Source organism: Trachemys scripta, chromosome 8 (genome assembly GCF_013100865.1).
Source record: "Trachemys scripta elegans isolate TJP31775 chromosome 8, CAS_Tse_1.0, whole genome shotgun sequence".
In the NCBI taxonomy this organism is placed as follows: domain Eukaryota; kingdom Metazoa; phylum Chordata; order Testudines; family Emydidae; genus Trachemys; species Trachemys scripta.
In genome coordinates, this window is record NC_048305.1 from 74,375,916 (window position 1) to 74,481,777 (window position 105,862).

A 105,862-nucleotide genomic window follows, 5' to 3' on the forward strand; every position below is an offset into this window, starting at 1 on the left:
GCCAAAGAGGCCCCAGCCGAGCCCTCCCGATTTTCCCGGACATGCCCGGCTTTTGGGGATTTCCCCCCGGACGGGGATTTGAGCCCCCAAAAGCCGGACATGTCCGGGAAAATCCGGACGTATGGTAACCCTAAAGTTACTCAGCTCCTAAACGAATGCATTTCCTTCTCAGTGAGCGAGATTGGGCATGTCTCATGAAGAAATTTTATTGGAAAAATAGAACAATCTATTTAAAAAAAATATTGAAAATATAACCTCAAACACACTGATGGCAAAAAGCCTCAAAAAATTGATTTATTTTGAATATAACCCAGGCTTTTATTTCACATAGTTGTCTATCTAGCCACCCTGGTATTTCTAGTGCACACACCGCCATATTTGGGTACCAGATAACAGTTGTATGAGAAACTTATTTTGATATTTCAGAAGAAATGGGGACGCATCAGAGAAATACAAGTAGTTTGAGACAATGGAAACAATTAGCACAACAAGTGGGAAGCAAACTGGAAAGCGACCGAGAAGCAACAGTGTGATTGTCAAGAAAGATGTACATTACACTGGACTGGGAAAGACATTGTCTATATTACTAACAGAAGATGATATACACTATTAGAATTAGAGATCTACATTTATCCAGTCTTTTGCTTCTCTTGTCTTCACACACGTCTTCAGTTCACTGGACACACAAAAACTTTCACGGAAGCTGGTGCGCAAGGAATATGGGATTTTTATTTAATTTATTTATTTATTGCTCATCTGTTAGTTTCACCCTAATAAGGAACATTTCAAACTTTTGCATTGCACCTTTTCAGTTCTCCTTCTGGAGAAGAAGATTGGGAAAGATTTAGTCACTTACTGATCCTTTGTATGAGTTTAGGCATAATTCCTTTATTAAATAAATTAGTCAAAATAGTATATTTATGATGGAAAAAGGCATTCTGAGAAGGTAGTTTTACAGCTCGGTTTGGAAAACACATGCCAATCATTCAGCAAAAGGATGTAACAGTGACACATAAAATCTGCAGACACAAGTAAACAACAGTAAAGCTATTTTGGTTATGGTGCCATCTACAGCTTATGAATAATATTACACAACTGAACAAAATACTTAGTATTAAGGCTAAGTTTTTGTTAAGGATATTTTTAGTAAAAGTCAGGGACAGGTCCCAGGCGATAACCTGGGACCTGTCCCTGACTTTCACTAAAAATATCCCTGACAAAAGGTTTAGGTGGGTTCAGCAACCATTGCGGCTGGGGCTCCTGGGTCCCCCACCACTGCAGTGCGTGGGAGCTCCAGGGTCCCCCTGCCTAAAGGGCTGGGCTGCTGAGGGGTCCCAACATCTTCCAGCAAAATAATTTCCATAAACATGCAGAAATTTGTAGAAATGAAATTAGGCTTTGTCTTGACTGGGGACGTGCCCCAATTACAGCCTTTAACGAAACTGTACCAGCACAACACCTAGCATCTGTAGGCAAAGCTGCTCTTCACACCAGTGGTTTACCCTCAGGCTTTCAAAGCCGGGATAAACCCAGTGGATCCAATTAGTGCCTTTGGCTGCCTACATCAAGGATTGCATTGGCAAAGCTACACCAGTGGTTGGAATCGGGCAAAAGTCCAGTTTAGATAAGATCCTAGAGTGACATTGCATGGCCTCCCAGCCCAGTGACAGGGGAGCTGTTGTGCGCTCTCCCTACTGGGATCCTCCCCCTCCCCCCCCCCACACACACACACCAAGGGAGAGGAGCTAGAAACCTCTAGTCATCTGACTCCAGACACTACCCCATTATAAAAATACATCTAAGGATAGCATAAAATCCCTTCTTTACCTGTAAAGGGTTAAGAAGCTCAGATAACCTGGTTGGCACCTGACCAGAAGGACCAATAGAGGAAAGAAAATATTTTTAAATGGGGGGACGGGAGAGAAGGGTTTTGTTTTGTGCTCTGGGTGGTTTTTTTGGGAGACAAAGGGAGAGACCAAGCAAGTAATCCAGCTCTTACTGAAATGATACATTTAACAGAAATACTAAGTAATAGCAAGGAAATGCGTTAGGGTATTTTTTGTTTTAGCTTGTGAATTTTCCCTATGCTAAGAGGGAGGTTTATTCCTGTTTTTTTGTAACTTTAAAGTTTTGCCTACAGGGAAATTCTCTGTGTTTTAACTCTTATTACCCTGTAAAATTACCTTCCATCCTGATTTTACAGAGGTTTCTCTTTTAATTTTTTTCCTTATAATAAAAGTTCTGTTTTTAAGAATCTGATTGGGTTTTTAATATCCCCAAAACCCAAGGGTCTAGTCTGTGCTCACCTTGGTTACTCTCAAGCCTCCTCAGGAAAGGGGGTGAAGGGGCTGTGGGGAATATTTGGGGTAAACAGGAACTCCAAGTGGTCCTTTTCCTGAATCTTTGTCTAACTCACTTGGTGGTGGCAGCATACTGTCCAAGGACAAGGAAGAATTTGTGCCTTGGGGAAGTTTTTAACCTAAGTTGGTAAAAATAAGCTTAGGGGGTCTTTCATGTGGGTCCCCACATCTGTACCCTAGAGTTCAGAGTGTGGAGGGAACCCTGACAACCCCCATCAATTGCTGTGTCCACCCCCATACAAAGGCCCCACCCCCAGCTATCTGCTGCTCCCTTCAAATTAGTCTGCCATTTCCACCTCCCCTCCCACAAAAGAGGCCTCATCAATTGAGCTGCTCTTCCCTCTACAGACTCCCCCAACTGAATTAATCTGCTATATCCCCCACCCTGCACACAGAGACTCCCTCATTAGTTAATTGGCTGCCCCCTCACACACTCCAGTAACTAGGCCTGGCAAACACACCTCTTCACATGTTGCTGCTCCACACTGTGCTAGGCCTCTGCCCCCCTCCTGGTACTGGCTGAAGGGGGGGCTCCAGGGCTGGGGAGTGAGTTTCTTCTCCCCCACACTGCCACAGGACAGCACAGGGGGCTGGGCAGGCCCCCTAGCAGGAGCTAGGAGCGCTCCTGTTCCTTTCTCTGACTGCTCCTCCAGCTGCTGTGGAAGCCCCCCGCCCAGCACATGAAACACTCTCAGTAGCTGCCTTTCCCCAGCTGGTGGGGAAATTTAGCCAATCAGAGGCATTTACTGTGTAAACTGACAGATTTCCTTTCCCCCTAGAGCGATAGAAAGGTCTGGAAACTCAGTGTATACTATGGAATAAAGCCACAGAAGGCAGTGGTGAACTCACAAAGGGAGGGAAACCTGTTTTAGTGACCACACAAGGGACCTGCAGAAATAGCTGCCTATTACTGTGTAGTTTTAATGAAAGACTGAATAAAATCATACTGCAAGGCTTGGAGATGTTTTAAAGTGGTCATTTATAAGGTGCGATTTAGTCACGGAGGTCACAGAATCCATGATTTCCAAAGACCTCCATGACTCAGCCAGCGCGGGGAGCTGCAGGGTCCCCCGCTGCTTGCGGAGGCAGAGAAAGGACAGTTACCTGTTCCGTAACTGGCATTCTTCGAGATGTGTTGCTCAGGTGTATTCCACTATAGGTGTGTATGCTCGCCACGTGCACCGGTGCCGGAAGTTTTTCCCTTAGCAGTATCCGTAGTGGTGGAGCACCGCTGCGACCCCTGGAGTGGTGCCGGTATATCACGCCATAAAGGGGGCTGCGTGCTCCCCCCACCTTCCTTCTCGCCAGACAACTCCGACAGAGGGGAAGGAGGGTGGGACGTGGAATACACCTGAGCAACACATCTCGAAGAATGCCAGTTACGGAACTGTCCTTTCTTCTTCGAGTGATTGCTCATGTGTATTCCACTAGAGGTGACTCCAAGCTATCCCTGATGGAGGCGGGTAGGAGTTTTAAGTGTAAAAAAAAATGTTTAGGGGTTACCCGGGCGGAGCACCGCCCTACCAAAACTGGCGTCATCCCTTGTCTGGGAGACGATCACATAGTGTGATGAGAAAGTGTGGACAGAGGACCACGTAGCAGCCCTACCGATGTCCTGAATAGGGACATGAGCCTAGGGTGACCAGATCACCCAGGTCAAATATCGGGACCGGGGGGGGGGGGGCCGGGGGGGGGGGGCGGGGCAGGGGGGGGGGCAAAAAAACAAAACAACAACAAAACCCACAACCCTCCTCCACAAGTGCTGGAGGGAGGCCCCGGAGATGGAGGGGGAGCACGGTGCCGTGAGTGAGAGTCCGGCCTGGCCCCAAGCAGGCAGGACTCAGTCGGGCGGTACTGGAGGGAGAGGAGGGGGGGCGGCCCGTGTGCCAGGCGGCGGCTGTTCTCCCCACCTGGGCAGCAGGACTTGGAGCAGCCGCTGCTGCAGCTCCCACTGCCGCAGGGGGAGGAAGTGGCCGATGGCCAAACTCGGCGGCTGCAGCTCTGGCGCCCCCGAAGCCCCCGAGCCTGGGCCTGCTGTGACAACTCAGCGTGCGTGCTGCACGTGCCCAGCCCCTGGCCACTCGCATCTGGGCTGGCTGCCCAGCTGGTGCAATCCCGCGGGCGGCCCCGGAGTGGGGGCAGTAGGCCCCAGCCCCCCCATCTTGCTCGGGTCCCGCAGGGGAACGAATGGGGCTGGGCTGCCGACGCCTCCGCCCCGGGGCTGCCGCGGGATAGCACCAGCTGGGCAGCAGCCCAGACGCAACTGGCCAGGGGCTTGGCGCAGCGTGTGTGCTGCTGGGTCCCCGCAACAGGCCTGAGCTCGGGTGGTTCTGGGGCGCCAGAGCCGCAGCCGCCGAGCTTGGCCATTGGCCGCTTCCTCCCCCTGCAGCAGTGGGAGCTGCAGCAGCGGCTGCTCCCGAGTCTCGCTGCTCGGGGAGGGAGAACAGCCGCCGCCTGGCCCCGCAGGCCGTCTCCCTACCGCCCGACTGAGTCCTGCCTGCTTGGGGCCAGGCCGGACTCTCACTCACGGCACTGTGCTCCTCCTCCATCTCCGGGGCCTCCCTCCAGCGCTTGTGGAGGGAGGAGGAATGGTGAGTCTGGGGAAGAGGCGGGGATTTGGGGAGGGAGCCAATGGGGGACTGAGGGGGCGGAGTCGGGGTGGGCGCGAGCACTTCCGGGCTCCGGAGCATTTGCTTGTTTGTCCAGTGTCCCGACCTAACATCGGTTGGGACGCAGGACAAACAAGCAAATATCAGGACAGTCCCAATAAAATCGGTACGTCTGGTCACTCTACATGAGCCACATAGGCCGCGGACAAGGCCTGGGCTCTCGTCGAATGAGTCTTCACTATAGGAGGCGGGGGAACCCCTGCCAGGGCATAACAGGTGCGAATGCATGAAGTGATCCAGCAGGAGATCCACTGGGTGGAGACCGGTTGCCCCCTCATGCGCTCAGCTGAAGCAATGAAAAGCTGGGGGGACCTTCTAAATGGCCTGGTTCTGTACAGGTAACAGGCCAGCGCTCTGCGCATGTCTAATATGTGCAGGCGGCATTCCTCATTGGAGGAATGGGGCTTAGGACAGAGGATCGGGAGGAAAAATCTCCTGATCCATATGGAAAGCAGAGACCACCTTCGGCAAAAAGGCAGGGTGAGGGCGGAGCTGAACCTTGTTTTATGAAAGACTGTATATGGCGGTTCAGAGGTCAGGGCCCTGAGCTCGGAGACCCGGCGGGCTGAGGTGATAGCCACTAAGAACGCCACCTTCCATGACAGGTGGGACCATGAACACGTGGCTAATGGCTCAAAGGGAGGCCCTGTGAGTTGGGAGAGTACCAGGTTTAGATCCCAGAGTGGGACCGGGGGTCTGGCATAAGGGAATGCCCGATCTAACCCTTTCAGAAACCGGGACGTCATGTGATGGGAGAACACAGACAGGCCCTGCACCGAGGGATGGAAGGCTGAAATGGCAGCCAGGTGCACCCTGATGGAGGAGGGCGCCAGGCCTTGGGTCCGAAGGGACAGGAGGTAATCGAGGACAAGCTGGATAGGAGCAGAAGAGGGAGAGAAACCTCTATCCCTCGCCCACATAGAGAACCTATACCACTTAGCCAGGTAGGTTTGCCGCGTGGTGGGTTTCCTACATTCCAGCAGGACCCTTCTCACATCTTCAGAACTCCTCCCTTCCTCCTCATTCAACCACGAAGCAGCCACACTGTCAGATGGAGCGCGGCTAGGTTGGGATGGAGGAGGCGACCTTCCTCCTGGGAGAGGAGGTCCGGGCGTAGCAGCAGCCTGCAAGGAGGGGCCGCTAAGAGTTGCAGCAGGGACCCGTACCAATGCTGACGGGCCCAATCCGGGGCTATGAGGATCATCCTCGCCTTGTCTGACTTCACCTTCTGTAGGACCCTGTCTATTAAGGGGAAGGGCAGGAAGGCGTACAAGAGGGGCCCCAACCATGGGAGCAGGAACGCATCCAATATGGCCCCTTTGCCCTCTCCTGCTCTGGAGCAGAATCGAGGACACTGTCAATTCTGGGCGGTGGCGAACAGGTCTACCTGGGGAGCACCCCACTGTAGGAAGATCCACCTGGTCACCTCCTTGTGCAGGGACCACTCGTGTTGCTGGGAGAATACCCTGCTCAGGCGGTCCGTGAGCCTGTTGCTCTTGCCGGGCAGGTAAAAGGCCCGAAGGAGTATACTGTGGGCTATACAAAACTCCCACAGGAGCTGGGCTTCCTGGCATAAGGCCCAGGAACGCATGCCCCCCTGTTTGTTGATGTAGTACATGGCGGTCGTGTTGTCTGAGAGGACTCTGACCACCTTCCCTTGTATGTGCTGGCGAAATGCCATGCACACCAGGGGTACGGCCCTGAGCTCCCTGACATTTATGTGCAGGGTTAGCTCCTCTGGTGACCACATACCCTGGGTCCTGAAATCCCCCACGTGGGCTCCCCAGCTCAAGTCCGAGGCGTCCGACACTAGATCTAGTGAGGGATGAAGCTCTCAGAAGGGGATACCCCAGAGCATGTTGCTCGGGAAGGACCACCAATGGAGGTCTGCCACCACCCTGGGCGGCACTGTGACCACCTCGTCCAGGCCGTCCCTGGCCTGGGAGTACCGGGAGGCCAGCCAAAGCTGGAGGGGCCTCATCCGAAGCCTGGCATGTCGCACCACATAGGTGCATGCTGCCATGTGGCCTAGTATTTGAAGGCACACACATGCTGTGGTTATCCGAAAAGCCGTGATGGAGGTGATGAGAGCCTTGAGTGTCTCGAACCTGTCCAGTGGGAGGGAGGCCATGGCTACTCGGGAATCTAGCAGCGCCCCTATGAATTGTATATGCTGGACTGGAAGTAACATGGATTTCTCCTCGTTTACCAGTAGGCCTAGAGCCCCGCAGGTGTCTAGCAGGAACTTCATCTGGTGCTGCACCAGAGCGTGAGACTGGCCCTTGAGCAGCCAGTCGTCGAGGTAGGGGAAGATCTGCAGCCCTTGTCTCCTGAGGTGGGCCGCCACCACCGCCATACACTTTGTAAATACCCTGGGGGCAGTAGAAAGGCCAAAGGGTAGGACTGTAAATTGGAAGTGGTCCTGACCTACCAGGAAACGGAGGTAGCGCCTGTGACCCTCGAAAATTTGGATGTGAAAGTACATATCCTGGAGGTCCAGAGCAGTAAACCAATCCCCCTGGTCTAGGGATGGAATAATAGAGGCCAGGGACACCATGCAGAATTTGCAATGCACCAGAAACTGCTTGAGGTTCCGCAGGTCGAGGATGGGCCGAAGCCCGCCCTTCGCCTTGGGGATGAGGAAATACCTGGAGTAAAAACCCTTGCCCTTGCCCCAAGGTACCCGTTCCACCGTTCCCAGAGAGAGGAGGCGCTCTACTTCCGGTAGAGGAGTAAGGCATGCTCCGGGGACCCATCCAGCCGCCCGGACAGGGGAGAAGTGGGAGGGGCTGAAACAAACTGCAGCTTGTACCCTTGGGAGATGGTTCTGAGGATCCATTGGTCCGACGTGATATGGGATCACTGCAGTGGGAAGTCCAATAAACGGTTTAGAAAAGGTAACTTTATTAACTGGGTGGGGGGTACACTGGCAATAGGCCCGGTGACCCCCCTCAACAAGTCAAAAATGCCGTTTTCCCTGCCGTTTGGCCTTCGAGGCCCCAGGCCATGGGGCCAAGCGGGATTGGCATTGGGATGTCTTTGATCCCTCTGCTGCTTAGGCGGGGGTTCATATCTGCCCCGAGCTTGCGGAGCAGAGGGTTGAGGCCTGGGTTTGTCCTTAGTGGGCAGGACGTAGAGGCCTAGCGTCTGCAAGGTGGTACAGGAGTCCTTCATCCCGTGCAGACGGGTGTCTGGTGCGCGAAAAGGGCCTTGCCATCAAACGGCAGGTCCTGCATTATGGACTGGGATTCTGACGAAAGCCCCGAAAGCGAGAGCCACGCCACACATCGCATGGAGATAGCGGTCGCCATCGAACAAGCGGCTGTGTCTGCAGCGTCTGAAGCTGCCTGGAGAGCTGCTTTGGCGGCGGTCGGACCCTCCTCAACCAATGCCCTGAACTCCTTCACCTCCTTGTCAGGAATGAGGGGCTCAAATTTGGGGAGGGATCCCCACAGGTTAAACTCGTAGCGGCTCAGAAGTGCCTGATGGTTGGCCACTCTGAGCTGGAAACTCGTTGACGAATAAACCTTTTTACCAAAGGCATCAAGTCTACGAGCATCCTTGTCCTTTGGTGTGGGCACGGGCTCGCCATTCTGTTCACGGTGGTGGACCGATTCAACCACTAGGGAGTTTGGAGCTGGGTGAGTATAAAGGTACTCAAGACCCCTTGCGGGGACGAAGTACTTCCTCTCGGCCTTTTTGGAAATAGGCCCAAGAGAGGCCGGGGTCTGCCAAAGGCCAGTGGTGATGTTGGCAACTCCCTGATGGAAAGGAAGCACCACATGCTCCGGTACCGAGAAGGCGAGGACACTGAAGAGGGTGTCGGAGGCTCCTCCATCTCCTCAGCCCGGAACTCGAGGTTGGCTGCCACCCTTCGAAGCAGCTCTTGGTAGACTTTAAAGTCTTCCTGGGAAGAAGGAGGCGGTACCGCAACCGAATCGCCCTATGCCGAAGGGGTGGGCGGCGTGGCGCCCTCAGCGGCTAACGGCACCCTGGGCTCCACATCCAGGTTCGGTGCCGGAGTTGGTGCCGGGGGTTCGGCACCCACAAGTTGATCTCGGTGCCGTGAAGGTGATGCGGGTCGGCACTGAGAAGCTCCAGCCACGGAGCAAGGGCCTGACTGCGCAGGTGCTTGAGGCCACGGTACCCACTGGCACTTCTGTCCCTCCCAGGGCATGGCCTGGAGCAGAGGCGCATCTGGCGCTGGCAGGGCAGGGTTGGTCCTGCAGTGCGATGCGACCCTGGGAGAGACGGCTGCGAGCCGATGCCGAGGTGTGGGAGGAATGCATGGTGCCGTAAGAGCGGCTGGCGTGGTCCCGATCGTGATGACTCCTTCCCCGAGACTTCGACCTAGAGGAGGTCGAGACATATATGTCCGAGGAGCTGTCCCTGGACTCCTTACTGCATCTGTGGCCATGGTGCCTCGGTGCCGGGGACTCTCGGGATACGCTGCGAGCATGTGACGGCGGGCGCCCGAGTAGGAGCGTCGGTGTCAACGGCGTCGTGACCTATCCCTCTCGGACTCGCTGGAAGAGGAATGGTGCTGTCTCTTGCCTCCTCCTCGACGGCACTCAAGGCCGGAGGAGTGGGATCCGCTTTTGGACGAGTCCAGACGCGGAGTCAACGTGCGACGTGGGGCTCTAATAGGCACCTCGACCCGGGAAGGTGCCTCGGCCTGCGACACCTCCGGGGAGTGCTGATGGGTGCCCAAAAGCCGCTTTCCACGGGACCTGGAGCCCGACTGTGGCGGCGCTCCCGTCACTGGAAGTGTCAGTATATTGCGCGCGGCCTGAGCTGCCTCCGGCGTCGAAAGCATGCGTACCTCTGGTGAGGCTCACACGGACGGGACTGGACTACTCCGCTCAGCGTGAGTCGGAGGTCTCTGTCTCAGTGGGGATCGCGGGCTGCCCAACTTGGCTCTGGCCCCATCCCTGTTCTTTTCCCGGCGCTGCTGAGACTTTCCTGGCTTCTTAGCTGGGGAGCAGTGCCGTGACGTCGATGGTGCTTTGCTGAGCACTGAGGACGCGGTGCCGGGTGCCGATTCAGAACGGCGCACCGGAGGCGCTTCACCACGTGCCGACGACGTGGAGCCCCGCACGGTGTCAGCTCAACGCAGCAGTGCTGGGGCCAATGCCGACTCCATTAAAAGAGCCTGGAGTCGGATCTCACACTCCTTCTTCGTCCGTGGCTTGAAGGAGCGGCAGATCTTGCACTTCTCACTAACGTGAGACTTGCCCAAACAGCAGAGACACTGATTGTGGGGATCGCTTCTGGGCATAGAATTGCGACAGGAATCACACGACTTGAAGCCTGGGCCATGGGGCATGCCCCGAGCCAGGCACTCACGAAAGATCAGTGAACCGGATACCACTAAGCTAGATACACTGCAGCTACACTAAGCTGGAGCAAGTTCTGTCTATCTTCACTGGCGGCAAGAAGGAACTGAGGGTGGGGGGAGCACGCAGCCCCCTTTATGGCGTGATATACCGGCACCACTCCAGGGGTCGCAGCGGTGCTCCGCCATTACGGATACTGCTAAGGGAAAAACTTCCGGCACCGGTGCACGTGGCAAGCACACACACCTATAGTGGAATACACCTGAGCAATCACTCGAAAAAGAACTGTGGAGTACCCCCGCTGTGCCAGGCAGCAGAAGCTCCCCGCAGCTCCCCACCACTGCGGGTGGCTGAGGGGTCTCCAGGAGCTACCTGCAGGCAGCACGGGGACCCCCGCAGCTCCCCACCACTGCAGAGGGGACCCCTGCAGCTCCTGGCAACAGGAGGAACCCTCGCAGCTCAGAGCTGCCAGCTGGTGGCAGGAGGAACCCCCACAGCTCAGCTCAGCCGAATCCACACATCCCGCTCCCTGACTGCCCCGGACCCCTGCCACCCCATCCAACCCCTCCTCTCATTCCTGATGGCCCCCCCAGGACCCCTGCCCATCCAACCACCCCTTCCCCCGACTTCCCTCAGAACCCCTGCCACTGACTGCCCCCTGCTGCCCCATCCAACCCCCCTTCCTTCCTGATCGCCCCCATTCAACCCATTTCCTCCCCGACCACCATCCACACTCCCACCCTCTGACCACCACCCCAAACTCCCCAGCCCTCTACCCAACTGCCCCTGCTCCCTGCCCCCTTACCACGCTGCCTGGAGAACTGGTGGCTGGCGGCGCTGGAGCCACGCCACGCTGCCACCATGTAGCACAGAGCACTGGGTCAGGCCGGGCTCTGCAGCTGTGCTGCCCCAGGAGCTCACAGCCCCGCTGTCCAGAGCATTGCTCGCTCTGCTGCCGGCGCAAACTGAGGCTGCAGGCAAGGGGGAACAGCGGAGGAGGGGCTGCAGGCAAGCCTCCCGGGCCAGGAGCTTGGGGGCCGGGCAGGATGGTCCCATGGGTCAGATGTGGCCCATCAACCATTGTTTGCCCACCCCTGATTTAAGTGGTGCATAGCTCTCATTCACCCCCTGCTGAGGGTCAGCATTTCAACTAGGAATCACTGAATGTATCTGTCCCCTCCCTCCCATCCTCAGAGTTTGGGGACATTATTCCTTCTTTCTGGACATAAACACTATGTAGAGATGAAAATCTCTATGGTTTTGAGTGGAAACAGTCTTCTAAAGAGTTACTAATTGCCATTTAGTGGAAAGGACTATTAAGTGGTGGCTTATATTTCTGCACAAGTCACCGTTGAATGGAATTACAGAAACAGAAAGTCATAATGAGTGTCATACCCTTATTCCTTCTCTCACCATCCTACTTCATCCTATTATGTAGCACTGAGTTTATATTTAATAGTATAATACCATGTTGCCATTCTCCCCATACTACAAGCTATCTTCAAGTGGTACCTATGGGAATTTGACACTTACCTTTAAAAACCTATATATAGAATACTTTTCTTACTGTAATGAGGGGAATGTAATATCTGAGCACCTGGCAATAATGCATTAAGCAACATGAGTAATAACTGTTACATTCAGTCCATGCTCTCCTCTTCCAGAGGAAGAATTGTGTGTGGAGTGGTTTGTTTGGTGTGGGGGGGTGGGGAGAGAGGGAAGATTCCTTTGGCACACAAGGGCAGAAGATGGTGAAGGTTTCCTTAGTTCCTACTGGAGTTCATTCCATAGTTTCAGAATAGCTGTTGAGTTAGCACAGACAAGCTTTAAACCTTGTGGTAGAAAGTTCCACTGTGCCGGAGGAGCAGAGTTGTTGACCATGCTCTTAATCCCGGAGCTTTAGGTGGTCTTTTAGATATGCTCATCCCAGGCTGCTGGAGTATCTTGAAGATAAAGTTGAGACCTTAAACTTGATTTTTGAAAATGAACTTGATGTTGTGTAACTAAGTCTCATTGTGCCATGAGGTCAACTGGAGCAAGACTGTAATGGAAAATTACTTCATGTGTTAAATAAATCAGACTATTCCACAAAAGCAAAAAAAATTTTAAGGTTTTAGCAGCAGAAAAGGTGGGGGAGATGCACTGTAAGTAAGAGAGGAGTATGACTGCTCAGAGCTCTGGTATGAAACTGCAGAAAAACCCGAGTCTCTCTGGATTAAGAAGTGTGAGCAACAAGGGTGATGTCGTGGTGGGAGTCTGCTATAGACCACCAGACCAAGGGGATGAGGTGGACGAGCCTTTCTTCCGGCAACTAGCAGAAGTTACTAGATCGCAGGCCCTGGTTCTCATGGGAGACTTTAATCACCCTGATATCTGCTGGGAGAGCAATACAGCGATGCACAGACAATCCAGGAAGTTTTTGAAAAGTGTAGGGGACAATTTCCTGGTGCAAGTGCTGGAGGAACCAACTAGGGGCAGAGCTCTTCTTGACCTGCTGCTCACAAACTGGGAAGAATTAGTAGGGGTAGCAAAAGTGAATGGGAACCTGGGAGGCAGTGACCATGAGATGGTCAAATTCAGGATACTGACACAAGGAAGAAAGGAGAGCAGCAGAATACAGACCCTGGAGTTCAGAAAAGCAGACTTTGACTCCCTCAGGGAACTGATGGGCAGGATCCCCTGGGAGAATAACATGAGGGGGAAAGGAGTCCAGGAGAGCTGGCTGTATTTTAAAGAATCCTTATTGAGGTTGCAGGAACAAACCATCCTGATGTGTAGAAAGAACAGTAAATATGGCAGGCGACCAGCTTGGCTTAACAGTGAAATCCTTGCCAAACTTAAACACAAAAAAGCAGCTTACAAGAAGTGGAAGATTGGACAAATGACCAGGGAGGAGTATAAAAATATTGCTCAGGCATGCAGGAGTGAAATCAGGAAGGCCAAGTCACACTTGGAGTTGCAGCTAGCAAGAGATGTTAAGAGTAACAAGAAGGGTTTCTTCAGGTATGTTAGCAACAAGAAAAAAAGTCAAAGAAAGTGTGGGCCCCTTACTGAATGAGGGAGGCAACCTAGTGACAGAGGATGTGGAAAAAACTAATGTACTCAATGATTTTTTTGCCTCTGTCTTCACGAACAAGGTCAGCTCCCAGACTGCTGCACTGGGCAGCACAGTATGGGGAGAAGGTGACCAGCCCGCTGTGGACAAAGAAGTGGTTCAGAACTATTTAGAAAAACTGGATGAGCACAAGTCCATGGGGCCGGATGCACTGCATCCGAGGGTGCTAAAGGAGTTGGCGGATGTGATTGCGGAGCCATTGGCCATTATTTTTGAAAACTCATGGTGATCAGGGGAGGTCCCGGATGACTGGAAAAAGGCTAATGTAGTGCCCATCTTTAAAAAAGGGAAGGAGGAATATCCAGGGAACTACAGGCCAGTCAGCCTCACCTCAGTCCCTGGAAAAATCATGGAGCAGGTCCTCAAGGAATCAATTCTGAAGCACTTAGAGGAGAGGAAAGTGATCAGGAACAGTCAGCATGGATTCACCAAGGGCAAGTCATGCCTGACTAACCTAATTGCCTTCTATGAGGAGATAACTGGCTCTGTGGATGAGGGGAAAGCAGTGGATGTATTATTCCTTGACTTTAGCAAAGCTTTTGATACAATTTCCCACAGTATTCTTGCCAGCAAGTTGAAGTATGGGCTGGATGAACGGACTAGAAGGTGGATAAAAAGCTGGCTAGATCGTCGGGCTCAACGGGTAGTGATCAACGGCTCCATGTCTAGTTGGCAGCCGGTTTCAAGTGGAGTGCCACAAGGATTGGTCCTGGGGCCGGTTTTGTTCAATATCTTCATTAATGATCTGGAGGATGGCGTGGACTGCACTCTCAGCAAGTTTGCAGATGACACTAAAATGGGAGGAGTGGTAGATACGCTGGAGGGTAGGAATAGGATACAGAGGGACCTAGACAAATTAGAGGATTGGGCCAAAAGAAATCTGATGAGGTTCAACAAGGACAAGTGCAGAGTCCTGCACTTAGGATGGAAGAATCCCATTCACTGTTACAGACTAGGGACTGAGTGGCTAGGAAGCAGTTCTGCAGAAAAGGACCTAGGGGTTACAGTGGATGAGAAGCTGGATATGAGTCAACAGTGTGCCCTTGTTGCCAAGAAGGCTAATGGCATTTTGGGCTGTATAAGTAGGGGCATTGCCAGCAGATCAAGGGACGTGATCTTTCCCCTGTATTCAACATTGGTGAGGCCTCATCGTCCAGTTTTGGGACCCAAACTACAGGAAGGATGTGGAAAAATTGGAAAGAGTCCAATGGAGGGCAACAAAAATGATTAGGGGGCTGGAGCTCATGACTTATGAGGAGAGGCTGAGGGAACTGGAATTGTTTAGTCTGCAGAAGAGAAGAATGAGCGGGGATTTGATAGATGCTTTCAACTACCTGAAAGGGGGTTCCAAAGAGGATGGATCTAGACTGTTCTCAGTGGTACCTGATGACAGAACAAGGAGTAATGGTCTCAAGTTGCAGCGGGGGAGGTTTAAGTTGGATATTAGGAAAAACTTTTTCACTAGGAGGGTGGTGAAGCACTGGAATGGGTTACCTAGGGAGGTAGTGGAATATCCTTCCTTAGAGGTTTTTAAGGTCCGACTTGACAAAGCCCTGGCTGAGATGATTTAGTTGGGAATTGGTCCTGCTTTGAGCAGGGGGTTGGACTAGATGACCTCCTGAGGTCCCTTCCAACCCTGATATTCTATGATTCTAAGCAGCATAAAATCTATTACTCACACAAAAAGATTAAAGCTACCACTGTGGCTGCATCTCTACTGGTGAAATTCCCAGCAAGAATCAATGTAAATTTTCTTTGCATAGATATAGCATATTAACTTTGTCTTACTGAGGGAATGGATTTGCTCACAAGATTAGTAAAGAAAAATTACATCTCTCACTTATAAGTTATTTGTTCAAATTTGACCCAGTAAATAATTATTGCTATCTGATAGTTGGCTAAAGGCACGTATGAAGTGAGCTGGTTGTTTTAGGCTCTATCTACATTAGGAATTTGATCCAGGGCTGACAATGTTTTTCAGCAACTGGTCCTCCGGCCTTCAATCAGCTGGTGTTGAAAATGGTTTTACTGCTAGCATAAAATGGATTTGTCCCTTCTACCACTGCCGTAAGACAAAACATGCTTCGGGTGATATTCAACAAGGTCTCAACTATACTTTATGTAATAGTGATGACTATCATCTTGCACCATCTACATTACAAGCTAAACTACTCTTCTTTCCATTAACTTACACTGATTACAGTTTGACTGATTGTTTGTATGAAATTCATACTCTGATGTAATAGAATTTTATAAAGTTGACCTAAATAATTCAAGTCTCATTGGTTCTAGGTTTGTCGAACATCTACCCTTCCTGTATTGTTACACAAGACAATTACTAATTATACCATCAACAAATATAAAAAGCCTAATGCAATTTTCTCTTCAGATTTATTATTCCAGAGGCACTTAAATATCTTACATTTATATAGCGCCTTTCTTCTCACAGCGCTTTAAAAACTACAGTATGTACATATACAGGAATATCTCCCAACACCTAGGAAATGTAACCATCTCTGACTACCACTAGTGCTATTTTGAAATATCACAGCTTGAGACTCCGTCGTTGAGGATATGGAGATGCTTTTATCAATACTTTCATTCTCACTATGACCGATGATTTTCACACTTCCAGCTTGAGCAATTAAAAAAAAAAAAAAAAAGACTACAACCAATATATACCACAGCTCCATTTTATAACTGAACTAAATCATTTTCACCGGATTAAAAATCTCTTCATTGACAATAAAAGTTTATACTTTAAGGTGTTTTTATGTAATCTTTTAAAGAACAGTGGTCTAGAATATCCTTCCAAATTGTTTTTACTATATATTTCTCGTTGCTCACCAGGTTATTCTTTGATATATCCACAATATAAACTAGAGCTTTTAGGAATTAAATGAGGAGATGACCCTTGATTCTCAAACTGACTTCAGTACACAACAGGAGCAGGCCCATTTCTCCTTGTTTATGAAGCTGGATCTGTTTTCGTTTTAAGGCAAAATTGAAAAAGTTTATGCTCAGTGCTGTTACTAGTCAATGTTGAATTGTAAAGCACCCTTGGACTTGCTGCTGAGGATGATATATAAACGCACATTGAGTGGTTTCTGCTTGTTAGTGTCAAAACTACATGAATACATTAAAAAAAAAAAATATCCCAAATCCGCTACTTTACATTACCACAAACTTCTCTCTAGCCAAAAGAATAAAAACAGATATTTGAATTTGGAGAAATATTCTTTGCTTTGTCTCTCTAAAAAGCTACTAAAACAGTTCTTAAAAAAATTGCAATTGGGTGACAACTTTCACAAAACAGCCATTATGGTAAACCCTGAAAATATAGTATCAGAGGGGTAGCCATGTTAGTCTGGATCTGTAAAAAGCAACAGAGTCCTGTGGCACCTTTAAGACTAACAGATGTATTGGAGCATAAGCTTTCGTGGGTGAATACCCACTTCGTCAGACGCATGAAAACACTAAAATCTCACATATAGCAGCACCACTTGCTTCACTATAAATTAGTCTGATATCAGTGTTTAAGAATTTGAATTAAAAACTGGTAAAAAAGCTAACTGCCATCTTGCTGAATGAAACAGTTTATTTCAGTGTCAGGTGATCCATGGATGCAGTTAAGCTGCAAACACATGCCTTTTGGAGTTTCACTGATGCTATTTAACATGTTGAATTTATTGCCTATGTCAGTGGGTACCTGTACTAAGACATGAGGTCACTGGCATTTCTTCTTCTATGTAAGAGTATTTTAATTGTGAGTTGTATGGGTAAGAAGTGTAATAACCTCAAGTTTTAAGATAAAAGGGGAAAATAATAAGTAACAATCTTAATACAAAAGATGGTATTCAGTATTCACAGAGCTGAATTAGTCACTAAGAGGAAGATATACACCAAAGTGTATATTGATTATAAAAAAAGAAAACCTTGATAAAAGATGTACAGAGATCACATTTATTATGTATTTAGTGCATGTCTTCATGTAGTGCATTCCTATGTTACATCATGTGTGCAACACTACAGAGCCACCAGAAGAACATCAGTGTATGGCAGGAATTTGGCAGGGATTTTTAAATGTTTTCATAGTGTACAGTCTCATGGACCACCAGCCTCCCATTCCTGATCACACAAACCATCTCTTTTTGCATTTGTGATCACTTAAAATCATGTGGCAACTACAGTAATTGTTTACATGGAAAAGTAATATTAGGAAAGTATTTAATGTATTTTTAGCTGTCTTTTAATGAGATTTGGCAGTTGTAATAAAAGAACCAGCACTCCATGAACTAGTGGTCCATGGCTCACTGTTTGAGGACCATTGTCATATGATTTACTAATTTACATTAAAATTGCCTAAAAATCCTCAGGATGTGGAGTCAAATTTTGATGAATTTTGAGATGTGGCATCCCAGACATCACATAAAAGAAATGGATAGCAAAACAGAAGCTACCATCATCACTCCCTCTTAAAACCCAAACCTATACTGCAGCTGGACAGGGTACATCCTATTTTAACAAGAGGGACAAAGAAGGATTCTGATGGAAGACCACCATCACACATCCCAGGATTGGGAGCAAAGAGGACAATTGGAAGTCTGCTACTGAGCAACAAAATGTTGCTTTCAAGGAGGCATGCTAAGAGTTTTAGAAGGATACACTTTGGGCCCAATTCTTGATCCCATTAGTGTCAGTGGCAAAGCTCCTATGACTTCAATAGGCAGATAGGTCCTTTAATAATTCTCCCTCCTCCACCATTGCTGTGGGAACTAAAATCATACTTCAACTTCCCAGAGCTGTCATGTGTGTCTACACAACTCCAAATGAAAAATATTCAAGGACCCAGACCCCTGAAATACAGAATACCATTTTCACTACTATTATTTTTTCTTTCAGTTCCCTTCCATCTCAATTTCTTCCCAAATCTCCCCATTTGGTTCAACTCCTTTTTCTGGGGGATGAGGAGAAAACAGTTCAGCATTGCTTTTGTTGAATGGGGGAAGAATGGGAGACAGTGAGACACACAGGAGAACTGTGGACAGACAGGCTGAAAAGGCCTAGGGATCCACAGTGGATCAGGTCTAATCTCTTTAACAGCAGAGGGAATTAGGCTCCTGCCATCTTGGATTCAGTCCATCCTGCACCATAAATGGTGCACATACAACACCTATCACAAAGCTTGGCTTCTACCCAGGTCTGGCACTGTACAGGCTAGTAGGTTACAGTTATGAAAAGGGGAGGACATCCTGCATCATGTGAGATAATTCAGAAGTATGCATAGACTAGATAGTGAAAATCCAGAATTGTTGCCAGAAACAGGAGAGGTAGTAATCCTAATTTTAACAGAGTTCTTCACTGAAGGAAAGGAAGGTCCATAAAAGTCAAATCAGCTGACTTCAAATGGTTTACATCCCAGGATGAATCAGGTTATATTGATTTAAGCCCAATTTAATTTAGGCAGGTTTTTAACCACAAGAATAAGGACATTCTTAGTACATATTAATAATTAAACCAACATATACACAATTAGCAATATCCTACATAATAATAAATGCTTAATAGCTTGCTTTGGATTATCCTATACCTAGTTAATTTGTTTAAAAACAAGCCAAGTACTTTTATCTTGCTATGTACTTTTCCTTTCTACATGTTCTCTGTAATTATCAGTCTCTGTAGTAGTTGCAGCTTTACGGATTTTAAGATCCAAATTCAACTGTGTCTTCAGTTATCTTCTTGAACTCGTAATTTCCTCTACCATCCATGTGCAGGTAAAACTGTGGAATGAAAAATTTACATCATCAACCAAAATATAAAAAATATTTTTATATTAGCTTTGTTTATCATAATAAATTGTATAAGCAAATAATTTGTTAAACAAAAAACTAAAACCCTAAATCAACTGGTCAGAGGATGATCTCCTACTGCAATGCTTAGCCAATTCAATTGCCTTTGAGGAATAACATCGTATGATTTTTTTGGATATGTTCTGTCTCTATCTTCCGCTAGTTGGTCATATTGCTCATCACTGGGATTTGGTTTGTTGTGACAGATGCCTAATTTGCATGCATAATTATAATTCTGTGTACAAATCTGGTATTTTTACACATAGTGAGCCACTTACACCAATACCTGAATTGCAGAAATGTGTGCATAAATTAGGTGTGAAATGGTGTACATCGGGGTAGTTAATAGGCAGACTGTGGGCCAAACCTGGACCACGAGACACTTTTGAATGGACCCCAACATCTTTTTATTTTCTTATCATCGTCATTATTATTGGGCTTTTTTTATTATTTTCTCTGGAGTCTAGACCTTAACTATACCTTGACCAAGAAATGTTGACTTAGACAATTGACTCCATTTTTGCATATACAAACTACGCATGTGCTTTTTGAAAATCAGGCTCTTGTTAAATGAATATTGATTTAAGATTTGGCTGGTGCTGCAGGACAGAAATTAGCGAAGGAGTATCCCCACAGAGCTTCAAATTTTATATATTTTCTAAGATTAAAATTATTTCTTCAATTATTATTTATTACAATCATTATTTTATCCATTTGAGGACTATGATAACAGATTATGAGAAAGAACTTAGGGGAGAAAAGGAATACCTTGTATCATAGTTTTACATGTTTAGAATGTTTAACATTCCTTTTCCCAAATATCTTCATGAACATTGAATTCCCCAATCCCTACCTGAAAATATCCACAGATTTTACGTTCCACTACCTACACCCCCTTCCCCCCCCTGGGGGTAATCATATTTTATTGTAACTGGAAGGGGAAACATTTGCCAAAACTATTTTATAGGATTATAAAAGCCATGTATATTTCAACTATCAGATTTATTTTTTATACTTACAGACGTGTTCTCTTCATTATACCTCAGTGCGCACACAAAATTTAAATTCCCACCAATAACAAAATTTACTTAGTTATAGAGTAAACAAGGAGTAGCCCCAAAATTAAAAATACATCTTGCATTGCACAAAGGCCCTTTATAAACATGTGCATTAGCAGCTTCGTAAGAAAAGTTTTACAGGATTGTTTAGCTACAGGCTCTTTTAATCAGTGTCCACAGATGAAGAAACACTAACTTTGAATATTTTATATGGATAACCCTTCAGAACAGATAAATTTAGAACTGTCAGTTTCTTAGATTTTCATAACAGCTTTTTTGTGAATCCTTCAAATACTGCTGTTGGACTATGAAAATATAATCTATGATACTATTTTTTGAAAAGAGTGTGTCTGGTTGGACAGCAAGACATCTGAATGCAACTAAACTCAAAGTTCATTTAATACCCACAAAAAGGCTAAATACATAATCATCATCAACAAAAATAAAAATGACTTACATCGTGGTGTTTCCAGAGGGACTTTCTGTGAGAGACAGTGAAGAGAGTGATGCCAACCTATAGTAAGAAGAGAATACAAACATTAAGTAAAACTTCACCCATAAGACAAATTCAACTAATTGCCTCAATCCCTCACACTTGGTAATATTTTAAAAGATGAAACTAAATGCTCATACTAATAAATAGAAAAGCTTTAAGGCCTTAAATCATTTATACTATGTGTGTGTAGCCTCAATATTGCACATTTTAGAGGAAAAAGAAAAAAGGTTTTAGGTTTGGTTTTTTAAACCTACTGATTAAAATGTTCTGTTTTTCCTGCAATAGCTGAAAATTTCAGGCTAAAATGTTCACTCCCTGTGTATAGATGTTAGCAATATCATAGGCTCTTACACAAAAGACAAATTCCTGAACTTGCGCCCTAGCAGGTAAGTAAAAGAGGAAATTATTTCCAAATATTTTGTTTTTAAATGTATTTGATTGCTAACTAAAGTGTATGATGTTAATGATTTAAGAACTTAAAGTGCTTCTTAAATGCAACAAAAAATTCACCTTTAAAATCACCTGTAAGCAACAGTTGCAACTGTACTGAATGGTTAAGCTGTAAATGGTTAATGATTAAAACAAACAAAAATGAAAGTGATAATAATCATACTATTTGTTTTTTAACCTTCTGTAATAGACAGCTGACAAGGAGTTTGATTTTCCAGAGGGATGCATTATCAGCCACTTTGCAATGGTAAATCCTCAAAATAGAAAGCAGTACAACCTGACATCCAAATGGTAAATGTACTTAAACAATGAAATAGAAGAATCATAGAATATCAGGGTTGGAAGGGACCTCAGGAAGTCATCTAGTCCAACCCCCCTGCTCAAAGCAGGACCAATCCCCAGACAGATTTTTGCCCCAGAACCCTAAATGGCCCCCTCAAAGATTGAACTCACAACCCTGGGTTTAGCAGGTCAATGCTCAAACCACTGAGCTATCCCTCCCCCCTATAACTGATGCTCTTTCACACAGAGCCCATCCAGTGTCAAAATTACTACTATAAAAAGTATCTTAGGGCCCGCTCCTGCTCCCAGAGAGATTAGGATAAAGGTTTCAGTACCAGTAGAATTTCTGTTTCCTTTCCAAGGACATCACTGCTACATAGTTAAATTTAAAGCAAGTTTCCCATTATAATCTCTATTTTCAAACCCTTCTCCCCTTCCCCAAAAAGAAATCAACCCCCTTGATATTTCTCCTACCACATCTCATATGACGGGGTAGATTTTTTTTTTTTTTTTTTGAGAATTCTGGGGGAGGATGGGGAATAGAAAAGAAGTTAGCATGATGTTTTTTTTTAAATACTCCCTTTTCATTTACTTTTTTGAAAGTTCTCCTAGTGTTGCTGGCTATCTCCAAAAAAGGGTTCACTTACAAGTCCTTTTGTTTTGTCAGCCTTGCTGAGAAGGGTTATTTTCCATAAGGAAAGAATAAGATTGTTTTGGGTGTTATCTGGATTCCATTTCACATTTTAATCAAGTTTTTGGAAATTTAATATTATCAAGTCCAGTTTTACCAATGCGTCAAGTTGACATTCTCCAAATTAGAAATTACATTCACAAAGAACAATTTAAATGTATCTCAGCCTTCTTTCTTTAGCTAGAAAAAAACAGAAACAAAACAAACTTACTTTCCGGCAATGACTGTAAATGTAGCCTTCTACATCAACGCTAACAGCACTTGTACATTCATCCAGAATTGCAAACTGAGGTTTATGATAAAATAACCTTGCCATCTGGAATGCAAAACAATACACCATTTGTGAATAGAGAGAACAAGGACAATGCAAGTTTCTTCATCTTTAGAATAGCATAATCTATTGTCTAAATGAGCATTTAAGAGATGAAACTACTATAATCTATTGGAAATATAACAAACATTTTAACAAATGGTTTGAAATATTTACACAATTGCTCAAAAACTTCAGTTTTTGTGCTGCCATTACCTCTCCCCCCCAAAAGGCATAAATGAAAACAATAAGCTATTTAAGTTTACAACTAAAAATGGAGATAAAACATTTGAAATTTAAAGACATTTTAGTCTGATTTCATCCCATTACTCCTAAGTGTTCAGCAGATACAGTAATATGTACATTACTATGCCATAATCAGAGACTTGAGTAACACTGAAGCACAGTGAGTTACAGCCAATGTGCAATGAAAATTTTCTTTGCTGTCTTGTCAGTTTGTCTTCTAGCAGACAATTAGGCAGGTCACGGTCAATATGAATACTTAATTTAAAAAATGGTAATAGTTTATCATACAATATAATCTTAGGTGTATGTGTAACATATAAGCAGCTTTCCACAATTATGTGGTTACTTATTAACCCAGAAATGTTGTGTATGTACTGCCATACCATCATTCTGTCTTGATTTTTGCTAGAGGAAAAAGGATGAATGCCAAAATATCTACATAAATAATGATCAATGCTGTTAGCAGAAAGTCAGGTTCTCTCAACAATCATAACTAATACTGTAGTCTTAGAAGTTTTAATCAGAAATTATTGATTGAAAATTAAAAAGGGGAAATTTTTTTTAAACCATCATTTACTGAACCTCACTGAAATCTGAATATTGTATAGTATTCTTTGTATACTTTCCGAGGGTAAGAAATCAATATTTTATATCTGCTTACATAATAGAAGAGAATATGTTGATCTGATAAGAAAGCATTCAGAAATCTATATTACCATGTGAAAATAAATTACTACAGGTAGGCATTATTAAGTTATTTTCATGAGCTCTAAGATTATAAAAACCTTAAATTATTTCTTAAAAGAATAATGCAGTAGAAAAATTTACTGACTAGATATCATCAACATTTCAGATTAGTTATACTAATTTACAGTATTTTTCAAGTACGTATAAGATAGAGACGCACTGCCATCCTCTGTTTTTCTCCTCCGCTGAGCACATCCATCCAGTCTTGAACACTATCCCAGCCACCTTCACGTTCCAGGATTTGACCCAACTGGACATTATCCAAGTACTCCTTCAGCACCTTTTAGCAAAACGATAATGTTTACAGATACACCTAAACATACTTCATGTTGCAATAACTTCTCAGATTAGTATAGTATACTATAAAATATTAAAATTACTATCACCCAAGATATTGGTACCAAAACAACATTTCAAAATGTAAACAAATCTAATGTTCTTACTTGCTATACCAATACAGTTAAAAAATGAATGATACTTCAGAACAAGTTTAAATGAACAGTGAAACTGTCATTAACAGACAGATGACATCCTTGACATCTGCTGGCAGGTAATATTACAGACTATGTGATAAATGGTGGAAGTAGCAGCTCATTAGTGTGGCACATTTAAAGCCACAACTGATGACCTTTGGTTTGGAAAAGACGGTTACTCACCGTTGTAACTGTTGTTCTTCGAGATGTGTTGCTCATATCCATTCCATTAGGTGTGTGCGCGCCGCGTGCACGATCGTCGGAAGATTTTCTACCCTAGCAACACCGGCGGGTCGGCTGTGGAGCCCCCTAGAGTGGCGCCTTCATGGCGCTGAATATATACCCCAGCCGACCCGGCGCCCCCTCAGTTCCTTCTTGCCGGCTACTCCGACAGTGGGGACGGGGGGCGGGTTTGGAATGGATATGAGCAACACATCTCGAAGAACAACAGTTACAACGGTGAGTAACCGTCTTTTCTTCTTCGAGTGCTTGCTCATATCCATTCCATTAGGTGACTCCCAAGCCCAACTTAGGTGGTGGGGTCGGAGTGAGACATTGCTGTGTGCAAAACCGCTGATCCGAAAGCAGCATCGTCCCTGGACTGCTGCACTAGTGCATAGTGAGCTGTAAACGTGTGGACTGATGACCAAACCGCCGCTCTACAAATGTCCTGGATTGGAACATGTGCCAGAAAAGCAGTCGAGGAGGCTTGGGCCCTCGTGGAGTGAGCGGTGAGGTGCGGTGCTGAGACACCTGCCAGGTCATAGCAAGTCCGGATGCAAGACGTAATCCAGGAGGATAGGCGTTGTGAGGAGACCGGTGAGCCTTTCATTCGGTCGGCCACTGCAACGAAGAGTTGCGTCGTCTTTCTAAAGTGCTTTGTGCGGTCAATATAGAAGGCCAGGGCCCTTCGTACGTCCAGGGAATGCAAACGTTGATCCTGGCGAGTGGTATGTGGTTTGGGATAAAAGACCGGGAGAAAGATGTCCTGGTTAATATGAAATGTAGAAACCACCTTAGGGAGAAAGGCAGGATGTGGACGAAGCTGCACTTTATCCTTATGAAAAACTGTGTAAGGGGGCTCAGAGGTAAGCGCCCTGAGTTCAGAAACGCGCCTTGCTGAGGTGATGGCTACGAGGAAGGCTGTCTTCCAGGATAGGTACAGAAGTGAACAGGTGGCCAGTGGCTCGAATGGAGGACCTGTGAGCTTGGAGAGAACCAGGTTGAGGTCCCACGTCGGGACGGGCTGACGTTGTTGAGGGTACGTCCGGTCTAAGCCCTTGAGGAATCTAACGACCATCGGGTTAGAGAATACCGAGGACGCGAGTTCCCCTGGGTGAAAGGCCGATATAGCGGCCAGGTGAACTCTAATTGAAGATATCGCCAACCCCTGTTGTTTTAGGGAGAGGAGATATTCCAAAATGAGAGGAATGGGTGCCTGCAACGGGGACGTGGCTCGTTGTTCGCACCAACAGGAAAACCGCTTCCACTTGGCCAGGTACGTGGTCCGTGTTGAGGGCTTCCTACTGCTCAGCAGAATCTGTTGGACAGAGTGCGAGCATTGCTGCTCTGCCTGGGAGAACCATGGAGCAGCCACGCCGTGAGGTGGAGTGATTGCAGGTCGGGGTGACGCAGCCGGCCGTGGTCCTGCGAGATGAGATCCGGACACAACGGAAGCGGGATCGGTGTCTGAACCGAGAGTTCCAATAGTGTGGTGTACCAATGTTGTCTCGGCCACGCTGGAGCGATCAGAATTACCTGTGCCTGGTCTCTGCGCAATTTGAGCAGTACCTTGTGGACCAAAGGAAACGGAGGGAAGGCATAAAACAGGTGGTCTTTCCAGGGAAGGAGAAACGCATCCGAGAGGGAGCCCGGAGCTCGACCTTGTAGGGAGCAGAACACGTGGCACTTCCTGTTGTCTCGGGATGCAAACAGGTCTATCTGGGGAAACCCCCACTTCTGGAAGATGGAATGTATGATGTCCGGACGAATAGACCACTCGTGCGTCTGGAAGGACCTGCTGAGTCGGTCCGCTAGAGTGTTCTGGACTCCAGGGAGGAACGATGCCGTGAGATGGATTGAGTGGGCGATGCAGAAGTCCCACAGGCGAATGGCCTCTTGGCATAGAATTGACGAACGTGCTCCTCCTTGCTTGTTGATGTAAAACATGGCCGTGGTGTTGTCGATGAGAACTAACACACATCGGCCACGTAGGAGGTTGAGAAATGCCTGGCACGCCAGGCGCACCGCCATCAGTTCCCGAACATTGATGTGCAGGGCTAGCTGGGGTGCAGTCCACAGGCCCTGGGTATGGTGTTCGTTGAGATGGGCGCCCCAACCCAGAGATGAAGCGTCTGTGACCAGGTGCAGAGAGGGTTGTGGGGCGTGAAATGGCATCCCCTCGCAGACCACATTGTGATCTAGCCACCAGGTGAGGGAGGTCAGGACCGAGATCGGGACCGTGACCACCATGTTCAGGCTGTCCCGATGTGGGCGGTATATTGACGACACCCAGGTCTGGAGTGGGCGAAGCCGAAGTCTGGCATGCCTGGTTACGTACGTGCAGGAAGCCATGTGACCCAGCAGGGTAAGGCACGACCTCACCGTGGTAGTTGGGAAGGCCTGGAGCCCTTGAATGAGGCTCGTGATGGTGCCAAAGCGGTTGTCTGGCAGGATGGCTTGTGCACGTCTGGAGTCTAGAACTGCGCCGATGAATTCTATTCTCTGGGTAGGTTCTAGAGTGGATTTGTCCATGTTGAGTAGGATGCCCAACTCGTTGAATGTGTGCACTATTATGTGGACGTGAGCTTGAACTTGCTCTTTGGTGCGACCGCGTACCAGCCAGTCGTCTAGGTACGGGAACACCTGTATCCCTTGCCGACGAAGGTACGCTGCCACGACAGCCATACATTTCGTGAACACTCTTGGGGCCGAGGATAGGCCGAAGGGAAGGACTGCAAATTGGTAGTGCACCTCGTTTACCACGAATCGCAGGAAGCGTCTGTGAGGTGGGTAAATTGAGATGTGAAAGTATGCGTCTTTCATGTCGAGGGCGGCGAACCAGTCTCCAGGATCGAGGGAAGGGATAATGGCCCCCAAAGAGACCATGCGGAACTTCAACTTTACTACGAATTTGTTGAGTCCGCGCAAGTCCAAGATGGGCCGCAGACCTCCTTTGGACTTGGGGATCAGGAAGTAACGGGAATAAAATCCCCTGCCCCTTAACTCTATCGGAACCTCCTCTATGGCCCCCATGGCTAGGAGCGTAGAAACCTCCTGTATAAGAAGTTGCTCGTGAGAAGGGTCCCTGAAGAGGGACGGGGAAGGGGGGTGGGAGGGGGGGATAGAAGAAAACCGGATAGCGTATCCCCTTTCCACCGTGCGGAGGACCCAACGGTCCGAAGTTATAAGGGACCAAGCACGGTGGAAGTGGGAAAGACGATCCAGAAAAGAGGGGGCTGGATCCTGGGGGATGACTGGGGCGCCGTCCTCGACCGCACCTTCAAAAGTTCTGCCTGGGCCCTGAAGGTGGTCTAGGTGGCCCCTGGTTCTGGCCGGGTTGAGGGCCGGTCCACCTTCTTCTACCCCCTCGCCCTCGCCTCCGGGTCGAGTCTTGCCTCTGACGAGGTGGGGGGAGGTAGAAGCGCTGAGGCTGAGGCCTAAATGGTCTGCGCTGAGGGCCCACAACATGCATCCCCAGGGAGCGCATGATTGTTCTCGAGTCCTTGAGGCTCTGCAGGCGAGAGTCCGTCTTGTCCGAGAACAATCCATGTCCCTCAAAGGGCAGATCCTGTAGGGTTTGCTGTAGCTCCGGAGGCAAGCCCGAAACTTGAAGCCAGGAGATCCTTCGCATAGCGATACCCGAAGCCAGGGTCCTCGCAGCCGAGTCCGCTATGTCCAAGGAGGCCTGCAAGGAGGTCCGAGCCACCTTCTTACCCTCCTCTACCATGGCTCCAAACTCTTCCCTGGACTCTTGGGGAATCAACTCCTTAAACTTCCCCATAGAGTTCCAGGAGTTAAAATTGTAGCGGCTCAGTAGCGCCTGTTGGTTCGCCGCTCTAAGTTGCAGCCCTCCGGCTGAGTAAACCTTACGGCCAAACAAATCGAGCCGCTTAGCCTCTTTTGATTTAGGTGCTGCAGCCTGCTGGCCGTGGCGCTCTCGTGCGTTCACTGATGCCACCACCAGTGAACACGGTTGGGGGTGGGTATACAAGTACCCGTAGTCCTTCGACGGGACAAAGTATTTCCTTTCCACCCCTCTGGCTGTGGGTGGGATAGAGGCAGGAGTTTACCATATCGTATCCGCATTGGTTTGTATCGTGCGGATCAGGGGTAACGCTACCCTCGATGGGGCATCCGCTCCGAGGATATTCACTATCGGGTCGTGCACCTCCACTACCTCCTCCGCCTGCAGGTCCATATTATGGGCCATCCTGCGCAGAAGATCCTGGTGAGCCCGAAGATCTATTGGAGGTGGGCCTGTGCACGATGTGCCCGCCACTGCCTCGTCCGGCGAAGAAGAGGAAGATGCCTCCGGTGGAACAGGATCCAAGGGCTGGTCCTGGTCTCCCTGTTCCTGGGCCGGAGCATCACCTGCGCCTGGGTCCAGGGCGTCAGGCGGTGCGGACACGGAAGCCTCCGTGTCCCCTGGCGGAGGCCGAGAGATGGTGGACTCCGGGGCCCTTCTAACGGAGTGACCCGAGCGAGAGGTCGAGGGTATTGGAGCCCCTTGCTCCTGGTGGTACGCCCACGGGGTCCAGAACGACCAGTGAGATGGGCCATGAGAATGGTCCTCTGTCATCTCCTGCCAATGGCCCAAGTCCTGTTCCTCGGCTTGCCCCTGAGGGGGATATGCCGACCTCGAGAGGTCCTCCGAGGAGTGGGACACCGATCTCGATGGCCACGGCGGTGCCGAGAGCGTCGAGACGATTCCCGTGGGCTGCGGTGCCGCACGGTGCCGGTCCGGAGATGATCTATCTCTACGCGGTGCCGGCGACCGGTGCCGGGACCGCGACCGGTGCCGATGACCTCGTCGGTGCCGGGAGTCGGATCTGGACCTCGACGAGGACCTGGAGTATGCCCGGTGCCGGGAGCGGCCTCTCGACGTCGAGCGTCGACCGTAGCGGTGCCGAGAACTACGTCTCGACGTTGATCGGTGCCGACGATCATAGCGGTGCCGAGACGTAGAGCGGTGCCGCGAAGAAGATCTTGGCCGCGAGTACGACCGGTGCCGAGGCGATATTCGGTGCCGGGACTGCGAGCGGCGTGGGGACCTGCTTCGGGACCTGGATCGGTGCCGAGGTTCCAGCCCTTGCGATGGAGGGCGCATCAATGCAGGTTTCCCCCTCGACTGGACCGGGCGAGTCAACGGTGCCGTCGGTGCCGGTGGTTGAGGCGGTGCCGGCTCCGTGAGGGCTATTAAGTCTCTCGCCGCCGTGAAGGTCTCTGGAGTCGACGGGAGGCACTGTATCACCGCCGGCCTCGGTGGAGACGCTATCTGCACCGGACTCAACGGCCTCGGCGCCGGAGTCGACGGTGCTGGAGGCACCTGTTTCCGGTGCTCCACCGGCGGACGCGGCTCTACCCCCGGCACTGGGGGAGCCGTCGTCTTCGGCGCGGAGGTCCCCGTCTTATGGGCTTTTTTATGCCCCGGGGATAATGACCGGCGTCGAGGCACTTGCTGTGCTTGCGGTGCCGACGAGGTCCGGTGCCGGGGAGGCTTGTCCGACACCACTCGCGTGGTCGTCATAGCCGGTGCCGCCGGGGCACTGCGCACCGAGGCGCTAGGTGCCGGGGCCTGACTTGTAGATGGAGCGTCCGGACTAAGTGCCGCCTCCATCAGGAGTTGCCGGAGCCGAAAGTCCCGCTCCTTCTTGGTCCTTGGTCTGAAGGCCTTACAGATCTTGCACTTATCTGTTTGATGGGACTCTCCCAGGCACTTCAGACAGGAGTCGTGCGGGTCGCTCGTGGGCATAGGCTTAGCGCAGGAGGCGCACTGCTTAAAGCCGGGAGCGTTGGGCATGAGCCCGGCCCCGCGGCCGGGGGAGAAAGGGGGAGACGACCCCCTTAGTCCCCTGGACTATTATAAGAACTATAACAACTTTGAAACTACTAACTATTTAACTACAAACGCTAGAACAATAACTATAACTATAACTACAACTATGAACAACAAACAAAGCTAGGGAGAGTGGAGGACAGCTATGCCGCGCTCCACAGTTCCAACGACCGTCAGGGGCGGTAAGAAGGAACTGAGGGGGCGCCGGGTCGGCTGGGGTATATATTCAGCGCCATGAAGGCGCCACTCTAGGGGGCTCCACAGCCGACCCGCCGGTGTTGCTAGGGTAGAAAATCTTCCGACGATCGTGCACGCGGCGCGCACACACCTAATGGAATGGATATGAGCAAGCACTCGAAGAAGAACCTTTATTTTACAGCCAATCAGGTTCAAGAATGGAAAGGGTGAATTAAGAGAAAAACCAAAATGCTATGAAGTCTCCCAAAGCAAAGAGTTGTAGGGAAGCCATGGTTCCATCAACATTTCCTGTTTGGATCTACATGGGGAGAAACAGACTTGGGTTTCTGTATCATTTAACAAATTTAAAGTACAAATAATCCCACACTACAAAGAATCAGGAAAAGTAATGGCTGCAAATAATGGTTATAGAGGAGAATGTCTTTTTTACCTGGTCAGCTATCCCCTTCTTCCTCTGGTCTTCTATAGTATCTGGATATATTACTTGGTCTCTGAGGGTTCCTAGCGTCATATATGGTCTCTGGGATTAAATTGCAAATGATTAGTACATCATTACAGACATATGTAACAATCATCAAATAAAGAGGTAACAAAAAATACAAATATCAATTACTATGGTACTTTGCTTTACCTGAGGAACATAGAAAAGCTTTCCCCTCTCAGGCTTGGTTAGACATCCACCAAACAGAGGCCACAACTGCAACAAGAAAACAAAAGTCATTAAGAGAAAATTTCTCTTAAGAAATTAGGGTGAGGGGTTTTGTGTTTTTTAAAATGATAAATTTCATTTTAGTATTTCTTTACCTCACCAAGAACACGGAAAAGTGAACTCTTCCCACATCCGTTTGGCCCACAAATCAGAACATTTGCACCAGACCGAACCTAAAATATATGTCAACACATTAAACAATAGGAAAATAATTGGAAAATCTGTACTGCTGTAGAGATGCCAATATCCCCATAATTAGACTGGAAGCCATCCTTTGCACACACATCCACCAATATTAAATTTAGCCTAAACTACATCAGTCTGTCTGAAGTTTTCCACATGTGATCTGATGATACAGTAAAATTATTGCATAGTTTTTTTTTTTAAAGGCAAACTGAATAAAAATCATTTTGGAAATACTAGTGTTAACAAATCGATTTTTAATTATTGGAACGTTTTCTGATTTTTAAGGGGGGGGCGCGCGTTAATCAACCTCGAAGAAGCTTAGTTTAGAAACTTCAAGTTTCTTTTATTTGCTTGGCCTCAATGAGCGCTGGTACTTGATGAGTTTCCTGAATTAACAGCAGAGCTGGTTTGAAAATTGATGAAAACAACACTGATCTAAAATGGAAATGAATTTGTTTTTTATAAATTTGTCTTTTCTGTTCTGACCACCTCTAGTTAATAGTCTAATTACATACCATTTTTGCACTATTTGTTAAACCTTCATAGGTCACCACGTGAATATTATAATCCCTGCACAGCCCTATAAAATCCAGACCATGACTTCCCAAGACCTCAAAACTGGAGTAAGCCGCTTCATGTGCAATGATGGAGGGGTGGCGGGATTGCATGCAGTTTGGTCTGGAACAGGAGGAGGTGAGTGAGAAAGCCACATTGGAGGAAGAGTGGTGAGCAGAAAACATTGCTGAAAAGTTTTGTGTTTGATTGGAAGGAGTAAATTGGCAAGACAGTGAAGGAGGAGGGAGAGAAGAAAAGTAGAAGCCATTGTTACTCTTGAATAAATCCACATCAGAGAGCAATTATTTGATTAAAATAGTTAAGAAGCCTAAAGAAATTCTAACACAAAAACCTTTGTTAAATTTGTTAATATTAGAAACATGGGGGTTTGTCTACATAAGGGGACTACACTGGCAGAGCTATGGTGCCAAAACTATCTCACCATAACCCCATAGTGTAGACACAGCCTACACCAATGGAAAGGGTTTTCCCACCAGTGAAGGAATGCACCTCTATGACAATCATGGTCCAGACAACCCAAAAGGAGAATAGGGGGTCTGAACCCCAAAGAATAAGCAACTGATTGTACACAATGTAACTCTACTATAAAAGTGTATTGAGTAAGATCTTTTATGTAAGCCTGTCATACACTGGTGATTAATATCACTGTAAAATGTATTGTGACAAAGTTCCCCCTCTATCTTGGTGGGTCCTGCGCTTATTGACGGATTTTCTTGCCTCAGAGATTTACCATGTGGGTTGGGGAACAGCCCAGAGACCTTCCCCTCTGGAAGAACCCACAGTCCAGGTCAATTGGGAGGTTTGGGGGGAACCCGGGCCCGCCCCCTACTCTGCATTCCAGCCCAGGGCGCTGTGGACTGCAGCTGTCTATAGTGCCTCCTGTAACCGCTGCATGACAGCTACAACTCCCTGGGCTACTCCCCCATGGCCTCCTCCAAACACCTTCCTTATTCTCACCTCAGGACCTTCCTCCTGGTGTCTGATAACGCTTGTGCTCCTCAGTCCTCCAGCAGCACACCCTTTCACTCTCAGCCTCTTGCTCCCAGCTCCTCACACTCGCACCACAAACTGAAGTGAGCTCCTTTTTAAAGCCCAGGATTAGCCTGCCTTAATTGATTCTAGCAACTTCTTAATTGGCTCCAGGTGTCCTAATTAGCCTGCCTGCCTTAACTGGTTCTAGCGGGTTCCTGATTACTCTAGTGCAGCCCCTGCTCTGGTCATTCAGGGAACAGAAAACTACTCATCCAGTGACCAGTATTTTCGGCGGCAATTCGGCGGACAGTCCCTCACTCCCTCTCGGAGCGAAGGACCTTCCGCCGAATTGCCGCCGCAGATCGCGATCACGGCTTTTTTTTTCTGGCTGCTTGGGGCGGCCAAAACCCTGGAGCCGGCCCTATCTAGAATTACAATGAATTTTTTACTGTAAATCGATCATTACAATCTAACACAGGAAAAACCTTCCAGTGCCACCTACTGGACATGCTGTATAAAAACTGAAAGAGGAAAACTGCAAACTGTGATATGTCTGAGCTGATACAATCAATCTTACACCAGATGAAATAACAGAGTGTAAGTTAATTGTTGGCAAACAGGTTTTTATCATAAAGAACACTTCACTGATAATGTCTGTTAACATTTTAATTAGGCAGACTAATATCCAGTAACACTTTCTTTTCATATTCTTTCTCCCTCTACTACTCCATAAATTGTTTTCTCATTTGTTTACATCTTAGATTAAGTTATTTATGCTATTGTGTGTAAACTTCTGCTATATATTTGTAGATGCAGAAATGCTATGATAAGGAAAAGATCAGTAATTTCTACTCATAGTTACATAAGTGGAATACTTTCAACTAGTTTAGACCCAAAATGTGTGTTTGAGTAGAAAAGAGGGGGAAGTTTTTAAATATAATGAAAACATTTCTATTTACAATAGATTTACAAACATTTACTCCTTTCTACTCATGTAGATTTTTTCAAAAAATTACTGTATGTATTCATCATTTTTATACTTTTTGTGTCATATACAGTGGTGTAGCACTGGTATTTGAACAAGTCCCATATAAATTCCCAAAGATAGGTAAAATTGCTGGTTTCCTAAAACTGTAAGTTGAAATACACACAGACACTTCAAGACAAGTTTTGTGAGTGTGTAGTACCACAGCATCGTGCTAGTGCAGGAGAGCCCAAAGTGAAATAGTTTTTAAGTTTTAGTGCCATTGCCAAGCAAAATGTTGAAAAGTGGTATACATATAAAGCAAGCATTAACTGTGAAAAGGGAATAAAATTTTGAAAAAAAAATCCATTTTAATAGCCCAATGTTATTATCATAGTTAATTAAAAAAAAATATGACCACCACACTGACAGTATCCCTATCCTACACACATCTTTCGTTCTTATTCTTGATTGTTCATAACACAGAATACGTTTGTGGGAAATAGTCATATTCATTTTTGAAGTGTTACATGAAGATTTATATCGTAGAACTTACCTCAAAATTAAGGTCTCGAATCAAAATGTCTCCATTAGGCGTTGCTAATGGAACATGATCAAACCTATGGGTAAAATTGACACATTACAACTACTGTTATGTATAGTTCTTTACCAACTGGTCACCTCTGTGGAAGAACAGGATACTAGAACACAAGCAGGTGCTATGAAAGTATAGATTGCATGTGGCCGGAACTGGACTGTTTCTTGGATTTAAAAAAAAAAAAAAAAATTAATTTAATTTAAAGAAGAGTAGGAGGTATCTTGACAAACATTAACTGAAAGCTTCTTCCTGGGATATATAGCAAGACTTGGCTAAAAGGGTTGTAAAAGTCTAAAGGGGTTCTAAAAGTCGCTAAAAGGGTTGTAAAAAAAGACAAGGACAACTATATAGGCAAGCCATAGCTGTCAAGTGCCTCAAAGATTAAATGGCTTGAAATGTATATGGGGAATGTTGGAAAGCCAATGCAGAAATTCTAGTAAGAGATGGGGTCTAACTAATAGGAAATATAATGATCTGGGTAGTCATGTTCCAGGAGACAGCAGGACAGGTCAGAAGGGAGATTGATTCTGGAGAACAGGTAGTATCAGTAGTCCACAGTAGAGAGTACTAAGGTTGTAAAACGCTTTATGCAGTGAGGATTGAGAAAGAAATTCTGAAGACATTGTACAGAAGGAAGTGGATATAAAGTATCGTTATATATAACAAACTGTATTAAAAATAGTGATATAAGGCAAGACTAAAAAGTAGGTTTACATTTTCTATACATTACACTTTCTATACATACTTGATAAGATTATCAGTGTTGATAATTTCTCCACTCCCAGGTATCAAGGGAATAGTTTGGGTTCTATCTCCATCTTAAATTTTAAAAAAAGAAACAAGTATTAGAGACTAGATTTATGTCTGCCAAGGTGTGAGTATTGTGCATTAAACTTCCGTCATAATTACCTTTTTCATGTTGCGATATCATAGTACGCTGATATCTGCCCCTGTTCAAGTCCTTTAGTACTTGCATTAATTCTGTAATTCGAGCTGTGAAGCTAAAATAAGGATGCATTAAGAATTAATCTTCAGAAACATTTTAAGGATTTTATTGTTACGCAGAAAAATAAACTTTTAATAAGTACCCTAAATTGTCAAAATTAAAATCATAATAAGGAAGAACTGGAATCACATTTTTGCAGTGTGACTGGGATACAGTACTTTCTGAATGCAAGCTGTTTCAAAACATGTGTGTTTATTTTTTGTTGTATGTCTTGGGCTGGTTACCTCAAGCACTGGATACTGCAAAACTCTGGAATATAATCAATTTTGCTCCAGAACGGCATTAAAAGCTTCCTAATTCCAATAAATTAATCTCCTAACCTCTGCAGTTTAGGAAACTGGCCCTTAAAATGGTGAAATATTTAACACTTTAGAAACACTTTAAGGTAAAACTTTCATATTAAAATATTCCCCAACATATATATTGGGGAATATTTTACATTACATTTTACATTAAGATGGAAAATGGTTTACTTCCTTACTGCCCATCACTGCTGATCTCACATTCAAAACATCTGCAACTACTAATAGGCTCAGAAATTACCAATGAAATTGAAAACATTAATTTTCCCTAATATTCTCACAGTTATTAATATTAATGTCTATATTTTTGCTGCACTGTGCAAAATGAGTGCACATTTGTTTTGTTTTAATTTACAGTCCATTTATAAATAACAGCTTTGGAGGATAGGAACTACATATATCAAAAATAAAATAGTGTTAAGCAGCTCTGAATACCAGTGATCAATCTTACCCAGCCAATCTGGTCATTTCACGGCCTGCCAGGACTATTCTGCCCAGAGCTTGAGACATTCTCAACAACATTCTTCCGCTTTGGTAGTAATCCTTAAATAGCAAAATACAACTATGTTTACTTATGTGAACTAACAGAATTCAAGCAATTACTATATTTTACTTATTTCTATTCTGCATTACTTACCTCCAGGAGTTCTGAATGGGTACTCTTTTGATGGCGAGGATGAGCTAGGTTCAGAAACGGACGACTAACGACCAGGTAACCAACCACAGTAGCTAGGTCTGCAATATTTAAAAGTTAATGTTTTCTAGCAAGAAAAGTTAAATCAGAACATAAAATGAACACATTAAAATATTTGTAACACCACTTGTACTATAAATAGCAGTCCACTAGCATTGGGAAAACACTTACATTTGGCAATGATAGTATCTATGAATCCCATAGAAAACCGAAACAAGATGAAATTATGCAAATGTTCCACCTGGAAAAAAAAATGTGAAAAAATGTAGCATACACAAATATTTGCCATGCACCCTGCAATTACAATAGAGAAGCAAATTTAATTCTAAAAAAAAAATTTATTTTGCAGTAAATCACGAAGGCCCCAATAAAGATTGTGACCTAATTGTGTTAGGCACTGAGCAACTCCAGATAGACAAAGTCCCTACCAGCAAGTGCTTACAATGTAATCTAAAAGAACACACAAACAACTGAACAGTAAATGAGAGGAAAGTTTGCAAGTGATGGAAAGAAAGGACCTGGGTAGTGAAATAAAGGTCATTGTTAGATAGGTTAGCTATAGTTTCAAATAATCAGGAAATGAAAAAATATTAAATAAAATCAGCTAATCCTAACTGCTAAAACATCTAGCTATAACTGGTTCACCTTTTTGGAGGTGTCACAACAGAAGTGGATCTGGAGGAGGCATGCGATGAAAAGGCTAATAGTTTCACAGACTAATTCAAGGAGGATGTACCACTTACAAGGAAGTATGGAAAAAAGTGTGGAGATGTTTACAGGAGAAGTGGACAGAGATATTAAAATCTCATGTCACTGGCAGAACGAAGATGGCGAAGGCAGCAAAAAACAAAAGTGGATAGGTAATGGAACAAGAGTTGAAAAACCTTCAAGGTGAGGACATGAATTCTGAATTTTGGTGTTATGGGAAAGAAAATTAGTGAATGGATTCAAAGACTAGGGGGTTGTTCCCACAGTCAGAACGACAGGCTAGAAAGTCTCATAGTGGCAGTTTTTTGAATGGGCCCAAGGGCTGGTCCCCACTTAGTCCGGACTTCGGACTAAGGTACGCAAATTCAGCTACGTTAATAACGTAGCTGAATTCGAAGTACCTTAGTCCGGACTTACCGCGGTCCAGACGCGGCCGGAAGTCTCCCCCCGTCGACGCCGCGTACTCCTCTCGGCGAGCTGGAGTACCGGCGCCGACTGTGAGCACTTCCGGGATTGATCCGGGATCGATTTATCGCGTCTTAACCAGACGCGATAAATCGATCCCAGAACATCGATGGCGTGCCGCCGGACCAGCCGGTAAGTGAAGACTAGGCCATAGTCAGGTAAGATGGGTGTTAAAAAGGTCCAAAGGGGGTGTGTATGTGTGTGTCACAGTAATCAAAATGAGAGATGAGGGCCTAATCAAGAATTTTAGGGAAACAATTAAATTATATACTTTTGCCAGTGTGTGGGTCCCTCATGCATTTCTGAATGGCCAATTAAAGTCCATAGCTTTCATTTCTTCCTTCATATTTCCCACTTGATCCTATTCCTTTGCTGAATACACCACCCATAATTCTTTATGGAATAGGAGATGCATGCTCTCTCTCAAGACTGGCATTGCAGTCACTCAATTAACTAACAGGGGCTACTACAAAGGTTAGTACATGTCATCTTTTCATTAGGGTCCAAATAGAACATTCCTCAAGACTGTTCCAAAATCTGCCATCTTCTGTATGACACTAGTGAGACTGCAGTGTAATTGTAACTATGTCAGTCCCAGGATATTAGAGAGACAAAGTGTGTGGGGTAATATCTTTTACAGGGCCTGAAGAGCTCTGTGTTGCTTTAAAGTTTGTCTCTTTCTCACCAACAGAAGTTGGTCCAATAAAAAAATATTACCTCACCCACCTTGTCTCACTAGTGAGATTATCATTCACTTGGCCAGTAGCACTCTTTCAAGTTTACATACTGTGTGCTAAAAATAATTTAAGAAGTAAATTACACACACACACACACACACACACACACACACACACCACTAAAGTGCTGGCACATATCAGTAATTTCAATGAACACTACCTTGCAAGAAGTTTAGAGTTTAATAAAACATTAGAATCCAGGAAATTTAGAGTTAAATTTCTAAGGGTACGTCTACACTGGGATTAAAAACATCAAGAGGACTGTACAATGCAAACTTAGAGAAATGTAAAACTCATGGCTGAATAACAAGGCAGATGAGAATTAATCCTATGCACACACAAATGATATGAAGAACTTCTATGATACTCTGAGGACAATCTATGGGCCGAGGTCATCAGGAACCTCTCCGAATGCCGATAGCACCACACTGCTCATTGTCAAAGAAAAAAAGATACTGAAAAGGTGTGCAGAACATTTTAACAATATCCTCAATCAACAATCATCTATTAGTGAGGAGGCAATTGACTGTTCTCTGCCATGCTTACAGATTCCTTTCATGACTGTGACACCGGGATTGGCATCAGATACCGGACTGATGGTAAGCTTTTCAATCTGAGGAGACTACAGGCAAAGACCAGTGTACAGGAAGTGACTGTTCATGACCTTCTGTTTGCTGATGATTGTTCCCTGAATGCCAAATCTGAGTCTGACATGCAGCAGGGTATGGACTATTTCTCTTCAGCTTGTGACAATTTTGGTATAACAATCAATATCAAGAAGACAGAAGTGATGTACCAGCCTGCACCATGAAAGCATTACGTAGAGCCTCTTATCACAGTGAATGGTCAAATCCTCCAGGCAGTCGACAAGTTCACCTACCTCAGCTGTACACGGTCACGTGCAGTTTCCATCAATGATGAAACCAATACCAGAATTGCCAAAGCAAGTGTCACCTTTGGCATACAAATGTGTGGGAGTGCAGAGGCATTAGTCAACAAACAAAACTGAAGGTCTACAAAGCCATTGTGTTGCCAACTTTGATGTATGCATGAGAAACCTGGATGGTGTATAGACGCCATGCTATGAAGCTGAATCACTTTTGCGTGGGTTGTCTGAGGAAATTAATGAGGATAAGATGGCAAGAAAAGGTTCCAGATACTGAGGTTCACATGTGGGCAGACATTCCAAGCATCCATACTCTGTTGATGAAATCACAGATAAGACGGGCAGACCAAGTCACCACAATGTCACATGAGTGACTGCCAAAGATGATCTTTTATGGTGAGCTAAAGGGGAGAAAGCACTCTCAGGGAGGCCAGAAGAAATGTTTCAAAGACTCTCTAGTTATCCTGGAGGTGTTTCAACACTGACCCAGAGTTATGGGAAGATCTTGCAAATGGATTGTTCTACCTGGCAAAGTGTCGTCCATACTGGAGCTACAGTCTATAAGCAGAGAACTACTGAGGCAGAGCAGAAGCACCAGCAGTGTAAATTTCACAACAGCGGCATGTCCGTGGTTAATCAAGTAACCCATAGCAGCATCTCTTGTTCAGTGTGCCACAGACTGTTCAAAGCTCAAATAGGCCTGATCAATCACTCATGTGTTCACAGAAACTAAATCAATCAGTGATGTAATAGTGATCTTCGAAACTGAAGGATGAGCAACACTACCACCTTTTAAGAAGTTCAGAGTTTAACAAAACTCATTAGAAATCCAGGAAAATTTAGAGTTAAATTTCTAAGGGTATGTCTACACAGGAATTCAAAACCAAGGGCTGGTCCACACTAACCTCCCACTTTGAACTAAGATACGCAACTTCAGCTATGTTATTCACGTAGCTGAAGTCGAACTATCTTAGTTCGAACTTACCGCGGGTCCACACGCGGCAGGCAGGCTCCCCCGTTGACTCCGCGTACTCCTCTCGCAGAGCAGGTGTACCGGCGTCGACGGCGAGCACTTCCAGGATCGATTTATCGCGTCTAGACAAGACGTGATAAATCGATCCCAGAAGATCGATTGCTTACCACCGGACCCGGAGGTAAGTATAGACGTACCCCAACTGCTGGCCTGGGTCAGATGATTTGGGCTCTGGGGTTGAAAAATCACTGTGTGCATGTTCAAGCTTTTCGGCGGTAGCCTCCACCCTTGCAGGGTCTCAGAACTCGGGCTCCAGCCTAAGCCCGAATGTCTACACAGCAATATTTAGCCCCGTAGCCCGTTTTTTTACCCCTGTGTAGACATACCTTAAGAAGCTACGATCAATTTGGTGCATGTGTGCCAGATTGTTTGCAGTAAGATTTCTCCCCCTCATAATACAGTTTTGAACTGAAGGAAGGATTGAGGCAAAAACAAAAAGACTAGCACAAATTCAGCATTATGAACCACCATAACAATATTCCTTAGAATTTGGTTAAGTGAAAATTTAGCATTTAAGCTATAATCAAGTATTTTATGCTCTCTTACCAGTTTATGAAAGGTTTTGTGAATCGTCTGTTTTTCCCTTAAATTCCCATTATAAAAAGCAATTTCTTCACTAAAAAAAAAAAAAAAAAAGACAATTCATTTAATTTTTAATATAAACAATCCTTGCAGAGCAACCAGCCTGAAAAAGTTAGCTATAAAAACGAAGCTCTAAAAAAAGACATTATTTTAATTACCTTCTCACCAAAGATAAGTTCATAATATTACCACAAGACAACTGTAGGACAGAGGTTTATAGTATCTCAACTACAGTTTGCCTTTTAAAATGAGTAAATAATGGATATGGGAGTTATTAAATAATTAGTCCACATAGAAATATAAACATTTTCCTCAAAATTAATTCATTAAGTTTTAGAATTTACTTGAATAAGTACCTTGCAATACTACAAAGATTTCATTTACAGTTAGTCAACGAATAAATCCATACCTGTTTGTAATGAGCCGTGAATTGACAAATCTGTACTCCCCTTCATATTTTTGTTCAGCAATTGTCATCTTGCCAATGGGCCTCCTTAGACGCGTAAGGAAAAAGCCTGAAACTATCAAGTAGGCCATCATGGTAGCTGGACCCTGTGAATATTAAAGAAAAAGATAAGACTATAAAAACTCTAGAACTAAGGGGCTGCACACTTGTAATTTCTGTAGGTCAAGCACAGTGGACCCACCAGAGGCTCCTCGCATCCCTCTATTCCTCCTGCCACCAAGCGCCCTGTGTGCCACCTTCCCTGGCCCCTCTATTTCAGGAACTCCTGTCCCCTTACCCAATATACCACTGTCTCCCACTCTTCCACCATGGCAGCGGCTCTGTGTCCCCCTCCCCCCCCGCTTCTTCCCTACTTTCCCCTCTCCAGATCCCTGCTTCTATGCCCCACACACACACCGTGTGTTAGGGGGAGCACTTCCCCCTATGATCACCCTATGCCCTCCAGGTACCAGCTTCCCCCACTACCACCAGCACCCCACTCCTTTGAGTCGCTGCTTCCTCCCCCTCCACCACCACTGCTCTATCCCTCCAGTCCCTGCTGCTTCCCCCCTACCCTCACATTTTTGTCCCTGTCCACACTGGATCCCCATTCCATCTCCCTGCTCGCACACCCTTCCCCTCCCCCAGTTATTCCCCCACCCATCCTCAGGTCTCTGATTCCCACCCTATAATCCTTCCCTGTAAAGGTCTCTTATTTCTGGTGCAATCCAGACTTCACACACTGTTCCCACACAGCAAGTTAAGCTGCTGCTGCTCTGATGTATGTAGGCAGCAGCCACAGGTGGCAGAGAGATTAGTCTGGGAGTCTAATATTCCTGAATATCAAGGAATAATATTCCAATTTGCACCTATTCCAATTTGTGCCATAGATTTCTAGAACATTCCCTGGAATTTTATAATTGATCGACACAGCATTCCAAAGTTATGGCATTGCAAATAAATGCCATCAAGTGTTGGACCTTGCTTCACTCAGCCAAAAAGGATAAGCATTTCTTTTAGCAATAATTTTACAACTTCAAAATCTTTGAAAAAATAGTATAACTCATGCCATCACAGTGATGAAGGATTAAAATCTGATTTCAATTCAAAGCTAGAACCCAGACATTTTAATAGGTGCTTATGTAACATGTTAAACTTTCAGAGTGCCATACCACATACACGGAAGTTTTAGGTTTTTTTATTTTAAAATCAAATTTCTTTTCTTGTAGTTGCTTTATAGTTAATGCTGCATTAACACAGACTTACTAAATTATGTAATCATCTGAAAACAGCAAGAATTAATTTGGTTTATTTGAAAATAAATTTTATGTTAACACTGGCTACAGTTTTGCCACGATTAGTCAAAAGATTTGCCACTTAACTAGCTTGCTTACCCTTACTCCAAACCTGACAATGTACACACTGGTTACTTGCTGCTGGAAACTGAACATTTTTGTTAATGTATAAAGTTTGTAAGATTTGGCTTTTAGACCAGTAACAGGATTGGAAAATACTTACTAATTTTACTATTTTGACAGATTTTTATTTTTAGGTTTACTACAACTTTAGCACCACTAAAACAGTTACTCTAAGCAAAGAAAAAACTTTCATTTCCTTCCTATAGCAAAAGTACACAGCATTCCCTGTTAACAAGGCAACATTGAAAACAGTTGCATAGTGGAATCCAAGATGATATCATTTGCTATTCCAAATACAGAGAAATAAATGTGCTATCTCAGATGTAACTGAGAAGAAACTCTCTTACTAGAAACTTGAGACTATCACATGTTCTACAATTCTGAAGTTTAATAATTATGCAGGTCAACTGTAGTTTTTAAGATATCCCTATACATTCCTCCCTCTTGAGGCACATAGACAGAGACCCTACTACGAATTCTCTGGTGCAGTCTTCAATGTGAAATTATGGGAAATCAGTAAGCAACATTTATCCAGGGGAAAAGAAAATGTGATATGTGCTGAAGGAGTACTCCTTGAAAGAAAATTAGTCTCCCACTGTAAACTATAACTTCTTTTATCTTTCTACAACTCATGAACAGAAGTAAGATTAGCAAATAGTAATGAAGCGAGAATTAGACAGAAAACAACTGGTCTGTATGAGGACTTCTTTCCCCTGAGAAGATAAAGCAAATAATTTAAAAAGAGCTTGTACTGATTCTTTTAAATTTTATATTAAGTCTAAGATGTTGCTTCACACATTTCTGTCTTCTGTCCCAAATCAGTGCAACAAATAGCTCCCCTTTGGTGTAGTAGGTTTTCTAGAGATAGGAAATATGTTTTGGCAGAGTGTAAACAACCATGGTACAAAGCATAATCCAGCTAGAAAAGGTACTGCACAAAATGAGCTTTTTGTGCATCTGATGAAAGGAAACTAAGAACCTGCAGGTCTTTCTAGAAGTCATCTGTTCGCCTGAAAGTCTCCAAATTCTCACATATCAGTTTTTTTATTTTGTTTGCTTCAAAATAGTGAGCTTTTACAGCACTTCATAACTAGTATGAAAACAGATGCCCATTTTTTGAAAGAATACAGTATATTTAAAAGTAACTGAGTCTATGATTTTCATCAATCTCCAAATGGATAAAATAACCAAGACACTGAAGGGTTTATTTATTTATTTCAAGCATAGTAAACTTTTTTTTAAAAACAGATTTTTTACCTGAGCTCCTATTGCATTTGTCAGCTTGAAGATATACAAAACTATATCCAAAAATGGCTGCAACAGAAAAAAGTTAGTATTAGAAGACACAGAAGAAAACATGGATATAAACAGTCAAATAATCAGGTTTTGTAGCGTATTAATCCGTTACATACTACAGTTAACACAAATTTATAAAAATATACATTCCATAATTAAACAAAATGCTGGAACAAAAAGCAACAATCTAGAGAGCCTGATAATTTAGGCTATATATTTTGCTCAGCAATTGAAAATGGCATCGCATGTGCTTAATACTAATTTTCAAACAGTCTGCAGAGTACATTTAAACAAAATTGGGAAGTATAATTTTTTTAGCTTGTTAAACTGAACAACACAGGGCTAAATCCTACCCTTTCTAAAAACAACCATGCACAGTGGGGATGGACTGGAAGGAGGAGTGACAACATACAGCTGGCCATGCTTATGGCACAAGGGACATTCAACTCTGAAGGGCAGGATGACACCAGATTGTCATGACACTGTCTGATACAGTTTATCACTTCTCTGAGCTGCAGCAACTCAACTACAACTTTGGATGCTAGTTACTACATACTAGACTGGCCCTTAACCTGAAAACCCTCCCTTTTGGAGATGCAGTTCACATCACCAGCATACTAGCTAGGTGTATATCTCCTAACACATTTGTGCTCTCTGAAGTAATCCTGGCTGACTGCTTGAACAAGCATAAAATGGTCTCCCTGGCACAATAATATACCAGATGGAAGGATTTCACCCTTGTGAGTTATGTCCTAATGGTGGTCAGACAACTGTTATGGGAGATAGAAGCGAAACTGAAAGGGGCTATTTGTTGATCAAAATATGTAAAAAAAAATAATACTACTAACTTATGGCAATTTAAAACATTACAAATATTATAAGTTGATATAACTGATATGGGTAGCTTTTTTTAAATGAACCACAAGTGTCTGAGTTGTGAAAACAAGACCTTAAAAAATTTAACTTCCAACAGGTTTCCAATGTACATTAGAACACTATTGGAAAAAAGTCACTGTTTTCTCATAATAATGTTCTAATTTATTTTATCAATATTCATCTTTAACACTTAAATGAAAGCTATGTAGTTTTTCTAATCTCAGAAGTCTGAAGGATCATACCAGTAAAAGCATTTCTTATTCCAATTCATGTTGTTTTCAAAGTGCTGTATATTGCATCAGAGATTGAATATGTATACAATGTAAAATTGCTCATACAGGGTTACAGTAATTTGTGTATCCCTCAGAATGCTCTTATCCACCTGTATCTACTTAAAGAAATAGAGGAGTACACCAATATCTTAAAAGCAGGAACCATAGAAACATACTTCATGATAACTACATTTTAAGAAGAGATGTATCAATTGTGTGACTCTCCTTCTTTCTTACAGAAGAAAACATATCTAATAGTTTTTTAGTTTTGTTACCAATACCAGTCATGAAACAATTTTCAAAATGTTTTCAACATCATTTGTTTACTTTGTATATCTCACTCAGTTTGGTCAAGCAAGTAAATATCATTGGACAAAGGCTGTGTTTGTATTTGCCTATAAAAAAGTAGAGTGCAATGAACACTTACTGCAGTGGTCACCAACCCATCGATCCTAGAGACTCTCCCAGTTGACCGCAATCTCCTGTGGTGCAGTGGGGCTGCCGCTATGGCAGGGCCTGCCTTCCCCAGCCCCATGCCACTCCCGGAAGAGGCCAGCGTGGCTCTGCAGCCTCATTGGGAGACAGGGGGATCTCGGCAAGCTGCTCCTGCCTGCGAGCACTGTTCCCACAGCTCCCATTGTCCAGGAATGGGGAACTGTGGCCAACGGGAGCTGCAGGAGTGGTACCGGCAGAGAGGGGCAGTGCACGGAGCCCCCACGTGCACCTCCCCCTACTCCCCCCACAGGGGGCGCAGGGGCGTGCTGGCCACTTCCGGGAGCGATGTGGGGCCAAGGCAGGCAGGAAGTCTGCCTTAGGCTCACTGCACCACCAACTGGGAGCTCCCCATGGTAAGTGCCGCCCGGCGGGAGGCTGCACCCCAATCCCCAGCCCTGAGCTCCCTCCCGGAGCCAGCACCCCAAACTCTCTCCTGCACCCCAACCCTCTGCCAAAGCCCACAGCTGCCTCCTGCACCCAAACTCCCTCCCAGAGCTTGCACCCCAACCCCCTGCCCCAGGCTCAGCCCAGAGCACCCTCCCTCACTGCAAACCCCTTGGTCCCAGCCCAGAGAAAGTGAATGAGGGTAGGGAAGAGCAAGTGACAGAGAGAGGGGGGATGGAGTGAGCGGGACAGATCCTGGGTTACCCTTAAATTCAAAAAGTGATCTTGGGTGTAAAAAGATTGGAGACCACTGACTATTGTATGACTCCAGATACATGAATATTTCATTTTCATCTATAGTCAGTTTCTAATATTTGGACTGAAATACTGCAAGGGAATATTCTTCTATAAAACTAAACTGGTTCCTTTAAAGAAAAATATCTGTTTCATAGACATTTTTCTGTTGATGTTCGATTTTGTGAAAGTCTTTTGCTTCATCCATCCACGTCCTAATGAAACATGGCAGACTAGATACCACTCTTATAAAATTGCGAAGCATTAGATTTATATTCACAACAAATCTAGCATTGTCTGACCAAACTTCCATGCAGGAGTAATTTCAAGGACAGAAAGTCATCCTAATAAGTATTTTTAAACCTGCTAGCTCTGCTCACTTACCCACCCAATTACTTCTGCACATAGAGCCAACTTCTAGCCACGACAACAGAAACTCCTCCACTAAATTACAAAACTGCCTTCAGGATAGGCACTTTTGCTTCCCTGCTCCAAAGTTAGGAAACACACTTGAAACCATTAAGTAAAGAGGGCATTTCCTTATTCATCCCACCCTTCCCCGCCCCTGAAACACAAACCACTCACATATTAAAATCAAAGAGAAAAGACAAATAAGAATGAGAATTTTCTTTCCCTTGAAAACTAAATAATTGACAAAAGACTGTGCTCTCGCAACCTTCTCAAATGGTGAATATTAAAAGAAAACCAAAGGAAAAATTATGTTTGTAGAAGGAGCATGGGGTGGGAGGGAGAAATCACAAATAAAGAAAAAGACAAGTGTGTAAGGAAAAACTTTCCCCTCACATAACTCTGACTGAAATGAACTCACTAAATATAAAGTGGACTCAATACTATACAATAATTCATAAATGAAATGATATTCCTAAACTCTGACAAGATTTTCACCCATACAATGCTATTTGTATTTCTTGACTCTTGTAAATGTTTGCACAGTGTTTAATGATTCCGAATGACCACTATTAATAAAAGATTAAAGTTTTATTAAAGGAACTCACCTTACTAAGGTTTGAGTAGAGGTCCACTACACTGTTACAGAATTTTTCCACATCCTGTGTGAGCAGTTGATCTGGATTAGCTATTCTGTTGTCCAGATTTCCCATTTTGTAATACGTATAAGCCCTAAAACATGAACAACAAAACAATGATTGAAAAACTTGTTATGTTTTACCTAAAATGAATCAATGATTCAAGTAGTATTAAATGAGTTGCTGAAAGCCACTTCAGAACATTTATAAAATCCACAAACAATCCCATCTCTTATTTGATATTTACTTAGATTTATTTTACAATTGATACATTACACTGCACTTTTAACATTTTAAGCATTAAAAAAGTTATGACTTACTGTAGATATTCCTCATAGAGGTATTTGGTGAGTCTTACTCGGAAACAAAGTTTAAGTTCATTTAGCCCATACTTCAAAAAGTTATTTACCAGGGAGATCTAGGAATAAATAATACAATAATACAAACAAACACAAACACAAAACAGCTGGATTAAATATATCATGCAAATTGCTTGCTTAAATTGGTGAAAGTACAAAATACGATTTTACCTAGTCAGACTTTGTACATAAATTGATTTAAATTAACTAAGACCCAGATCTTGCAAATGTCTAAAACATCAGAATAGTCTCATTTAAGTCAATGACACTATTCACATACTTAAAGTCAAGCAAGTGCATAATTATTTACAGGTATCATGGCCTAATATTTCTATTTCTATTTTAAAAACCTTTGGACCATCAAATGAGTACTAACAGTACATACTATAGTACTGATAAAAGTTAAAACTGGTCTTATTGTGTCAATAGATTTAGCTCAGAACTCTGTTACAACCAAACATTTAATTCTCATAATCAGTTTTAGAATGTATTTATCATCTCAGCCCCTCGCCCCACCGTTAAAATGATATCATTTCTGGCCTATTATATATTTAGGGCCTATTTTAAAATTTGGTTGCATTTTTCTTTAATTGGTGAGAATCATTCCCCTTAATGTGCTGGGTTTATTTCTAGAACACTTTGTTTTAGCATTCCTATATGAACAGGGTGTAAGTCACTTTAGAAAAAAACCTGAATGTTAAAAACACTGTATGTGTTTTGAAAGATGGTTAATGTGAAAAATCTTACCTTTATTTAGAATCTGCTTGAAAAACAAAACTAACTAAGTAGTTACCTCATTGCAAGCCTTGACAGCTTACTGTAGTCAATTGGCAACAGGGATTTTAAATTACTCATCAGTGCTAACAGAGAAACCTAGCAGTCTAAAAGAGTAAGTCAATTCTCCTGAATCAATAGGCAGCCAATACTGAAACCTGCACTCAAATATTTCCCTACTTCTTATGGCCAAAAGTGAAATCAAACCACCCATTTAAAAACAGTTGACTTCTAAAAGTTCTGAGAAATTCATTTGGAATCTCTTCATGATTTCTGAATGTATATTTTAAATCGCTTTTAACAAAGATGGAAAGAAAAAAAAAGCACTTACAGCAGGCATGGCAGCGATGAAGTTGAATAAGTACTTCTTGAAATCTTTTCTGCTGCGACCAATGATAGCACTGCAAACCACCACATGCTATGTGTTAGTTTTGAGAGAAAGCAATTACTACACACACCAGTGTTTCCCCAAGGGGAGGGCAGGTGGATGGCCTGACTAGTTCAGGAGGGTAGGGGTAACAGGGTATAAGAAAGGATCACCGTGGAAAACTGCAGTACCAACTGTTGTGTCAACTTCATCTTCAGGTAAAGTGGAAGGTGGCTCACTGAAAGCCACCTGCCTTCTCTCTGCTTGTTCTTGTTGTGGGCCCCTAACATAAGAGGCTACAGGAGGAGCTCACATATACTCTTCTCTGCTCCCATGGCACTTAGTAACCTTGGGTAACAAATGGACACTACTCACCCCAGCAGCATACAGCCTAGTGGGGGGGGGGAGGGAGAAGGGAAGGTGCAAGGTGGAAAAGTTAAGTTAGCAAAAAGTATGTAGAAGAAAAAGAGGAACGAGGTGGGGGGGAATACACAGAAGAGAAACAAAGAAAAAACAACAGAAGATGAGAAGTGAGAAAACAAATGGACAGGAAAAGAGAATGAGTACTTGCAACCATATCAGAATATGGTGTAAGGAGACTGAGTAGGGCCATCTGCCAATCCATTGCAATGTGGGGGAGGGGAAGAAGGAGAAGGGATTGGAACCACAGCTCCAAGTTGTTTATGGCCTGGAGTAGAAATTACCCAAGACAAAAATAATTCTTTAAGCTTATATACAAACCAAAGTAACAAAGTGTTCCAGATTTCATAAAAAAATTTAATGGCATTTTAGAACTATATTTACCACCTAAAAAATCTGTATGATGTCTCAGCTAGAAATTACTCAGTGTATAAAGTCTCTTATACATAAAAGATAACTGTGAAGCAAAAAACAAAAATACAAGAGGACTACTTTTTCCCCTTTAATATTTGCTTATAAGGTGTTATCAGCTTCAAGCCTTTTTTTTTTTTTTAAATGTTCCTCTTCAAAACACTTGAAATATCAAGAATACTAGGTCCTCACTTATCTTGGTTTGCTGAGGGTCCTTGGCAAAACCTTAGGAAAACCTCAATATACTGATAGTTTACAACGCTACAACCTGAGCTGTAGCTCTCTTTCACATAAATGCAAAGGGAATATTGAGGAAAACCTCAATATACTGATAGTTTACAACGCTACAACCTGAGCTGTAGCTCTCTTTCACATAAATGCAAAGGGAATACTGAGGGCTTTTCTACACAGAAATGTTTTAGTGGTATAAATTAATTTGTGACTATAAACCACTATAGTTATACTGGTATAACTGTCAGCATGGATGCACTTATTCCAGTATGAGTGCCTTTTTTGCTGTTTTTTTGTTTTAGCTTAGGTCGCTTTGCAAGGGGTTTATGCTAAGGCAAAATAAAGCCACTCTTATTCAAGACTAAGAGCATCCACACATGGAGTTATACTGGTATAACTATCAGTTTAATATGATCAATATAAGGTGATCAGTGGAAGGAGAGCTGTAGCTCAGCTTACAGCTTCATGTGGGATCAACATTAAGGTCCACTTTTTCCATGCTGCCCCCTATTCTTCAAGATGCAACCCACTTCATTTAAATCTCTCCTTAAGATTCAGCTGATCCATAAAGCACACCAGGTAATAATAAGAACTATAAAAAAATCCTTAATACCAACAAGATGTGTACATCCTTAAATGAAACGGAAGTTACTGTACTGAGAGAGGCAATGTGGGTGAGGTAGTATCTTTTATTGCAGTGTTTCCCAAACTTGGGATGCCGCTTGTGTAGGGACAGACCCTGGCGAGCCGGGACGGTTTGTTTACCTGCCCCGTTCACAGGTCCGGTCGATCGCGGCTCCCACTGGCCGCGGTTCGCTGCTCCAGGCCAATGGGAGCTGCTGGAAGCAGGGCTTGCAGCTCCAGGCCAATGGGAGCTCCTGGAAGCGGCGCAAGTTCCCGCGCCACTTCCAGCAGCTCCCATTGGCCTGGAGCAGCAAACCGCAACCAGTGGGAGCCGCGATCGGCCGGACCTGCGGATGGGGCAGATAAATAAACCGGCCCGACCCGCCAGGGGCTTTCCCTACACGAGCGGCGTCCCAAGTTTAGGAACCACTGTTTTATTGTACCAACTCACCCACATTCTCTCTCTCCTTGGGACGAACATGGCTACAACACTGCAAACATGTCATATATCCATGTCCTTCCTCACCCTACCGTTTCTTAAGAACATAAGAATGGCCATACTGGGTCAGACCAATCATCCATCCAGCCCAGCATCCTGTCTGCCGACAGTGGCCAATGCCAGGTGCCCCAGAGGGAGTGAACCTAACAGGCAATGATCAAGTGATCTCTCTCCTGCCATCCATCTTCACCCTCTTACAAACAGAGGCTAGGGACACCATTCCTTACCTATCTTGGCTAATAGCCATTAATGGACTTAACCTCCATGAATTTATCTAGTTCTCTTTTAAACCCTGTTATAGTCCTAGCCTTCACAACCTCCTCAGGCAAGGAGTTCCACAGGTTGACTGTGCGCTGTGTGAAGAAGAACTTCCTTTTATTTGTTTTAAACCTGCTGCCCATTCATTTCACTAGGTGGCCCCTAGTTCTTATATTATGGGAACAAGTAAATAACTTTTCCTTATTCACTTTCTCCCCACCACTCATGATTTTATATACCTCTATCATATCCCCCCTTAGTTTCCTCTTTTCCAAGCTGAAAAGTCCTAGCCTCTTTAATCTCTCCTCATATGGGACCTGTTCCAAACCCTTCATCATTTTAGTTGCCCTTCTCTGAACCTTTTCTAATGCCAGTATATCTTTTTTGAGATGAGGAGACCACATCTGTACGCAGTATTCAAGATATGGGCATACCATGGATTTATATAAGGGCAACAAGATATTCGCCATCTTATTCTCTATCCCTTTTTTCATGATTCCTAACATCCTGTTTGCTTTTTTGACTGCTGCTGCACACTGCGTGGACGTCTTCAGAGAACTATCCACGATGACTCCAAGGTCTCTTTCCTGATTAGTTGTAGCTAAATTAGCCCCCCATCATATTGTATGTATAGTTGCGGTTATTTTTTCCAATGTGCATTACTTTACATTTATCCACATTAAATTTCATTTGCCATTTTGTTGCCCAATCACTTAGTTTTGTGAGATCTTTTTGAAGTTCTTCACAGTCTGCTTTGGTCTCAACTATCTTGAGCAGTTTAGTATCATCTGCAAACTTTGCCATCTCATTGTTTACCCCTTTCTCCAGATCATTTATGAATAAGTTGAATATGTTGGTCCTAGGACTGACCCTTGGTGAACACCACTAATTACCCTGTCCATTCTGAAAATTTACCATTTCTTCCTACCCTTTGTTCCCTTTTAATCAGTTCTCAATCCATGAAAGTATCTTCCCTCTTATCTCATGATAACTTAATTTACATAAGAACCTTTGGTGAGGGACCTTGTCAAAGGCTTTCTGGAAATCTAAGTACACTATGTCCACTGGATCCCCCTTGTCCACATGTTCATTGACCCCTTCAAAGAACTCTATTAGATTCCCTTTACAGAAACCATATTGACTTTTGCCCAACAATTTATGTTCTTCTACGTGTCTGACAATTTTATTCTTTACTATGGTTTCAACTAATTTGCCCAGTACTGAAGTTAGACTTACTGGTCTGTAATTGCCGGGATCACCTCTAGAGCCAATGTAACGCCAATATTTAAAAAGGGCTATTTTCCAGTCATTGGGTACAGAAGCTGATTTAAAGGACAGGTTACAAACCATAGTTAATAGTTCCGCAATTTCACATTTGAGTTCTTTCAGAACTCTTGGGTATATGCCATCTGGTCCCAGTGACTTGTTACTGTTAAGTTTATCAATTAATTCCAAAACCTCCTCTAGTGACACTTCAATCTGTGACAATTCCTCATATTTGTCACCTACAAAGGATGGCTCAGGTTTGGGAATCTCCTTCACATCCTCAGCTATGAAGACTGAAGCAAAGAATTCATTTAGTTTCTCCACAATGACTATCATCTCTAAGTGCTCCTTTTGTATCTCGATTGTCCAGGGGCCCCACTTGTTGTTTAGCAGGCTTCCTGTTTCTGATATACTTAAACATTTTGTTATTACCTTTTGAGTTTTTGGCTAGCTGTTCTTCAAACTCCTTTTTGGCTTTTCTTATTACATTTTTACACTTAATTGGCAGTGTTTATGCTCCTTTCTATTTACCTCTCTAGGATTTGACTTCCACTTTTTAAAAGATGCCTTTTTATCTCTCACTGCTTCTTTTACATGGTTGTTAAGCCATGGGGGCTCTTTTTTAGTTCTTTTATTGTGTTTTTTAATTTGGGATATACATTTAAGTTGGGCCTCTATTATGGTGTCTTTGAAAAGTGTCCATGTTCTTACCCTCATTCAGGGTGTAACATTAGATTGCAAACTCCAGAGCAGGAATCTCATCTATGTTTGTAAGGCATTTATAGCACTCCTGAGGACTATAAAACAAATCTTTAACAATCATCCCCATAGAGAGGAAGCAACCACTGACTATTTCTAATGTTAAAAAATAAAAACAAAACAAAATAACCTCCACTCAACAAGCAGCTAAAAATTAAGGTATAAAAATGGTCTCTAACAAAAATATATAAGAAATAAAAGATTCACCTTTATGATTACATTGTACTAGAACCTATCCCATTCTTTATGTTGAGATAACTGTTGCAGGGAAAGCTATTCTTTATAATAGTTTCCCTGATACTATAACATTGGGATTGGAGGCTTTGAGTTAGTGTACACCATTGGGCAGAACAATGAAGTACCCATTTGGATCCTTCATATCTTTACTTTTAATAAAAAATTATCACTGTTGCCTTAGAAAGGAAAATGGATATGAAAGGTGACAAGAGGATGAAATTAAATGATGTGGGAATCTATTTAATTCATCAAAAAGAATACATGTTGTATTAAACCATTTGAGACTTGCAAATTTATTTTTAGGCAAGGATTTAAACTACATTTAGAATCAAGATTTTTTTCTTTATCTGTTTGTTGAGAAAGATTAAGTATAGATTTTTATTTTCAGAAAGATGGCAGGCAAGAAGGAAGAATCAACACCATTTAATTTAAATATCAGAGTAAACACAGATTCTGAAGCAAAAACAAATAGGAAAACATAGGAGCAATGGATTTTTTTTTTTAAATTAGCTGAAATTGTTCAAAATAAATCTATTATGGCAAAAACTTTCTTTGAGATGAAAAGCAAATTGCTTCAGAACCGCATCAGTTATGAAACATTTAGAATCAGCAGAAGTAGAACATGTGCATGCTACTATTTTCAACAACTGTTTACCAAGGGGGATTGAAGCTATTAATGTAAAAAAGAATTTCTTGCTTATGATTGCACTGCAAGAAAAATAAACATAATTCAACAACTATATATATTTCTGATTATAGAACCATAGAAATGTAAGGCTGGAAGGGACCTCAAGAAGTCATCTGGTTCATCCTCCTGCGCTGAGGCAGGACCAAGTAGACCTAAACCATCTCTGATAGGTGTTTGTCTAACCTTTTCTTAAGAACCTTAATGATGGGGATTCCACACCTCCGTTGGAAGCCTATTTCAGAGCTTAACTACCCTTATTAGTCAGACAATTTTTCCTAATACCTAACCTAAATCTCCCTTGCTGCATGTTAAGCCCATTACTTCTTGTCTTGCCTTCAGTGGATGTAGATAACATAGAAAATAATGTTGCTTTAATGACGGCATAACTACACAGCTCAAAAGCACTGTAAAATACAATACTGCAGAAGTGCAACAGGAAAATTGACTTTTTCCATCTACTATAGGGAACACTACAGCAGTATTATATTATGGATTGCTCTCTGCAGGAACAGTTGATTTCTATGTCATGAGCCAATAGTGACCTCAAAGACCCCACTATTCACAAAACAAGAGTGATTTGATAATATCTGCAGTATGAAAGAGCTAACTTCAATTTTAAAAAATGGATCCCGCTTTAGAATCATGTAACTCAGATCAAAAAAAAAAAAAAATCAAATCTTCTTTCCACCCCACAAGTTAAACTGGGGGGACGTATACAGTGGGGGTCTGTGCTAGGTCTAGTACTATTCAATATTTTTATCAATTTCTTGGATAATGGACTGGAGAGTACTCTTATAAAATTTCACTCTATGCATCCGAAGAAGTGAGGTTTTTACTCACGAAAGCTTATGCCCAAATAAATCTGTTATCTTTAAGGTGCCACCAGACTCCTTGTTGTTCTTATAAAATTTGCGGCTGACACCAAGCTGGGAGGGCTTCCTAGACCTTTAGGGGACTAGATTGGATTAGAAATCAAAACGACATTGACAAATTGGAGAATTGGTCTGAAAACAACAAGACAAAATTCAATAAAGACAAGTGCAAAGTACTACGCCTAGGAAGAAAAAAAATAAAAATCACAACTACAAAATTAGGAATAACAAGCTAGGTGATAGTATTGCTGAAAAGGATCTGGGGGCTATAGTAGATCACAAGTTGAATGAGTGTGAACAATGTGCAGTTGCAGAAAAGGCTAATATTCTGGGATGTATTAGCAGGAGTGTTTTATGTAAGACCCATCAGGTAATTGTCCCATTCTATTCAGTGCTGGTGAGGCCTCAACTGGAGTACTGAGTCCAACTCTGGGTACCATCCTTAAAGAAAGTGAGTGTGTCCCCAGAGGAAAGCAATAAAAATGATAAAGAGGTTTAGAAAACCTGACTTATGAGGGAAGGTTAAAAAAAATGGGACATGTTGACTCTTGAAAAATGAAGACTGGGGGGAACCTAACAATCTTCAAATATGTTAAGAGCTGTTATAAAGAGGATGTTGATCAATTACTCTCCACATCCACTGAAGGTAGGACAAGACGTACTCAGCTTAATTTGCAGCAAGGGAGATTTAGGCCATGTCTACACTAGCAAACTTACAGCAGCACAGCTGTACCGATGCAGCTGCGCCGGTGTAAGATTGCTCATGTAGCCACTCTATGCCGATGGGAGAGAGCACTCCCGTCGACATCATAAACCCACCTAAATGAGCGGAGGTAGCTATGACACACCCCTGAGCGACCTAAGTGGCAGTGTAGACATGGCCTTAGGTTAGATATTAGGAAAAACTTTCTAATTGTAATGACAGTTAAGCACTGGACTAGGCTTCCAAGACAGATTGTGGAATCACCCTTGCTGGAGGCTCTTCAGGAAAGATTAGACAAACACCTGTCTAGGTGTCCTTGCCCTGCCTCAGCACAGGGAACTGGACTAGATGACCTCTCAAGGTCCCTTCCAGTCCTACATTTGTAGGATTCTGTACATGTAGTTTTATGTTTTTCTTTTTAAAATATTACCATTTAATCAGAGTTGCAGATATTCATATATCATGGCATTTCATATTATTTGGCTTAGACAGTTCATATTTATCACAGAACGGTCTTCCACAATCATCATCATATCATTGTATAGGAGAAACAAGACAATATTTAAAAGTAGCTACTTAAATAATTTACAGGTACCTTTCAATAACTGTTCCATTTTGAATCATCCAAATATCACAATATGTGCGCACTATCAGCATAACGGCAATAAGTATCAAATAACCTGTCTAATACAAAACAAGCAAAGCAATTAATCAATGTTTAGTAATGATAACACAAAAATTAAAACAACAAGGAGTCTGGTGGTACCTTAAAGACTAACAGATTTATTTGGGCATAAGCTTTCGTGGGTAAAAACCTCACTTCTTAAGCTTTCGTGGGTAAAAACGAAATCTGACGCCCAAATAAATCTGTTAGTCTTTAAGGTGCCATCAGTCTCCTTGTTGTTTTTGTAGATACAGAGTAACACGGCTACCCCCCCAGATACTTGACAAAAATTAAAATAACCTAATGGAAAATTATCAGGAAGGTAGAAATCTTCCACTCCTTTTTAAGGGAAACACTTTGCTTACTTTATAGGTCAGATTCTAATATGCAATGTTTTTTATAACAAAAGTCCGTTACTACACTTGTTATCTGAAAGATCTCTTTTGTAGGAGAGGTTACTTTTCTGCATTCTAAATGCTAATGTGGTTTATTACATATACATAAGGCTACATTTTAGTCACAGGTATTTTTAGTAAAAGTCACGGACAGGTCATAGGCAGTAAACAAAAATTCATGGCCTGTGACCTGTCCATGACTTTTACTGTATACCTCTGAATAAAACTGGGGGGAGGGGGAGACTGGGGGGATGGCTTAGGGGGTGCTGCGAGTGGCTATCCAGGGGGGCAGCACGCGGCGCAGCCTGGGGGGCCGTACAGTTGCTGGGGGGGGGGGGGGGGGCGGGGGAGGGGGGATTGGTGGTGCTGAGGCAGGTTCCCTACCTAGCTACTGGGAAGCGGCAACCCCAGCTCCTAGCTCCACATGCTGCCTCCGTTCTGCCCCAAGCCCCGGTTTTGCAGCTCCCATTGGCTGGGAACCACAGCCAATAGGAGCTGCAGGGGCGGTGCCTGCGGGCAGAGGCAGCATGTGGAGCTAGGAGCTGAGGGAGGGGAGTTCCTGTCGCTCTTCTGGGGAGCCCCCACAGGTAAGCACTACCCTGCAACCCAATCCCCAGCCTGGAGCCCCCCCCACACCCAAACCCCTGCTGCTAAGGTGTAGGGGGGCCCAATACTGCCCCAGCAGCTGCCCAAACTGCTCAGGCGGCTCCTGGGCCAGCCGCACCAGGCTGCTGCAGAAGTCATGGAGGTCATGGAATCCGTGACAAACACAGACCCTTACGTATAACCCACTGAAAACTGTACACCACACGACACAAGTATTCTAACAAATGGAGAGAAAGTGTAGACATGTCAAGGAACAAGCTTATGTACCAAATTTAAGCATTTAGGAGCAACTTTTTAGCCTAGAAAGCCAAACAATGCAATCAGTAATGAGCCTCTAATGCCTGTACATCAGAACTTTTTTTCAGAGTTCAACTGATTCTCTCATTCCAAAAATATCTTCAGATGCTTACAGAATATACAAGTTTGGGGTATGGTGACCCACGGTTGGTGCACACAGCAGAGAATTTAATCTGGCAAATTCTAGTCTGAGCAGTTTTCCTACGAAGTTTTTCATTGATTTTGCCCAAATTGGCTCTCTAGTAGGCAGAACTTGGGCCACCTAAATCACGATTCACAATGAAGGTTATTGACCTCTGGAAGAAATCGCCAAGAAAGGTAATCAATTCTCCATCATATATAGTAAATCAACACTAGCTGTCCTTCTAAAAGATACTCTACAGCTCAACCACAAGTTACTGGGCTCGATGCAGGAATTACTAAGTGAAATTCTACGGCAGTGGCCCTCAAACTTTTTTACTGGTGACCCCTTTCACATAGCAAGCCTCTGAGTGTGATCCCCCTTATAAATTAATGTTTTTATATATATATATGTAACACCATTATAAATGCTGGAGGCAAAGTGGAGTTTGGGGTGAGGTTGACAGCTTGCGACCCCCCATGTAATAACCTCGCAACCCCCTGGGGGGTCCCAACCCTCAGTTTGAGAACCCCTGGTCTATGGCCTATATTATAACTATCAGACTAGATAACTATTTAATTTTAAAATTATCTACTTGTGAACTTGAATTTCTAAAATTTAATCAAAAACCATGCTTTTTTTTAATGTGCCACTAATGTCATGCTATTTTTCTAGTCCAGTACAAGTAAGAGAGCAATCAATGTATTTATGTTTTCAGATCTATGATTACCACGAAAAGCTACATGACTAAGAAGTTTGATCATTTTTATCTGTAACTGGATGGCAATGCTTACCTCTTTACAAAATGTTCTAGGGACCATTATTTTCAGGATTCGACATATTCTTGCAACGAACACTCTGTCCACGACTGCTCGCTCTTTCTTTGCTTCTTTCTGCATAACATGGACAACATGAGACAAGAAAATTTTGTATTAAGTTAAATTGTTACAACAAGCAGATATGACTTTTTCCCTATCCAGATTATGAACAAGTTGCCTTGTGCAGTATCTTGACATTTCTCTGTAATTAAGGTATGTTACAGCATACCTTAATTACATGCCAGGATTTATAAAATTGTAGTTCAATACTTAGATACAAGCAATGCAGGCCATAACAATAACTGGTTACAGTATCTATGAGTGCTATTGCAATATTAATAAAAGTAGCTCCGTCAGATAATGTAGACCTTAAATTTGTCATCTCAAAATTGCTAGACTCTAGACAAAATTGCTAGACTCTTTTGATCGTGCAGTATTTTTTAAAAATATATTCCCTCTCGTCAAGGAGTTAGAGAAAAAACAATAGTTTGTGTTAATACTAATCCTTCACACTGGGCTCCGTTAGCGTCAGATCAGCTTACCTATTTTAAAAACAAAACAAAACAAAAATGAGGAGTCCTTGTGTCACCTTAGAGACTAACAAATTTATTTGGGCATAAGCTTTCGTGGGCTACAGCCCACTTCATCGGATGCATGGAGTGGAAAATACAGTAGCAGGTAAACCCTGTGCCAATTCTGTCCACATATCTATTCAAAGGACACCATCATAGGACCTAACCACATCAGTACACCATCAGGGACTTGTTCACCTGCACATCTACCAATATGATATATGCCATCATGTGCCAGCAATGCCCCTCTGCCATGTACATTGGCCAAACAGTCTCTACGCAAAAGAATAAATGGACACAGATCTGACATCAGGAATTATAACATTCGAAAACCAGTAGGAGAACACTTCAATCTCCCTGGTCACTCAATAAAGACCTAGCAACAAATCTAAAAATTAAGCAAATATAGTACAGTAACTCCTCACTTAACGTCCTCCGGTTTAACACTGTTTCAAAGTTACGTCGCTGCTCAATTAGGGAACGTGCTCGTTTAAAGTTGTGCAATGCTCCTTTATAACATTGTTTGGCTGCCTGCTCTGTCCACTGCTTGTAAGATTCTGTGGAAGAGCAGTCATTTTACAAGGGAGCGTTGGACAAGTTCTCTTCTCCGCCTCCTCCCCCTCCCTCCCAGCGCGCTTCCTCCATTGCATCTCTGCTCCTCCCCCTCCCTCCCAGAAAATCCTAAGCTCCACCAAACAGCTGTTTGGCAGCAGGGAAGTGCTGGGAAGGAGCAGGATGAGCAGGGAAGCGCCGCATCTCCGCTCTTCCCCCTCCCTCCCAGAAAGTCCTAAGCGCCTGGAGCATCCCTGGCAAAGTCAGCGCCTGTTCTTCTCCGGGGAAGCTGGCACTGCTGCTGAGAAGGTGCTTCCTAGCATCCTTGACTACAGCGGGCTGTGCCTATGTGCGGTAAGCCAGGGGCACTTCCCAACCACAGTACAATACTGTACAGTATATAATGCCTTTTGTCTGCCCAAAAAAAATTTCCTTGGAACCTAACCCCCAGCGTTTACATAAAATCTGATGGGAAAATTGGATTCGTTTAACATTGTTTCACTTAAAGTTGCATTTTTCAGGAACATAACTACAATGTTAAGTGAGGAGTTACTGTAACAGTAAGGCCCCGATTCTGCACACTCCTATATGCAAGATATCCCACTGAAGTCAATGGGGGTACTGCGGTGCATAAATTTAAACATGCACACATATGTTTGCAGGATCAGGCTTACAAATGCACTGAACAGACAACAGATTAGGCAACAAGAAATTCTAGCAATGAACATTTATCTTGGACCACTGGCTTGATCAAACACTCAGGCCTTCTCTACTCTCTAGAATTCAACAGTTTGTAACTGAACTGATGGCATCAAATACAAACAGTTCATTGTGTCCATACTAGCCAGGCATGTTAACAGCTCTTGCAGGTTTGCATCACATCCGCACTAGCACTGATCTAAACTGTTCCACTTGCAACCTGCTCTGGATACCCATCCCACAGTTCCCAACACAGTTTCCAGGAACAGGACATTCTGGAGATTTCAAAAAGATAGCAGTGCACTAAAGCATTAAGAAAGTTACTTGAACTTCAGGTAGCCTGTATCCATACAATCACTTACAACAGTTCACGCATTGTATTCAGCCCTAATGTAAACAAGTACAGTTAAAATGGTATTTAGGACATTTATTCAACTGTTTGAGAGTATTTACATACGGAGGCAGAACACATTACAAACATGCCACAGCAAATAAACACTTTTTAGCATGATAAATTTCTCTACTGTTCACAGACCTAGAACTATGTTGCAGAAATTATACGTGAAAATTGCTTTTTTGTGCAATGCTGCTTAATTGTTCTGGAAACTATTACAACTTAAGTTCCTGTAAGCTGTGCCAGCCTATTTAGCGCCACTCAGGCACTCAGAGAACCTGTCCGGGGACCGGCTGGGGGAGGGGCGCCCTCCTCCCCCGGCCCCAACCTGCCACGGCCCCAGGTGTGGCCTAGGTGCTTCTCCCCCACCCCCCCCCCCGCACCCATCCTGCAGCCCCAGCCCCAGAACTGCCACGACGGGGAGAGGTGCCTCTCCCCTCCAGTCCAGGTGCTGCTGCTAAAGGGAGAGAGCTGGGGGGAGTCCTCTCTCCCCGCCATAGCCCCAAAGCACCCTCCTGCACCCCAAACCCCTCATCCCAGGCCCCACCCCAGAGCCTGCACCTTCAGCCAGAGCCCTCACACCCCTGCATCCAACCCTCCGCCCCAGACCTGAGCCCCTCATCCCCAGCCCATCCCAGATCCCGCACCCCCAGCCAGAGCCCTCACACCCCTGCACCCTCCCACTTCCACCACATGAATTTTGTTATGTGCACCAATATGAAGGTGATGTGTGACACATCTCCTCCATATTGGTGCACATAACAAAATTCATTCTGCACAAGGGTGGGAAAAATTAGAGGGAACACTGATTACAACGCATTAAAAAAAATTAAAAGGTGACCTGCAAAGAATTTCTTTTAAAATTGGGCTTGTGCTATTTTTTGCTTCTTTATAATGTAGGAAAGGGACACCAAAGTTGTGTTTTATTTTGTTTTGTTTATTTTGTGTGCTTACTTTTCAGTTTAGAACTATCAGAAATGTCAAGCCCCGTCTCCTCTGTTTTGGTGGAGGATGTGCTAGATCATGTTTATCATGAGCTGTAACATACTAATTGAAGGGGTGGAATAAAATTTTGAAGACATACATTCTCATTAAAGTGTTAGTCACTGAAATTAAATACATTGTTAATAAAAAAGCCAGTCAAACAGTGACTAAAATATCACTTCCCTGCCCTAACTTTCACTTGCTTTGTTCATAAAATGTCAATTTCACTAGGTCTCCAGTCACAGAGTGTCTTTCCAGACTAGAAAGGACATGAATTTCTAATATTAAAAACAAGCAGAAAAAACAACATTTCAGGCCTATTCTATGCATCATAAAGCAGCCTAGTTCTGACATTTACTCAGTAAGCCTTACGCTACTTTTAGCAACTCTTGAAAACTCATTTTATTTTATATTGTACTTTAAGATCAAACGCACACAAATTTTGGCTTAAAAAGGTGCATTTTATTTTTAAAAAAGGATACCCGAAAATGTTGAACTTCTAAAAGGCTTTTGTTCTTAAAAAAGGATTATAATTATGTCAGATTCTACACTAATTTCCACACTGAAAATTGAAAAAAAAAAATAGTGATGATCTCTTTAAACATCAAATGAACTATTCCAGGGGTCCTCAAACTGGGGTCGGGACCCCTCAGGGGGTCGTGAGCTGTCAGCCTCCACCCCAAACCCCGCTTTACCTTCAGCATTTATAGTGGTGTTAAATATATTAAAAAGTGTTTTTAATGTATGGGGGGGGGGTCGCACTCAGAAGCTTGCTGTGTGAAAGGAGTCACCAGTACAAAAGTCTGAGAACACCTGAACTATTCCAATCAACTAATGCCAATGTACTAAGTTTATAGGTAGTGGTTGTTACAAGAAATGTGGCCAAATTTGTAACACTGGTTAACTTAATGTTTGTAAAGTACTTTGATACAAAAAGGTGATCATTTTACAATCTGCTTCTACCCCACAAAATGGTCCTGATTCTTCTCTTGATTACTGTGATATGATATTGCAGTAACTTCATCAAAGCCAATGGCATTACACTAAATTTACACTAATGTAAACAAGACTAAGATCAGTCCCTAGCTATCAAGAGCAAAGGCATTTTCTCATGTCATAAGATTTATTCACAGGAACAAAGAGGCTGGACCTTGCTCCCATCCTAGTCAATTCAGCAGGACTGGACCTTAAATCTTTCTAGCCATTCCTTTGCTATAGCTAAATTATCTGTTACACAATAAAAAATACTGAAATAGAAAAGTTTAAAAAATTATCTTGTCTTAGGGTACAGGATGATCTTGGAACTAAACAATGCATGTCTCTCAGCCTCTACAGATAAAGGTCCCAAATATACAGATCTTATTTTGTTAAAGACCATCTAAAATGTGCTTTTTTTGTGTGGGGGAGGGGGGGCGGTGGGGGAGGAGGACTATTGCTCCTGCTGCTGAATACTGCATTAACAGCCTGAAGAGGGTCCCCCTGCCCTTAAAAAAAACACTTTAAAAAAAAAAAATCAAGAATGCCAAATCTGGTATTCCACAGTTTTACTTGTGTACTTTCTTTACATATCAGGGCTGATCTGCATTTGAAAAAGTTGTAAAAATACAATTAAACTGATCTAGCAACTTAAGATAAATTTATTTAAACAGGATTTAAAACAATGTATATGCTTTTACATTAAGGCTTTGCACAGCTGTAGGTTGACTGATTTAAAATTCATGTAGTTATTCCATGCAACATCTCTAGTCAGAATTCAGAGCACTTGACCAAAAACTGTCACTAATTAGACTCTCTTTCCCATATTTCTAGAACAGACTACCTTGGCATATTATTAAGGGGTAGGCATGCTGAATCTGTAAGATGTCCTTCCTCTAAATGTTAACAAAGCACAAAAATGTAATAGATGTTAAAATTCTGGAGTGGCTAAAAATTTCCTTCCTCTCTCAGTTTTCCTTTTATTATGATAATTTCACTACTTCTTCAGTGATCATGGAGTATTTCCAACCACACAAGACCTGAACATCTAAAGAAAGACCACAGACAAATATAAACAAAAACAAACAAACATACCCTTTCATGCCTTGATTATACACTATGACAAAAGCAAAAAGGCACAAGGCTATTTTTTTTTCCTTTGGAAAGTAACCTTTGAAGAATTTGAAGACATTGAAGCCTGATACTTTCAAAATGTACCCACTTTATTTATTACATTTATAAAATATTTTGTGTTTTTCCCCTTACAAAAGGAAGCTTCAGTACTTTCTTTAAAAAAAAAAAAAAAAAAAAATCACAATCCAGTACTCAAAATCTAGAAACCAACCACCACAAACCTATGCATCCTTCTTAGCTGCATTAGTTCTACAACTACTATGGCTCCGATTTGGAAAGAATACAGGAAACTCAATTTTGGGAAGAAGAGGATTAATTAGATCTAAACCACATTTTATTGGTATTAGTTAAAATAAAAAAGTAAGACAAGAAATAATTACCTCATTATTCTGCAATGTTGGTTTTTCATTTTTCTTACTGTGGAGGAAAAAAGGATTTTACTTAGCTTTTGTCTAACATTTTTTGGTACTTAATTTTGCAATATCTTGTCCTCTTTAGAAAGTTCTAACAGAGCAAAGGGATTCTCAGGAAAGACACTGCATCTATACAGTATAGTACATACACTGTACAGTAAAACATCTTATGAAATCTGAGAATTGTAAGTGCAGTTCAGGTACCTGTACCAACTCTAGTTCAGAATTTCTGGTCATTTTGTTTATATTTAGGCATATAGTAGAACTAAACAATCAGTCAGAATTCTCACCTGATACTATAATCTTTACAAAGATTAGGAGGATTATGTTTTTGCTTATGTTACACAAGCCTGATTAATCACTTCAAACACCACTAGATCTTAATCCTTTAATTTCTTGCACATAATTACCAAAAACCATGAACTGATTTGCTGAATCTATTAGTCCATATTTCAAAGATTCTAAACACGCTTCCATTAGTTTTCCATGTTCATACCTGTACATCTTTAAGTATTTACCAGCTGTATTATTGGAGAACATCGACCTAGGCATTTACCTGGGACTCCCATCACTATTGTATTTGAGTACCCTACACATATAAATGTATGTCATGTTGTGAACACCCTTAAGGGATGGGAAGCATTATCATCCCCCATTTTGTAGAGAAGGAATTGAGGCACAGAAAGCTTAAGTGGCTTACACACAGGAAGTCTCTGGCAGAGCTGGGAACTGAACTCTTATTTTCTTAGTTCTAAAACACTGCCTTAGCCACAAGACCACTCTTCTTCTCAAAACTATGTATTTAACAGAAACATTACAACTTTTTTCAGTCTAGGTGATAGTAAGATACTTAATCCTGGGAGTTTATGCTATATGTTGTTTTCTATACTATACATTGCTGGGATTTTCATCTAACAAATGAAGACTCTCCAAGCATATCTGCAGTTGCTCCATTGACTAAGACCAAGAGATCTATGCCCAGGTACAAGTTAAAAATTCAGCCATTTTAGCTTTGATGTTTCACCCCATATACAGAAGCTGAACTAATATGTTTTGTATGGCATTTGACATGAAACTACAAATAATTTTATTATAACAGAGGTTATTATTTTAGATAAACCTTTTACAGAAGAAATTAGACTTCTTGAAACCAGATTTCTGAGACAACTTTTTTCCCTCCTGTATTTCTCAAAACAGTTGAAGAAAAACTCATTTACTAACAACTGTCATTAATTAGGAGTTCAAAGTACAAAGCCACTCCCTCTCCCATATTTCTAGAACAGACTACTTTTGCGTATGAGAACACTGAATCACTGGAAAGGAAGAAAGATGGTAAGCATTCAGAAAGCACACAGAATAAATGGAAGATTTAAACATGCACAAAGTTTAGAGCATACCCAAATTAAGTTCTCTCAACAAATGCATTATTTCCAAAATACGATTTTAGCAGAAGCCCCGAGACTGTAACAGCATGCAGTTGCAGATGGCACCTCAGGAACCCACGATGGGGTATCAGAAGTAGCAGGCAAAAAGAGGAAGGAACGCACAAGCAGCACCACCAATGTCTGTGCTGGGTAGCTACAAAAGTGCCTATAATGTGTCCAACCATCCTGCCACGGCAACAGCAGCACCCTCCAGCACCTGAAAGCTCTGTTCTGACAGCACTGAAAAAGGGCCCAGAACTAAGTGTAAGTTGTAACAAATCCCTACTGGAAGGATCCATGTGTGTCATGGCCCAACCAGAAGAAAGAAGAGAACTGAACTACATAAAAGAGGAGGAGGTAGGAGGAAAGGGAGGAAAAGGGAAAGAAAGAACAAAGGTGATGGAAGAGGAGACCAGCAAAGCGGAGCAGGGAGAGCGAGGAGAGGTCTACACTTGGAAGGCTTTGCTGGTATAACTGGTCCAGTGACACAGTAGAACTCCATCAGAGAGGTCCTTTGGGGCCATCTGCCTGTCACAAGTCAGGATAAAGGAGGAGGGTTGGGCGTGGGGCTAGCAACTCCACCCCGTAAAAAATCAACTTGCTACAGAAACACCAAAAATAGAGACAAGAGAGACTTTTAGCCTGGAAAAAGAAGGGTCTTCAACTCGAAGACGCATGACGCAGGGTGGTGAAAGTCGTGAGAAAGCCACAAAGCCGATTACCCTTCTTGCAACCAGGAGGATTACCATCGGTACATGGAACGTGAGGACCATGCACGAGTTAAGAAAGACAGCGCAGGTCGCAACAGAGATGAGGAGCAACAACCTGACCCTGCTAGGCATTAGCAAGACAAGATGGACGCAAGCTGGCCAGAGACGACTGTTGACAGGAGAGTTGTTGCTGTATTCTGGACATGATGAGAGCGACGCACCCCACACACAGGGAGTCGGTTCATGTTGTCCAAGCAGGCACAGAGAGCATTGATTGGTTGGGAGGCACATGGTTCCAGGATCATCACAGCATCCTTCAGAACTAAAATGAAGAGGATTAAGATGAATGTTGTACAGTGCTATGCTCCAACCAATGACAGTGAAGAGGAAGACAAAGACTATTTTTACAACAGACTTCAGAAAATATTAGAGATTCTCCCAGACAAAGACATCACCATCCTTATGGGAGACTTTAATGCCAAAATTGGACCTGACAACACAGGATATGAACAAGTTATGGGGACCCACGCTCTGGGAGAGATGAGTGAGAATGGACAGAGATTTGTGGATCTGTGTGCACTTAATAACCTGGTCATAGGAGGTAGCATCTTTCCTCTCAAGCGGATCCACAAGAGTACCTGGGTATCGCCAGCAGGCACGATAGAAAACCAGATCGATCATGTCTGTATTAGCAAGAAGTTCAGAAGATCTTTGCAGGACGTTAGAGTTAGAAGAGGAGCAGACATAGCGTCCGACCATCACTTAGTGGTGGCAAGATTGAAGCTGAAGTTGAAGAAGAAGAAGAACTGAATAGACGCGTCAGATAGAAGAGTGAAGTACAATGTCAGCCTTTTCAAGGATCATAAGATCAAGGAAGATTTTGGACTGACCCTGAAGAATAAGTTTTCAGTATTACAGGATCGGTCTGAGGAAGAGGAAGACAGGGTATCCAACAGATTGCAGAAAGTGAGAGAGACACTTAGGTCAGCATGCCAGGAAGTGCTTGGAATCAAGAAATACCAGCAGAAAGAGTGGATCACAGCAGAGACCTTGACTAAGATAGATGATAGAAAGAAAAAGAAGGCAATAGTTAATCCCCCTCCTTATAAGAGACACAAAATCCAGTGGACGTTGTGGACCCATCCTGATGACCTGGACTTTGCCGACGACCTTGCACTCCTTTTGCATAGCAAACAGCAAATGCAAGAGAAGACCAATGTAGTGGCAGCCACGTCATCACAGGTTGGCCTCAACATCCACAAGGACAAGACCAAGATCCTCAAGATTAACTCCATCAGTAATTACCCAGTCACACTGAACGAAAGCCCTCTGGAAGAAGTGCAGTCCTTTACCTACTTAGGCAGCATCATCGACCAACAGGGTGGCACAGATGCAGACATCAAAGCAAGGATCGGTAAGGCAAGAGCAGCTTTCTTACAGCTCAGAGAGCTGTCTTTGGCAACAAAGATTCAACTGTTCAACTCCAACGTGAAGTCAGTCTTATTGTATGGAGCTGAAACCTGGAGGACAACTAAAACAACCACCAGGAAGATCCAGACCTTCATAAATAGTTGCCTTAGAAGGATTCTCCAGATCCGTTGACCAGACACCATCAGCAACATCTACCTCTTGGAGAGGACCCATCAACTTCCAGCAGAGGAAGAAATTAGAAGGAGAAGGTGGGGCTGGATAGGACACACACTACGCAAGCAGCCAACCAACATCACTAGACAGGCATTGTGGTGGAATCCCCAAGGCAAGCGGAAAAGAGGCCGTTCAAGAAACACCTTGCGACGCGACCTTCAGGCTGATAGCATAAAAATGGGCTATACCTGGAACCAGTTAGAGCAAATGGCCCAGGATAGAGGACTCTGGAGAGCTGTGGATGGCGGCCCATACCCCGATTGGGGTGACGGGCATGAGTGTGAGTGAGTGAGTGAGTGACACAGTAGCTCAATTAGGAGAGATGAAGCAATGTAATTTAAGGTTCAGTGTTTCACAAGTCACGCATGCCATGAACATTACAGCAATGTTTATGAGGAAATGCTGGTTTTATAATCAACCTCTACAACGAAAAAACCCAGAGAAACGTAAGTTTCATTACATAACACAAAGAAACTAACAACTGTCAGAAACTAACAAGTGAATCCATTGTCATTTTAACTAGTAAAAGTTGTATGTCTTAGCTATAAGGTATCAGAGGGGTGGTCGTGTTAGTCTGGATCTGTAAAAAGCAACAGAGTCTCCTGTGGCACCTTTAAGACTAACAGATGTATTGGAGCATAAGCTTTCGTGGGTGAACGCCCAATATGCTCCAATACATCTGTTAATCTTAAAGGTGCCACAGGACTCTCTGTTGCCTTTTAGCTAGAAGGGTATTCTGTTGATGATAAAAAGCTGTGGCACAGAATGTTTGTTACAAACTTACTTCTAAAGGCTGACTGCTGTAGGGTTTGCTTTGTTTCTTTGTTTTCCCCTCCTTAAGAGCCTCATTTCTTCAGCTTGGTACACACTGGCACTTATCCAGATTCTATTATCCTATTGTAAAGCTTTCTGTGAAAACTGTGGTTACATGTTCAGTGGATTCAAAGGCCAAAGAACACCTTCAAAATCAGTTAGCAAGACTGGTCGTTGTGAGCAATATTGTATTATATTTAACCAACTATATTCTGGTTTAGAAAAAGATTCAGTTCTCCACTATTCCAGGCCTCTCTCTTCCATACAAAGAGGGTCACACACTTAGTTGCTCACGTAAACCAAGCATCGTGTGTTATCCAGTGTAAGTGAAAATGACTGTTCAGGTGTAAGGGCCATCTAAGGGGTACTCAGAGGGCAGAATATTTGTTCAGCTGCCCCCAGCACTGAGGCTGGAAGCATCGTAACAGCAAAATCAGGCAAGAAGCAGAAAATTCCCAAAAGATTTGGGAGTAAAATCGTGATGGTGATGTAAAAAGTGTCCTGATGGAAGAACATGAACATGTTGTAGTTTCTGTAGGCCAAGTGAATTGCACACCAGTGGCTTCTTGCATTCCTCCATTCCCCACCACAAGCTCCCCAGGTGCCACCCTCCCATCCACTTTTATTTCATGGATGCACTCTGATCCACTCCTACCCCCTCCATGCCAAGTGCTCGGTGTGCCCCTTCTCATCTCTCCCCCCCCGCATGCCAAGGGCTTTGTGTACCCCCACATTCCCCACTCATGCCGGGGCTCTGTCTCTCCACCGCACCATTAGCAGCCATTTCCCTCCCATGCCAGGGGCTCTGCATGCTTTCCTGTTCCCCCTCTTCCCCCACCACAGGTTCAGTGTGTCCCCCGCATTTCCCCCTTTCCTCCCACCATTTTCGTTTCTTTCTGTATGGAAGACAAGTCTTTTGGGGTGTCAACATTTTAAACTGTAATAGGAGGCTGTGCAGAGCTTCCATGGGGGAGTACTTTTATGCTGGAATGTGTTAATGGCTGTCATCAACATGTTCTTTGCTCTATAGCAGGGGTTCCCAAATTTGGTTCGCAGCTTGTTCAGGGTAAGCCCTGGTGGGCCATGAGACGCTTTGTTTACCTGAGCATCCGCAGGTACAGCCGCTCGCAGCTCCCAGTGGCCTCGGTTTGCCGTTTGGGAACCCCTGCTCTATAGACAATTACAGAGGTGCCTGAAGATGTTGGTGCTGCCAAACAGATGCAAGGGGCTCTGTGTGTCTCCCATTTCCTCCTTTCAGTTTCTCTAGTTTTCACTAAAATCAACAGAGTTCTGGCCATTGATTTCTGGAATGCCGTGAAATTTTGGAATCATAGAACCATAAGGATAGAAGGGACTGTAAGGGTCATCTAGGGCAGATCTACACTACAGGGCTAAGTCGACCTAAGTTACGCAACTCCAGCTATGTGAATAATGTATGTTGACTCTGGCTACCTTAGCTCAACTTATTGCAGCGTCTACACCATGCTGGGTTGACAAGAGAAACTCTCCCGTCAACTTACGTTATGCTTTTCGTTCCGGTGGAGTACCAGAGTCAACAGGAGAGCGATCGGCAGTCAATTTAGCGGGTCTTTCCCCCGGTGAATTGATCACCGCAGCATTGATCCACGGTAAGTGGAGACAAGCCCCTAGTCTAACCTTCTGAAAAGATGCAGGATTTATTGTGTTTAATTCCAAGGTACAGCTGCTCATTAACCAGAGGTAGCATTCAAAAGTTAATACATTACAAACAGACAAACAGAAAGACAAGTGCCATCACACTGAATTTAGGACCTTGCTTTGCTCAGCCAAAGAGTTATACTGAAAGAATGTTAAGATTGCAAGGACAAGAAAAAAAAGTACGTGAACATGCAAATGAAGATTGTACCATAAGGCATATATGCCAGGAGACTCTATTGTGGCCTTTCCTAACTTTTTAATGCTTGACTTTGCAATCCTAATGCTCGCTTACTTTAGTATTTTTCTATGAAAATTTCTTAGTTTGTTTTTTTTAACTGAACCCTAATGACTCAGAACAGTTGCAGAGATAACCTTGAAAAGGTGACCTGATTGTAAATTTTTATAGTGACGTCTGCCTCAGGGCCAGTCTACACAGAAAAGTTAGGTCAACCTGTGTTGCTCAGGGGTGCATGGGAGATAAGGGGCTGCAGCCCAGAGGCTGGAGCTGTGTGGCACCTCTCTCTGCACAGTCTGGGCTGCATACCGCTGTGGGACTGTACCTAGAGAAGGAATCGCTGGGACATGTTGAGTCCCAATTCCTGGAGAGTGCAGAGGAAGTATGGTGCAGCCCTCCCAAATGTCCTGCACTTCCACTCCTGTAGAAAGCCTCTACATCAGGGGTTGGCAACCTTTCAGAAGTTGTGTGCAGAGTCTTCATTTATTCACTCTAATTTAAGGTTTTGCGTGCTAGTAATACATTTTAAAGTTTTTAGAAGGTCTCTTTCTATAAGTCTATAATATATAACTAAACTATTGTTGTATGTAAAGTAAATAAGGTTTTTAAAATGTTTAAGAAGCTTCATTTAAAATTAAATTAAAATGCAGAGCCCCCCCAGACCGGTGGCCAGGACCCAGGCAGTGTGAGTGCCACTGAAAATCAGCTCGCGTGCCGCCTTTGGCACAAGTGCCATAGGTTGCTTACCCCTGCTCTACATCCAGGCTGCAGCCCTACTCCCTGCTGCTGCCCTGCCACAAGCAGGTTTGCAGGACTGTAGCCAAGGAAGGCACATCCCAGCGCTTCCTTCCCTAGCTGGTGCCTTGCAAACTGGCCTTCCATTTATTAGCAACTGCTGGATAATAGCAACTTTTTGCTGGCAACAGAGAAGTTGCTAATAAGCGGAATTTACAGTATGTCTTGTGGCAGTGGCAGAGAGAAAGGTATTTTCAATGAAGAGTCTATAATTATGGAACAAACTTGCACGCAAGTCAAGCCACAGTCTCACCATTTGCAAAGCAAGGTGCAACATACACATATAAACAAAAAGACTTCCCTCGACAATTATGCAGTAGTTATACTTACACAAAAGGAATTCACCCTCACTCTACTCTGTAGAGAAATGTCAAATGGATAAGGAAGAAGAGATCTATTTCTTGACATAATTTAGATGTAAACAATTATTATGAGGTGTTCAGGTATTTTGGTGATGAGTGCCACAGAAATGTCTATAATTAAATAAATGTTGACAGCAGACAAAAGCATTAAACAAAGTCATTAAGTATTGTACAGTTGCTTCGGGCAAATAACACCCACTTCAAAACCACAAAAATCAGGAAGTATGGAATAAAGCCATACTCAACTACTCAAATCACCTTCCCAAATGGACACACCCAGACAGTCTTTACCGCAAAAAAGGTCAACAGTTATTGCAATACTGGGTGTTGCAGCCATCTAGACAACTTTAACTCTGCTCTCTGTAGGATGATGCTGTATTTCCTAGTTTATGTGGTTTGATTTGGGTGATGTTTATTCTTTAAAACTTTAACCATTTAAGGACTGTTTGACATATTGGATTTGTGAACTACTATAATATGTTGCTATTAATCAGAAGTGTTCATAGGGAGAGGCATGGTGTGTAGAGTAATTGTTATTGATTGTGGGCCAAGGAAGAGGGATACAGATTATGGCAAGGGTCACCAGACGGTGCTATTAGTCTTACAAGTTCTTTTTCTTAGATGCGAACAGTGCACACACTGGGGAGAAAAATTTATTGTTGCTAATTTTGTGATGCAAGTTATTTTGGAGGCCTGCTGCAAACAGTGGGAGTGTTTACTCTATTCTCAATATTTCAGTTATTTCCTGCAAACCAAGCATCAGTTTTTGGATTGAGATTTCTGAAAGGGGATTGCCTTCACACTGTTTGTGACAACCTCTGTTCAAGGACTGGTGTATACAGCATAAATAAATAAGTTGCATTTAGAAAGTAACCTGACTCCATCAAATTGATGTCCTTTTTAATGAGAAACCAACTCGCAAAGCTCTGAATTGAGTGCTGAAAGGTTTTCAATGTCCCTGAAAAACCATATTCACTTCCAAACTATGCAAGTAGATCAAACGCTTAAGTACTATATTGTGCCAACAGTGGTTCTGAAATATTTACAGGAGGAAAAGCCACTTCCTGAATTTGTGAGTGTGTTTTGGAACTTGCCTTTGTTTCTGCATTGGAATATACATAAAACTTAGGTATAGTCCCACAGTTTACTTTGAGTATCAGGCTTGAAAGTGTACAGCTGTACATCCAGCTGTTAACCATGGGGAGGGGAAGAAGAGAAATGGATTGCAAGAATTGCAGTTTCCTTTATGGGTGGTAGAAGTAGCACATTGTGGCACTCCTTTTAGCTTGTGTCTGTGGCTTTGTACTTTTGTATGCAAAAATTAAATTTTTACTCCTGGGGGAATTCTACACCAAATAATTAAAAATTCTGTGCACATTTTAAAATTCTACAAAATTCTGCAAATTATATTTGTCAAAATAACTCTATATAACACACCAGTTTCAGTTATTTTGACAAAATATTTCCAAAATATCTGTCAGCAAATGTCTATAACAATACAGATACAGGCAAAAATTCCCCCAGGAGTAGAGTTAAAGAAACCCTTATGACAGCCCAGTCCCTGTTTCTCTGCCCCCTCCCTGTCAGAGCACAGCCGGGGGGGCCAGACACTCTCATCCCCTCCCACCCAGAGCCTAGCTGCGTCCCCCCACCCCAACCCAGACATTCACATCCCCTACTCTCTAGAGGCCAGCTGCGGACTCCCACCCACAGCCCAGATGCTCATACCCTCTACCCCCGCCCCCAGAGCCCAAGGATCCATAGGGAAAAACAGTCTGATGCTGGGTCCCGGGCTTGCAGAGTGACACCACCTCCTTCCTTTAGCACATGCCGGGAACTGCAGCTGCTAGGAACACTCCAGTTCCCTGCCGCACCCCCTGGCTTTATCTTCTATTTGTGATAGGTCAAGCAGACCCTAGTGGCAGCCAACATCTCTGTATCCCATTTGGCGGGGGGGGGAGGGGAAATGGAGGGGGATTTTGCACTCACAACGTTCATTTCTGCATTGCACAGTGGCACAAAATTCCCCAGCAGTAATTTTGTGTGTGTATCAAGTGTCTCAGTTTCAGGGCACTTGCACCTGTATTCCCCCTCTGTAGTCCACTAAGGGCACCTGCTTTAGGCTTCCATCTCCCAGCCTTCTCCTGTGTGGAGACCTATGTTTCACTCCCTTCTGACTGGAAATTTTAATGCTGCACAGTTCCCTGATTTACACTGTGATATCCCTAGCAAGCCAGTCTGCCTAAACAGGCCAGTGCCTGAGCTTGGCTTTTTCTCCAAAGACTATGATCAACTATATCCACAGTTAAACACACAGATCCTTCTAAGCAGGCACATTTATTCTCAAGGTAAAAGCATTAAACATATTAAAACAATATTATCTTGTTTTAGTATATATAATGTATACAATATGTTAAACAATATTAAAACAATCTACACACATGCTAAAAAGCTTATCAGAGGTCACTTTAACTCCAACCTAGGGCTCTGGTATGTTTTTAGTCCTTCAAAACCCACAAGTGAGGTTTCCCTGTGGTTACAAGTTCATCTCTCTTAGATCCAGAACTAGGATCCAGGCTGGGCAGATCGCCATTTCTTTATATAGCTTGGGCCTTTGACCTTGGCCCTCTGTAACAGGTAATAAGCAGACAATCACCCTCTTCTCAGGGCACATCTTCAAAAGACTAGGTTTCTGCATAACCAGAACAGGGTAATTTGCATTAACCTATGCCTAGAGATTCCCCAGGAAATCTTCTTAACACTTATTGTCTCAAAAGGCTTTACTTGTCTGACACATTTTCAATATAGTATTTTGAACTCCTCGGTCTTACATCTATCACATCTCCCTTCTAAAGAGGTTACATACAATCATAGCCCACAATAATACAAAAACTTAACACAATATGGTCTTTCAAGCTTATCACAGGCAATTGCTCTGTTGCACCATGCACTGCAGATTCTTTGTGAATGAATTTCTAACCGTTTTTATTAAACAATTTATTATACATAAATCAAAAATAAACCTGATTAGAACGGCAAAGAAACATCTTAAAGTTAAACAGTGTAGTGGATGGTAAGGGGGGAGAGGGGAGGAGTGTCTCCATTTCCTAGGCAACTATACTTCTTGCCTCTGCCTCTTCTCATTCTTCTCCCTTCCGGTGTTGCTATTAGCCAGATGGGCAGGGATGGTGTCCCTAGCCTTTATTTGCCAGAAGCTGTGAACGGGCGAAGGCAGATGGATCATTTGATCACTGTTCTGTTCATTCCCTCTGAGGCACCTGACACTGGCCACTGTCGGAAGATAGGATACTGGGCTAGATGGACCTTTGGAATAGGTTACCGTGGGAGGTGGTGGAAGCTCCATCCTTAGAGGTTTTTAAGACCTGGCTTTGACAAAGCCTTGGCTAGGATGATTTAGCTAGTGTTGGTCCTGCTTTGAGCAGGGGATTGGACTTCCTGAGGTCCCTTCCAACCCTAAGATTCTATATTTCTATAACCCCGTATGGCTGTTCTTATGTTGAGTGTTGGGGCCCAAAGTTATCAGGGATGTTTGATGATTCAATGAACTGGGATCCCACGTGCAATTGTCCTCGCTGCCCTGAGCTGGAACCAGGGAAAGAAAGGGAGCATGGCTGTAGGGTGTGATACAGCATGGCCAGAGGGCAGCAGGAGAGGGTTAGAAGGGAGCCTTATTCCCTGTAGAGGGAAGAAAGTTTGCTATAGATTAATTAGAGCACCTGAAGCCAATTAGAGCACCTGAAGTCTGTCACCTGATAAAAAACCCCTGCTTCAATCAGACAGGGGAAGGAGTTGGAGCAGAGAACACTTTGAAGGACTAGAAGTGGATTGGTGTTGGAGCAGACAGCAGTTTGGAGGGCAGCAGAGGGAAGTTTGGAGAAGTGCTGCGGTGGGCTAAGACGACCCTAGGTAAAGGGACACCTGGCTTGTGCAGAGGGAGGGCAGGAAGCCCCCACAAGCTGAAGGGCAGGAGAGGGAAGTAGCCCTGGGGAAGGAACTGCTAGTTCAAGTGGTTTACCGCTATCCTTAGGGCCCCTGGGCTGGGACCCGGAGTAGAGGGTGGGCCCGGGTCCCTCCCTCTCCACTCCCCTCCTCTAGGACACTAGTGGGGCATTTAATATCCCAGTTCAGGGGCAAGAAATGGCACCCTGAGCCCCTCCGCCCCCCCCCCAGAAGAGAAAGCGTGAGACCCATCGTAGTAGTACCGGCAATTTGCCACAAGGGGTACAGTGGGAAACATCTGTTGTGCAGAATATGTCTGGGTCCTGATTGAGGGCACTAGATTGACAGTGGGCCAATAGACAGTATGTGCTCCAGCAGAGCATTCTGCTTCCATACTGCCTCTGCTTGTCCCTCTTTAATTAGTGTCTTTGGCCAGTGCAATGCTGTCTCTGGCCACTACAACTCTCTCTGGATAGTTGCTTTTCTTTTTCCCCTCTCTGACCTCAAAAACAATCTCCAGCTCTCCATTGCTTTCATTTGGGGGAATGGGGGGGAAGGAAATCTGCAATGAGATCTCCAAACACGTCATCCTGCATTCTCTGTTTCTTCCCCCTTGGGTTAGACAGCTGCTCAGCCACTGATAAAAGCCCTGTCTGGAGGTCTAGCCATTGCAGATGCCATGGCAGGAGAAGTATGGAAAACAAACAAGAGGTTACTGTTTCCCAGAGAGGCAAGAATACATTTTTAACATGCATTTCTGATTTCCCTCCGAGATAGATAAATGGGTATGTGCTCTTCATGACACGGGCTTGTAGACAGTTGATGGTCATGGCTAAGGCTGCATGTTTGTCATGGCAGGAAAAAAGTCAGAGTGATTTGCCTGATTGTCTGTGACAACCCTGCACCAGCTCACCTGCCACTCAAGTCAGACCCACCTGACCCTCCGTCACGACAGGGGGAAGAGGGGCAAACATGAACAGTGTTACAACCCCACATGCCAGGTCTCAATACCTGGAGCCATCGTTGAAGGGTGAGTGCAGGGTAGCAGGCCTAGCCTGTGGGACATCGGAACCACTGCTCTGGGGCGAGTGCAAACCAGGCTTCCTCTCCAGCCCCCTGCCCCCTCCGCTCTGCACAGGGCAAGGATAAGGGCTGCAGTGCCAGAAGAGGAGGGGACTGCTGCGGGAGGTCAATGCCTTTAGATAGTGCGAGGAGGGGCAGCATTTTTAAATAAAAAAAATCAGGGAGCAGTCACAGGAAATGTAATAAGCGGGGGGAGGGGTGGAGAGAGAAGAGGAGGGCAGAGTCCACAACCTCCTTGGGTTTAGTAGTGGTCTAACTATATAAAATCCTGTCCACCTCCTCAAAAAATTGACAGGTTATATATCCACGGCCAGACAGTTTCCTACCATCCCTGGTTTTAATACAAGTTCTCGTGAGCTGTTTGCTCTTTATCTGGCACTGGAAGACATCCTGGTGGTGACTCTTCTTGAACAGTTGACTAGCAATGTCCACGAACCCATCTTTATTCTGGGCCCACGAGCTTCCTGCTCCGTTGCTTCTCCCCAGATGGCGATTAAATCTAGGGTCTCAGAGCAGCTCTAAGCAACTGCTCCAGGCATGTTGTAAAGGGTGCTAGAGGAATATCAAGCAAATAAACCAATCCTGAGACTGGGCCTGCTTTTAAGCAGGGGAGGGGCCATCTGGACAGCTTGGCCCCAGAGCAGTGGAAGGCACACAGGTAAACACACAGCTCAGTCATCAATATTCTCAAAGCAGTGTAGATAGCTGCTGGAGGACTATCAAAGTAGCATGCAGCAGCAATACCTGCACATGAACAGATTGCACTAGCTCAATTTGCATCAAGTGCTCAATGTGCATTAGTACTCTTTGAATGAGAACTCCAAAGTTCACAATAAATGCAGAGTCAGAGCGCTCTAAGGAGTTGGGTTATGATTACGCAGATGTTTCCAGACCAGACTAACTCAAGTTAGTGTTGACTAAACCAATCAACTATCAGCACTCAATAAGTAAAATATATTTCTTTTGATGTATTTTTACTCAACTAAGTTTTACTAAACACACACACACACACACACACAAAGAGGAACAATTCTCATTACCTGAAACATCAGAATCAATATCAAGTTTCTTTAAGAGATTTTATTTCTATAGTAGACAAGCGCTGAACATTTTTTTGCTTTTCCAGGCTTCTTTTTCTATGTGGTATGCTGATCACATTGTAATCAGAGAGCATAAGTAGTGTAATCAGATAATACATTACCTTTCAACTAAGATGACCCGGCTCCAAGTGTGTTTTAGGTCAACAGCAGGAGTATATATTGTTTTTCACCTGAACTACAGCAGGTGTTTGTTCGTATTACAAATACATCATACAATCACTTTCAAAGGTCTCTTCACAGAGAAAGGATGGGTTAGTGGTGTTCTAGCAGCAGTGTTTCAATCCATATTGCTTTGTAAGGAAGCTTTTACAGTGATGTAAGAACACTGGGATCTAAAGAGGGAGACCAATCTATTTATTTTTTATTGTATAGCACTGAGAAATGCTAGGCAGTTCTCAGAAGCTACATAGCTGCTCTGCTGAGTATACAATTTAGTTCCCAAGCACTATATTTCTTAAATAACTTTAGAAACAATCAGATTAGTAGCTATTACATTTTTAAAAATGTTAAAGTTACAGTTGCAAAGTCAAACAGGAAATGACTGAACTAAGGTTGCCTGTACAATCTTAATTTGGTCTCCTGGTGTATTAGGCATTAGGATATAGTCTTTGATTACATACTGCTGTATAGGCAACCTTAATTTTGGTATTTCTTAACTTCTGAGTGTTTCACTTTTCAACCATAACATTTTCTTAATGCCATTTTTTGGATTTTAATTTCCTAAACCTTTAGGAAAGCAAACGGAAAAAACAGAAATTCCAGCATGGAACCATACTTATCCCCTACCTTATGCATCATCAGCAGGGTTGGGACCTTCAGGTCTACAGAACAGACCTTTACCACTTGAGCTAAAAAACCCATAGGACTAGTAAATTGTTATCCTCTAGATCAAGGGTGGCCAACCTGAGCCTGAGAAGGAGCCAGAATTTACCAAATATATGTACATTGCCAAAGAGTCACAGTAATACATCAGCAGCCCCTCATCAGCCTCCCACCCACCAGCAGCCCTGCTGATCAGCGCCTCCCCATCTCTCCCCACACCGCCTGATCAGCTGTTTTGTGGCGTGCAGGAGGCTCAGGAGGAAGGGGGGGATGGAGTGGGGGCAGGGCCTATGGCAGAGCCAGGGGTTGAGCAGTGAGTGGCACACCCCAGCACATTGGAAAGTTGGCACCTGTAGCTCCAGGCCTGGAGTCAGTGCCTATACAAGGAGCCGCATATTAACTTCTGAAGAGACGCCTGTGGCTCCTGAGCCACAGGTTGGCCACCCCTGCTCTAGATGGCCCAACCACTACAAGGAGAAGTCAAGTTTTGCTGGTAAATTTCACAGCTATTTGCTAGAGATAAAGAAATGTTAGGCTCAGGAATCCTGGGTCAATTCCAGGTTCTGGAAGGGAGTGTGCTCAATGGTTATAGAATGTTCTGCCCCTATACTCTAGCAGCCTATCCCTATTCCACCCCTCTGCTCCTATCCTAGCCCTTTCCATGCTCCAGTCCATGTTCCCTTCTGTTCATATTGTTCCCAGACAGCTTCTGTGCCTCCCCACTTTGCATTCCATATAGGCACCTTTCTCCTTCTCCACACTGCCTGAGCACCAGTATGGAGCAGTGAGAGCACAGGAGAGTCTCCTTGATTTCAGTTCTCATTCCCAGTGCCACCGAACATTCAGGAGGAGCAAACGCAGAAGTCCTGCTCGGCTCTTGTAACTCTGGGATGAAGTATGCTTAGTCCTGTTGACATGCAGGAGCTGTGTGGAGATGGAGTATGGTCAGTACAGAAGGAATCTTTGGAAAATTAGCTGCTGGCCTCCAAAACTCTAGTAATACTGAAAATTATGATTTGCATAAAGAGTTATAAGGCGGCCAAATTTGGCCATATTTCGTGGGAATAGTGAAAGGTATATCCCTGACAATAGGGCATCAAATTTTACGTTCCTCCTACAAAACATAAAGGCACTAGAGCGTCTTAATAACTGTAAACATTTTTAACATTGTTTTCCCTATGTATTTTCCCCAACCTCATTCCCAGAACCGGTTGAACCATTTTAGCTGAAACTTTCCACAAAAATTCATTCTGAAGCAGACATCGAACTTGAAAAATTTCAGTCCAATTTAAATTTTACGAAGATATAAACAACTCAAAACAGTCTTATAATGGAAAATGTTAGGCAACCTTAACTAGAGTGTCACTACCAGTTCTACCCCCAGATGTGACTGACTTAAAAGGAGGGTGACACCAGTGCATCCAATAATAGCACTTAGCCCAGTGTTCTTAATCTCAAAAAGTAAAATATTCAGGGATGAATTGCTTCTTGTATGGCAAATTCTTTAAGGATACAATAATTATATTACATTGGAATTCACAGGTCTTTAAACACCAAAGAATTCTACTCTTCCAGTACCACCTTGAATTAATTTGAAATATGTCTAGAAAGCCAATTAAAATTTAACAGCTACCCATTAGAATGTTTCGACCAGGGACCACCTACTACCAAACAAAAGATGTTTTACATTTTTTGTTATATTACAAATCACATGGTTTTTGGGCCCACGGTTGGACTTCTAACCACAAGTAGAAGAATAAAGTGAAACCACAAGAAGGTTGCTTATGACCAACTTACTTATTCCCTGTCTCTACATGAAGGTCGTTGGTCACTCTGTCAAGGGCATATTTTTCCCACTGATAAAGAGCTCTTAGATCTTGCAAAATATTATCCCTCCATCTTCTTTTTGGTTGGACACATCCCAAGAGATGTGGTATGAATGACAAAATGTACGCGGAAACTTCCTGCCCTATTGAAGTCAATGTAAGTTTTTCCATTGACTTCCAGGGGGCCAGAATTTCACCCAGGATGTGTTTGTATGCAATCAGATATTATAATTATACCATACCAAAACAGATCTCTGCCTAGACACAATAAAGTTAGTATGTACTAAGTAGACCTGTAGGTATATGGATTGAGAGTTATCGCCACTGGTTTTTTTTTATATATATAATACACACACACACACAAACACACACACACACCCCTCTACCCCAATATAACACGACCCGATATAACACGAATTCGGATATAACACGGGAAAGCAGTGCTCCGGGGGGGTGGGGCTGCACACTCCGGTGGATCAAACCAAGTTCAATATAACGCGGTTTCACCTATAACGCAGTAAGATTTTTTTGGCTCCCGAGGACAGCGTTATATCGAGGTAGAGGTGTATCTATCAATATTTTCATGTACTCTATGGTTCACACATTTGTTATTTCAGTATCAATTATTTACTTGATTACACTAATAGCCATTCCAAAAAATCAGACTTCTTTGTGACAAAGTACTAAAAGATTAAACTTGCTTATTGATCTCTGGTGATATGGGGCAAGGGCTGAGGCAGGTTTTCATTCTTGGTTGTCCAAACTTTCTTTTTAATTTATTTCAATGGCTGACACTGGAGAATAGAACACTTTGCTTTTAAAAGCTAAAACAGATTTTAAGAGTCAGTCCCTTTAACAGAAGCAACAATTTTCAGCTGTCAGGCACTGACCACCATTATTAGAATAATTTTTGTTCACAGCAACGAATCTTAATTGATGTACGGGGGGCGGGGGGAGAAACATTTCAGCATGATGTAATCTCTCAAATAGGACCAGTTTCTATGCATCACAGGTGTCTACATTTCATAAAATTCTAACAGAAGCCACAACTTCACTTATATTTTTATGCAATAGCCTCAGCTCTGGAAGTAAACTAAGCAAGTCTATTCCACTCCGGATAAACAAAAATCACGTCTGAGAGGATAATACTGATTGAAAAACTGGGCAATTTATTGGTAAACATTCCACAATATGGATATTTCAGTCAGAGCTATTAATATAGAATACTAAAAGTAGTTCCAGTAAAAAACTGTTTTGTACCACTTCTTTTTAGTAACTTCTGCATGGTTTGGTTAGGAGAATGCATCACAATGCAAAAGAACACATGCTCCTAAATGATACTACATTTTTAAGTTTTATAACATCATTCATTAGTTTTTTGGATCTTCTAAACAAAACGTTGAGACACATTCAACTGGAAGGTAGTAATTTACCTTTCCCCTACTAAGATATGCAACGTATGATTATTACACCACTTAAGGAACTTGTATGTTACTATATGACTTGAGTCATACTTTACTCTTGCCCTTAATCCCAAAGGCATCAGAAAAGCAGGTGAAAGTTGACAGAGAAGAAACATTTTTGCAACTGCCTTGCATACAGCAAGATTAGGATAGGTACCATGACACTTTGTACAAGATACATGTGTTCTGGCTCTCCAAACAAGCACCTCCTTGATTTACTTAAGAAAATGGTTTTCTAACCTTTATTTTATATGATTTTATTGCTATATTAGGGCTTACAATACTTACACAATCCTTCATGATACTCCTCAAACAGGATTTCAAAGTCTAGAAATTTTTAAAGGTGAAATTCACCTTTCCCTGCACTCAGGCAATGTTATTAAGTACTGGCAGAGAATCTACATAGAGGAAAGAATTCCACCCACAAAAAAAAAGACGAATTTATAGGCTGGAATAGAGGTCACAACTCCTCCACACCCCTTCCTCAGTTACTCAGCCACGAGATCAGTAGTTCCAGCCCATTGCCCCTTCTAGAGAGACCTGTTCAGGACCAGCAAGAAGCTCCCAGCATATCCACTCTGCCTGCCCAAACACACACACACACACACACACCCAGTGTAATAGCCCCACAGGATTTAAATGGTGCAACACACCTTGAAAGAATTTTTCCAGTATTGCACAAGGGCTTACTGTTGATTATTATGTATAGTTTAAAAACTCAGAGGCCCTACAAAAAAATCTGGTAAAATAACTCCTGCCCCAAGTAATTTACAACCTAAATTAATGACAAGATGCAATAGGTGAATGAAACTGACCGACTGCAAGCAGGGCAAGGCAATAGTAATAAGAGTGTGCTTTCAGGTAGCCTAATGGTGCACACAGTGTAACTCATCATTTGCCTAGCTTTTGATTGGTAACATTCTGTCAGCTACACAGCTGAAGTAAGTCTTATGGAAAATTTTTGTCTGGAGGACAGGTAGTGGATGAATGGATTTTTGGTAGAAGATTATATCAGGTAAAAGGGACATCATGGAAAAAAAGCATAAATACTTGTGGGATAATTGGCTGTATATGTGATAAAGACTGGAGATGATGGCACGATAAAATACTAGAACTACTAGATAGGGTCTAACTAAGTTGTAGGGGGCCTTAAAAGTACAGACAGGAGACATATATATTGGATGCTCTAGAAAAGAGGAAGCCAGTAAAGGAATACTGAGGAGAAGGTGACATGACCAAAGTGACAAGCAATGAAAATTATTTTAACAGAAGCATTTGGATTAGATTTGAGGAATGCAAGGTTGCATCAGTCAAGGATGTGGAGAATGAGATTATAGCAATCAAGATACATTTTTACGGGCCTCGAAGATGTCTGGACAGAGAAAAAGAGCCAAATTAGGTCAGACAGTTTTAATTCAAACCACCTGTTTAATTAGTTGGAAGTTCTCTCCTCCCCAGACATGTGTACACTTTCCATACCATTCTAATTCATCTTGTAATAACAGCATTTGGGCTCCCCTCTAAAGTATATAACTAATCATTAGGAACAGTATTTTTAGGGTTACACCTGGCAAAACCCAATGCATCACAATGACACACTCCAAATGAAAGTCTCTTAAATTAAGGTTAAATCCCCACTGCTACATGTTCACTGACACCCATGAAAATAAATCTATTTGACACAGAGCTTCTTCTTACCACATTCAGAAGAAGTATAATATATTTAGATAAATATACAGTAATGTACAGTAATAAAACCTAGGACTGTAGTACCTGAATACCTCTCCAATCTCACCACTTCCAGGTCCTCAAACAAAATCAGCACAGCAATATTATGCCTAATAACTTGTCCAAGCAAACAAAAGTAATAACTACAAAAATCCTATAAGACCCCAAACCCTTTAATTTTGAAACACAGGTTTGTCTCTTCACCTCAAACAGCTTTGGCATATTTTGCTGAATTAAAAAAATAGCCTGAGAAATACTGTCCTTACCTGTCATTCTGATAAACTGACCACTTCCTACAATAGCTGGAGCCCTTTCTTAGGCCTTGACTACACTTGCAAGTTACAGCGCTGTAAAGGCTCCCCCAGAGCTGTAACTCACTCCCCGTCCACACTGACAAGGCATTTGCAGCGCTGTATCTCTGTGGTTGCAGCGCTGCATGTACTCCACCTCTCTGAGAGGAATAGCAAGTATTGCACTGCCACTGCAGCACTGCGGCACCAGTGTGGCCGCCCAATGCACTGTGAATGGCCTCCAGAACTATTCGGAGGCCACAATGCCTGTTTTAGCCACTCTGGTCATCAGTTCAAACTCTACTGCCCTGGCCTCAGGTAACCAACCATGTGACTGACCCTTTACATTCCCCGGGAATTTTAAAAATCCCCTTCCTGTTTGCTCAGCCCAGCGTGGTATGGAGTGCTATCAGCGAATCTTTCCAGGTGACCATGCCTCCACACGCCAAGCGAGCCCCAGCATGGAGCAACGGCGAGTTGATGGACCTCATCAGTGTTTGGGGGGAGGAAGCTGTACAGTCCCAGCTGCGCTCCAGCGGTAGGAATTACGATACCTTCAGGAAAGTATCAAAGGACATGATGGAAAGGGGCCATGACCGGGACACCCTGCAGTGCAGGATTAAAGTGAAGGAGCTGCAGAGTGCCTACCGCAAAGCCCGCGACACAAACGGCCGTTTGGGTGCTCCCCCTGCAGCCTGCCGATTCTACAAAGAGCTGGATGCGATACTTGGGGTTAACCCCACCTCCACTCCGAGCACCACCATGGACACTTCAGAGCCGGTGGGGGTGGGGGGGGAGGAGGAAGAGGAGGAGGAGGAAAATGGGAGTGATGGTGGTGGGCTGGATGGAGACACCCCGGAATCCCTGGAGCCATGCAGCCAGGAGTTCTCGAGCCAGGAGGAAGGTAGCCAGTCGCAGCGGCCGGTACTTGGTGGAGGACAAACAGAAGAGCAGGTTCTCGGTAAGCTGGTTTTTTTTTTTTTTTTCAGGAAGGAATTTTTTTGGTGCGGGCTCTTTGGAAGAGGAGGGTTAGGCATGCATGCCTAGATGCAGAATAGTGCATCGATGTGGTTTATCACACAGCGGTAATCGACCTCGGTAATCTCCTCGAATGTCTCATCCAGAACGTGTGCAATGCGTTTGCGCAGGTTTATCGGGAGAGCCACCGTGGTCCTTGTCCCAGCCAGGCTAACGTGTCCATGCCACTGTGCTGCGAGGGGCGGGGGGACCATTGCTGCACACAGGCAAGCTGCATATGGGCTAGGGCGGAAGCCGCATTGCAGTAGAAGACCCTCCCTTGCTTCCCAGGTCACCCTCAGCAGCGAGATATCATCCAGGACGAACTCCTGTGGAAAATGTTGGGACAGTGTTCAATGTAGGTGCCCCCTGAAGCTGTTGGCTCTCCCCAAGCCACAGAAACCCAGAGGACAGTGCAGCCCTGAAACAATCAGTCCCCCTTACTCACCATTTTGAGGCTCCCGTGGGATGTGTGTGCTCTGTTTCGGACGGGAAAATTATGCTATTGTGTAGACCCTGTGTGTTTTCTACTCCTTAAGTGCGGGGGGAATCATTACTCTGTCTGGTATAAACAATGCTGCCTCTGTTAAATGTTGCATTTTGCCTATACAGCTGCATCAACCTTGAGACCTCAGCCGTCCCTCTTATCGCCTGCTCAGAGACCGCAAAGACTCAGGAAGAGACCGCGAAAAAGCAAAGACGACATGCTGCAAGAAGTGATGCGGCAATCTATTAAAGAGAATGAGAAAGCACAGGACTGGAGGGAGAGAGAAAGCAGGATCCGCCAGGAAAACGCAGCGCACTGGCGGCAAAGCACCGCGCACCGGCAGCAAAGCACTGATAGGCTCATAAGCATTCTGGAGTGCCAAGCAGATGCTATCCAGGAGCTGGTAGCCATGCAGAAAGAGGAGCAGTACCGCAAACGCCACCCCCCCCCCCACAGCCCTTGTCCCAAAACTCTTTCCATTGTGCCCCACTGTCACCTCCAACCCACTTTCCCCAACTTCCGTGTTCTTCACACCACCCGCTGCCTCCAACACCAGTATCTTCACCACCCAGCCCTGAAAACCACGACCCTTACCCTCTGCACTCAACCCCCATCACCATGCAGTATAGCTGTCCTGAAGTGAAGCAGAATGCAGAGCACACCAGACAGGACATACGCAAATCTGTGATTGTACTGTTCCCCAGTTCACCCCCTTGTTTCTTTTCAATAAATGGATTCTTTGGCTTTGAAAACATTCTTTATTATTGCATAAAGTAAAAGACTCCTTAGCCCAGGAAATAAACAGGCACTGCAAGTCTGCTTGTCTGCTAAGCAGACACTGATTCCTAAAGATTGGAACTACTGCACTTCACTCTCGTGCAGGGCACCAGATATCACTGCCGGTTTTCAGCCTCAAATTGCTTCCTCAAGGCATCCCTAATCCTTGCAGCCCCGTGCTGGACCCCTGTAATAGCCCTGCTCTCTGGCTGTGCAAATTCAGCCTCCAGGTGTTGAACCTCGGAGATACATGCCTGAGTGAAGCTTTCACCCTTCCCTTCACAAATATTATGGAGGGCACAGCACGCGGATATAACCGCGGGGATGCTGTTTTCGGCCAAGTCCCACTTCCCATACAGAGATCACCAGCGGCCCTTTAAACAGCCAAAGGCACACTCCACAGTCATTCGGCACCGGCTCAGCCTGTAGTTGAACCGTTCCTTGCTGCTGTTAAGGCTCCCTGTGTAGGGTGGTTTCATGAGCCACAGCATTAACGAGTAAGTGGGATCTCCAAGGATCACAATGGGCATTTCAACTTCCCCTACCGTGATCTTCCACTCTGGGAAAAAAGTCCCGCCTGCATCTTCCTGAACAGCCAAGTGTTCCGAAAGATGCGTGCGTCATGCACCTTTCCGGGCCAGCCTGTGTTAATGCCAATGAAACGCCCACAGTGATCCACAAGCGCCTGGAGAACCATAGAGAAGTACCCCTTCCGATTAACGTACTCGGATCCTAGGTGGGGTGGTGCCAGAATAGGAATGTGCGTCCCATCTATCGCCCCTCCACAGTTAGGGAGCCCCATTTGTGCAAAGCCATCCACTATTTCCTGCACGTTACCCAGAGTCACGGTTCTTCTGAGTAGGATGCGATTAATGGCCTTGCAAACTTGCATCAACACGATTCCAACAGTCGACTTTCCCACTCCAAACTGGTTTGCGACCGACCAGTAGCTGTCTGGAGTTGCCAGCTTCCAGATTGCAATAGCCACCCACTTCTCCACTGGCAGGGCAGCTCTCAATCTCGTGTCCTTGCGCCGCAGGGTGAGGGCGAGCTCCTCGCACAGCCCCATGAAAGTGGCTTTTCTCATCCGAAAGTTCTGCAGCCACTGCTCGTCATCCCAGACTTCCATGATGATGTGATCCCACCACTCGGTGCTTGTTTCCCGAGCCCAAAAGCTAAGCATGTCCGTGAATGCCATAAGCAATTTTGTGTCGTATGTGTTATGCGGCTCGATAGCATCGTTGGACTCCTCACCCTCAATCTCACTGTCACTTTGGATCTTAAGGAATAGTTCGACAGCCAAACATGACATGCTGGCGAGACTTGTCAGCATATGCCTCAGCAGTTCGGACTCCATTTCCCGCAGACAGATCGCGCTGCACAGAAACCATTGAAAGATGGCGCCAAAGGTGGACGGAAACAAAGGGATTTCTGGGATGCGAAGCGATGCATCACGGGGCATTGGGACAGGACCCAGAAACCCCCGCCCCCTTCCCACAACCCACGGTGCCAGAATGGGAAAAGGTGCTCTGGGGGATAGCTGCCCACAATGCACCGCTCCCAATAGCGCTGCAATTGCTGCAAATGTGGCCAGGACAGTGCGCTGGGCAGCTGTCAGTGTGGACAGACTGCAGCGCTCTCCCTACTCAGCTGCACTAAGTCAGGTTTAACTCACAGCGCTATACATCTGCAAGTGTAGCCAAGGCCTTATTGTTTCTGTCATTGTGCAACATCATCATGCAACATCATCATGAAACACTTTTCAGAACCTGCCCTATTAGTAGCTCTTCATACATACTGTATCAATTATTTTTTTAATATTGTGAAGCTTTTATGATAGTTTGTATGAAAGACACTTATCAAAATAAAATGGAATTATTGCTCAATCATTGCTAAATTCTTACTTAAAGCTGCTATTTACACCTACTACAGTATATCTTGCCTCAAACCATTTCATCTTCTAGATCCACCATCCTGATTTGTTTATGTTTGTGCAACACTTTGAAGTTAAGTGTTATGTAAATGCTAAGCATGCCATATGCCTGTAATACATGTTCAATTACTCAGTTCAGCAAGAGTGACGGCAAAGGGCAGGTTGAATTTAATATACATTCCTAGCATATCACACACCTTCCCCTGCATTTCCCCAACAGGAAAAACTTCATAACACAACTCACTCTTCAACTACACAGATTAGCTAACACAATGACATATAAAAACAAGTATACCAAAATTTCAACCTCATATGCTACAGAACTAGGGTTGCCAACCCTTCAGGATTGTTCTGGAGTCTACGGGAATTAAAGATTAATCTTTAATTAAAAATAAAGTCATGAGATGAAACCTCCAGAAATTCATCCAACCAAAGTTGGTAACCCTATACAGAACCTGAACTCCCTCTCCCTGAATTTCTTACTGATGGAACATACTTCACTATTATAACATACAGCATAGAACAGAGCTACATTATTCACAGTCCAATCTCCGTTCTGTGCAACAGGGCCCATAATTTGTTAAGGATGAATATAATTTACCTTAACTCTCAAAGTTGTAGGTCTCTGAATAATTCTCTCTCCAGCAGCACGTAGTGGACTGAGGGAGAGTGAATGGTGAGGGAGAAAGTTAGCTTTGTCTGCCGCACAGAAGGGGTTTTCTTGGCAGAACATGTCATGCACAGGGGGGAGGAGATCACCCTCTGGCATTAAAGACAAATAAACTGCAGCATTCTCCTGGCCTAGCCTAGGGGTGGTGGGAGACTAGCAGGGCTCTCCACATCATACTTCTGCCCTTCTCCTCTCTCTCCTACCCCGAACATCACTTCCTCTTCCCCTTCTCAGTCCCTCAACCACCCCATCTACCCCTCCTGCACCCCCTTCTCTTCTCCAGAAAAGCCACAACTCCCCCTCCCCCCCACCCCCATTCCCGTCCTGCCGCCTCACCCTCCCATCCCCCCCTCCGTGAACCGGCGCTGCCATCCTGGGCCGCCCCCTACCTGTGCTTGGCAGCCGCTCTCCGGCGCTTCTTGAGCAGGCAGAGCAGGACGCAGGCGGCCGCGCCGGCCACCACGGAATGACGCGCGGTCAGGTACTTGCTATAGGCGGCCATGGCGCTAGCGCGGCGGCCGGAGGACGGAGCCGAACCGAGCCCAGGCAGGGAGGCTGGCGCAGGGAATGCCGGGAGCGGACGGAGGGGGGCGGGGCGGGTGTTCTGCCCCGCCCCCTCAGGCCGGCTTCGGTACGGAGGCCTCAGCTCCTCCTGTCACTCCGGCAGGCTCCGAGGGAAAGGCGGTGTGGGGCGGGCCCAGGCTGTCAGACTCTGCTGCTGCTGTTATGGGGGCCGGCCTGGCCCCGAGGGCCCTCTGCCTGTGCCCTAGGCTGAGTGCCCCACGGCTCATTCCCCTTTGCCCCTGGCCACTCCCCTGTAAGGCAGAGAGACGTGTCACCTGTGGCGGGGGTGCGGCTGTGTGCAGGAGATCCGGGGGAAGGGGGAGTGTGAGTGAGGGGGTTCCAGTGCCATCTTGCTGGGCGAGTCCCTTCACCGCCCCGAGGCTCCACTTCTACACCTCCCCGAATCCCTTCGCTTCCCCAAGCCTCTGCTCCTTCACCTCCCGAATCCCTGCACCTACCCAATCCCTGCACCTCCCTGAATCCCTTCACTTCCCCAAGCCTCTGTCTGCTCCTTCACCTCCCGAGTCCCTGCACCTCTGCTGCTGCACCTCCCCAATCCCTGCACCTCCCTGAGCTTCTGCTTCTGCACCTTATCTCTGAGAAACTGAGGTTTGTCTACACTGCGACATTGTTGACAAAACTTTTGTCTTTCGCGGGTACTTTAAAAAGCCCCCTCTCCCCCCTCCAAAAGACAAAAGTTTTGCCGACACAAGCGGCAGGAGTGTTCTCCTGCCGACAAAGCTTATGCCGCTCACAGGGCTGGAAGTATTTTGTTGGAAAAAGTGTCGACACAGCCTTGTCGCTAAAAGCTGGGCAGTATAGACAAGCCCATTCAGTGGATGCATTCATAAAGACACAGTAGTAGTGAGAGCCTGAAACAGCACAGATGGGCCAGTTTTTCATCCCTGCATTCATACCCTGCACACTATTGTAATAATCTTTGTACAAACTATACCTTGTGAGGTATCATTTGAAAATTAATAGCTTTCTGGTCAATATTATCATGGTGACATATGTGCAGCTACATTATATGAACATAAACTGAAATTATGACTGATGTGTTTCCCAGACAAGTCAAAGACAAAGGACAAGCTAAGGCCTCTAGCCAGATATCATCAAAGTTGATTGACAATCACCTGTCAAGTGGCCATTCTTTGGCAAGGAAGGAGGGCAGGAACAGATGAATCTGCATAGCAAGCAACAGCATGGAACCTCTTTCACCATGAGACTGTGGGATGGAACTCTAGGGGAAACCCTCAGGAAAACAGGGCTTTGGAGCTGTGCTCCGCTCCAGCTCCAAAAGCCCTGTTTGCTCCAGCTCCACTCCAGCTCCAGGCAAAAACCTGCAGCTTCACTGCTCCGGAGCTGCTCCGTGCTCCAGCTCTGGGTTCCGCTCCAAAGCCCTGCAGGAAAATGCTTTTCAAAGGGTGACTGGACTACAAAACAGAGGGGCAAAAGCACCCCAGCGTCTCTCTTTCTCTTACTCCCTTTCACCTAAGAAGACAAAGAAACCAGCCCAGCCGTTTGACTTTGGGGGAGTTCCTGATCTGAGAATTTGGTTAGCACTGTTGCTGGGAACCTGTAATAAGGATTTTATCTTGAACCAAGTCTAGTTGGTAAGTTTTAGCTAATATAAAGTATTTTAACTTTATTTCTCTTGTAACCATTTCTGATTTTAATACCTTATTCTTGTACTCACTGAAAAATCTCTTTTTGTAGTTAAACAAACTTGTTAATTTTTTAATCAAAACTAATCCAGTGTTGTGTTGTATATTGACCCCTTATGGGAGCAACTTCTAATATCGGAACAGTCTAGGAGAGGGCTGGACAGTGCAGAGCACGTGCTTTGGGGGAAAATTCAGCACTGGGCATGTGTGGAGGTCATTCTACAGGTCGTAACCAAGGCTGCTGGAAGCCAGAATGTGGCTGGTATGTTGCTGACACTGGAGTCTGCATTGCTGGACCAGGGCTGTAGCTATACCTCGATACTCCGGGTGTGACCTGCATGCTGTTTATGAGTAGCCCAGTTTGGGTGCCACAACAGCAAAGCACTGTGAGGCACCCAACATTGTAGGGAAGGTGGTGATGCAACCCCTCACTGGTCTAGATTGCACCCCAGCACGTGACAGGCCAACTCCTATTTAGACACCTAAATAACTGCTGAAAAATTGGCACCTATGTGGGAACTGTACTCTTTGAAACACACCTCTGTATTTTCAGACAGCAGGGAGGGACTGTGGTGTCTTAGGTACAAAAACAAGTGTGTGTAATCTGAGTTAATATCTGCTCGTGTAGCTTCCAGATTGCTTGTCTATCTTCTTTCTCTTTTTGCCCTTAGAACGTGTATTATTTTAACTGCATTCACCATTGTGGTGTTTGACCACCTTATTTTAAAAGATTTTTTCAGGGCTTTGGAGCTGTGCTCTGGCTCTGCTCCAGCTCCAGGCAAAAACCTGCAACTCCACTGCTATGACTTTGCTTTGTCCAGTTGTTCCATTGTTCCAGATATATCAAGGTTAACACCTTGGAGTCTCTTGCTTACAACATTTATTTCAAACAGTATGTCATACCACTACACTAAGCCATACAGAAATTTGAAGTTCTGTATGTTTCTGGTGATTCCATTTCCCTCTGCCACTGTTCTCCCACGAACAGTTCCTGTCATAGCATTATCCTCCATAATGACAACTATGGCATCATCTATCTTCCCAATTTGGTGTTTGATAGGCTTTATCGCCTCCACTCGACTTTCCCATCGTGTGGCACTCAGTGGTTTCAGTGTCAGAGAGAATGTTCCCAGATGTTGCTGCAAAATTTGCCATCAATGAATTGATGCAGAGAAAAATACATAGATGCTTTGAATTACATTAAAAAATTCAGCAGCCTCACTAGAAGCTGATGCTGCATCACTGACCACCAAGTTCAATGAATGAGAGCTGCATGGGACAAAAAAAGCTCGAGGGTTTAACTCTCGGATCTGTGTCTGCACTCCTCTGTTCTTTCTTCTCATGTTGGCACCATTATCGTAGCCCTGACCTCTCATGTCAGCTATCGCAATTCCCGTATCTTCCAGCTTTTTAAGAAGCACATTTGTCATACCAGCTCCTGTAGTATCATAATATCAATAAATTCTAGAAAATGCTCTCTGACAGTCACCGTTGCAGGGACATTTTCACTAGGTTCTGTTGTTGTTACAAAACGCACCATTAAAGTCATTTGTTCCGTATAGCTGATGTCAAGTGTGCAGTCCAGAATAACAGAGGAATATCTTGCTGACTTCAGATCTGCCACAATCTTCACAATCTTACTTTTGTTGCCAGTAACTATATGATCTCATTTTGAATTGTTTTTCCAAGGTAGTGGTGTGTGTACATTTCTTGGGTGGTGACTCCTCTTAGATGCTCCTGGAGTACAGCATCAAACTCAGCCATCAGCTCCACAATTTTAAGGAAGTTTCCATTGTTTGGCACATACTGCTGATCTGAAGTGCCACACAGTGCTAGGTTTTGGGTAGCAAGCATTCTCACAATGGCAATGAGCCCTTTCAGAACATTTTGCTAGTAAAGAGACTCTGATGCAATCTTCTCTTGATGCTGTCATCTATGATGGCTTTTAACCTTAGTCTCATCTCAAGCTCTTTATACCTATGGAATGTTCTCTGGTGATTTGCTGCCTTCTCATGGCATGCCAGATTTTTAGCCAGATTTTTCCAGTCCTTTGTTCCAGAACCCAATGTGGCTATAACATTAGACTGGAAGAGTTTGCAACAAAAACATTATGCAGCATTCTGGGGTTTTGAGTACATAAGCCATGGCCTCTCCACTTTGTCACCATTGGGGATTTCATGCCAGTAATGTGTTGGATGGAAACTTCTATTTTCATTGTCTCTGGGGAACATGAAGTTTTTCACTTGCTGTGGCCCATGCAGTACAAGGAAGTCCCTCAGGCTACTGCTCAAGTGGGTCCACAGTCCTGGATCATCTAGACTTAATGAACTAAACTCAGCAGCAGCTGTTTCTTGTGCCTCCACCACAGTCTCCTCTGATCTATACTTTTCTTCATGAATGTGCATGGTTTCATCCATTTGAGATGGAGATATGGATGCTGCAGTAGCTGCCAGGTCACCTGCACTCTGACTAACTGGAAGATCAGGCATCTCATCACCACTCACATCCTCACTGGGACCTCACTGTGAACATTTGTGGCTATGTATCTCAGGAGAGCTCCTTCCTGCTTAGATAGAAAAGCTTCCTTTGCTTTCTTTCTTTTTCTGAATGCTGCCCCAGAGGGGCGTTTTCTTCTTTTACTCATGACTGCTGTTCTGTGCCAGCTATAATGGCTCCCAACACTCAGTTGAAGGGGACAAATAAGCAGGCTGGTAGCAGGGCCTGAGTGAGGGAAGATATCAGCATCTTAAGGGCCTAACTGGCTCCTACTACTTCAGTTGACTGCCTGTTCTCCTCAAGTGGGTTCAGGGAAGCAGCAGGAAACAAGACGCTCCCTGAGAAGCTGGTGTTAATCAGTCCAGGCTCCTGGGGGTGCTAGAGAGGTACATAAGAGGCTCCTCCTCCTCTCTATCCCTGCAGCTCCTGTTGCTTTCTGTTATCCCCTCTCACCTTTTCTCCTGCCTGCCTGTTATGTCTCTTGTGCTCTCCTTCCTCCAGCACAGTACTCCACCATCTCTGTGATCTAGAGCAGAAAGAATACATATGTATCAGCAGCAGACACAATTTTCTACACTCTGGGTCCTAGTGGCACCACCCCACAGTCTGACACCTGAGGCAGCTGCCCCAGTTCACATCATGGTAAGGCCAACCCTGCTCAAACCCTTAGCCCAGCGGTGGGCAAACTATGGCCTGCAGGCCGGATCCGGCCCACTGCTGTTTTAATCCAGCCCTTGAACTCCTGCTATGGAACAGGGTCTGGGACTTGCCCCGCTCCGGCGCTCCAGCCGGGGGGCAGGGTCGGGGTGCCGTTCCGCGTGACTCCCAGAAGCAGCAGCATGTCCACCCTCTGGCTCCTACGTGTAGGGACAGCTGGGGGCTTTGCTCCGCATGCCGCCCCTGCCCCAAGCGCCTCCCCTGCAGCTCCCATTGACTGGGAACTGCAACCAATGGGAACTGCAGGGGCGGCGCCTGCGGACGGGGCAGCGTGCAGCAGAGCTGCCTGGCTGTGCCTCTGTGTAGGACCCGAGGGGGGATATGCTGCTGCTTCCAGGAGCCATTTGAAGATAAACACTGCCCGGACCCTTCACCCCTGAGCCACCCTCCCACGCCCCCAACCCCCTGCCCCAGCCCTGATCCCCCTCCTGCCCTCCAAACCCTCGGTTCCAGCCCAGAGCACCCTCCTACACCCCAAATCCCTCATCCCCTGCCCCATGACAGAGCCCGCAAACTCAGCTGGAGCTCTCACCCCCCACCACCACACTCCTCCCGTCCCAGCCCAGAGCCCCCTCCCTCACTCTGAACTCCTTATTTCTGGCACCACCCCGGAGCCCACACCCCCAGCCAAAGCCCTCACCCCCTCCCGCATTCCAATCCCAATTCCTTGAGCATTTATGGCCCACCATACAATTTCTATACCAAGATGTGGCCCTCGGGCCAAAAAGTTTGCCCACCCCTGCCTTAGCCTCTGGCTAGTCCCCACTCTATGTTCATATTCACTATTTTGCCTTCAAGGTGGTGTTTTGCATACCTGTTGTCAGTTTTCTCCTGTTCCTGCCTCTTGGCTGGCCTCCTACATCTGACTGGCTGTATCCGGGAAGGTAGAGAGTGCCAGATTGTCATTCCTATTCCCTATATCCACTCTTAAGTGACACAAAACTACAAAAAGATTCCTCTTCAAGGACATTTCAAACCCGTAGTGACTAGGAGTTTTCTAAACTTCCAATAAATTAGCTGAACTTTTCCCTAGTCTGATTCATTTCTCAGTAATTACAATAGTAACTGGTCATATGGGTAACCCTGCTTCCTTGAAATCCTCAGCCCAGAACCCATCCTGAAGAGCTGGGCTGAGCACTCTGTTCCACCTGTTTAACAGGAAAACCCCTGTCCATCCTGTCTCTCTCACCCCCCACCTCCAACCCTGAGTTCTGGACATGTTATCATTTTCATCCCCCGCCGGCATAGGATAGGCATTTTTGGAGTGAGGCGCAAGAGAAAGTGGTAGGAAGAGGTATAGGCAATCAAATGGCTTCGTGGTGACCCCAAATTTTCTTCAGTTGGCCCTGCCTCCTGTACTTTTTGCTTCTTCAGTGTGTCTGCATATGCCTTTTTCTGCATTGTCAGGCACTGCACATATTTTGGTACATTTGTGATAATCTAGTCCGGGGTAGGTAACCTATGGCACGCGTGCCGAAGGCGGCACGCGAGCTGATTTTCAGTGGCACTCACATTGCCCGGGTCCTGGCCACGGGTCCGGGAGGCTCTCCATTTTAATTTAATTTTAAATGAAACTTCTTAAACATTTAAAAAAACTTATTTACTTTAAATACAACAATAGTTTAGTTTATATATTATAGACTTATAGAAAGAGACCTTCTAAAAACGTTAAAATGTATGACTGGCACACGAAACCTTAAATGAGAGTGACTAAATGAAGACTCGGCACAGCACTTCTGAAAAGTTGCCGACCCCTGATCTAGTCCCTGGAATCTCATGTCCTTGTATAAAAGTAGAGTCAGCATACAGAAAGACAGAGCATGCATTTTCTGGAGTCAGGATTACTGAATCTACTTTTTTTTCTGCCACTGACTCACTATATAATTTGGACAAGTTGATAATTTCTCTGTGCTTCAGTTTCCCCATATGTTAAGTGAAACCTCACAACAATGTTTTGAGGAATAATGCATTAATATTTTAAGGGCATGAGATTCTCAGAAGAATAACGCTATAGAGGTATTATAATTGCCCCTCTTATTGTTCAGGGCCATGCGGATGTTCCAGTTGGTAGTAGAAATTGATGCAGTCTGATATTTTCTTTGATGGAATCTTGTTTACAAGGAATGTACAAAGTCCTGCTTTTCCAGATGCAAGAACTACCAAGAACAAAAGGAGCAGTTTTTTAGCTTACAACCCTAAGCCTTTTTAGCCAGCAGACACACTTTTTCCAGGATCCCAGTGTATTCACTGACTACTGCTTGGCTTTCTTGTTTTTTTTCCTCTCTCTGTTCTCAATTTCTGTATGTTCTGTCTTCCCTCACATGCAAACATACACCCCAACCTGGTGATAATAACCAATGGAACCACCTGCTAGACCTAGTATACACTTAAAATTTTGATTGACCTACCTATGTCAGTCAGGGACATGAAAAGATTCACACCCCTGAGCACAACAGTTAAGCAGACCTACACCCTGCTACAGATGTAGCTACAGTTCTTCCGTCATCCTAGTTACCACCACTCAAGGAAGTGAATTACCCACATCAGTGGAAAAACCCCTTCTGTCAATATAGGCAGCATCTACACTACGGTGCTGAAGCAGCATAGCTGTAGTGCCACAGCTGTTCCACTGTAGCACCCATAGTTTAGACATAACCCTAGTTTCTAGGCAGATTCTATTAGGATTTGGTTTAGAAGTGGCCCCATAAGTGTTTCTTACAACTATCTTAAGTGAAGCATGTGTTCCCACATCAGTCTAAACAAGGTTGTAATTTAACCCATAACAAATTTTCACCCAGCTCATAACAATACCTCTCCTCCACCCCCCCAGCCCGCCTCAGCTTCATCCTAATGAGGCCTAAAATGGTGATGTGCCAAACCCACATTCCCTACTCTCTGTTCCTGTATATCCCAGCTATAGAGTTACACATAGCTCACATATAGTTTGCAGGATAATCAATAGATTAAGCCTATTTTATTAATAAGGAATTTAGTGTTATCTTGTCAAGATCTTGCCAATTTTACTTTGCTCACATACAGAACCATAGGTGAACAGGATCAGCAAAGAAAAAAGGGCTATTATGCTGTACCATTGAAATCTCAGGTCAGTTCTGACCTTTCAACTTAGATGGAAGAAGGAGTAGAAAGCTCATCTTAAATTTCTGATCCACAGGTGCTGACTTTTCAAAGTGCTGCGGGGTGCTCGACCCCTGGCTCTGCCCCAGGACCTGCCCCCACTCCACCCCTTCTCCCAAGGCCCCATCCCCACCCTGCCTCTTCCCGCCCAGTTTTGCCCCCTCCCTCGAGCACGCCACGTCCTTGCTCCTCCCCCCTCACTCCCAGCCTCCTGCAAGCCACGAAACTGCTGTTCGCGGTGAGCGGGAGGCACTGGGAGGGAGGGGGAGGTGGCAGCGCTGATCTGCGGGGCCTGCCAGCAGGCAGGAGACACTGGGGAGGGTGGGGGGAGCTGATAGGGCAGCTGCTGGGTGCTCCAGCCTCAGATAGTACCGGGTTTAAAATGGCACCACTATGCTCTGATCTACAAACTAAAATAGATGTGGATGAACTGCTACATTTGATTTATCTCTCTCACACTGGTGAGAAGTAATTCCCAGGATGTATCCAGCCTTCTCCCTGTTCAGTGTTCTCTCGCACTGTCTATGTTGCTTGGTTGTGTATTAATCTCTTCCTTGGTATTGAATTAAATTATATGTTTGAAGTTCAATTAAATTTATCGTGATCAGTGGAACTGGAGTCAGAGGTGGGGTGAAAATAATTGCAGATGATATCCTTATTATATGGGAAGGTAGCAATGATACAGAAGCTGAATGATACCATGAGAGAAAATGCAAGCTTGTCCCTGCATCACTGTAGAAAATAACACAAAACTCAACCCAGAAAAAAAATGCAACTCAAACAGTGTGAAATGACACACCCTGAACATCTGCTCACAGCGGAGGAACTGAAAGTGGATCCCAGCAAGATCAAGGCGTCAGCTCCAGTGGTGGTGAAAGGAATACAGTGCTTCATAGTAATGATATATTTTCTGTCCAAGTGACCTGGCTGCAATGGCAGAACCCATATGTCAGCTAACAAGGCAGGTTGTTGAGTGGCACTAGACAAGACCAACAGCAATCATTTGACATGTTGAAACCAATGATAATGGATGCCCCTATCCTGAAGTACTGCCAGCCAGGAGAGCCACTGATACTCCAGTATGATACATTAGAGAATGGATTGGGAGTAGCTCCTTTGCAGGAGCAAAGAATCCCTTAGACCAGCAGAGACTGAACAGGGGTATACACAAATAGAAAAAGAGCTTCTGGCGGTGATATCTGGAGTGGAATGTTTCCAGCAGTATACATGTGGCTACTCAAGAATAGTGCAATCAGACTGCAGATCCCTAGGTCTAGAGGAGATCATGGCAAAGCTCCCTCTTAGTGTTCCAAAGAGACTTCAGCATATGTTGATGCGTCTACCATAGAGATATTGTCTAGGATGATTACTTATGTTAGTTGATGAGTAGAGCATATGTACCCACCACAGGCGAGTTTGTGGAAGGGAATCAGGACACTGAATCCATTAACATGCTGTATTATCTCCCAGCTTCAGTAGCAAAGCTGATGGAAATCAAAGAGGCTATGGAAAAGGACATCAACTATAGGCAGTCATGAAAGCAATAACAGCAGGGCAGCCAGAAGAGAGAAGCCAAGTACCAATAGGAGCAAAACCATATTTTCAAATTTAAAATTATCTGTATGTGCATGATGGAATCATTTTGGGGACTGAGAGCTGATGTCCCCACCTCATTATGTAAGGTTGTCATGCAAAAAAAAAAAAAAGCATGCCTGACACCTATGCATTGACAGCTATATTAGACAGGCTCCAGGGTATGTCAGCTTGCCAGGAATGAACACACAACTACATTCCTTGATAAAAGGCTCTGACACCTGTTGGTCATGTGATAACCGCAGCAGAAAGACTGTTACCACATGAGCTATTGACCCGTACATAATAAAAGGTCGGCGTGAACTTATTTACTTTCAAGGAAAAGCAATACTTGATTACAGTGGATTACCATTAAAATTTTTGGCAGGTCGGTGCCCTGCCTGAAACAAGCAGCAAGTCAGTGATTGGCAAATTGAATGCCTACTTTGCGAAACATGGCATTCCAGACTCTGTATTCACTGAAAAAGGACGAATTAAAACAATTTCTATACCTCCTCCCCAGTTTACACACAGAATAATGGTACGGTGGAAGTAGCTGTGAAAACAGCTAAGAGACTGTTACACATGGTTGTTTTTTCAGATGCATTTTTGACACATAGGAATACCATTCACAAGGGTGCCAAAACAGTCCAGTGTAGGACTGATGGAATGAAGGACCAAACCCCTTCTATCAACAAAGGGAGACCTATTGCAACCAAAAGGATGGGGACATCATCAAGAGGAGGCGGCCAACAACCAAAGAAAGCAAGCACCAGAGTATGACTTGGCTCCGGCCCTGAAGACAGGCATTCCTATGAGTATCCAGCCATTAGAGAGAGACCAGAGGAGTGTACTAATGGAGTCAGGAAGGGTGCTGTGCTACTAGGTCATATGCAGTGACTACACAAGAGGGACAAGTGATCCAAGGAGAAGGAAGCCCTTATGAGCCAACAGACACAACACTCAGAAAGAGCCTACCGAGATCATCACAAAACAGAAAGATAACCTACAGGGAATGAGGAGACTCCACGGAGAGGTGGTTTGCTAGACTCAGAGACAGGGAGACAGAGATCGGCAACCACAGCAGGAGTGACCTGTTTGAAAGGCCAAATTGTCTCAAAGACTACATAACAAGCTGACTTTGTGGTAAAGACAAGACTCCAGCTTGGCTATGTGTTAGCAGTTTCTGGCCGAAAGCGGAAGGGTCTGGGCACCAATTATTTGTTTATCATGTTTATATTCAAATATTTGTAAAATAGGGAAGAGGTATCATGATAAGTGGAACTGGAGTTAGAGGACCCATGGTCCCTGGAAGGATTATTATTTAGGGGATGCCAGCGGACAGGGAACAAGATGATTTAGGCTGGGAACAACTCAGCCACATGGACAGAGCCATCCACAAGGTTTAATAAAGTTCTACTTGTTAAGCTTAACCTGCATTCAGTTTCACTCTTTGCTAATGAAACACTAGTGAGTGCCTCTTCCTGGCCACCCACTAGTACTATTGTGAAGAGAATCTAAGTCTCTGTGCTCTGGATTCCTTGGGGCATAGGTGCCGACTCCATGGGTGCTCCGGGGCTGGAGCACCCACGGAAAAAAAATAGTAGGTGCTCAGCACCCACCAGCAGCCACCTGCCAATCAGCTGTTTGGCAGGCCCTGCCAATCAGCTGTTTGGCAGGCCCTGCCAATCAGCTGTTTGGCAGGCCCTGCCGATCAGCTCCTCCCTGTCCCCCCACAGCACCTCCGCCGCTGATCAGCTGTTCGGCAGTGGGTGGGAGGCTGTGACTCTCTGTATCTTGGGGAAACACCTCCATATTCATCCTTATAATACGATTGTGTGGTATCCAATGCAAAGTTTGTCATGTCAGGTGTCTTCAGAAGGCTCATGATGCACTGAACATTGTTGTTATAGTAATGTTCTAGGTTGTAATTTCATGTATATAGTTATGAGGCTGAAAATGTGTCCTCATGGCTTAAAACAAGCCCAAGCAAAACCCTCCAGGAACAGAGGGGCAGTTCACACCTCCTAAGGGCATGTATGGGACAAACCCAGCCCAGCCTCACAGGAACAAAGGACACTGGCCTAGGCAGCAACAAAGGATCTGTTGGACTCTCGAATGAGTCACCCTGCTTCTCTTGGTCAGTCAGGGACTACGATGAGGTAATGCTCGCCTGACCCTGAATGGCGGGGGGCAAAGCCAAGAAGGAAGAAAGAACATGATAAAAGGGAGAGACGTTTGCCATGCTTTTCCTCTCTCTTCTGCCTCCATCTACAGACATCACCACCAAGCAACTGAAGCGCTGATCAAAGGGGAGAGACTGGCTGAAGGGCAACCAGCCAGCCTGTGGTGAGAAGCATCTAAGTTCGTAAGGGCATTGGAAGTGTTAAGATCAGCATAGAATGATTTTGCTTTTATTTCACTTGACCAAATCTGACTTGTTGTGCTTTGACTTGTAATCACTTAAAATCTTATCTTTTGTAGTTAATAAATTTGTTTGTTTATTCTACCTGAAGCAGTGTGTTTGGTTTGAAGCATGTTAGATATCAAGCCTGGTGCGTATCAATTTCTTTGTTAAATTGACAAGCTCTTATAAGCTTGCAGCGTCCAGCGGGCATAACTGGACACTGCAAGGTGGAGGTTCCTAGGGTTGTGTCTGGAACCGGAGATATTGGCTAGTGTCATGTGGTTGCAAGTACCTGGGAGCAGCTTACATACTAGAGGCTGTGCATGAACAGCCCGGGAGTGGGGGTTCTCACAGCAGAGCAGGGTAAAGCTGGCTCCCAGAGTCGAGGATTGGAGTGACCTAGCAGATCACTGGTTCAGATAACACCAAGGGAACTTCATAGAGGTGCAGGGGGGGGGGAGGAGCAGGCACAGGAAGCGGTGGCGCAAGGGTGGGCTGTGCTCAGGGGAGGGGGCAGAGCAGGGGCCGGAAGAGGCGGATGGGGTGGAACCTCAGGGCAGGGGGCAGAGTGGGGGCAGGAAGAGGCGGGGCGATGGTGGAGCCGTGGGGGCCGAGCGGGGATGGAGCATCCCCAGGGAAAGCTGAAAGGTGGCATCTGTGCCCTGGGGAGTAGTAAACTTCTAGAGCCTTAGCAGGCTGCAGCAGTGGTTCCTCCTTTGGCCTCTGGCACATTTACTCACAGTCTGCCACCCCTTCTCCGAAATGGGGCTTCTCAGGCCTCCAGAACCAGTGCTGACCCCCCGAGATACCCTAGTTACTTACACACAGCCCTCTCCCACAACTCCACCCAACAGCAATGGTGTAGTCAAGCTGGAACATGCCAGAATGCCATTCCAGTATCATGTACACCCTGGTGCTGCACATTAACAGTTCATGTTTAAAATCAAGTTTACACAAGTTAAGAAGGAAGGTACTGTACATCTAGGGTCAGGCTTGAGTTATGAGAGATTACAAGTATCAGTTACAAGGTGCACAAGATACATACATAGTACATAACCAGCATAGACCTAGATTGGGGTGCGAGAGTTTTTAAAGTGAATAAGTGATCTCGGGTATGCCACCCATAGAATGTATTTAGAGTCCAAGTCAGTCTTGGTGTAGCGAATAGGTACATGGGTGGGGTGTGTCCCTTGGTTTGTCAGGGAAGGAAGTGGGTTATTTCCCTGACTGGCGGTCTCGTTTACTCATCCTAGTACTGATGGTGTCTTGTGATGTGCACCGTGTAGAGGTCTCTGGACACCTGATGGTGTCGGACACCATGAGTTGTCCCATGAGCCAGGTATAACGCCAACCGACTCCGCACGCTCTCAGCACCGGCTTATTGTGGGGGTCCCACGCGCCCAGGGCTCCCACGACCAGAGCATGGATCTGGACCTCATAGCCCTGGGCTCTCAGGGTGTCAGCCAGTGGGGTGTATTTCAACACCTTCCGAGCTCGGGCCTCGTGGAAGGCCGGTGACCTGTTTTCAAATGGCACCATGATGTCCACCATGAGGAACTTCTTCTTTTCTGCGTTGGTCATGATGATGTCAGGTCGCAGTCGGCTGTCATGCTCTGGGTGGCAGAGCCGACTGCGACCTGACATCATCGTGACCGATGCAGAGGACTAGATCAAAGAAAACTAACAAAACTTTAATGCACCTCAGCATGGCCTATGCCATTACCATGACCATAGTATGAAAATAATCTATTTTTTTTTACCATGACTGTCATGAATTATTTTTTTGCCACGACAGTACCATGAATTATGCATAATTTTACCATGATAAAATCATATCCATACTTATGAGACAGAGACATCCCTGATCTACTTTCTCTATAAAATTCATTATTTAATATACTTTTATCATGTCCCTTCTTATATGTCTCCTTTCTAAGGTAAAAAATCCCAGTTTTTCCAATCTCTCTTCATATGGGAGTTATTCCATGCCGCTATAGTTATTTCTCTTCTCTAACACCCTTTAAATTCTGCAATATCCTTTTTGAGATGCGGCAATAAGTACTGTACCCAGTATTCCAGATAAAGACTATCCATTGATTTATATACAAATATTGTAGTACTTTCTCTTATTATGCTCAATCCCATTCCTTATGGAATTTAACATCTTGTTTGCTTTTTTGATGGCAGCTGCACATTGAGCAGAGGTCTTCATTGAGCTGTCCATGATGATGCCTAGGTCCCTTTCCTGAGTTAATACAGTTAATTTAGAACATTATGTGGTGTGTAAGAGAACTTTACGTTTTCCCCCTTCAAAATACGTTACTTTGTATTTATCGACACTTAACTTAATTTGCCCACCAGCCATTTTAATTCAGCCCTCAAGCTCCTACTGGGGAGCGGAATCTGGGGCTTGTCCCACTCCAGTGCTCCAGCTGGGGAGCAGGGTCGGGGGCTGCTCCACGCGGCTCCCAGAAGCAGCGGCATGTCCCCCCCCTCCGGTTCCTATGTGTAGGGGCAGCCAGGGGGCTCTACACACTGCCCCTCCCCCTCCCCAAGTGCTGTCCCCGCAGCTCCCATTGGCTGGAAACCATGGCCAATGAGAACTGCAGGGACGGTGCCTGCGGATGGGGCAGCATGCAGCAGAGCCTCCGGGGGGGAGGAGGGGGAGACATGCTGCTGCTTCCGGGAGCCGCTTGAGGTAAGTGCCACCCAGAATCTGCACCCCTGAGCCACCCCCCCACGCCCCAATCCCCTGCCCCAGCCCTGATCCCCGTCTGAACTCCTCTGTCCTAGCCCAGAGCACCCCCCTGCACTCCAAACCCCTCAACCCCAGCCCCACTTCAGAGTCCGCACCCCCAGATGGAGCCCTCAACCCCCCCCCCCGCACCTCACCCCAGACCAGAGCCCTCTCCGGCACCCTGAACTCCTCATTTCTGGCCCCACCCCAGAGCCTGCACCCCCAGCCAGAGCCCTCACCCCAACTTCATGAGCATTCATAGCCCGCCATACCCAGATGTGGCCCTCGGGCCAAAAAGTTTGGCCACTCCTGGTTTAACCTTTTCACTGTTCAGCTGAGTGCAGAGCACATAAAATAAATAATATAATAAGCAGGTAGTATTCTCATCCTGTTCCCTACTACAATAATCACACAATTGCTATAGGTCAAGCCTTCCTGGCGTTTGCCTTTGTCGTTAAACAAGAAACATAAAACTCATCCTAAACTTTTCCTGAGATTGGTTATATTTCTCTCTGCAAGAACTCTCTGGTTCTACCCCTAGTTCAGGTGTCGGCAACCTACGGCACGCATGCCAAACACGGCATGCAAGCCAATTTTGAGTGGCACGCTGCTGCCTGCCGCAGTTCTGGGGGCAGGAGGCAGAAGCTTGGTCCTGCGGCAGCCAAGCTTCCTCCCTCCCCCGCTTCTTCCCCCAGCTTTCCTGCCCCTCCTCCTCTCCTTCCCTGTCCCTGCCGCCGATCAGCTGATGGCCCTTGTGAGGGGGAGGGGGACGAGTGGCAGCGTGCTCACTGCTCTATAGAGGAGGCAGAGAAGAGATAGGGATGGGGCCTTCGGGAAGAGGGTGGAACAGGGCATATCCCTTCCAGCCCCCTGCCATGAGCCGCTCAGGGCAGGGGGCTGGGAGCACCCCCACGAGCCGAGAACCCCAGCCCTCTGCCCTGACCCCCCCCCCCCCCACACCCAGCCTTCTGCCCTGCACCTCCACACACACCCAGCCCTCTGCCCTGACCCCTGAATTCCCCACACACACCCAGCCTTCTGCCCTGTACCCCCACACACCCCCAGCCCTCTGCCCTGACCCCTGAACCCCCCCCACACCCCCACTGCCCTCTGCCCTGTACTCCCACACACCCCAGCCCTCTGCCCTGACCCCTGAACCCACCCACACCCCCACTGCCCTCTGCCCTGAACCCCCACACACACCCAGCTTTCTGCCCTGCACCTCCACTCACAGCCAGCCTTCTGCCCTGACCCCTGAACCCCCCCACACCTCCACTGCCCTCTGTCCTGACCCCTGTACCCCCCCACACACCCCAGCCTTCTGCCCTGACCTCTGAACCCCCCCACCCATACCGCCTTCTGCCCTGTACCCCCCAC

At 44.8% G+C, this 105,862-nt stretch overlaps 1 protein-coding gene across 1 annotated transcript; it reads right to left on the reverse strand.

Moving 5' to 3' along the window:
• Positions 1 to 17,429: 17,429 nt before the first annotated feature.
• ABCD3 (ATP binding cassette subfamily D member 3) lies at positions 17,430 to 89,769 on the reverse strand. The gene is made up of 23 exons (XM_034778556.1): positions 89,580 to 89,769; positions 64,342 to 64,378; positions 58,628 to 58,726; positions 56,346 to 56,434; positions 48,747 to 48,816; positions 47,603 to 47,700; positions 47,253 to 47,376; positions 43,877 to 43,933; positions 41,166 to 41,308; positions 40,721 to 40,790; positions 36,517 to 36,586; positions 36,289 to 36,386; positions 36,103 to 36,194; positions 35,253 to 35,344; positions 35,089 to 35,161; positions 34,302 to 34,365; positions 31,143 to 31,220; positions 30,970 to 31,035; positions 30,769 to 30,858; positions 23,770 to 23,889; positions 22,518 to 22,622; positions 20,845 to 20,901; positions 17,430 to 19,260 (listed from the first exon to the last, which is right to left on the reverse strand). The coding sequence occupies exons 1-23, from the start codon at positions 89,690 to 89,692 to the stop codon at positions 19,183 to 19,185; spliced, it is 1,983 nt and encodes a 660-aa protein (XP_034634447.1). The 5' UTR covers positions 89,693 to 89,769; the 3' UTR covers positions 17,430 to 19,182.
• Positions 89,770 to 105,862: the final 16,093 nt, after the last annotated feature.

Excerpts from the sequence above, each read along its gene's own strand:
- ABCD3 (XM_034778556.1), bottom strand. The coding sequence starts at position 89,692 with ATGGCCGCCTATAGCAAGTACCTGACCGCGCGTCATTCCGTGGTGGCC. Across the intron at positions 47,377-47,602 it reads CTCTATGAGGAATATCTACA|GGCTTATACGTATTACAAAA; the intron begins GTAAGTCATAAC and ends TTCATGTTTTAG. Across the intron at positions 35,162-35,252 it reads GATATCGCAACATGAAAAAG|ATGGAGATAGAACCCAAACT; the intron begins GTAATTATGACG and ends TTAAAATTTAAG.